General features: G+C 32.9%; 8 protein-coding genes, 2 long non-coding RNA genes and 1 other non-coding gene across 20 annotated transcripts; 5 read left to right on the forward strand and 6 right to left on the reverse strand.

Annotated features, from left to right (window-relative positions):
* Window positions 1-16,740: 16,740 nt before the first annotated feature.
* On the reverse strand, window positions 16,741-19,388 carry LOC133032547 (uncharacterized). Of its 2 annotated transcripts, XR_009685169.1 has the most exons (5): window positions 18,798-19,388; window positions 18,224-18,531; window positions 17,955-18,143; window positions 17,498-17,853; window positions 16,741-17,398 (listed from the first exon to the last, which is right to left on the reverse strand). XR_009685169.1 is itself a non-coding variant. In XM_061106526.1 (4 exons), exons 1-4 carry the CDS (start codon window positions 19,338-19,340, stop codon window positions 17,748-17,750), a joined length of 1,146 nt encoding a protein of 381 aa, XP_060962509.1. In that variant the 5' UTR covers window positions 19,341-19,388; the 3' UTR covers window positions 16,741-17,747. The 2 variants fall into 2 exon arrangements, 1 of the variants encoding a protein (XP_060962509.1); XM_061106526.1 differs by having other exon boundaries at window positions 16,741-17,853.
* Window positions 19,389-19,471: 83 nt separating this feature from the next.
* LOC133032562 (uncharacterized) lies at window positions 19,472-21,807 on the reverse strand. Its single transcript, XM_061106543.1, has 2 exons — window positions 21,592-21,807; window positions 19,472-21,515 (listed from the first exon to the last, which is right to left on the reverse strand). Exons 1-2 carry the CDS (start codon window positions 21,756-21,758, stop codon window positions 20,708-20,710), a joined length of 975 nt encoding a protein of 324 aa, XP_060962526.1. The 5' UTR covers window positions 21,759-21,807; the 3' UTR covers window positions 19,472-20,707.
* A 6,896-nt stretch (window positions 21,808-28,703) lies between these two features.
* On the forward strand, window positions 28,704-33,159 carry LOC115701091 (probable jasmonic acid carboxyl methyltransferase 2). The gene is made up of 4 exons (XM_030628789.2): window positions 28,704-28,854; window positions 28,971-29,372; window positions 31,156-31,437; window positions 32,450-33,159. Exons 1-4 carry the CDS (start codon window positions 28,780-28,782, stop codon window positions 32,858-32,860), a joined length of 1,170 nt encoding a protein of 389 aa, XP_030484649.2. The 5' UTR covers window positions 28,704-28,779; the 3' UTR covers window positions 32,861-33,159.
* Window positions 33,160-52,163: 19,004 nt separating this feature from the next.
* Window positions 52,164-53,135, forward strand: LOC115703201 (heavy metal-associated isoprenylated plant protein 2). The gene is made up of 2 exons (XM_030630718.2): window positions 52,164-52,493; window positions 52,632-53,135. Exons 1-2 carry the CDS (start codon window positions 52,482-52,484, stop codon window positions 52,965-52,967), a joined length of 348 nt encoding a protein of 115 aa, XP_030486578.1. The 5' UTR covers window positions 52,164-52,481; the 3' UTR covers window positions 52,968-53,135.
* A 1,401-nt stretch (window positions 53,136-54,536) lies between these two features.
* On the reverse strand, window positions 54,537-59,189 carry LOC115701111 (uncharacterized). The gene is made up of 3 exons (XR_009685313.1): window positions 58,618-59,189; window positions 58,120-58,183; window positions 54,537-58,013 (listed from the first exon to the last, which is right to left on the reverse strand). It is a non-coding gene; the product is annotated as an uncharacterized LOC115701111 (long non-coding RNA).
* Window positions 55,917-57,645, forward strand: LOC115701100 (AAA-ATPase At3g50940). The gene is made up of 2 exons (XM_030628799.2): window positions 55,917-57,041; window positions 57,128-57,645. The coding sequence occupies exons 1-2, from the start codon at window positions 56,043-56,045 to the stop codon at window positions 57,509-57,511; spliced, it is 1,383 nt and encodes a 460-aa protein (XP_030484659.2). The 5' UTR covers window positions 55,917-56,042; the 3' UTR covers window positions 57,512-57,645.
* A 7,058-nt stretch (window positions 59,190-66,247) lies between the features above and the next one.
* Window positions 66,248-70,521, reverse strand: LOC115701123 (phosphatidylinositol/phosphatidylcholine transfer protein SFH6). 2 transcript variants are annotated; one of them, XM_030628824.2, is made up of 14 exons: window positions 70,248-70,521; window positions 69,635-69,950; window positions 69,448-69,547; window positions 69,047-69,313; window positions 68,859-68,936; window positions 68,636-68,737; window positions 68,452-68,501; window positions 68,257-68,356; window positions 68,071-68,169; window positions 67,855-67,968; window positions 67,634-67,763; window positions 66,883-67,283; window positions 66,650-66,724; window positions 66,248-66,567 (listed from the first exon to the last, which is right to left on the reverse strand). In XM_030628824.2, the coding sequence occupies exons 1-14, from the start codon at window positions 70,279-70,281 to the stop codon at window positions 66,547-66,549; spliced, it is 1,887 nt and encodes a 628-aa protein (XP_030484684.1). In that variant the 5' UTR covers window positions 70,282-70,521; the 3' UTR covers window positions 66,248-66,546. The 2 variants fall into 2 exon arrangements, with proteins under 2 accessions (XP_030484684.1, XP_060963067.1); XM_061107084.1 differs by having other exon boundaries at window positions 69,448-69,950; window positions 70,248-70,520.
* A 7,924-nt stretch (window positions 70,522-78,445) lies between these two features.
* On the reverse strand, window positions 78,446-82,677 carry LOC115701129 (bifunctional nuclease 2). 6 transcript variants are annotated; one of them, XM_030628859.2, is made up of 11 exons: window positions 82,291-82,677; window positions 81,663-81,982; window positions 81,286-81,456; window positions 81,109-81,158; window positions 80,898-80,954; window positions 80,733-80,798; window positions 80,310-80,384; window positions 79,793-79,911; window positions 79,235-79,326; window positions 78,774-78,829; window positions 78,488-78,682 (listed from the first exon to the last, which is right to left on the reverse strand). In XM_030628859.2, exons 2-10 carry the CDS (start codon window positions 81,964-81,966, stop codon window positions 78,777-78,779), a joined length of 987 nt encoding a protein of 328 aa, XP_030484719.1. In that variant the 5' UTR covers window positions 81,967-81,982; window positions 82,291-82,677; the 3' UTR covers window positions 78,488-78,682; window positions 78,774-78,776. The 6 variants fall into 6 exon arrangements, 5 of the variants coding, with proteins under 5 accessions (XP_030484698.1, XP_030484704.1, XP_060962801.1 ...); XR_009685259.1 differs by lacking the exon at window positions 78,774-78,829 and adding an exon at window positions 79,655-79,716 and having other exon boundaries at window positions 78,542-78,682; XM_030628838.2 differs by lacking the exon at window positions 78,774-78,829 and having other exon boundaries at window positions 78,446-78,682.
* Window positions 82,678-104,400: 21,723 nt separating this feature from the next.
* On the reverse strand, window positions 104,401-108,830 carry LOC115701158 (transcription factor bHLH110). 3 transcript variants are annotated; one of them, XM_030628878.2, is made up of 7 exons: window positions 108,288-108,830; window positions 107,062-107,986; window positions 106,340-106,480; window positions 106,157-106,222; window positions 105,663-105,728; window positions 105,181-105,240; window positions 104,401-104,850 (listed from the first exon to the last, which is right to left on the reverse strand). In XM_030628878.2, the coding sequence occupies exons 1-7, from the start codon at window positions 108,470-108,472 to the stop codon at window positions 104,716-104,718; spliced, it is 1,578 nt and encodes a 525-aa protein (XP_030484738.2). In that variant the 5' UTR covers window positions 108,473-108,830; the 3' UTR covers window positions 104,401-104,715. The 3 variants fall into 3 exon arrangements, 2 of the variants coding, with proteins under 2 accessions (XP_030484738.2, XP_030484730.2); XM_030628870.2 differs by having other exon boundaries at window positions 106,340-106,483; window positions 108,288-108,827; XR_004008519.2 differs by having other exon boundaries at window positions 104,827-104,850; window positions 105,663-105,836; window positions 106,340-106,483; window positions 108,288-108,827.
* Window positions 108,831-116,837: 8,007 nt separating this feature from the next.
* Window positions 116,838-116,944, forward strand: LOC133032850 (small nucleolar RNA R71). The gene has a single exon (XR_009685439.1). It is a non-coding gene; the product is annotated as a small nucleolar RNA R71 (small nucleolar RNA).
* Window positions 116,945-139,368: 22,424 nt separating this feature from the next.
* Window positions 139,369-139,784, forward strand: LOC133032637 (uncharacterized). The gene is made up of 3 exons (XR_009685228.1): window positions 139,369-139,449; window positions 139,529-139,630; window positions 139,724-139,784. It is a non-coding gene; the product is annotated as an uncharacterized LOC133032637 (long non-coding RNA).
* Window positions 139,785-144,179: the final 4,395 nt, after the last annotated feature.

The following is a 144,179-nucleotide window of genomic DNA, read 5'->3' on the forward strand; positions in this document are numbered from 1 at the left end:
CTCAACATAGCTTCTAAAAAACCCCACTCAATCCTATCATACGCCTTACTCATATCCAACTTCAACGCCATGAAACCTTGCTTACCTTTTTGCTTCCGTTTAAGATAATGCATTATCTCATACGAAACCAAAATGTTATCAGTAATAAGGCGCCCAGGTAAGAAAGCACTCTGGGTCTCAGAAATAACACTAGGGAGACAACCCTTGAGTCTATTAGCCAAGACTTTCGACGCGATCTTATAAAGGACATTACATAAGGCTATAGGCCGCAAATCACTCATGCTTTCGGGGTGAGTCTTCTTAGGAATTAAGACAATATTAGTATGAATTAAGTGATCAGGGAACTCACCAACACTGAAGAAATGTTGAACCATACCCGTGACATCTTTCCCCACAATATCCCAATGCTTTTGGTAAAACCCGGGATTAAAACCATCAGGGCCTGGAGATTTGTCTGGATGCATTTGAAAAAGAGCTTTCCTCACCTCAGCCTCGTCAACAGGTAGTAACATGTCACTGTTTTGAGCCTCCGAGACGATGCCATGAACACAATCGATGACTCGCTGCCAGTTCGGGTTGGAAGTAGAGAACAATTCCGTATAATACTTTGCCATCACCTCACGAAGCCCACTATTCCAATCGACCCAAGTACCGTCGTCATCCTTCAAGCACATAATCTGATTGTTACGCTTCCGGTTACTTGCGCAAGAGTGGAAATATTTGGTGTTCTGGTCCCCAGCTTGTAACCACAATTGTTTAGACCGTTGCCGCCAGTAAACTTCTTTCTTAGAGAGAACTTCGAAAAGTTGAGATTGTGTCTCTTTGTACTTTGAAATGGACTCCGCATCTCTTCTTCCTTTCAATCTCTTAAGAACCTTGTTGCAATGGTTGATCTTTTTATTAAAGTTGCCAGTGACATTTCTTCCCCAAACACCAAGAGCCGCACTACAAGAACTCAGTTTCTTGTCCAACGAGCTACTAGCCTCCATGTCCCAATTAGTTTGAATAATCGTACGGCACATAGGCTCCCGAGACCACGCATTTTCATATCTGAACTTTTTTTGGTGATGGACATGTTGTGTCACCGTGAGATTGATCCAAATGGGGCAATGGTCAGAAACTGAGACCTCCAGATTATGCAAAGAAGCCGTGGGAAACAACCCTTGCCACTCCTGAGAAATCAAAGCCCGGTCCAAACGAACCTCAACCCAGTTAGCAGTACCCTTCCCCTTCTCCCATGTAAACGGATAGCCTCTCATTTCCATATCAATAAGCTGACACTCCGAAACTACATCTTGAAATCCCGTAAGGAGCCAATTCGGATACGGTCTCCCTCCCCTTTTATCACCATGGTTCAGTGTATTATTTAAGTCCCCAAATAAGCACCATGGTAATGTCGACTCACCTAGCAGTTCTCGGATTAACCTCCACGAATTACCCCTCAAGCTTCTTTGTGGCTCACCATAAAAACCTGTAGCTCGAAAAGTTGGGTACCCGTCCATCTTCACTTCCAAGTCAATATGGTTGTTGCTGAAACTTAACAATTTTCCTTCCTCTTCTTTCCTCCATAACATAGCTAGCCCACCACTATGACCACGGGCCTCCACCACATAACTACCCTCAAAGCCCAAAGCTCTTTTAACATAATGAACTCTATCACTTTTGCAAATAGTCTCACAAAGAAAAATAATAGTGGGTTTCTTTTGGAAAACAATTTCCTTAAGGAATTGAACCACCCTCGGGTTCCCAAGCCCTCGGCAATTCCAACTCAACAAACTCATAACGATTAAATACCAATTTAAATAAGAGGTCTACCAGAAGATTCCTTCATATATAGACTAAGAGCATGTGCAAGGAGATGGTATATATTTTCATATATGCCGTGAATATTGGTTCAAAGAGACTGCATTTCACACAACATTTTGAAGTTTTGTCTGTAGATACTGCATATATATTATATATAATTTAATTAATATTTATATATATTTATATTATTGTATTTATAAAAGTAAGAATTGTTTTTTGGGAAATTTTACAATGCATATTTCTAAAAGTGTTATACAAATCTATTCTTATTTGTTTCGGCACTCTATAAATTTTTTTAGTCTATTTTTTTATAGGGAAATTTACAAAAATACTGGAATTTGGGTTAATTTTTACAAAAATACTGTCACACGGAAATATTTTAAAAAATACTGTGTTTTTATAAAACACCAGTAAAACACAAAGCAGAATAACTCAAAACAATAGTAGAACACCAGTAAAACACCAGTAGAACACTAGTGAAAACTTAACACAGTATACTGCAGTATGAAACTTATAAAAAAACACAGTAAAAAAGTAAAAAATACCGCCTGGCAGTATTTTTGTAAAAAAATGACAAAAGTTAGTATACCATGTAAATTTCCCTTTTTTATATAGTCGTGCATATTATAGTTATTTAAAAAATTTTGTAAAATTTTGTAAAATTTTGAAAAATTTAGAAAAATCGGCATTATCCTCTTCCCTTTTTCGGATTAGCATATTTATATTGATCATTTACATGCCCTTTCAAGGGAAATAGTAGTAAATGACTTTTTATCTTTTTTTACTGAAACTTAATGTCTTTTTTTAAAAATAATATAGCAAATGGCTTTTATTATTTTTTTTAGTACCTAAAATATCTTAGTTATATAAGGGTATTATTAACATTATATTAAACCTTTCAAAAAAAAAAAAAAAAAAAAAAACATTATATTAATTCTCAAATAGAAATGAAAACTCTACTCCAAAATCTAAATGACAAAGCCTCACAATCAAAAGCGACGAAGCTCTGCTCTTATTTTTTTTTTCCTTCTAATTTTCTCACATCTCCAAATTACAATGATTACCCCCAAACAACGACCGAAGTCTCAATCAAATTTTTTTATCGGTGGTATATACATTTTGTATTATGGTATATATATTTTCTATACTATGGTATACCATTCAGAAAATAAAATAAAAAAAAAACTTGGATTGTATATTAATTTTATTGTATAGCATACATATATTTTTAATCAAAGAGTACTAATCTTTAGTTTTTTTTTTTTTTTTTTTTTTGTTTCATTCGTCATAATATGTATTTATTCAAAAAACCACTATTTTTTTAAGTTTTTTTTATATTTTTCTTGTTTGATATACATCAGCACATAAAAAAGACATATTTGTAGATTAAATAGATATCCCATAGTATAAAATTAATATACCACGAGCTTAAATTTTTTATAAGTTTCTGTTTTGTTTGTCTTTTATTTATTTTTTATTTAATAAGATAATGTAATGCATAACATATACAATGTAGTAAAAAATTATACATACGTCAAATTTAAACTAATATTCAATTTTTTTTCTTTCTTTTTTTCACGATATATCATATCACATACAAACGATATACCTAAGAAAAATATGAATATACCACAAACTTAAACTAATATACTATTAAATGAAATTTTTTCCCAAGATATATAATAGCATACACAAAATATATACTACAATCATAAGTAGAAATACTATAATGAAAAATTAATATAATAAATTAAATACCAAAAACTTAATTTAATATTCCACATGTTTTTTTTTCTTTTTCTTTCTTTCATGATATACTAATGAACATAAAGACAATATTTCATAGTGAAATATAACTATACCTCAAACTTAAACTAATATTCCATATTTTTTAATTTCCGTCTTTCGTTCATTATATACCATAGCACATTAAAATAAGGCTAATTAGTAATTTTTCTCCATGAACTTTGACATGTACTAAATTGTGCCTCCTGAACTTTTTTGGCCGTTAGAAATTCCCCCCGAACTATTGAGATTGTTAAATTTAAGGACTTGGAACACTTCTTAATGGGTAATACCCATTGATAGGAACTAAAAAAAATTAATAAGGTAACAATTTAATAACCTTTTATGGCAAGTTTCTAACAATTATTTTTTTTTAAAAAAAAATTATATTTATTTTTTATAAAATTAGAAATAATAATTACAATTAATAATTTGAAAAATAAATTATAAATTATTTTTAAAAATTAATTAAAATTACTACTTTATTATTTTATGAAATTGTGAGTATATTAATAATTTATTATTGTAAAACTAAAAATCATTTACATGTATATTAATGTGTTTTTTTATTAGGAGAATAAGAGCTTGATTGTGAAATCCAATTGTCTTAATATTATTCATACTCTTAAAAATAAAACGCTACAATACTTCTTAATTCTTACTTAGGCTATCATTGTTAGAGAAATATTATTATCATCCAATAATTTTTTTGATATTACCATGCATCATTCTCCTAGAATAACTAATGAGGTGTTGTTCATTATTTATATTGAAAGATGATAATCTTTTCTAGGAGTCAAATATAATTTTTTGTGTTGAAATTCTTGTTTTGGTAATTGCCATTATTCAATAATGTTTATGACACTTTGTTCTTCCTTCATTTTTTTTTTTGTTAAATTTTTTTTCATTGGTTTTGTTCTTATAGATTTGGTAAGCTCAAGTATTTTTTTTTTAAAAAATAAAAACATATAAATAATTGTTAATTATTATAAAATTAAAGATTTTAGGTTTAGAAAAAATATTATACATTTTATATGTATTACAGTTTAAAGCTTAAAATTATTATTTTTTTGTTTTCAGTAATGTAATATAGAATTCTAGTTTGAAGAAATTTTATAAAAAGATAAATATACACTTTTTTTCTTTTTAATCTTTAAAATGATTTTTATTAAAAAAAATAGTTTGTTAGTTTTTTAGTGTGTTTTATTTTTTAAATAATAATTCCATTTATAAATTTTTTATTTCTATTAATAGTTTTATCTATTTTAGGAATCTAGAAAATAACAAAATAGGAAATATTAATTTTTTAATATTTAATTAATAATTATAAATATCAACCATTAGATATTTGATCTAATGGTCAAGAATAAAATACCCATACATGGGTAATACCCATTAAGAGCATACCCTTAAGGACTTTTGTCTAATTTCATTCAATTTTACTATTTCAGTGATTGTTTATGTACTAAACCATGCTCCTTAAACTTTGATATCTACGAAATCATGCCCCTCAAACTTTGATATGTACTAAATCATGCCCCTTGAACTTTCATCCATGTTAATTTTTTACTAAAATTAGACAAAATTTCTTAAATTTAACAATCTCAATAGTTCAGGGGGAATTTTTAACGGCCAAAAAAGTTCAGGGGGCACGATTTAGTACATGTCAAAGTTCGGGGGGGAAAATTACTAATTAGCCTTAAAATAATATACCACAATCTTAAACTAATATACTACCTTTCAGTTTTTTTAATATATTATTGCACATAAAAACGATATACTATTGTACAAAATAACTATACCAAACACTTAATTATTCAAGGTTATAATTGTAATTTCATCATCAAACTTTTAATAGAATGGACATTTTGTTAATTTTTGATTAAAATGGACATTTATTAACTTAATTGTTAGATTTAGGGCCATTTTGCATCTTGGCCCTTATTTAAATCAGTATTATCCTTCACTTACTTGTCCCTATCCAACAATTTATTTTTAGGGGAATTAATTTATATACTGTTTTTTTAACTTTTTTTTTTTTTTTCAAATTAACGGTTTGGGTTTCTAAAGTGATTTCTTCAATGATTTCTATATGGGTTGCTATACGATTTTTTGTTGCGATTTAAGTTGCAACGCTAGTTGCAATATGAGTTTCTATGTAGAATTCTGTAAAAGTGCAAAAAAATTATTTTGAAGTGTAAAAATGAAAAAACCCCTTATTTTTACGCATAATATATGTATATGAATAATGCTTTTGGTAGAATATTTTGTTTAATATGTATCATTATTTTATTTTATATTTATATTTAATATTATTTTATTTAATATGTGTTATTATTTTATGTCTATATTTAATATTATTTTTTATTTTATTTTTATTATAATTATTTGTCAAAAATATTATCATTCTTCTCGTCATTTCTCTTTTCTTCCTCTCATTTCTCTCTTTAAAAGTTCTTAAAAATGGTATTAGAATTAGTTTCACATTGCTAATATGTAGAAATAAATTGTCATATAGAGGATGAATGGAGTACTCCCATAACCAATTGGTTTTAAAATAAAACCCTATGCAATCTTATCTTAAATTCTAATATGATATAAGAACTGCATGTGATCTGTTGTGAGTCCAAAGTGCTATCGGTCTAAATAAGCGAGCCATAAAAAAACTATTTATAATCTATTGTTGTGAGCTATTTATTAAAGTCTTTTACCTGTTTCAAAATTTATATCATTAAATATGGACATATATATATAGATAAAAAAAAAAATCAATGACATATCTTAAAAAAATAACTCTATATAACATCATTCTTAATAATTATAATACCTATATATAAATATAGGGATATGATTTTGTCCCGTGATGTACTTTCACGGAATGTATTTCATAGTACATTAGATGGGTCTCAGGGTACATTAAATGAGTGTCAGGGTATGTTTCTACTTTTTAACCCTAATTACCCCTACATCAATCTCAACCGTCAGATCAAATAACTCCCTCATTTGACGGCTGCCGTACATCACGGATTACAATCCGTGAAAATACAATAACAGAACAAAATTATATCCCTATAAATATATCATTCGCATCTGTTCAACATGTGGATAATAATTAAAGTATATATAGAACATAATGGACATCCCTTTTAATTTCCAATAGAAAAATTCTAATTCTAAATAATTAAAGATGAATACGTGGAAGAGGATTTGTTGAAATTAATTATCCAAATCAAGAAGAAAGTATGGTGCATATAAGTCGGTTGTTCACCACACAATAAACACTCTTAATATGTACTACGTAGTGTGAAAAAAATTTAAATTTTTATGTTTAATTTTTTATTTAATTAAAAAAATCTATTATTTTTACAAAATATACTAATTAAAATTATTCTATCGACTGAAAAGAATTAAAAAATAATTTCCTACAAAATAAAAAAGATAAAAAAAATTTAATTTAATTTAAATATTTTGTATATAAATATATTTTTGATATAGTGTAAAAAATGATATTTTTGATATATTTTTTTTTTAATTAAGTCGTTAAATTAAGTATAGAAATTAAAATTTCTCTTTATTATTCGTTGGATCAAAATCTAATAGTTTAATAATTTTAAAATTAATATTTATAGTTAAATTTGTTTAGTAACTATTAATATATAATACTAATTGAGAAATATATATATAGAATATTTTATAATGAGTATTATTCATTGATGGTTACTAACAAATTTTAAAAATATTAATTTTGATCTAATTATGAATAATAAAAGAGAATTTTGAATTTCTATGTTTAATTTAACTATTTAATTAAAAAAATATATTAAAATTATTTTTATTATACTATATCAAAAGAATATATATAAAGAATATTTAAGTTAAATTTAATTTTTTATTATTTTTTTTGTTGATTTTTTTTTAATTGTTTTACTCGATGGAATAACCTCAATACATATCATTTTAAAATGAGAGATTTTTCTAATTAGATAGATAAAATAAGAAAAATGATTTTTTTGAAGAAAAATAAGAAAAAAAAATTGAGTTTGATTTAAATATTTTAAATATAAATATAGTTAGAGTATAAAAAAGAGATATTTTTTAATATTTTTTTAATTAAGTAATTAAATTAAATTTAGAAATTTAATATTTTTAAAATTAAATTTATTAAATGGATAAGTGTTGCATATATTAATAAATATATACAATATAAATATGTGTAATGTATGATATGCGTCAAGTAAGCAAGCAGATAAAATTATGCGCTTCAGAGAATTTAATTCCTTGACTGGCTAGACTCATACTCCAATAATATTTTTCGAAATGATTATATGTCCAATAATTAGTATATAGGAATAATCTTCCGGTTTTTTTTTTTTGTTTTAAAAAAAAATATATGTATATATAGGGGTTTTATGAAGAGTTCCTCACTTCAATGTGAGGTTTGAGATCCCTCAAGTAAGACCAAAGGAAATACAGTAGTAGCATAAGTTTATTGACCTCCTACAACCAATTGTATAACCCAATAGTACACATTTTGATGTCAAAATAATTATATTTTAATTAATTTTTTCTTTTTTGAAGTAAAAATATAATTTTAAGAGTTACTTTTGTAATTTAATTTTGGGAAATTTGCGGCAAAAGTCCCTAAAAAGGTCACTTTGATGCAGATTAGTCCCCAACCTCTAAAAATAACGGCAATAATCCTTAAGGTCACACTTTTTATTTGTCTGTTAGTCCTAATTTTAACTGAGACGTTTTCTTTTTTTAAATTGCCACGTGTCAAAATATTATCGGTCCAAATTATTATTTTAATTTTAAAAAATAAAAATAAAAATAAATAAATAATTTAAAAATAATTTCTTTTTTTTTTCTTTTTTTTCTTTTTCTTTTCCTTTCTTTTCTTTTTCATCTTCTTCGTCTTTTCTCACTGCCAGAAGCCCTTCCATTAACCAATCCTCAACAACCTCTACAACAGAGAAACCCTTCCTTCCAACCTTATCTTTATTCTTCCCTCCACCACCACGCGTGAAACCCTAAACTTATTCTAATCTATTCCTTCTCAGCCGCAGTAAGAGACCTCACTCTCCCTCTCCATTTTTGCAGACCGGAGCCACCATCTCTGGCGACAGTCACCTTAAACGAATTACGAATTCGTTTCCTTCTTGTCTGAGAACCCAAACCCTCAACACTCCGATCTCTTTCTCACTCGTCTCTCTCTCTCATTTTTGCTAGGTTCGAAGGGCTCTACTTCTGCAGTCGTGAACCTAGACGGAGACAACATCGATGGTCCTCTCTCTCGCCTTTCCATTTCTTTCTCTCGTCAGAGCCCAGATCTCCCCCGACGATTGGTGGTGGCGGTAAAAACGCCCATTAAATTTGAGTTCTCCAAGCTCAAATTTGTTCTCTGTTCATTGTGTGTGTGTGCAGGTGGACGGGAAAAGCTTGTGATTGTTCTAGATCTTTGACCGTTCTGGGTTTTTCTTTGAGGGTATTTGGGTTGTGATTCCAACCCAAGTTTGGGTCGTGGCTATTCAGGTGTGGTGGTGGTGCTAGTTTGGTTGGGGGTTGGTGGGTTTCTGGTAGTGAGAAGAAGAAGAAGAAGAAGAAGAAGAAGAAGAAGAAGAAGAAGAAGAAGAAGAAAGAAAAAGAAAAAGAAAAAGAAATTATTTATTTTTATTTTTATTTTTTAAAATTAAAATAATAATTTGGACCAATAATATTTTGACACGTGGCAATTTAAAAAAAAGAAAACGGCTCAGTTAAAATTAGGACTAACGGACAAATAAAAAGTGACATTGAGGACTATTGCCGCTATTTTTGGAGGTTGGGGACTAATCTGCATCAAAGTGATCTTTTTGGGGATTTTTGCCGCAAATTTCCCTTTAATTTTTTGGTGAGATGTATTTACAAAAAAAAAAAAAAAGAAAAAAGAAAAAAAGATATGTATTTCAAATGGTCATGAAAAGTGTATTAATGTTTTGAGATTACAATGTCAATTTGCTATTCTTTTTAATAAGAGTATATAAAATCAATTTTCAAGTAAATAGAGAAATATTTTCAACTGGAAATAATTCACAAGTCTTTATTTTTAGGAAAATAATTTATAATTACTATAATTTTTTTAGATTATATCTCTTTTTTTTGTGTATATATATATATATGAAATTTCTTAATAAATATTAGGAACTATTACATAGAAAATATAAATTGACACTTTATTTACAAAATTACTTTTATAAGGTAAAGACAACATTTATACTTTTTATGTGATTTTAATTACCAAATATCACAATCAGACGATGGTTGTAGAGTGGTTGCTGCGTGGTTGCGGGGTGGTTGCATCAGACGAAGATTTCAATCAGACGATAGTTGCAGGGTGGTTGCTAGGTGGTTGGCCGAATGTTACATCAGACGAAGGTTTCAATCAGACGAAAGTTTCTAGGTAGTTACTGGGTGGTTGGCCGAAGGTTGCATCAGACGAAAGTTTCAATCAGACGAAATAATTGTTCGTAAAATGTTTATGCAACTGTTGTGAAACATTAAAAATTAGAACAGTGTTTCCACGTACGTAACTCTATCTACATGTCTCTTTATGATTTAATATGAACAAATTCACCATTAGAAATTCGGAAAACAATAAAAAGACACTAGGATAAATATTTTATTATAGTATTGATGTAATTTTTTTTTTTGGATTATACTTGAGTTGGATTGTTTGGGAACTCCAGTTCAACTTTTTGAGATCTTCCTTTCATGGATCTAAAAATTGAAGTCAGGACATTAGTTTTATGTAAATTAAACTGGATTTCCGGATGAATTTTAGTTTCGTAATAGTTTTTCTGCCCTTTTTTTTATGAATTTTAGTTTCCGGTCACTTGGGGGACATCTATACCCGTACAAAGCATTCGCTAAAAACAAATAACAAGCACCAAAAAAAAATAAAACAAACACAGTTGCACAATGATCATAACAAGGAATGAAATTCATAAAGAATAACAAAGCATGTAAACCCGGGATTAAAATCTACCCAGTCAGTCAGTTGTCTGAAAAATAAAAAATATATTCTAAGTTTAAAGACTGCTTGGCCGGTCACCATGTCTAAAAAAAAAGGCCTACTGGCCGAACAGACATATATACAAAAGAAAGGTATAAAAAGAAAGCAATTAAACAGCAGGAGTCCCATGCATTTGATGTGGATCAACTGGGTTTGAAGGAGCTGGAGGATCATCATTCTGGACGGAAGGAGTATCAACATTCTGGTCAATAAGAGCATTGGAAGTGGTCGCCTTGGGGTTTTCATTGGCCTGGGGCAATGCAGTAATTAAAATAGATATCTTTGGAAGCGCCAAGGTAATCAAAGTTCGCTTTGGGATTGGGCTTCCAAAAATCGTAGAAAACCTTGAGACCAGCTGTCTCCAAGGCATCCAACTCCCTCTCAAGCTCCTCTACCTTGGACTTCTTATTCTCAACTTCCTTCTTGAGTCCTCCGACCTCTGCCACAAGTTCCTCCTCCCTGGTCTTCTTGTTTTTAGCATCCTCCTCCAACCTGTTAAGAAGAGTCCGGAGACCCTCCCTCTCATCCTTGAGACTTGTAACTTCTTGAGATAATGAAACATTGTTTGCCTCAAGTTGCGCGGTCGAGGGTATGTCTTGCAGCTCCTTGGTCAGTTCGTCAACTCTGGCGTTGGTAGCAAGGAGTTGCTTGTTTACCTCCCCAAGTTCATTCCTCACGACCTCTAGCTGGGTCCGCGTCTCTTCAGCGTCTTTCCTGGCCAAGTCCATGTCCCTTTGCATCGTGTTGGAGGTGGCAAGATTCTTGACAGCAGTTGACTTGGCGCGAGAGTAGGCATAAGCCACTTTCACACCAGCCTGTGCGGAAAACGTGTTAAAATCTGAACTATTCAAAAAAAAAAATGAAAGGAAAAGGATGAAAGGGACTTACTTGAGAAATCTCCTTCATAACTCCTCCTAAGACAAAAATACTACAAATTAAAAAATTAATTTACAACTAGTTACTAGTTATATAATTTATAACTAACTAGCAACTAATTTTATTCTAAATTACTAACTACTAACTAATTATAGTATATTAAATTACTAACTAGTAACTAGTTAGTACTAAATTACTAGTTATCCTAATTCTATTAAAATTTTGGCAACATAACGACTATAATTGAATGTTCCGAAAAAAATTTAGCTACTAATAACAACAAAAAATAATCCAAAATAAGATAAAATAATCCCAACAACATTTAGTAATACAAAAATGTATCGTCCATCTGAGTGCAGTACATGTATTTACAAAACTTACTTAACTACAGATGAATATTTAAGATATTTAAACTCATTCATGCATATTATTCCACCAATTTGACTACGGTACATTATATCACAGAACCTACTTCATTACGGATGAATATTTAAGATATTCGAACTCTTCTAAGCATTCATAATTAATTAATCACAAAAGTTAGTGGATGTATACCCTAACTAGCTAGAAATCGATCAACACCAACTAAGTCAGATTCTTACAAATTGACCTCACAACCACAATATAAAAAATACTAAAAAATTAAAAATTAAATTATTTAACTACTTATATAATTTATGAGTAACTAGTTAATTTATTACTAACTAGTTACTAATGAGTAAATAGTTAGTAATAAAAATATATGATCAGAAATGAAAATTAGTATTTATTAACTACTTACTAGCTAGTAAAAAAAATAAAAACGGCATGAATAGGAATAAAAATAGAAATATATATATAATTAAATTTAATATACACATAAAAAAGTTAATATTTTTCTCATCTTATATTGAAATTATAGCCTTTACACTATTTTGAAAAGAAAAAAAAAATCAACATATTGATATTATTTCTCATTAACAAATTTTTGAAAAACTAGTTTCTAAGCTTTTGTTTTATTACTTCTCGTTCTCAATCTTTGTTTTCCTCTTTCATTCACAATATTTAATTATTAAAGATTATATATTTACCTTATTACTAAAATTTGACTACCAATAATGCAATGTACCTTATTAAAATTATTAAAGATTAGATTTTTATTTTAATGGACGTTGTTTTCTCCTCCAATACTGGCGGCTGGAGCTACAATCACCACAACTGCGCGCCACCTCAAAGCTCCTTTTTACACAAATACAAAAAAAAAAAAAAATTATCCAATTCTGACAATATGTATTTCTCGGTATTAAATATTAGAGATTTTTTTTTTATAAACGCCGACTCTTTGGGTGATGGATGTCGAGGGTTTTGAGGATTTTGGTCTGAGATAAAAAAATGAGGAAGATGAAAAAATGAGCCTTCGATCAGGGTTATAAAACCCTATAGCGTTAGTTATATGGTAATTACCGCTGCCATAAGTGACATGTGTCAGCCAACGGTGTATCTATGGCGGCAATTATTACTAAATGATCGACATCATATGTCCTTTACTACGCTTCTTATTGTATGGATGCTTTAGCTTCTTCTTTTTTTTAATTATTAGCTAAAATAATTCTTTTGTAGTAGTGACTAAAATAAGAAATATGATTGGAGGAAGAATAAAAAAAAATCCCCTATAACTTTTTAACTATTTAAACTAAAATTTAGCTAAAAAAAATTAAAAACTTCACTTGGAGATGCTTTAAGAATCTAGTTTTGGTGGAGCAAAAAGCAACAAATTAACGATTCGGTCCAAATGTGAAATCGCCAATCAGTTAGGACGCACGTATGGATATATGTAAAACGTGAATTTGTATTATGGGTGTTTTGGCTACAACTTACATATGATATGACAAGACAAAAACATAGTCGATACTAGAAAGAGATATATAAATAAGTAGAATGCAACACTACTATTCATTAATTTATTGTAAAAGAATCACGTGGACTTAAAGTGTACGTGTTAATTGGACAATAAGAAATTCATAGTGTTTAAAATATGACACATACCCACAACTGTCAAGTTGTTCTTTCAAAAAGAAAAAAAAAGCATGGAAAATGAAGAAACAATAACGTTAACGTTAACAATAAATAATGCTACTTAGTACTGTGTGATAGTGAGATGGAGAAAGAAATCCAAATTAATCTATGCCAATAAGTAAAGAACGTACGTTGTGGATTAAAATTAAGAGGTTGATACCGAGTCTTAGACTTTTTGTATGGTCCAGTAGTCTACCTCACTTTTCAGTACGTACATTATTTTGGTTAAACTGATAACTAATAAGGACACTGCTTTTTATGGACTCTATTTATCCAACTCATTTTCCCTCCACATCACCTCAAAAAAAAAAAAATAAATAAATAAAGAAAACCAAAAAATCATATCAAATCGACGTGTGTATCTAACTGCCTTTCCTTTGCGTCTTATAAAACCTAATATTAATATCCATACCAAAATCTTACCAAAAAAAAAAAAAATATCCATACCAAAAAAAAAAAAAATAAGAAAATTCTACTATGCACAACCTTAAAATGAATATATTGGTGTACCCTTATTTGTTTTAGCATCCGAAATAATTTTTCAGTTAAATTTTTTCTCATGGTCATGTATGTTATAGTTATTTAAGACATCCTGCAAAATTTTAAGAAATTTGGAAAAGTTTAACACGCTGAAAACTATGTTCAAACATTGTATTGCACGCGTGACTATTTTATTTTATACGCGTGTAAAATCGACTGTTTGAACATTGTATTCTATATTGTAAATTATTCCAAATTTCTTAAAATTTTATAGGATATATCTTAAATAGTTATAACGTACATCAATATGAAAAAAAAAATAGATTAATTTTTTTTTTCTAAATGCCGAAATAAGTTAAGGGTGGATCAATACATCCCTTTTAAAGGAGTGCATTGTAGAATTACCAGAAAAAAATATATATATTTTTCTTGAAACGAAAAAAAAAAAACATTTATATTTACACCCGACTATATATAAGTAGGTATGCCAAAAGGATCTTAGTATAAAGAATATACATATTTTCCTAACAAAATTGTTTATTTAGTCTTAATATATTTAAAAAAAATAATTTCAAAAGTAAATGTTAAAATAGTTATTAAATAGAATTGATTTAACATAGTTTTTAAAAATTGTCTTAAGATATATATTTTAAGTTTTTTTTTTCACGTTTAGTTTGCTTTTATATATTTTTTTAAAATTGTGTAATAATTTTACTTAATAAAATTTCATATATCTTTTGTTTTATTTGTTTTGTCGTAATATTTAAAATATATTTTACTTTATTTCATTTTATTTTTTGCTATATCACTAAGTGAAAACATTAATTTAAAAAGCACTACAACAAAGAAGGGTTTTGTCGGCGCATATTTGTGGCAGCAAAACTAGACACAACGCGTTGAAAAAATTTGGCTGCAATGCTTAGTTGGTAAAACAATTTTTTCCGGTGCAATAGCCAATAGTGCCAACTAAAGTTGCTTTTACCGGTGAGTTTTCCCACTAGAAAAAAATTCAACGTCGACGTTAAAAGATGCCTAAATCCGTCCATTGACGAGGAAAATAATTTTTACCAGCGCAGATATGTAACGATTAAAAATTTGCACATTTTTTTCTAATTGGCGCGTAACAGTTTTGTCTTTACCTGCCAATAGGATTATGGCAGGAATTAGTTATACCGGGGCATGCGCACTTATGTGCTGGCAAAAGGCTTACTCGCCATATTTTATTGATGATTGAGTAAGTTTTGTCGACGCAATTTTTCGCCGTTAAATGTTTTTTTAATTTTTTTTATATTTTAATAATTTATAATAGTATTATAATTAATTTTAAATATTAAATTATATTTGAAAGAAACATAATCAAATAAAAAAACAGTATTCACATATATAATTAAATAGTATCCTGATCAAACTACTCTAAAAACATGCTCGAGTTGTAGTAAAGTTAGTAACTAAATAAAAATGTTAACGTAAAATATTAAAAGAAGTTCGGGGAAAAAAAACAGTATTCACATATATAATTAAATAGTATCCCGATCAAACTACTCTAAAAACATGCTCGAGTTGTAGTAAAGTTAGTAACTAAATAAAAATGTTAACGTAAAATGTTAAAAGAAGTTCAGGGAAAAAAAAAAGTCAAGTTCTAAAGTTAATTATAAAATATCTATGGTGCTAAAGACGGCTAATGTCATCGTTGTTGTTGTTCTGGGTCTCGGGACAACTTGATGACGATCCATAGGAGGAGTGGGGAATGACAGATGTGGACCCATAGGAGGCAAGTTGAAACCAGACACAACCCGAAAGAGATTGTAAAATTGATATTGGAATCGCTTGAGGTAGACTTGTTGTGTTTCATACTGCTACCTCGAATACTGAGTTTACTACTGTGCCTCATGCACCTGTCTCTTATGGCATCATACTGTTCCATAGTAACAGTCTGTGAGCCAACAGTAAAAGATGTGGCATGTGCTCTTTTGGCCCCAACTACCTTCAATCTCGGGAGATGGTCAAAGTCTTTCAGATGTCGAGATCGCTCACCCAATACTTGCATCATAACAGGCAGGTCTAGTGGGTACTGGGTGGGATATATAGCATCCTCAGCAAGCTGATCCTCAGTAGGCGTTGGTTGATTTGTTGCCAATTCAACTATTTTCTCCTACAAAATTAAATAGTCAATTTAAAAAAAAAAAAAATTGAAAGAAATGTTTAGAAATTAATAAATATCAATGTAAACTTACATAAGCTTGTTGCACGTATTTATTGCGTCAAGTATTGTCTTTTTGGTGGAACTTTCGAACAGTATCTACAATAGCTGAAAGTTCTTCTGTCTCGGGATCATCCTATATTTAAGTAAAAATAACTGTGATCATTATTATTTTTTCCAAAAAAAATACTTATCAATAACAAATAAATTTAAAAAGTTACCTCATTGACAACATGTACTACATTAAACTTTGATCCTCTTCCACCTTAAAATTTTATCTTACTTGACTTTGTTTATTTCTTGTTGATCTTGTCTGAAATTAACATATCTATGTTACAATTAATTATTTATCGTTCACTATAACATAAAGTATTACTAAGATTAATAATTTTATTAGGTACTTATTTTTTTCCTGAGGCTCATAAAGCAATCCAATCACTCCACCCCTCATGAGTTACTCCCTCCGAAGGTGTCATGTACGCACTACTACAAAAACACCCTTTAGAGGCGGTTTTTAAGCCCTTTCAGCGTCAGTTTTCGCGAAATTCGCTACCGACGCTGATCAGGGCGACGCTAAAGGGTTTATATGAACCGACGCCATATATACCCCTATGGCGTCGGTTATTAGCTAGGAACCGACGCCATAGGGGTATATATGACGTCAGTTCCTAGCCAATAACCGACGCCATATGTGGCGTAGCAACCGACGCCAAAAGTGAGCAGATTTCAGTTTTTTTCATTTTTTTTAATTTAATTATATAATTTTAATTTTATATTTATTAATTTATATATTATTTTATTTAATTTAAATTACATATTTATTTAAATTTTAAATTACATATTTATTTAATTTAATTATATATTAATTACATTTTAAATTAAATAGTAATTAAATTTGGGTAAAAACATAATTTGATTTCATAAAAGTAATTAAATATTACACAAACATGTAAAATTAGTTAAAAATATTAATAAATTAATAAATCTAACTACAAGTTAATCTATAAAAATTACATAATGAAGAAAAATTCTTCGACCTTTGAACCTCAATCGTCACCGTGAATCACCGCCATCAATTGTTCGATCCACTTTCGCTGTAGTGGTAACAATTCTGTTTTTGGATCGTATTGCTTCTTACCCCCAAACTGTTAAAAAAATTAAAAATTTATATTAGTTTATGTATATGTATATTATATATTTGTTATTATAAAATTTATATACTATAATCAATAATTAAAACTTACAGCTTTTTGATCTTGTATGTAACGGTTGGGGTTGGCACGTGCGACGATGTCAGTGATATATTTCAAAACATAAAAACCGCATTCTTGGCTTTTAGGTTGTCTTGGACAGTTTGCTTGTGAAATTCCTTGCCACGGGCCAAGATACTGATGTGCGTCCCCTATATACATGAATGCCCTGTTTGGGAAAATTATATTAGCATTTCAATTCGTTAGTTAATTTAAATTCGTTACATAAGAAGTCATTAAATTATTACCTTCCGATCATTTGTTCTATTTCTTCGGGAATTGGGCGGCCATTTACAGGGTTTAAATGGATAATTTTCCTTGGCGCAACCACCACTAGCGTCCAATGCATCCTAGAAAATTATATTGGAATATAAGTAAGATAGTATAAAAATAATTTGAAGACATAATATAGAAATGAACAATTAGCACTAAAGAATTTAATAAAGTTTACCCGATATTCCAAGGAATAAAGAACATTTGGTGGTTGTTGTTCATTAATGATAACCAATTAGCCAATCGTCTTGCCGCATCGTCAAAAGACTGACTCTGTTCTTCATCGTTGATCCCATGCACTGTGAGAAGCTCTGGGTCGTAAAACTTGAAAATTTTTCTCAGACCGTTGATGCTCTCCCATATGTGCCTGCCAAAAAAAGTGTTAGTGCCTTATAATAATTTAACTATAATTTGATATAAGGTTAATTAGATTAAAGAAGAGTATACATCATTCCAAACAGCATTCCCTGGTTGCCGATGTAGTCACACGTAGCAACCTGCTGCAAATCCTCTCCAGATAACGTGATCTGGGTACGCGGTGCAATGAATCCTCGGGGGACAGGAATTGTGATTATATCACGTTTATCTTTGAGCCTTAGGAATTCATGAATCATCCATTTTAGCGAATTAGGGATCAACGCCATCTTCTCTTCCGTGAACAAGTCATCTTCCCGTGCACCACGGCCTTGTGGAGAAAGCATCGGAGCTTTCCCCTTTGACGCATCACGTCTTGAGGGCGGTTGAGCGAGTGGACCCTAAACAAAACAGAACATAATATATATATATATATCAAATTTTATCCAAATTCTACCGAAATTTCGGCAGCATAACGGTTGTAATTGAATGACCCCAAAAATTTTGAACATGGCTGTATAACGACAAATAACACATATATAACAGTAGTTTGTTCATCCATCCCACCGCAGCACATATATTCGCAGAACCTACTTCACTACGGATGAATATTGAAGATATTCAAACTCCACTAATCATTAATAATTAATTTCAGTTGAGAAGTTACCTCGGTTGTTAAAATTAAGTGTTTAGGCCAAGGAAGGAACATCTGGTATACGTCCCTAACATATCTGCACTCTTCAATTGGGACTGGGATTTCAGCGTCCTCTTGCAGGATTTCCGAAACCATGATCCGGGCATGTGAATCATCGTAATCCTGGCAGTGAACTTTGATCATACCCACATGCTCGTACAAATACCCTCGGGCCACAATATTGTCGATGTTGTCAGAGCAGAGATGTACTTGCTGATTAAGGGCCGCATGGTCATCAAAATTGTATAGGATACCTTGGTCGTTGAGGGAAATAAACTCCTCAGCATAAATTTGTGGTTGTACCTCATCCTGAGGAGCGTATGGTTGTGGAACATACGCCTCACCAGCCACCTCTCCTTCTTCCTCTTGTTCGGCAGCGTTCCTCTGCTGCTTAAGGGATTGGACTTCGGCTTTTAATTTTTCAATCTCCTTCGCTTGCCGAGCCACAACATCAGACACTTCCCTTTTCTTCCTGCCGAACAGTTGAGATGCCCTGGTCAGGAACCTACAAATCATAAAATGCAAATTAGCAACGATTTCATTTGTGTAACTAAATAAATAACATTTGAAGTAATAGCATACCCAGCAGCCACGACACGTCCGGGATGCTGCGGTGTCCCGAGCGCCTGCGTGAGGATATCGTTTTGGCCCTGGACCTGAATTTGTCCCTGACTAAGCTTCTCCTCTAATTGAGCCTAATGCACGCATATATTCAAGCAATTAGTATATGAATTATATACACTAACTCATGAGTAGAACTCAATTAAGGATTAATATATACTTACTATCTTCTCTGCAATTTTCTTGTCGTAATCAGTGACAAGTTTTCTACTCTTGGTGCGAGATTTAATCCAAACACGGTGGCGGGGAGGATCTTCAACTTCGAGGTCCTTTTTCTACATAACGTTATAACAATGAAATGAGTACCAATTAAATTGTATAGCACATGATAGCACATTAAATTTTAAGTATTACTTACCACAGCTTCCCGTACTTTCACCATTCCACTCCGACCACTTCGATGTCTGGATTGAATTTTTGAGGGACGTTCACGTTGCACCTTACTCAATTCCTACAATGCCAAAAAAATACATTAGATACATGTACTTATATTTAAGAGTTTATCTTAGTGTTAATATAATTAGCGTACCAGAAATTCAGGAGTTAGTCGACTTTCAACAAATTTGCACCAATCAGCAGCGTCGATCTCTGGGTGCATTTCAGGGACTTGTGCCAGTCGTCCAAGATCATTCTCTTTCAACGCGGGCATTATGATGTCTTTTTTCATCCTATTCTTGAAGTCTTTCATTAACTTCCCAGCTAGGATGAGACAATCATGTTTGAAGGTGTCCGGCACAATGAACCCCGTCTATTTTGAAGGAAAACAAACACGGTTAGAGTCAACATTTGGAGTAATAGAAAAACAAATCAAAATTCTAACAAATAATAGCTTACCTGAATGTCTTTCCAAACTTTATTTTTCAGAGTCGGGTTGACTTCTTTCCAGTTTTTATAGGCCAACCCTATTGTCTGCCGACATCTGACTCCTAGAGTGGATACGAGCTTCGCATAGCTTTTTCCACAGTATTGACCTTTATCATTAACTTCGAGGGCCACTCTTTTGCCCTGATCCATTAGTTTGGATATTTCATTCATTTGCGTCGGCCCTCGTGTAGGTATTGTGGTTGGACACTCATTTTCTGCTCCCGAATCAGATCCTGATTCCGAGTTCGCCATGTCTACACCATTAACAAACAAACTTCAAAGTTAGCTATATATATAACAAGTAGTGTATATGAAATATTAAAAGCATAAACAAATTGTTAAGTATTCAGGACCATTCACAACCACAATATAAAGTAAGCTATATATCAAGTTACCAATTAGACACGTTTTCTTTTCTTTTTTTGTTTATGTTTGCCTGAATCACAATTGACCCATATTCCCTCATTGATATCGTTTCTAATGTATTCAGCGTCGTCTTCCTCAATGTTACGATCAATTCCCATAAGTTGCTCATGAATTGGTTGTCCAACAATGAAGTCATCGTAACATAAGTCAGCATTCTCCTCATCCTCTTCAGTCTCTAAGAACCTCCTCTCTGGTGTCGATAAAACAATAGACCATTTATCATTAGCCGGATCAGAAATGTAAAAAACTTGAGCTGCTTGGCTAGCCATGATGAATGGATCATTCTTGCTTCCTCTCTTACTTAAATCAACCAAAGTAAAACCAAGCTCGTCAGTTTTTACTCCAACGTTGTTGTCAACCCAAGAACACTTAAAAAGTGGAATTCGGAACGCAAAATAATTGAGCTCCCATATTTCTTCAATGACCCCGTAATACGTCATAGTACCTAAAACAGGGTTTCTATCTTTTGCACTTGCAAAGTGCATAGTTTCTGCGACGATACGTATACCACTATTTTGAACCTCTCGAGCATCATCTCTTGACTTTGTATGAAAACGTTTACCCCTTACAATGTACGCTTCATGCTTTGCAACCGCAAAAGTTGGTCCAAGGGCAATACGACTCAACACATCAGATACTCCATGATTCGGTTCGTTCAACTTTGATATAATGGTATTCCTTAACCACCCAATGAAAGTTTGACGATGTTGGTCTGCAACCCATTTTTGTTTATTTTTTTGATTTCTTGGAACCATTGATTGTAACAGCTCCATATGGTCACTGTAAAACAAGTAAGATAAATCAAGTTATTGTTCATCGTGACTTAAGTAATGTTAATCAAACAAAAGGTACTTACGTTATATATGGTTGAACCTCTGCGTTATTGTTCATCACGACTAATTGAGCTTGATCTAGTTCAAGCTTGGACACTGTCACCATTGTCCCTTTGCCCCTTAATCCTCTATCAACATCATCTGGGTCAGTTCTTGGTTTGCTAATTCCTATTGCCTCAACTCCAGCCATGTACTCTGAACAAAATTCCACAACCTCTTCAGATATGTAGCACTCAACCATACATGCTTCGTAGATAGCGGTTACGCACATAACTTTTAAGTACCTTCATATTTCTTTCAAATGGATACATCCATCTCGCCCACACCCGCCCACACGGCCTTGCTTCTCTCACTAGATGAACCATTAAATGGATCATGATGTTGAAAAAAGATGGCGGAAAAAACTTTTCCAGGTTGCACAATGTTTTGACTACATGTTCATGTAATGCATCTAACTTATCCAATTCTAATTCCTTCCCGCACAGCCTATTAAAGAAAATGCAAACATGTGTCAAACACTCTCGAACATTTTTTGGCAAGACTGATCTAATGGCAATTGGAAGTAGATGTTGCATTAACGCATGACAATCATGTGATTTCAGACCCATTAGTTTCAATTCAGTCTCATTCACCAAGTTTTTGATGTTAGACGAGTAACCATCGGGTACTTTCATATTTGCAAGTGATTTGCAAACTGTTTGTTTCTCTTTTTTGGACAAAGTGAAACAAGCAGGAGGCAAATATAAACGTTCACCTTTCTTCTCAGGTGCCAGAGATTGTCGTATACCCATTTCAACGAGATTTAAACGACTATTTAGACCGTCCTTAGCTTTGCTGGGAATATCAAGTAAGGTACCAATAATACTCTCACACACATTTTTTTCAATATGCATGACATCCAAACAATGTCGAACTAGTAGACTTTTCCAATATGGAAGACGAAAGAAGATTGACTTTCTTTGAAAACAACCATTAGTTTTTTTATTTTTTTGCGTCTTTCCATACTTAAAATCTACAAGTTGAACTTGTTGGAGAATTTGTTCCCCAGACAGTGGCAAAGGAGCCATATCACCCTCTTCAGTACCATCGAATGCTTTCTTCTTCCGTCTATCAGGATGATTTGCAGGCAAGTACCGTCTGTGACCCATATAACACATCTTGTGTCCATTTGCCAAGCGACGAGCCGATGTGTTAGTGCAACAAATCGGACAACCTTCGTAACCTTTTGTGCTTAAGCCTGATAAATTACTATAAGCGAAATCAACGATAGTCCACAACAACACGGCTTTCGGATTAAAAAATTCTTTTTAAAACCATCATAGACACCGAACCCCGTTCTCATACAATTCTATTAAATTGTCAATCAATGGTTCCAAATATCCATCGATATTATGTCCGGGTTGTTGCGGGCATGATATCATTAAAGAAAGCATGTTAAATTTCCTCTTCATCACTAACCAGGGAGGAAGATTGTACATAACTAGGAAGACAGGCCATGAACTATGACGACTACTTAGAGATCTATGTGGATTTACTCCATCCGCAGACAGACCGAGACGAATGTGTCTTGGTTCAGATTTGAATTCAGGATTTATGTAGTTTACTTTTTTCCAAGCTTGGGAATCTACAGGATGTCTAAGTTTTCCATCTTTCACTCTCTTGGTCTCATGCCAAATTAAATTTTCAGAATGTTCTGCACTACGATATAATCGTTTCAGTCGCGGAATCAAAGGCATGTACCACATCACTTTTTGGGGGATAAGTTTCCTATTCTCCTTACTCTTGTTTACTTTATGGCGGGATAAACCGCAAGTCGGGCAATAATTCATGTCTGCATATTCCTTACGATATAAAATGCAATCGTTCGGACATGCATGAATTTTTTCATACTTCAATCCTATAGAATTTAACGTTTTTTTCACTTCATAAGTAGATTCCGGAAACGATTGGCAAATGGTAAGATATCTTTAAAATCAGCTAAAAATTGAGTAAAACATTTATCGCTCACTCCATTTTCTGCTTTTATGTTGTAAAACTTTACCATTGTTGGTAATATTAGTTTTTTACAACCATCGAACAGAGGTTTATCAGCATCACTAAGAAAATTATCGAATTTCTCAGGATCATTAAGAAATTCCTCCTGTGCTTCGTTAAGCAAGTCCAATGGATAATCATCGAAATCATTACCCTCGATATCATCTACCCCCCGCTTTCCTAATAGATATGGATCATTAGGTAAATGTTCGCCATGGTAATACCAATTAGTATAACTTCTATTGAAACCTCGTAAATACACATGGTCCTTAATCATTGTAATATTCCCTTTAGATACATTACAACAATCTACACACGGACAATGAATACGATCGTGATTTGTAGAATTCTTTAAGGCAAACTCTAAAAATGCATCGAACCCTACTTGAAATCGCAGTGTGTCTCTCTCCTCACGCATCCATGATTTATCCATAACAAAAATCCTATCCACAAAAATTCAGTATTTAGTAACTACTTATAGCTAGTTACTAATTACACAATGTAACTAACTAAGTTTCTCACAATTTATTCATATTAATTTATAAATTACTCAAATTCTCGTTTTAGATTAGTTCATATTATTAGGTTGTTTTGTTGATTAGAATGTTATTAAAATGTTAAATATTTTTAATAAATAAAATTGAGGGGAAAAATTTTTGGTAAAGCAATAAAGGTATTAACTAATATTTTCCCCTTTTAATTAACTTTTGCTCTTTATTTTCTTTGAAAAATAAAAATCCACATTGAACCTCTCAAATGAAAGAAAAAAAATAAAAAAAGAAGGATTTTATATGTTTATTTTGTTAATGTATTTAGTAACTAATTATATCTAGTTACTAATTACACAATGTAACTAACTAAGTTTCTCACACAATTTATTCATATTAATTTATAAATTACTCAAATTTTCGTTTTAGATTAGTTCATGTTATTAGGTTGTTTAGTTGATTAGAATGTTGGTAAAATTAAAAAGTTTACATAAATGTGAATATTATTATTTTTTATGTGACCTAACTTCTTATTACTATGTTATAATTAACTATATTATGAATGGTTTTAGTAAGATTTATCCTAATTCTACCGAAATTTCGGCAGCATAACGGCTGTAATTGGACGTTCCCAAAAATTTTACAAGTGCCTAAAATAACAAACAAAACAGATAAACAATACAAAATTAATCCACCCATCCGACCGCAGTACATGCATTCGCAGAACCTACTTCACTACGGATGAATATTTAAGATATTCAAACTCAACTAACATGCATTAATAATTAATTATATATTAAGAAAAAGTTAGTTAAAGTATATTCCTATAATTGGAAGCCCAAATACGCTACACACAAAATTATGCCGAACCCCTATAATATAAAGAAATACAACGAAATTACAAAATTAATTATTTCATAACTTATAACTAGTTATAAAAAATTGTAACAAGTTACTTAGTTACTAAATTATACATACCTATATATAATCAATTATATCTCACACTATTATCTCAAAAAAATAAAATTATATCACACACTAATTCAATTTTAAAATTTTTATTTCTAAACTAATGAAATCCCTCCAATGTCATTTTATTCACAATAAATATATATTGCAAAAAATATATAAAATACAATTACAAAATTTATTTCCATAAAAAATATACACACACTATATACACACACAATATATACACACATTATATACAAATATTCAATAAAATATACAAATACATATATATACTATACATTGAGGTATAAATTATTACCTAATAACCGCAATCCGACGACCACCGTAAAAAATCCCGGCACTATACACATAAAACACAAAAATATTATTAATAAAATAAAAAAACTCAAATAATAATTTACAAAAACAAAAAAATAAAACAATATACATAATACAATAAGAATAGAAGCAATATTTATACCTTAAACGAGGTTGAGATTCAAAGATTTCTCAAGAAAAATGGGTGGCCGGATTTCACACCCAAACTTTACTATTTGGGTTCGGATGACACTCAAAGAGGGTAAAAAATCAAAACTTTTTAGGTGTATGTTATTAAGTATCGAAAATGGAGGATTTTAAAAAAAAAAAATGGGCTGAAATGGTTGAGAAATGGGGGAGATAGGGTGGGGAGAAGGTGGTGGAGGCGAGGGTTTTGGCTGAGAAAATAGCTCTCTGGTTTTTTAGTTTCTGGGTTGCTGAGTGAAGTGGGGAGGAAGAAGAAAGGTCGAACAAAGATATACTCTGAACGACCCTATGGCGTCGGTTCCTTCATAGGAACCGACGGCATAGGGTACACGTGTCAGCAGACTGTGTACCCTATGCCGTCGGTTCCTATGCAGGAACCGACGCCATATGGTAGTTCAGAAAAAAAAAAAATTAATTTCCAACCGCCTCTAAATGGTATAATGCAATTTTATACCTACGGTTTTTATCAAAAAACCGCCTCTAAATGTCAATTTCGAACATAGCGGGTATTTTCACACCCTTTAGCTTCCCTTTTTATAAATAGGGTTGAAAAAACTGCTTCTAAAAGCTAATATTGTAGTAGTGACGCCCTCTCCTATCCAAACTCCTCAATATTTTTAATCTATTTCTTCTTACAATTGGCCCTCCAATCATGCAAACTTTTCAACATTTTATACAAAGCATAGTCCATAAAAACTTGATTATCTTGTGGATACACAAACTTTATCTACTAAAAAGTTACACAATAAAATTGATGCATTAATTATAATAGTGTAGAATAATATACTTGGAAGTATTAGCTAACAAATAATTAAAACTAATAATACATTACAGTTACATCAAGGAACATGAGTGGCCGGGTGGTTAGAGTGTTAGCTCGTTTCAAAAATATTTGTTCATAATTTCTTTTCTTTTTGAAAACAATTTGTTATGGTAGGCATTAAATATATATTAACACTCAACGATAATAGTATGTAAACTTAATTTAAGCTATTAATATATATTCAAGTGGTCTTTTATCATTTCGAACTAAGTAGTATTTGAGCATATATATATATATATATATGACTATTTAATGGTTATATTTTTATTGTAATTATATGGTTACATTTTTTTTGACTTGGTAGACATTTATATGACTATTTAATGGTTATATATATATATGACATTTTTTTTTTAGAATTAATTAATTATAATTAACTATTTTCTTAAAATAATTAATTAAATATTTAACAAGACCCCTTTTAACAATTAATATTTATATTTTAATCCTTACTCTAATTATTTTAGTAATTAAGCTATTTAATTATAATATTTACAATAAAATTTATTCTTTTACAAAAATTAAACTTTTTTTACACAAATTAAAATTCTCTTCTTATAATAAATTTTTAAATAATTAATTATTTTTAAATGATATTTAATTATTTTGTTACAATTAGATGAACTAAGTATAAGACCTCAAGCTAGTCAATCGATAACAAGTGTAGCCATTTTTTTTTCTAAAAACCCCTTCAATTTATTTCACTTTTTACTTTTTAAATATTTAAATAAAAAAATTAAATAATTAAGTGTAATAATTTAAAATTAAGATTACAAGTATAATAAAATTTAAATTATAAAATTATATGTGTATAATTTTAAATTATAAAAAGTTTTGCTAAATTTTTTTAAATAATTTAAGTGTAAAAAAAAATTGCTAAAAGATCCTTATATAGTAATAAATTGCAAGAAAATTAATTAATAATTATAATTAATTTAATTTTAAAATATAATTAATCTTAATTAAAGTTTTATAAGTAAATAAATTATTAGGTTACTTTCAGGTTACAAGTTATTTATTATTTATTTTTATTTAATTTCCAAATTAATCACAACCATTTAATAGTAATTCAATGTCTTAAAAAAATATAACCATGATGGTTACAATAAAAATGTAACCATTGAAACCTCGTCCATATATATATATATATATTTAGAGTTAGATATTTGATCCAATTCAATATTTTTTTTCTCATCGGATCTAATTCAATTAGTAATTAAATTTAAAAAATCATTATCCAATCTGATCCAATCAATCACTAATTGGATTGAATCGGTTTTGTTAATTGGATATCTAATATTAGAAAAAATTACACTTACTATGGAATTTTAAAAATTCTTATGTTAAATATCACACTTTTAAGTTTGACTAATTTATATGGTATTTTTTTTTAAGTCTTTTTATGGTATTTTATAGGTCATATATATGTAAATTAGATTTTTAAATCTCATATATTTAATGTTTTTATTTGTTTAGGTAGTTTTATTTGTCACTAGTGCCGGAAAAATCGCTGATAATATTTTACAAAATTAAAATAAAAAATTTAAGAGTAATTTGCGGCAAAACTCCCCCAACTATCAATTTACTTGCAAAAAACCATCCAACCTTAAAGTTTTTTGGATGGTTTTTTGCAAGTAAATTGATAGTTAGGGGGGTTTTGCCGCAAATTACTCTTAAAGTTTTTATTTTATTTTGTAAAATATGGCCACCTAGGATAATTTTTTAGTGACCTGTCATTGCCACGTGGGTAAAATTAGGACTTAACGAGACTGGACAGACGACACCTTAAAATATAAACATCACCATTTTATTTAAGTTTAATAATCCATAAAAATATTATTGTTACAAGCTTAATGCAACTAAAGTTCAAACAAATAAAGCAATAACATTAATTCTTGAGTAATAAAATAGAACAAAATATTATAAAAACAAATATACAAAACAACCAAAGCTTACAAAATCAAAAAAAAAATATGTAAAAATATAATTAAAATATGTATTTTTTTATTATACATAAATAAATATAAATAGTTTTTTTTAATATATATAAATGTAATTAAATTAGATCGATTTTTAATTGGATTTTGAGAATGACATCCAATAACCGATTCAATCCAATTAAAATTTTACTTTTAACATCCAATCCAGTCCAATCAAATTATAATTAAATTGATTAGGTTGAGATATTTGAAAACACGAGGTAAATACTCGTTTGACTTACCGTTTTTGTTTTCTGTTTTTGGTGTATGGGTCCATACATAGCTTGAAAATTTTCAAATTGTATTGAATCTCCCTATAAATTGAGAGTTCTCCACCTCATTTTAAGACACCAAATCCAAAATCTACTTAAGTAACCTCGTCTCCTGAAGTACTAGGTTTAGAGAAGAAATATGGAAGTAGCTCGGGTGCTTCACATGAACAAGGGGTCAGGGGACACTAGTTATGCTAAAAATTCAACAGTTCAGGTTAATTTACATGAACCCACCCCCAACAATCTTTAACTTAATTACATATATATATATACTTTGTTTTGTTTTTCTATTTTCTATATAATGAAAAAATATTGAATGGATATGTTCAGAGCAAAATACTGTCGATAGCAAAGCCAATGATGGATGAAGGCATACTAAAGATTGTTGAGAAAAGTCCTGAGAGCATGGGAATAGCAGACTTGGGGTGCTCAGCAGGACCAAACTGTTTGGGTGTGATTATGGAGATTGTGGATGTTATACACGCCAGATGCTGCACCCTAAGCCAGTTTTCCCCTGAGTTAAGATTGTTCTTAAACGATCTCTTTAACAATGATTTCAACAACATATTTGCTTCTTTGCCAACTTTCTACAACCAAATCAGAAAAGAGAAGGGTTCTCATTTTGGACCCTGTTATATCTCTGCCGTTCCTGGTTCTTTCTACGGCAGATTGTTCCCAACAAACTCTCTCCATTTCATTCACTCTTCCTCCAGTCTTCACTGGCTTTCTCAGGTACTACTACTATTACTATACCCTACCTATATACAAATAAATAACATTTTAGCTTCCCCAACTATATATATGATAATTGTAGGGGTTTGCCTTATATTTATAAATTTGTCCCTTTGGTTGTATTTTGTTCATATTTGCAAGTAAATTCTTGATGTAAGACTCATTCACGGCTAATATATTATAATTATAATTCGAGAGTCAAGCTAAAAACTAATTGTATACATAATACTCTAAAAATAAAATATGGGGCTCTGTATTCCTAATTTTAAAATTAATGTTTGAATATTTAAGTTGAATATACTTAATTTAAGTTTACTTATAATAATTAATAATGAGCTATCATATTGTAATTATACGTATGGTTTGTGAAAATATTTTTCAAACAAATAATTTAGAAGGCAAAACCCTCCATATGTCGTAATTCATAATAAATATATATACATAAAAGACAAAGCATTTTCTATGTTTTAATATTTGTGCTTTGTATTATTTATTATTAAGCTAATAATTAGTTATAGGTTGATTTTGAAATCCAACCACATATATATTAACTCTTAAAATCTTCTCTATATTAATCTTATTCATTAATTTACAGTGCTGTCTCCCTCATTTTCATGATAATAATAAACTTTGTCTATCTAATGAATTGGGTGTTATCTATTTTCAAATATTGTAACTTTATTAATTGTACAACTTCTTACCATCTTTTAACTCATGATGTAGATCACGAAAATAATAAATGGTTAGGGTTCATGCTTAGTTCAGTATACCCTTAAACTAGATAGTAAATAAATTATAGTTGGATGTGAGATCTTTTTTTTTCTATTCATCAATCGTACGGTACGTAGTTAAATACTTTTTTAAGCAACAATATAATAATAATAATAATTAATACATACTTATGAAAATTTATTCTCAAATTTTGAACATGTATTAAAACAATGGCAAAAAAAAAAGACTTGTAATTAGAACGTTAACTTATATAAAGTTACTATATGTAATATGCTATATCTAAACTGTGTACAATATAAAGTATGAAAAAGTACTTAGAATTTTATTATAATAAAAAAGTAGTGATTTACAAAAATATTCTCATCCTTGTCATGATGAAGAGAGCAATTATATTCATAGCTATATATCCAAATACATCTTTGAAAATTCTTTCCCGAAGAATAATTAAACAGAATTTGCGAATTCTCGTGTGCGCGTAGAAAGCAAGCACGGTTTGAAAGATTAATTAGTAGAGCATTAATTGTTATATATATTAGGCACCTTGTAATTTTAGTAACGCCCCGTATTATTATGAGCATTGCTATTGGGCACCAGTGGTGCCTAGCACCTTCTAAATGTGTCGACTTGCAATTGGCTAGCGATACTCTATAAAAATTATTATATTAAACTATATGGGACCCGATACTTAATTGCACCAATATCGATATTGACACGTAGGAGGATGCTAGTCACCAGTGGTACCCTTTAGCATTTCTCTATTATTATTTTGTAAGTAATTAACTATATTCCATAATAATTATTACACAATTAATTGCACCGGTTATCTCATAGTGGTTATTAGGCATGTGCTGAGCATTTCTCCTATCATTTCTAATTCCAAAAGTTCCAAAAGACGACCCCTTAATTCCATACATCGTACGATTAATCTGGTCCAACTGGGATGTAGTCCAATTATTTATTATTGTCTACATAAAACACACTTGGATCGACCATCATATTATTAGCCAATGAATTGATAGTAAATAATTTTACATTATTTTTATATATATAGGTTCCAAAGGGTTTGAACAGTAATAATGAGAGTGGAGTAGAGGTCATAAACAAGGGAAAGCTATACTTGTCAAAGAGTAGCTCAGAGTGTGTGGTTGAGGCCTATTTGGATCAGTTCGAAAAGGACTTTGGTGTGTTTTTGAGTTCACGTGCGGAGGAACTTGTGACCAATGGTCGCATGGTGTTGTCATTCATGGGCCGTACGTCACCCGACCCCACCGCCGACGAAAGCTGCTATCAATGGGAGCTCTTAGCCACTGCTTTGATGGCCATGGTTTCTGAGGTAATTCAAATTTCTCTCTCTCTATATATGTACATACATATGATCCCAAGATTTCTTATTATTTACATATATCTTCATAATCCCATGATTTCTTCTTCTTCTTTTTTTCTTAACAAAGATATGCCCATGATAATTCCTACATAAATAAGTAATTTTGTATATATAATTTTGTACCTTGTTTTGTTTATATTAAAATAATACATATTTTTTTGTCAGGATAAATATTAAAATAATATATAAATTTCATTTACTGTGGTGCCCATATAATTCAAACAAATATTTGTTGCAGATATGCTTGTTTTTTATTTATTATTTTCTTTTTAACAATGAAGTGCTTGTTTATTTTTTAAAATTTTTAATGTTTCTGGTTGAACACAATATGAAATGTTTTTTTTTAATAATTTGCCTTTTGTTTTGATGAAATGGCTGTTACTTAAAAGAATCTCACATTATTAATGTTGAACTAGATAGTACTATATAAGATATATACTCCTCTCACTTTATAAAATTTCATGTATCTTCACATACAATTTATAGGGTCGGGCTTAGGCTATGGCAGACTAGGCCGCGTCTAGGCCCATCCAGCCGAAGGGTTAAAAAGAATATTTTTTTAAAAAAAAATATGAATATTTTTTAATAATTTTCAAAAATACTACATATTTTTTAAAAATTTATGAATACTTTTTAATAATTTTTAAAAATACTACATATTTTTTTTTAAAATAAAGTATCCAATAATTTTTATTTTACCCAATCTCAACCAGCCTTCCTCCATACTACATATTTTGTTTACCACACTTTCAAATTCTAACAAATTGTTTACATTTTACTATAATTGATAAGGAATATCTTCCATCCACTGATTTTTTTTTCTTCAAGACAACATATAATTATTTTAATTTTTGTAATTAATACCGCTCCAAAGCATATGCATGTATTTGTGGACATAAATAAATTTGAATAATATTAATGAAAGGCGAAAGAATAATTAAGTGAATGAATTTGGGTGTAGGGTTTAATAGAAGAGGAAAAGGTCGACAGCTTCAACGCACCGTATTACGCACCATGTCCTGAAGAGATAAAGAAAGTGGTAGAAAAAGAAGGGTCTTTCGTTTTGGAGAATGTGGAAGCTTTTCCAGTGGACTGGGATGGCGGGGCAGTAGATTATGATCATCACCAATATACCACGGTTGCCGAGCTGTCTAGGGCCAGAGGCCAACGAGTGGCCAAGACCATTAGAGCTGTTGTTGAGTCAATGCTGGGTGACCATTTTGGTACTCATATTTTGGACGACTTGTTTAACAGATACCAACACATCGTTGCTCATTATTTATCACACGCTTCCACAAAGTACATCAATTTGGTTCTTTCTCTTAGGAGAAAGGAAAAATCAACTACTACAACAGTAGCTGCCAACCAATAATTATATGTTAAGATATTTGTCAACCTACCTACCTAGCTATATATAGTAGCTATAATATGATGATATAAATAAGAGAAATGCAAGAATTAATGAACCAGTGTACCTAGTACCTTTTTATATGTTAATATCGTTATTGGTCTACTTAAGTATCAGATTCCATATAGTTTAATGTAATAATTTTTAAAGAGTATCGCTAACCAATCGCAAAGCGATATACCTAAAGGTATTAAGCACCACTGGTGCTCATAGCAATGCTCATAAATATAAATAAAATGTACTAAGATGTATTGTGGACTATCTAATCTATGCTTAATAATTAATTAATAGCACTCTCAACCACTTTTCTACTATCCTTTAAAATATAATTAAAAATCTTCTTTCTCTATTAGGGTATGAGCGGCAAAACCACATGAAATATACGAGTTATGACATTTAACCCCACAAACTTAGTTTTTAGTGGTAAAATCCTCCAAACTCTTACACTTATGTTAGAATGTTGTTGACTATCTAATCTATCCTTAATAATTAATTAATAGCACTCTCAACCACTTTTTTACTCTATCCTTTAAAATATAATCAAAAATCTACTTTCTCTATGAGGATATGAGCGGCAAAACCACATGAAATATACGAGTTATGACATATAACCCCACAAACTTAGTTTTTAGTGGTAAAATCCTCCAAACTCTTACACTTATGTTAGAATGTTGTTAAATGTTAGTGTGTACTACTGATGTGTACACAAGTATACACAGGGCATGCTTTTATTGAACCATCTCATGTTAATATTTAAAAATAAATTACAAAAAAAATTATTCCTTTTCTTTTTTTCTTTTCTTTTTCTTATAAAACGAACGACACCTTCCCAGAACCCCACACCTTATTCTTCTTCTTTTCTTCTTCTTCCTCATTCCTTCTTCTACCATTATCAACACCAAATCCCAAAAACTCGAGACCCCACATCGCCAAAACTCTTTCCCTCTCACGATACTTCTTCCTCCCCCCTCTCGACCTCAATATCATCATTATCATCATCATCAAAACCTTCCATTTCCAAGAATTATACTCCTTGCTTCCCCTACTTCTTCTTCTTTGACAAAAATATAGTCGCTAGCCATTAACAGATGAAAACGCGAGATGGGTAGAGAAATAACACAAACAATTTGAAAGACATGAAGAGAGATTCTTCTAGTTTGAAGGAAAATTATTCAGGTGAATTTTGTGTGGGAAGAACAAGCGAGAAGAGATTGTGGTAGTGGTAGTAGTACTCTGAATTGTGAGAAAAGAATTCAAATCTCCAGCATTAACCCTTTGTTCCCACTCAAGGAAAACTCCCATTAAGATGAATTGAGCTATCAATGAGAGAGGATTGGGAAAATTTTCAAAACCCAGAGATCTGTCGCTGTCCGTTATCGACCCTAAGAACCCTGAGATTTGAGACCCGAGAACCCCTCTCTCTCCCTCCCTCCCTCCCTCTATGTGTGATCACCTAAACATTATAAATGGAGGTCTTTGGTGCTCATTTAAGAGAGATGAAGTTTTCTATCAAGAAAGTACTTTGCTAGAAAACTCTAAAGCTTGATAATATTCCCAAAGCTATTTCCTAGAGAGTTCCCTTAGTGCTTAGAGATAGGGCAAATAAGCTTTTGGACAAAGGTGTAATACCTTGTTCAAGTCATGGTGATCCCTACTAATCTACACTCAAGGTAGTGAGTGAGTGATATTTTTCTTCTTCATATTATATATGTTATATAATATTGTGTAATCTATCTTCTCTTCTACCTTTCATATATATATGTAATATATATAGTGTATATATATGTATTGTAACATATATTTAATCAATCTCTTATTCTATCTTTGTATTATTTTTACAATTGAGTTGAATATATCTTGGTTTATCTTCCATTGAAATAATATCTCTAACAGATAAACATAGGCTTTTATTGATGTTGAAAACCAGTAGAAGAGTGTTGAATACAAAGAAGAAAGAATGAGAAGAAATTACAATGAATCTCACCAATGTGGAACCAAGATCAACAACACTTGGTGCCCTTATACATCCCTCTCATTTTCACTCTCTTTATTACTTAAAATTGAATTTACAACATAACATGAATTGAGTGTTACAAGGTCCATTTATAGTATGAAGGGTTAGTTGGTTGTTGAGCCAACTAACTCGGGTGCCAACTGTCAAAACAGTTGGTGACACATCAGCAAAAGTTAAAACATAAAATGGCTGAACTAAACACCATAGAAATTATAGGAAGTAAATGAAAATGGAAATTCTCTACTTATCTTCGAGAGCATAACCAAAAGGAACTTCAAAAAACAAAATAGAACTTGAAAATAAAACGTTATAATTAAAGGAAAAAATCTAGCTAATTACCCGAAAAAAAGTAGGTTAGATTTAAAGGATACTATAGTGCCCTTAACAGTCTCCCTAATTAGTGTAAAAATCCCCTTAATATCTATGCCATTGTTCTGATTGCTTAAGTACAAAATTTCTGATTACTTGTTGACTTTCCCATAAAAAAACTACTTATTGACTAAAGTGCAGTATTTCAGACTGCTTGTTAATTTCCTGTGCAAAAATCCCCTTAATATCTATGCCATTGTTCTGTTAAGATTATACTACATTTCATAAAACCTTGAATTTTAATCTGATGTACATTGTCTGCATTACTAATATAACTTAATTGAGAAAACGTCCCTTATCAATGTCCAACGATTTGTCATGTCAAAAGCAATTGAAGGCTATTACCGAGAATCTGGAAGGGCTGGAAGAGATGATCTTTCAGCAGTATGCATTCTCCTTTATCAGAAAAAATATTTTAGCCGAGTTGTATGTTGTGAAATGAATAAGGATACAAGAAAGATAGCTTATAGAGGGCAATGAGTCAAACTCTGACAATCAAAGAGTATTGTGAACTTAAGGTCAGCATCTTTTTAACTTTTACCAACAATTTTTTTTAGGACTTTTTTCAGTTTTAGCCAAAAAACAAAAGTAACAATATTAGAAAAATATTCTCAGCTGGTCAAATAAACTAATATACAGTCTAAATAAAAAAAATTACACAAATACCACTTACACACACCTTCAAGCCAGGATCCATGCTTTCTAGACAATCATCGCGCAACCACGCAGCAACCCAATGCAATTGAAACGAAAATTTAACTAGAAAGAGAACCACCACCGACGACTTTACTTGAGAAGACGGCTAGAATCAATCAAATAAGAGTTGTTTCGAATTCATAAAAAAAAAAAAGTGTAGAAAAATACTACGAAACTTAAATTCAACTAGAAATCTAGTTTAATTTGCATAAAACTAATGTCCTGACTTCAATTTTCAGATCCATGAAATCCAGATCTCAAAAAGTTGAACTGGAGTTCTCAAACAATCCAACTCAAGTATAATCCAAAAAAATTACATTAATGCTATCGTAAAATATTTATCCTGATGTATTTTCGTTGTTTTCCAAATTTCTAATGGTGAATTTGTTCATATTAAATCATGAAGAGACATGTAGATAGAGTTACATACGTGGAAACACTGTTCTGATTTTTAATGTTTCATAACAGTTGCATAAACATTTTGCTAACAGTTATTTCATCTGATTGAAACATTCGTCTGATGCAACCTGCGACCAACCACCCAGCAACATTAATCTGATTGAAACCTTGGTCTGATGCAACCTTCGACCAACCACCCAGCAACCTTCGTCTGATGCAACCATCGCGCAACCACTCTGCAACCATCGTCTAATTGTGTAAGTGATAGTGTAAAAGGTATTTTGGTAATTAAAATCACATAAAAAGTATAAATATTGTCCACACCTTATAGAGATATTTTTGTAAATAAGGTGTCAATTTATATTTTTTATGTAATAATTGTTTTTTTTTATTGACCATTCTTGCAATAAAAGTGAACCAAAAAAAAACCAAGCATGAAGTAACATCATCATTAAACGAAATCATAATATTTATCTCATAATGTAACATTGAACAATTTTAGCAAGTAGTTACTAGTAATGAATATCAGATCAAGGCTTTTAGAAGACCAAGGATGATGAAATTTAAGCACACAAAAAAGAGATAGAGGATGATCAAATTTACCTGCCAACAAGGTTCACAACTAGGCTGCTTTGAAAATGACCACCATGCGCAAGAGGAACAAAGGAGGCGAAGGGCTGAAATCAAAAATTGTGATGATGGAGGAACGAATGAAGAAAGGGGAACGAAGGTGCGCATAGTGTCGATCTTCAATCGTGGTGGTGAGGAGGTGTTGTTATCTGGAGAAAGAATCGAATAAATTTTTTTCATAACGTATCGAGTACATAAAAGTGGGTATAAATTAAATAATAAATAAAGAAAGGTAAAAATTAAATGGGATAATAAAAAAGGATAATTTCATAAATTATTATTTTTTATAAATTTTTTATATTCTTACCTTCTAAAAGTTTTTTTTTATATATTTTTTTACAGTTTTTTATAAAAAAACAATATCAAAACAACAAGAAAACTGCTTAAAAATAATAAGAAAATAACATCAAAACAACAACAAAAAATTAATAACAAATTAACAAGAGTACAGCATAAAAATACATTAAAAGACGGTATTTTTTGTAAATAAAATCATAAAAATCGTAAAAATATATAAAATTCTACAGCCACATTTTTGTAATTCTTTTTTGTATATTTATGAAATAATCCCCAATAAAAAATAGTACACATTGTAAATTCCTCATAGTTTTTTTTTTTTTTTTTTTGATAAAATTTCCTCACAATTTCAATCATGTATGAATGCACCGGAATTGAAGCCCAGAACTAAAGCTAGCAAGCCATACACTCTGGACCGTTTGTTGGGCATGGCCCAACCCAAGATATTGAGTTCCAATTTCAAAGATCATTTTGATGAAATTACACTTAGTATGGGATTTTAAAAGTTCTTATGATAAATATGGCACATTTAAGTTTGGCCAATTTATATGGTATTTTTTTATTTTTAGGTTTTTGTATGGTATTTGATATGCCATATATATGTAATTAGGTTTCTAAATCCCATATTTACTGTTTTTATTTGTTTAGGAAGTTTTATTTGTCATTGATGCCGGAAAAGTCACCGGAGTTTGCTGTCGGTGCCGGAAAAGTCACCGGAGTAGCAGTCGGTGCTGGAAAAGTCATCGGAGTTGCTGTCGGCGCTGGAAAATTCATCGGAATTGGCATTTTCGCCGGAAAAATCACTGAAAAATCACCAAGAAACTGGTTTCTTGAAGTCTAAGAAACCGGTTTCTTGAAGTCTAAGAAACCGGTTTCTTGGTGATTTTTCCGTTGACAATGCCAATTTTGACGACTTTTCTGACGCTAGCAGCTACTCCGGCGACTTTTCCCAAGACCGACAAGAACTTCGAAAAGTCATTAGAATTGGCATAGTCGCGTAAAAATCACCAAGAAACCGGTTTCTGGTTTCTTGATGAAGAAACCGGTTTTTTGGTAATTTTTCCGGTAATTTTTCTGACGACAATGGCCTGACGAATTTTCTAGCGTTGGTAGCAACTCGACGACTAATACACCGACACTACTCCGTGACTTTTTCAAGTACCAACAAGAAACTCTAGGAAATTCGTCAAAATTGTCATTGTCACCGAAAAATTATCGGGCTAATCACCAAGAAACCGTTTTTTCGGTTTCTTGATGAAGAAACCAGCTTTCTTGGTAATTTTTATATTTTTTTCTCTATTTGGTTGATTGATGAAACTGGTTTGAATTATTTTCAGTGTATATCATTTTTGTTTTGTTTTCATAATCTTTATTATTGTTGTGTAACAAAATTAGTTCCTTGATGAAGAAACCAATTTCTTGGTGAAGAAACCAGTTTCTTGACGAAAAAACCACTTTCTTGGTGATTTTTCTAATGATTTTGCTGGCGACAATGCCAGTTCTGACGACTTTTTTTACGCCGGCAATAACTCTGGCGATTTTTCCAACACCAGGAACTACTAAAGCCGCAACTTTTTCGGCAGACATCAAACTCCGGAATAGTCGTCGGACTTGGCATTGTCAACTGGTAAAATTACCGAAAAATCACCAAGAAACCGGTTTCTAACATCGAAACCGGTTTCTTGGTGATTTTTCCAAATGACAATGCTAATTTTGACGACTTTTTCTGGCCACAGAAGAATCACGGCGACTTTTTCGGCACCGGCGGCTACTCCGACGACTTTTCCGGTGCCGACAGTAAACTCCGGTGACTTTTCCAGCACGAGTGATAACTTCGGCAATCACTATAATTTTATTTGTTTTATTTTTTTAAAAAAAATAAATATGAAGGGAATTTTAATATTTTTTATAGTAATTTAATTAAGTTTTTATTTTTTATGAATTTTAAATTCAGATTTCTTTTTAATGTTTTGTATGGTTTTTTTTAGAAAAAAACCATATTTTTAGTTTGATTGGTTAAATAATGCCATATTTAGTGGTATTTACTTTTTATGCCATATTTATCATAACCTTAATAATTTTTCCCATATTTTTGAAAATAGCCCTTTTTAATTTGACATATATGGCAGATGAAATTAATTTCAAATATACTGCGAATTTAATGTAGAGTAGTCCATATTGTATAAATACTATCAGCTCCAAATTAGAAGCTTTTCTCACTTCATATATAAAAATTTATAAATTTATATATTTTATATTAATTAATTATATTATGCATAAAAAATAATTTATTATACATTTTATTAACTATAAAAAAAATATATTTATAAATATTCTAACATATTTTTGTAATATAATAAATTTACTTATATACACTGGAACATCTACATAAGAATAATCTATTTAAGAGTAACTTCTAATTTGTTATAAAAAAAATCAAGTCTCAATTTAGGTCAGTTGTAAATACGCGGCTACCTTTATATTCTATCATGTCTTCCAGCTTCTCTTCTAGGGATGTAAACGGAGCGTGGCGGGTGCGGGGATCGCTCCCCCACCTCCATACCCGCTTCTTAAATTCACCCCCATACCTGTCCCAATACCCGTTTAAATTAAAGCGGGGGGAGGGGGGGGGGGGTATTATCCGACGGGGGGAAGGATCCCCATCGGGTACCCATTACATATATATTTTTGAAAAAAAAATGATGTCTTAAAGAGAATTAAAAAAAAATAATCAAAAAAACTTAGTAAAACAATAAACTTAAGTGGAATAATGTGTATAGTAAAAAAAAATGTATAATCAATAAAAAGCCTAAAGCATGAAGTTATTTTAATTGTAGTAGTTATGATTTTAAAATTTAAATATATACATATATCATATCGGGGCGGGTTCGGGGCGGGTATTTATTCCCCCGCCCCGTTTCCAACTCGGGTATGAATCTTTAAACCCATACCCAACCCCCGCCCCCGAAAGTCTACCCCCGTACCCGCCCCATTAGGGGCGGGTACCCGAACCCGCGGGTATAATTGTCATCCCTATTCTCTTCATCTCCTGTCATATAATTTGAACAGCCAAAATCGACTATACAATCATTATTGTAGTCAATCTTTTCTGCATTTGGCCATGTGGCCATACTTTTCATAGTTGTAGCATTTTTCATTAAATTTATTGTTATTCTTTGATTGACCACTCCGTTTTGTCTTTATTTTGAGCTTTCCCTATTTAGGAGCTCCCATGATGACTATCCTTGTCATCATATTTTTAGAATTTCTACTAGCATTTGCTCGGAGTCATCCTTTCTTATCTCTACTAAAGAGTGCTTCTTTGTCACTCTTTAATGAGATACCAGACATTTGCTTAGCTGACGCTTCTTGGTTAGCTAGCAAGTTTTCTAACTCAACAAGAGAATGTTGGCTTGGCCAACCTTGTATTGCAACAATAAAAATTTTGAATTTTGGCCTTAATCCATGAATAATAATTCTTCTAATTCTAGCATCTAACATACCAGCACCAGAGTCTAATGCAAAGATTTTGCGACAAAGAGATTTTATCTTGGTGAAGTATTGGTTGATAGTCATGTTGCACTGCCTGATTGAGAAAGCTCGTTCTCCAGAAGATACAATCTCGTATCATTTTTCTTAGTGAACAATGATGCAAAAGTATTCCATGCTTTCTTCAGTGTCTTTGTTGGCCCGATGTGCTCCAACATCTCATCTTCGACTATGGTATGAATCGTAAACATTTCTTTCCCTCTTTAATCTTTCATTTCTTCAAATGGATGCATCCTCCGGTTGTGTGACTTCACTGCCACCAATGATCTCCCACAAGTCTTGGCTTTAGAGATATGTCTCCATGTGCATTGACCACGTATTGTAATTTTAGTTGTTAAGTTTCTTAATTCTGCCGACAACTTGAAGGTCACCCATCGTGCAAGCGATCAGTAGTATTAAATCACACACAATCACTATAAGAAACTCAACAAACAACTCTTTAGTGTAAATTGACCCAACCCGGCTCTGATACCACTTGTAGAATACCATAACACATGAAAACATAATTACTTTATTATTGTAAAAGTAATTACACCAAGACTTGAACACTTTATCTTGATCACAATACACACCAAGCACTCACTCTTTTTACTTACTAGACACTCACACTTAAAGGTCTACTTGCACACTATTTGATGGGACACTCTTTTAAAGTTTTGTTGGGACTTAGTTGAACACACTTAGGACACACTTTACTTGAACACTCAAGTTATCACTCAACTCACCATGTACCACCAAAGGACCAACTCCCCTATTTATACTACTCAAAGGATAATGCATTATTATTCTAGAATGTTCTAGCGAATTGTCAATTTATTATAGCTTAAAATATTCTTGAAACTTCTTATGACTACTAACTCTCTATGATTCTAAAAAATTTTATAATACCGAAATGATAGAAAATTCTAGATACTTGTAGAGTTGATCTTTTAACAACATCAATATTTTCATCAAATTGTTTTTTCTTATGAATTAATCGTTTTTTAGAAAATTTAGACTATATTCCCATCTCACTTGCAATTATTTTAGTAGAATTCATAATAGCTACAAATCCATTTTCCTTATAATCTTTAAAATAAGAAAGGAGGCTATCTTGATTTCGACCTGGACCCTGACCTCGGACCCTGATCCAGACCTTGATCCTAAACTCAAACTCCGTACCCTGGCCAAGTTCAAGTTTGAGTTCGAGTCTGGGGTCCGGGTTTGGGTCTAGGTCCGAGTTTGGGTCCAGGTTTGTGGTCCGAGTCTAGGTCAAGGTCCAGTGTCAAATATCTGTTGTCTAGTGTCCGGGTCGAGGTCTGGGTCCGAGGTCGAGATCTGGGTCTGGGTCTGGGTCTTGTTCCGGTCTGGGGTCCGGGTTCGGGGTTTAGGGTCCAGGGTCCAGGTTTGGATTTGAGGTCCGGGTGCAAGTCCAAGATCGAGGTCGGGATCCGGGTCCAGGTTCGGGATTCGGGTCCGGGTATGTGAACAAAAAAGTAAAAAAAAAATATGTTAGACAAAAAAAATCGTTTTTGAAAATAGTAAATAACATTTTGATGTATTTTTGTTTTCAAGTTTCATAAAATTCAGTTTTTTTTTAAAAAAAAAGAAAAGTTTAAAAATTTGACCAACCACCCTTATTAGTTTTTAAAGTTATTTTCTATTTTTAAAAACTAAAAACTATTTTTTAAGTTATAGAACCACATAACCCCTAACATTCTGTTTTCTTAGTCCATCTTAGTTCTCTCCATCTCTCCTACCTTTTTAATTCACAATGTAGGGGATTTAGAGTTGTAAAATCCTCCAAGTTGAAATTTAAGGAAATAGTTTAGGAAGTAAGAAAATAAACTTTCAAAACAATGATATTTAGCACAAATTTTTCAGTAAAGTAATTGTTTTTTCACTTAGTACAATACTGAAGAACAGCTTCTTCCTCTTTTTTTCATTTTAGGTATCCGTGAAGATGAATTAAGTTGGTGAACCCCTGCATATGTGATTGTATGTAGAGGTAAAAGGTACTTATTTATATGGGTTTCTTTCTCTTTCATCAAACAAAGTGTATCACGTTATAAAATGCACCAGGCCCTCAAGTTGTATGGAGAAGAAATATGACCCTCTTGATTTGTTCTCGTGGGTAAATGACAGAATACATAAATATATCAAAGATCTAATCTTTCTTCTCAGAACAATTGTATTCGTGTATTTTTAGATGGTTCTCTAATATTTGAGACCTTGATTATAGGGGATCATGGTCTTCATAATCATACAGGGAGTTTTATACAATTTATTGATGAGACAATTTCTATACATCCGGAGTAATGGGTATAGGCTTATAGAACTTCAAAAGCTTGATAATCTTGACATAGAGGGGGCAATTCATGCATATTATAATATTATTTCTGAGCCATGCATGTAGAGAATTGGGGGTAGAGAAAGTTCCACACAAGTATACGATCGACTTTGCATTACTTCCATTTCTTTCTTTAGATGTATTGCGGAAGAGAATATAAAACCAGAAAGTGTTTTATTGAATTAAAAACCCATCAGTAAAATACAAAGGGGAAAGGTATATATACAAGGGGACCCGATTCCTATAAACCAGGAAATAACAAACAGACACCAGAAATATCTATTAACCACCTAAAATATCTACTAACCTATAAACTGACTAAACAACCACTAACGGTCCAATGTTCAGTACATATAACAGAGTAGACAGAGTATAGTGTAATTCTTGTTACCCCCCCCTCAAGATGGATCATATATGTCATGTATGGCCATCTTGGACAAATGTGAGTGGAGAATGGTGTATGGCAGGGGCTTAGTGAAGGCATCCGCTAGTTGTAAGTTGCTGCTAACAGGAATCAAACGTATTGTGGAAGTGGCAATTTTCTCGCGAATGAAATGACAGTCCAATTCGATGTGTTTGGTGCGCTCGTGGAAGGTAGGATTGTTGGCTATGTGGATGGCTGAGTGGTTGTCACAGTAGATGAAGGCCGGTGTTGGTTGGTTGATGTGGAGGTCCTTGAGAAGATATTGAATCCAAGTGATCTCACTTGTGGTGGCGGCTAAGGCACGATATTCAGCCTCAGCTGAACTCCTTGAAACAGTGGCTTGCTTCTTGGTTTTCTAGGAAATAAGGCAGTCGCCAATAAAGATGCAGAAACCCGTGGTTGAACGACGAGTGGTGGGGCAAGTAGCCCAATCGGAGTCGGAGAAACCACGAAGATGGAGAGAAGAGGCAGTGGAGTAAAAAATTCCTTGGCCTGGTGAACCCTTTAAGTAACGAAGCAGGTGGTGGAGAGCCGTTAAATGTGGTGTGCGAGGGCAAGACATGTATTGACTGAGAGTGTTGACAGCGAAAGTAATGTCCGGCCGGGAGAGGGTCAAGTAGAGGAGGCGACCAATGAGTTGTCTATAATGAGAAGGATTGTCTAGGAGGTCTCCTTCTTGATCATTGAGGCGTTGTCTTGGATCCATAGGAGCTTTTGCAGGTTTACTGCTAGTATAGCCGGTGTCATGGAGGAGTTGTAATGTGTATTTGCGCTGAGACAAAAAAAGACCAGTTGTGGCTCGAGAAATTTCAAAACCGAGGAAGTACTTCAAGGAACCCAAGGTTTTGAGTTTGAATCTAGCTTGAAGAGAGTCTTGTAAAGCATGTAGAATGTTAATGTTGGGGCCGGCCAAGATAATATCATCGACGTAAACGAGAAGAACCACAAATGTGTCTTGGGACCCTCTTGTGAAAAGAGTGTAATCGGCTTGGGATTGTGAGAATCCTTCTTGCAAAAGAGCATCGGTGAGTTTCTTATACCATTGTCGTGATGACTGTCTAAGTCCATAAATTGATTTATGGAGTTTACAAACTAGGTTGGTCCCTGTGATGGAAGGAGGAAGTTTGAGGCCTTGGGGAATTTGCATATAAACTTCCTCTTCTAAGTCGCCATTTAGAAATGCATTGTTGATGTCAAGTTGTAATGTGTGCCATTGTTTGATGGTGACGATGGCAAGAAGGAGCTTGAATGTGACCATTTTTGCTACGGGAGAGAAGGTGTCGAAGAAATCCAAGCCTTCTTGTTGTGTGTAACCTTGTGCGACTAAACGAGCTTTGAGTCTTTCCACGCTTCCATCGCTGTTATACTTGATTTTGTATACCCAACGGCATCCTATAGCATGTTTGTCCGATGGAAGAGGCACCACAGTCCAGGTGTTATTTGTGATGAGAGCCAAGAGTTCATCGTCCATAGCTTGAAGCCACCGTTTGAACTGGACAGCTTGTTTGTAACTTTGTGGTTCAAATTCAGCGGCAACTGCAAGAATAAAGGCCTTATAAGTTTTGGAAAGTTTAGAATATGAAATAAACTTTGAAATAGGATAAGATGTAGAAGATTTATCCTGTAGTAAGTTATAGCATTCAAAGTCTTGTAAGTAGCGAGGAGCCCGTGAGACTCGATTTGATCTTCTTGGCAGCGGGGTAAGATCAGGTCTGGGGGTCTGCTGCTGTTGATTTGCAGCCAGATCTGCATTATTTTGTTCATGTTGAACAGTAGGTTCTGGTGTGGAATCGTGCTGCTGTTGGTGTTCAAGAAAATCTGCATCATTAGATTCTTGTTGCACATCATGATCTTCCTGCAAAAACGGATTAGGGGAAGCATTGCAATTGTCTAGTGGAGGATAATCATTGATGTGTGTGTGTGTAACATGTGTATGAGGAAGAACAAGAGGTAAAAAAGGGTCAATACTATGATTATTTTGATTCAGCTTATAAAATGGATAAACATGTTCATGAAAAATCACATTTCGTGAGATGAAAATTTGATGAGTATTCAAATCATATAATTTGTAACCTTTAACACCTCTAGGATATCCTAGGAAAACACAAGTCCTAGCCCTTGGTTTGAATTTAGTTCTGTGAGAAGCAATAGTAGAAGCAAAGGCAAGGCATCCAAAACACCTCAAGTTATCATATTCAGGAGCTTTACCAAATAAAATCTCATAAGGAGTCTTGTTTTTGAGGTTCGGAGTAGGAGTGCGATTGATCAAAAATACGGCAGTAAGTAGGCATTCGGTCCAGTATTTTATGGGCACTCTTGATTGAAAAAGTAAAGCTCTTGCAACATTAAGGAGATGCTGATGCTTTCTTTCAGCAACAGCGTTTTGCTCGGGCGTTTCTATACAAGTGAAATCATGTAAAATACCATGTTTAGCAAATAATTCTTTAAAGGTTAGTTCTGGAGCATTGTCAGATCTAAACCTTTTGAAAACACAATTGTATTGAGTGCGTATATACGAAATAAATTCAGGTATTATAGAAAGAACATCAGATTTTTGTTTGAGTAAGTAAACCCAAGTGAATCTTGAGTGATCATCAACCAAGGTAAGAAAATACTTATGGTTAGAATGAGAAGTAACATGATAAGGACCCCAAACATCACAATGTATAAGATCAAAACAATGAGAAGTAAAGTTGGTATTAATAGGAAAAGGAAGTTTTCTTTGTTTAGCCAAAGGACAAATATAGCAAGGTTCAACAGTATGTAAGTTTTTTGTATCACAATGTAAAGAACTTTGAAGTAAATTCAAGCATTTATTTGACAAATGACCTAATCGTCTATGCCAAACTTCAGCAGAGGTAAAGGTATTAATAGAAACGGGTGTGGCATCCAAGATGTAGAGACCATTATCCGAATCACCTTTGCCAATCATCTTCTTGGTGTGTATTACCTGTATGTAAAACTTGTCAGCAAGAAATTTTATTTCATGTTTGTCATCCTGAGTTAAACAACTTACAGATATAATGTTATACTTGAAGGTGGGAACATAAAGGACTTCTCGTAGAGTGAGGTGATCATTTATGTGAACATTTCCACTCTTATACACCATGAGATGATTGTTATTAGGTAAAATCAATTTTGTTGGATTTATAGGATGAACATTTTGAAAAAGATTCAAATTAGAACAAATGTGCTTAGTGGCACCCGAATCTATAATCCAAGAATTAGTTTTAGGTGAAAGATTGTAATTGGTCAAGACAATACCTTGACTACCTGTTGAAGTGCTAGGATCACAAGGCGGCTGGTTACTGGTTTGAGCAGCGAGAAGGTTGAGTAACTGCTGGTATTGGCTTGGTGTCAATTGGGGCAGCATTGTGTTGTTGTCATTAGGGCTGGAACCGGTTTCATTTGTTGAATGAAATTGATTTGCTGCTGCATCTTTAGACTTTCCTGACTTGTTGTAACCCGGCGGATAGCCATGTATCTTATAGCATTTTTCAATCGTGTGACCGTGCATATTGCAGTGAGTGCAAAAGGGCCTCCCACGTTTTGGTTGCTGATTCTTGGATTGATCAGGTTTTCCCGTGGATCTCTCTCCTTGGAAAGCAAAGGCCATGTTGGCATTCGGTTCAGCAGTGGCGTTCTTTCCTCCCCTTTGATTTTCTTCCTGTGAAACTAGGTGAAAAACTCTATTTATTTCAGGCAAAGGATCCATGACAAGTATATTACCTCTCACTTGAGCATAAAGGTCAGACAATCCCATGAGAAAGGACATGATGTACTCCATGTTGTGATGTTCTTGCAACTTTTTGACTCCTCCACATGAGCAGCCATTGCAAGTGCAATTGGGTCTGAAGTTGGATAATTGCTCCCAAACAGTCTTGAGCCTTGTAAAATACATGCTCACTGATTGAGTTTCTTGCCTTAAGTTCATCAAATCTTTCCTCAGGTTGTAGATGTGAGCTCCATTTCTTTGCTGAAATCGCACCCTAAGATCATTCCATATCGCTGCAGCCGATTCATCGTACAGAATACTGGATGAAATCTCTTTAGAAACAGAGTTAATGATCCAAGAAATCACAATGTTGTTATTACGAATCCAAGAATTATAAAGAACATGATCAGTAATGGGAGGTTTAGAGATAGAACCGTTCAGAAAACCCAATTTGTTTTTAACAGAAATGGCTAACTCCATTGCTCTACTCCAAGCAACATAATTTTCCTGTCCAGTCAACAATTGGGACACCAAAACATTCCCAGGGTTGTCTCCGTGGTGCAGAAAGTAAGGGTTAGAAGGATCTTCAATTTGGCTTCTAGATCTGGTCAGTTGTGCGTTGAAGACAGCATCAGACATCTGACTTTAATTTTCGCCATTGTCGACCTGGGTTGGAGCTCCATCTTCAGTTCTTGTTTCTTGATCACTCGTCGACATGGTAGAACACGTGGGATGAAACGATTAGAAAACAGAGAGGGAAAAAGTCGATGAAGGGTTCAGTGAACGAATGAACACCTTCAATACAGATTATGATCGTTGCCGGAGAAGAAGGACTGTTGCACGGCGAGAACGATCGGAGAGAACTAGGATAGAAAGGAAGCATATCTTCCTTGCTCTGATACCATATTGCGGAAGAGAATATAAAACCAGAAAGTGTTTTATTGAATTAAAAACCCATCAGTAAAATACAAAGGGGAAAGGTATATATACAAGGGGACCCGATTCCTATAAACCAGGAAATAACAAACAGACACCAGAAATATCTATTAACCACCTAAAATATCTACTAACCTATAAACTGACTAAACAACCACTAACGGTCCAATGTTCAGTACATATAACAGAGTAGACAGAGTATAGTGTAATTCTTGTTAAGATGAAAGTTTGAAGATATTTAGTAAAGAACTTTTTGATAGCTAGACACAACAGCAAAGACCTGCAGTTTGATGATGAGTTTTTTAATATATGACAGTGTGTACTTGCAATCATGTCAAACTTCTGAATATTATGAGGTGTAGAATCTCTTTTTATCGATTTTATTCGTATTGTAATCTGTTTTAATATTATAGCTTTTAAGTCATGTATAATGTGAATTATGAAATAGTTAGATATTACTGTTAGGGCCTAGGGGTAGTGGTTTCACTCGAAAACTAAGAACACAAAGACCAGTGAAAATCTAACAACAAATCAACACCAAGGCTTGCACAAGTTGAGAAACTGTACAAAATATTTTATTTCCAAACCACTATAGAGTTGCTTTGAGGTTTCTATAAATAAAACAAGGCTAGGAAATTCTTCAAGTCAAGCAATTTTGATGAATTTCGTGGAGAAATTTGGGATTCTTGAAAAGCTAGGGAAAGAGAGAGAGAGAGAGACATCAGGTCTCAAAATCCTTAAAAACCATTTAAATAGGTATCATTGTTAGGCTCAACCAATAGTTTAGGCCACTGAGTCTCAAAACCCTTAAAAACCATTTAGAAAGGTTAGCAAGGCATAGTTATTAGGTTAAACCAATGAGATTGAGCCGCTAAAAACACAAAATATAAGGAAAATGCGAGTTGCGGGGGACAATAGGCGACACCAATGAGATTGAGCCAGTAACAAAAAGAATGGAAGGAAAATGCGAGTTGCATGGACAGCAGGCAACATACATTGCCCTGTAGCAAGCGATGTCAAACTTGCCTGCTTGCGCGCATGCATGCACGCACGACGCGTCGCTTCTAGGACATTACAAATTCTCCAAAATGACATTAAACACCTCAAAATGTTCCCAAACATTTTGTACATCTTTAGACACCTCTTTGTATCACTTTAGACCAAAAAACTAAAGTTCTAAATGCCTACAACAAAAAGTCAAATTTCACATCACCAGTATGTGAACTCATCAAATGCTTTACATCACTTTGTGCAAACAATTAACTTTATATTTCACCAGCACTAACCATTACAATCATACACTTTTGACCAAAGCTATTCGTGTATAATTATATGTTTGTTTGCTTTTATTGAAAAGGTCATTGATAAAAAACTTTTTCTCATAACCAAAATTATGGGATTATGTAATTTCATTCAACTTTAAAATTTATGCATTCTATTAAAGAGAGGTAGCTCAAGTGTTCAGGCATGTGGTTTGCTTCCACAAGGACTGAGGTTCGAATCTCCCCCGAGTACTACCTACACAACAATTGTTATAGTTTCTTGATCCCCAAATATAGTAGGTTTAGGCTGCCTAGTTAAAGGAAGAAAATTATGCATTCTTGCTTTAAAATGAATTCATGTATAACAGTCAAGAGAAACTTTGAGAAAGGTGCAATGATTTTCAGTAAAGTGAATTTAAAGATTTGTGTATATACTGATTCTTATGATAATAAGCATAATCCTTTATTAGCTAGATTGCTAAACTAAAGTGATTTATGAAGTTGGATTTTAAAGTTGTCCTCTTAAATTTTATATAGTATTTGAGCATTAATTCTTGCAGGTATGTTTCATTGACATGGATTTGAAACATTTTGAAAATATGCAAGAAAATTGTAAGCTTCTACACACAGATGGTGAAATCAGAGCAAGAGGTGGATAAAACTTAAAGAGTTTGGAGGTTTGTGGAAATGTGATCCGAGGTTTAATCCAATGGCACGGATGATATTGCTGAAAATCTTAATGGTTAGTGCCAGTTGCTTGATAAGGCAAATTTTCCCATTCATTGATGTTGTAACTAGTAATGTTATGACTTATGAGGCTTGGAAGGAACTGCATTTCTGTTACCCAGTTTTTATCCCTGTTCTTTCAGGGGTTGATGTCCTTTGTTGGTGTAAATGTTTAAACTAGTGAGCCTTGTTTCAAGGGTAATTAATTACACCCACTTCTTATTTTGCCACTTCCACTTGACCATATTCTTGAGGGGTGGTTTCAAGGGTAATTTATTACATGTCTCTATTCTGGTTTTTTTTTTTTTCAATTTATTTTTGACACATCTTATTTATAGCACATAAAGAAATTGATTGTTCAAATTTAATTTAATATTTTGATCTCTAGCAAAAGTGTTGCAATTAATCTTAGAATGATGTTAAAATTTTAATTTTTAATTAGGAAACAAGCATTTTAATTTCTTATCCAATATATAATATAACTGTATCAACACAGCTTGCATTATGCCTTGTGTCAAATATTTTCGTAATGGAGATATAAGTTGGTAAGCTTGTCATCTAAGATGATGGGATTCAGAGATAGAAGAAGGGAAAGTGATATAACACAACTTTTGGGTCTCTACTGGATAGTGATGTATCAACTACTCTACTGTGATTCCATTCCAAGCCCACATGGACATATTTATTTCTAACTACAGCTGGAGTTTAAAATTAACCTCAGCACTTTCTGGAGGTGAAGATAGAATACAGCCCATGGTGTTTGACAACCCTGTGTGTCTTAAAGGATAATTTTGATTGTAGAAGGATTCTTTCTCTGATAAAATTAGTGTTATTCAAATTGTGGTAGCTATTTATAGTTTACTAGATAGCATTAATAAGGATGTCATTGTGTTATTATAATTGTCAACATCATTTTGTTGAGATGCATGCTAATCTTTCCCAAAAAGAAAAAGGAAAATTGGAAGAAGAGAACCATGCTAAATAAAGTTGCACTCGACACGAAATGCTCTTTGAATATTTAGATTGGAGAATTTAAGTATTTGACTTACTTCTGGGGCCTGGTTTTGGCTGTGGTACAAAATTAACATTGTTCATTTAAGTGGCATCACTGCATAACATTTCTGCCTGTTAGTTCTAAGTAACTTCTAGATCAAAGAGTGAGTTTTTGTCTGGATTTTGGTGAAGGGAAACCTTCAAATTTACAAAGTAATATGCTACTGTTGCAAAGGTACTATTGTGTCTACAGTTGGTTCTTAGATAATTAATCTTTTTATTACTGCCCTTTCCGCAATTAATTTGTAAGCTATATAATTGTGTTGAATATTTCATGTCTGTTACTGCACTATGTGGGAAAATATGTTACTGAAGAATCACCAATTCAGAATCATTTTATAGTTGTGGCAATATTTTGATCAGTGTATATATTTAAAATTAGACACCACTTGTTAATAATCATTTTGCATTTTGTAGTTGTTGAAATTGTTGAGTGTGTATTTCTCTTTCCCTTTTCTTTCTTATTCATGTTTAAGACTTCCCAATTTTCTTTTGAGTGGGGCAAAAAGAGATTAAATAGATTGCAGAGGTGGGTCAAGAGAGCCCATTCTCTGACCCCACTGAAAAACATTTACTATCTCATGTCCAATTGACCAAGACACTTGTAATGTTAGGTCACTGTCATTTTTTGTAGACATTCAGACTAAAGCCCACAGCAATCAGTCATTCACAAAAGCATAATTTGTTTTAGACATAGAATTTTTTTACTTTGGACTAATATATATATAGACGGATAGCTGCTAAATGTGTCAAATTTTCGTATGACTACATGATTTTTTTCCCTTTATTTCTTGAATAAGGTTCTAATGAGGGTACAAAGAATGATGAAAACATAGAAATTTCTTAATTCTTACACTAACTGAGGTTACTTCTTTTATGCATGAGAAGAAGTAGGATAAGGTGGGTATACAGTGGAGTTATGTTTTTAGCCTTGTTGAGGGTGCATTAATTGCCATTTTTGGAGGAGATTGGTGACCCAATCAAAGAAGGAAGAGCCTTCTGACTTGCATTTACTTCCATCTACCCACTAACGTGTCACTACTAGTTTAGAACATTAAGAAAGAGAACACAAAAATTCTCTAAAACCATAATCAAACAAGACCAATTTTCCATTTCACATGTAGTTTGATCCTGTTTTCTCTCTTGAGTCTTAATTTTTCTTTTTTTCCCCCACATTTTCATCAAGATGGTTTCTAAGGTTCATCTTTCCTATGTTTTTTTTTTGTTTCTTTTCATTCTCTTTATTTATTAGCGAATTAAATTTCTGACCTTTGTCAACTCAACCTGTTACTGACACACCTCAGTACTAAAATGCAATCTGACTGTTTTGTTGCAGAAAACAGTTGTGTCAGTGGAACTGCTGTGCTCCAAGTGCAGACAGAAGGTGATGAACTTAATTGCAAAGATTGAAGGAATAACTTCAATAGTCCTAGACCCCTCAAAAAATACAGTGACAGTGATTGGTGAAGCTGATCCAGTTTGTATCATTAGGAAGGTAAGGAAGTTCAGGAAAACTGCTACAATTGTGAGTATTGGCCCTCCAAAGGAAGAGAAAAAAGATGAAAAGAATAAAGAAGTGATCATTTCTTACCCTTCAACCACTTGTAAGAAATGCGATGTTTGGTATGTTGTGGCCGAAGATGCTTACACCCATTACTGCTCCATTATGTAAGTAAACATTAATAACATAAATATATATATATATATTGCCATGTATTAGTTATTGAGTATGGACTTATTACTTCTGGTTCATATATTATATGTGATGTTAATTAAACAATCAAATACCTTTTATTATTTGTTTCATGAAATAAGTAATTCAGATCAGATCACTTTCAGCTCTTTGGTTGAACATATTATTTGTACTTTTAATTTTTAGTAGTGTTATTTATTTCCAAAACCAGAAAATTGAATCGGCTGTGTGTGTATTCCCCGATCAACTATAGTCCATGTTCATAGTTATTACAGATTATTTTTTGGTGGCCTATGCATATATTTATGGTTATTGTTTTAACACCAAATTATTAAATGATGATGATGGTGAAACATAATATAATAGCATCGACGTAGCGTCATAGTCCATTATTATTATTATTGTTATTATGATTATTAAAGTAGTGGGACATATAAATGTTTGTTTCTCCCCTAATTGAAACTAAACTCTAAAAGCTTTGTTTGAGTTGAGTGGTTGGTTATTTCAATAAAAACAGAAGAATGAGTGCGTGTAGATTGCCGACATTTATTAATGAACATTTTGGTCACATGTTTTATGATATTGGGATTTGATGTGTCAATTATTATTATATGAAATAAAATAAAGCAAATTTTATAAGCAAAGGTTAACATCCTCATCCTCATCGTGTCCCCAAACAAAATCAAATCTTTCTCATTCAACAATTCCTTGATTCATTTTCAAGGAAAAAGACCGTCTAAATAGGCATAGTGATGATGTTTACGCATTGGGTACTTAGTTCATTACTTATTACCTCACTTTCAGACAGCTACGCATGCCATGCCTGATTTTCTTTGTGGAATTAGAACCTCATCACCTCAAAATTAGTAAATATTCTTCCTAAATAACATTGATCAATTTTTTATATATTTTCCATTTATTCTCCTCTGTTTATGGTGGGATTAATTTCATAAATGCATGCCACTTATTACTCATAAATACATTTTTACTAAATTAAGTAAATCACATTTTTTAAACTTTACAATTATCTCCCTTTCAAAAGAAAAACAATTAAAAATCATCTTGAGACTTAAAGCTTATAAGCTAAAACTAAGCATATTTGCATCTATTTGGTAAAATAAAACGAAAAATAAATTATAATTTTTTATAGAAAAAAAAAATTACTTAATTTTAGACAATTTTTTTTTCTCAATATAACTAACTTGAAGATAATTTCTAACACGAACAGATATAAAAAAATTAAGAATCTCTCAATTGAAAAGTAGTACTTATACCTTACTTTTACAAAAAAAAAAAAAGTTTTATTTTTATTTTTATTTTATTTTTTTTGAATAAAAGATGGTGTTTATTCAATAACTTTCAGTAGCTACAATAGACCTTAACTCAAAAGGAACATTAGCCCACTGAAAATACAATCTGACTTTAAACTAGACCCTCTTGCAATGCAATGAGCAGCCTTGTTTGTAGATCGTTTAACAAACATTAAATATGGGAAAAAAGTTTTATTTTAGAAATACACAAAACAACAAAAAAATTACAAAAATATGATTGTACAAAATTTAATATTTATATATGGTAATTCTATAAATATGGAAAACATAAAGCTAGTTTACATAAATGTGGTAAGGAAACTTAATAGGAAAAAATATGAAAATTAAAATAAAAATTTAACATATATGGGATTAAATTACCATAAAAGGTATTAAAATTTCCTTCATATTTTTTTTTTTAAAAAAAAATAGAACAAATGAAACTACTGTGATCGCCGAAGTTGTCATCGGTGCCAGTAAAGGCACCAGAGTTTCCTGTCGGCGTCAGAAAAATTGTCGGAGTTGCTGTCGGCATCGAAAAAGTCGTCGGAGTTGCTGCCAGCACCAGAGAAGTCATCGGAATTGGCATTATCGCTAAAAAAATCACCAAAAAATGATTTCTTGGTGATTTTTCCAGTAATTTTTCTGGCGACAAAAGCCAATTCCGATGAATTTTTTGGAGTTTGCTCTTGGTACTGGAAAAGTCACCGGAGTAGCTGTCGATGTCGGAAAAGTCGTTGGAGTTGTTGCCGATGCCATAAAAGTCATCAGAATTGGTATTGTCGTCAGAAAAATCACCGAAAAAATCACCAAGAAACATTTTCCGGCGACTATGCCAATTCCAATGACTTTTTTAAAGTTTACTGTCAGTGCCGGAAAAGTCATCGGAGTAGCTGCTAGTGTCAGAAAAGTCGTCAGCATTGGCATTGTCATCGGAAAAATCACCGAAAAAGTGGTTTCTTCTGCAAGAAACTAGTTTCTTGATGATTTTTTTATTGATTTTTCCAGCGACAATGCAATTTAGACAAATTTTTTGGCATCGACACCAACTCTGACGACTTTTCCGGCACCGATAGCTACTCCAATAATTTTTCTAGCACCGACAGCAAACTCTGGCGACTTTTCTGGCACCAGTGACATAAAACTACCTAAACAAATTAAAACATTAAATATGGGATTTAAAAATCTACTTTATATATATAGCATATTAAATACCATAAAACGAATTAGTACTTATATCTCTTGGGCCTAAGAAACCGGCTTCAGCAAATTTTAGGGGGGTAAGTTGAAAAATGCCTCTTTTATTCATCAATTAATCAAATTTACCTCTAATTTTATATTTATTTGAAACATACCTCTTTTTATATGTATTGTACCCAAAATATCCTTACATAAGAGAATCACATGGAGAGTATCTTGAAGTGATAGGGGCAAAATTGGTACAATGTTTAAAAAAAGAGGTAAAAATGATAGATTTTAAAAAAGAAGGTAAAAATAAAAGAGGACAATATAAAAAGGGTATAGAGTACAATTTTCTCAATTTTAGGCCCAATTCAGCACTAAGCTTGACAGGTTGTGTCGCATATAACAGCTTTACAGTTTCTCTTCTCGAAATTTCGGGCATCTGCTTTTCCTCTTCTTTTTGACCAATCGTATTATATATATTTTTCTCAAAAAAAAAAATAATAATAGAAAAACCCAAACCTTAACAGCAAAAATAAAATAAATAAAATAAAAAGGGAAAATGTGGTCGTCGCCGGAGACAGTGCCTTCTGCTAAAACAATCATTTCAGTGGCTGCCTCACTCACCGCCTCAGCGGTTCTTCTCCGATCCGTCACTGAGAATCTTATCCCAGACGCTGTCCAGGAGCTGTTCATCACGCGCGTTCACAAACTCTACACCCGATTATCACCCCACGTCACCGTCGTAGTCGACGAGTTCGACGGTCTCACAGCGAACCAGTTGTTCGAGTCTGCCACCATTTACTTGGGCGCCACCCAATATGCCTCAACTGACAGAATCAAAGTCAAGAAGTTGGAGAAGGAGAAGCAGCTGGCAGTGACCATAGACATAAATCAAGAAATGGAAGATTCGTTTAAGGGGGTCAAATTCAGTTGGGTTTTGGTCTCCTCCAGAAACGGCTCGTCGTTTTCTAGTAGTGGCAGGCGAGGAGATCACAGTAGCGGATTTGCCCAGAAGGAGATACGACACTACGAGCTAAGCTTTCGTAAAAAACACAGGGAATTGGCTCTGGATTCTTACCTGCCCTACGTTTTGGAGAAAGCTAAATGGCTTAAAGAAGAAAGAAAGTGTGTGAAGCTTCATACTGTGGATTATAATGGGAGTGATTACTGGAGTTGGATAAACCTGGATCATCCTGCTACCTTCGAAACTATGGCCATGGACCCCGACATGAAGAAGACATTGATTGATGACCTCCATAGATTTATATCGAGAAAAGAGTATTACAGAAGAGTAGGGAAGGCTTGGAAACGTGGGTATTTGTTGTATGGACCGCCTGGTACAGGAAAGTCGAGCTTGGTTGCTGCCATGGCCAACTATCTCAAGTTTGACATCTATGACTTGGATTTAAAAGAAGTCCAATGCGATTCGGATTTGAGGAGGTTGTTGATTGGCACTGGGAACCGATCCATATTAGTGATTGAGGACATTGACTGTTCAGTTGAGTTGCAAAATAGGAATTCAGATAATGAATTCAAACACGTTGAAGATGGTGATAAGGTAGTAAAAAGAGAAAATTGTTCTTTGTTTACACAAGAGTTTGTGCTAACTCCATGATATGGTATGGTGTTGTTTTCCTTTTACAGATTACTCTCTCTGGTCTGTTGAACTTCATTGATGGCTTGTGGTCTAGTTGCGGAGACGAGAGAATCGTTGTGTTCACTACCAATCACAAGGACCGATTGGATCCGGCTCTACTGAGACCTGGTCGAATGGATCTGCATCTCCATCTGTCTTACTGTGATTTCAATGGATTCAAGATACTAGCAAATAAGTACTTACAGATTAAGAAGCACACTTTGTTTGGGGAAATTGAGAAATTGCTGGAGAAGGTTCGCGCAACTCCTGCGGAAATTGGTGGAGAGCTGATGAAGAATGACAATGCTGAAGTTTCACTTCAAGGTCTTATCAACTTCCTCCAAAGCAAGGAAGAACAGAGTCCCGGAGAGGAGAGTTTAGAATCAGTGTAATGATATACAGATTGCTGGTTTGATTGTTTGTTTATTTGTGTGTTTTAGATATTTTTATATGAATTGTTCACATCAGATTGAGCTTTTGTTAAGGTATATAGCAAACAAAGATGATATGATTGCCCAAGACAAAACTAGAAACTAGTAGTACTCCTTTCATGGAAAGAAAAACTATATGAATGCTCTTTTTTACCATTTTTCAACAGCCCTATAAGTGAGGTGAGAAGTTCAAAATCAGCTTCCATGAATGCATCTATGAGTATCTTCCTCTTGAATTGAATTGATCTTCAAAGTCTACGTGGGGTAGGCAGATGAATATAGGTTAGACAAGTCAACAAAACAATAAAAAAACCTGCTTTTATATATGTTCTAATGTTCTGTTACTCCCAGCGAACGGTTTTGGGAATTTATGAAGCTTCTCCTACAGAGAGGTCTGTTATGAGTTCTATTCACATGGGCATCTTCACTATTGTGGATGACATGAAATCATCGAGAATGGGTCCTATTTTCAGGAAAAATAGAAGAAGTTTAATTTACTAATGTCCATAGTCCATAGTCCATAGATAAAACTACTGAAGATAAATTTATTATCTAGAGAAATTACATACCCAATGCAATGCTCAAAGTGGTCTTTATATGCATTTCGTTAATTATCTCTGCCAAATCTTTGATCTGTAAATTCATAATATGAAAATAAATGTATGATCACTAAAATTGCGTTCAACCTTTATGTTTGTGCAACAGTTAATCATAGCTCAAATAGTATTTGGATAAGTATATCCCATAGAACTCCAATTGTACATGAAAAAAATATATAGATCATGAAAGGTGATAAAGGATGAGTTATTAAGTTTAAAAACATTTGTGAAAACTGAATTCCGTTTGTAAAGTTCCATTAGGTTCTTTTGTCAATTGTCATCTTTCTGGGAAACAATTGAGGTGATTTCTTGAACTAGCTTGAGTTAGGAAGGATCATGTTTGGCAAGAAACTAAAATTCTTTACTTCAAACTTGGGACCTAATAATAGAACTTTTCACACGAACCTGCCTAAGTAGCAAAACTAAATCGAATATTGTAATACCCAGATTTAAGTATAAAAGATTTACCTCATTCCTTGACCATCCCCATTGACAAAAACTTTCTTAGTGAACTGAGAACAAGGAGGTTGAGCTAATGTTTTCAAAGCTGATGAAAAAGAAAATGCTTTCAAATACGAAAACTTTTCCGGTATAATCGAATTATCAACACTTCAAGAACGAGTCGAAACCACATTAAGCTCTTTGAAAAAATTGAGGTCCAATGTCCATATCACGACACTAGTGGCCTGGTATGTCCTCTGCCAGTCTCCACCATCTTCTTGATCCGAAAAACTTGAGCATACACGGTATTTCAGAGCCCCTTTGACTTTGAGCGCACCAAACAATGGTGAAGATGCACATACAGAATCGAAAATAGGGAGGGCTATTTTCAACAATCGTTGTAGATCAAACCTAAACCCAACAATAGGAACGATTAGAAGGGAAGTTGAATTGAATTTCTTAAGAACAAAAGCCAACCCATTTCGGAGAAGAAGGAGAATCAGTAATCACTGTAATCAATTTAGAAGGATGAAAAGGACAAACGGTATATGGTTCAATATGGCTAAATATGGCTAAATATTAAACAAGCACCACAATTAATTTTGGAGAAATTCTATTTGCATGATAAGTAAACCTTTTAAAATAATTTTTATTCTTAATATTTTTTTCGTAATATTATTTTATGTTAATTTTAATTTTATAATTCTTTTTAATAATATATATTTTTTTTATTTTTCTAATAAAATTTCACATAACTTTTTGTTATAATATTTTAAATATAATTTATTTTTGCTGATAGATATATTGTTTAAAAATAAGATATTGTTTTAAAAAATTTAATATAATGAATGGTGTATATTTTATATAAAATAAAAATTATTAAAATATAATGCATTTATAAGTTTTTAAGATGCATATAATACTCTCCTTCTTCGGTCATCACATTAAGGAACACAAAATTATTGTCTACAAAGAAGAGATGAGATAATGTGAGCCCATTGCAACCAAAGCAAATTTCGTGAATCAAGTCTGCCCGTTCAGCCTCTTGATAAGACACGAGAGGCCTTCCAAACAAAGAAGAAACAAGTACAAAGAAAGGGTCTCCTTAACGTAACCCACGCTTCGGAATGATATTCCCACAACTGACTCCATTAATCAAAAAAAAAAAAAAGTAACAAAGCAAACACATTTCATAATCTTATCCACCCAGCTCGTGTCATAACCCAAACAGATCATCAATGCTTCCAAAAAGTCTCTGACACATGCTTGGGATTAGTTACCTTGGCATTACACATATCCTTGAAGAATACTTTTCTCTCTCGGGCCAGAGAATAAATTTGCAAATATCTGATCTTTGTGTGGGCTGAAAAGTTTCTCAAATAGAAGGACAACGCCTTGCCTCAGTTTTGGGTGTCTCACTTGTTGAATGCTATACCCACTACTCTAGAATGCCAACTTATGAGGGTTGGAGGAAAAACGAAGTGTTTGGTTCCATTTTGGGAAAAAGTGAGGAATAAACTCCAAGGATGAAAAATCTCATCTTTTTTCACAAGCTGACCGTGAAATCTTACTTAAGGTAGTGATACAAGCCATTCCGTGCTATGTTATGAGTTGTTTTCGGTTGCCTCGAGAATTGATTCACGATATTCCCTTTATGATGGCTCGATTTTGGTGGGGGTCTTCAGATAATAAGCGGAAAATCCATTGGGGAAAGTGGAATAAGTTGTGTAAATCCAAAATAGAGGGTGGAATGGGATTTCGAGATCTGATTAAATTCAATCAAGCTTTGCTCGCAAAGCAAGGTTGGAAAATTATTCATAACCCGCACACAATGCTAGCTCGGGTTTTAAAAGAATACTATTTCACTAATGGCACTTTTTTAGAGGACAAGCCAGGGGAACTTGCTCCTTTATTTGGCATAGTATTCTTTAGGGCAGACCTTGATTGCAAAAGGGATTCGTTGGCGAATTGAATCAGGTAGGTAAGTGCGGATCAACGAAGACCATTGGCTTCCCTAACCCATCACCTTCTCTCTTCAGTTCCCTGCAACAGCCACTCCAAGTTAAGTTGCGGGCACTCTTAAAAATGTGGATGGTTCCTGGAAGAATCTCATATTACCACCATATTTTATAAGGATGATGTTCCTCTAGTTTTGGGTTGAGCTCTTTGTATCTCAACAGATAAGGATGATTTGGTTGAGCACTATACATCTCAAGGCCTTTATACATTTAAAAGTGGTTATGAAGTGAGTTCTAATGTCCATTAAGCTCTTGGCAATTCTCAAGACCGTCATCTGGTGTGGTAGTAAACGTTATGGAAGTTGGAAGTTCCTTTCGAAGTCAAGAACTTTACTTGGAGAGTTTGTAAAAGCTGGCTCCCTACAGGTTCTGCCCTTGTACACCGAGGTATGAAGATTGATGGTATTTGTTGTTGGTGTAAGTCCCATTTAGAGTTTATCCCCCATGCCCTTTAATTTTGTCCTATTGTTGTGGAAACGCTTTTTGCTTTGGCAATACTTTCCGAACTATCATCCAGACCCTTTGGAGTTTATTCTTCATGTGCTCACAGGTATGGCAAAGAAATAATAAAAAATGACTCAATATTTACACAACTTCAGGTGAGAGCTAGTTGGATTGAGCCAGTTTTGAGCTTAATGAGCTGCTTCCTTCACCAATTAAGGATCTTAACAGTAATAAGCAACTAGGTGTTGAGCATTTTGGTTGGAAATCTCCTCCGGGAGGGATGTTTTGTATCAATTGTAATGCTAGTGTTCCTATTCTTGGGGATTGTTGTGGCTTTGGAATTGTAGAAACGGGAAGACATTTTTTAGTGGAGTTGGCGGAAAGTCTTGATGTCCAAATAGGTCTTCACCTTGCCTTCAAGCTGCAACTCTCCCCATGTATTCTGTAATCCGATTGTCTATTGGTGGTCTATTTTCTACAGCACCCAAGCCCCAACGACACTGACTGGAGTGTTTTCTTGTTGGACCTTCTTCATTCCGAGAGTTTTAAGATGTGCCAAATTGTTATTCATGCTAAAAAAAGTGTAATTGTGTTGCTCATTGTTTGGTCAAGTTGGCTTTTATGTTTGGTTGTAACCGAGTTTGGTTTGAGGATTTGCCTAGTTGTGTGTTTGCTCATGTTAAAGCAAACTTGCCCTCCATGGTGTAGTTGTGTGTTTTAATAAAGTTCTTTTTTTTTTTTAAAAAAAAAAAAAAAAAAAGAAACTCTCCTTAATTTTCATAGTCATATTTGCACCTTATAAATTTGTTTCCTTTTAGGTGGACTGGACTATAGGGGTGTGCATAAATCGATTCAATTCAATAAGAACTAATTGATCTAATTACAACCGACCGTCAAATATTGGATCTCCAATTGTTATTGGATTGGATCAGATGTTAATTTTAAATATTTAATTGGATCGGATTGGATGTTAGATGGGGTGTCCAAAAATTCAATACATCCAACATCCGATCGAACTCATTAGTATTTTTATTTCATTTGGATGAGTAATTAGATTTTATATAATTATACATAAAATATATATGTATATATTATTTCAAAAAAAATATATGTATATATGAAAATTAATATTAAAATTTTACACTTTTTTTCTTGGATTGGATGGATCCAGTCCAATCCAATCCACACTAGGCCTAAAATATTGGATGGATCTGATCCGATCTTAAAATATTAAGTATTAATATTAGATAAACCCAAATTAAACCAATAAATATATATAAAATACATCCAATGGATAAAAACGATCCAATCCAACATCCAATGGATGTTGGATCGATTGGATGACTGAAATTAATTGAAGCGAATTGGATGGAATGACTGAAATTAATTGAAGCGAATTGGATGGTAAAATCTAACATCAAATATATAATTGGATCGGATTTGGATAGGCCTAAAAATATTAGATGTGATCCAATGAACACCACTATCTGCACCTTATACAATTTTAAGTACCGTAATATTTTTTTTTAAAAAAAAATAACTTATATTAACATAAAATTACTCTTAATATTTTTTTTAAAAAAAAAATCTTTGTCACGTTATTTTGTATTAAATTCTATAAGAGTAATTTGCGGCATAAATTCCTAAGTTTAACTCTTAGTTGCAAGTAAATACCTAAGTTTAATTTTTAGCGGTAATAATACCTAAGTTATATTTCTAGAACTCTGTTGGTACCTAATCGTTAAATATTAACCCATTATATCCACGTGTCATTATCTTATTGGTATATTTGAATTATTTTTTTAAAAAAATAATAAAAATTTATTGACTTTGACCAATCAACGATTGCTACGTGGCAATTTATTTAATCAGGTACCTACAGAAGTTTCAAAATTATAACTTAGGTATTACTACCGCCAAAAATTAAACTTAGGTATTTATTTGCAACTGGGAGTTAAACTTAGGTATTTATGCCGCAAATTACTCAATTCAATAATTAGTTTAATTTTATTTTCAATTTTTTTTTTGTAAAAAAATATTTATAATTATTTTTAATTTTTTTAATAAAATTTCAAATAACTTTTTATTTTAATTATTTTATCTTCAAAGTACATTTTTAATATGACCAAAACACCCTTTGTTGTAAAAGAGTTATACCATTGTGAATTATATATTTTGATTCATTACCGTTTAGACCTTATATTTTTTTTAAAGTTTTATTTTAGAGTACATTTATTTTATAAAATATTATAGCACACTCACAAAAGGCTCTGTATAAGATTCTTTAAACTTTTTAGCTAAATAGGATAAAATGAGCTTCCATCAGCTCTTTTAAATGAGATACAATTAATACAATTTGCATTGTACCATGTGAATTATACATTTTGGTTCATTACCAGTTTAGACCATACATTTTTTAATTTACTTTTCATTTCTTTTGTAAGAAGTTAGAGCTTTAAAATCAATTTAGTTTAAATATTAAAAAATTTAAAATGAGCTCCTTTTCACAATTTTAAAATTTAACACTTTATCAAATATTATCCTTCTCCATCTTCATATCTTTTCTTAAGGCTAGCAATATGGTTTACAAAACAATAATACAATTTAAAAACGACACTAAATAGATTTGAGTGACGCATTTAATCGTATTATGTCTGTGTTTACCTTAATCGTGGTATGCCACATTTAATAATCATATCATATTATAATTGTATTGAAATGTTAAAACTAATTAATTTCCATAACTTAAAATTTTTTTCCATATATATGGACAATTGCGTTATATCATGTTTTCATATTGTGTCGTGTGACATTCCAATTAAACATATCGTATTTGTGTTTGAGCTTTTTATATGTACCTTAATCATGTTACTTTTGTTTGCCTCTGTTGTTCAACTCATTTTCCTTTAGGGTTCTCCACTTAAAAAAAAAAAACTGAGACTAAGGGATACTTGGGCAGTTGTTTCCCTTATTCTCACATTTTCCCCTAAATTTTGCAAATGATTTCACAAGTTTTCTATGGTTATGTGTACAAGAGTTCTTCGAATTCAAATGGATTAGTTTTGTTTTATAATTAAAAATTATAATAAAAAGAGATAGATGAAAAGGAAAATTTGAATTTCTATACTTCATGTTGCTCTCTAATTAAAAAATATATATATTATTTAAGATTTTTATTTCCCGAACACTACTACCAAATTGTGCTTTTTGAATTTTTTTGTCCGTTAAACTTTTTTTCTAAACTAATCACAATACTAAAATATAAAACTTTTGTTAACAAAGTATTAATGTGTTGATGTGTCATTGCAACATAAGGGCCAAGTATCTTTTCTTATCAACAATTAAAAATAAAATTTAACATTAAAATTTATCTTTATTTATCGATAGTTAATAAGATAATAAATTTGTTAAATATTAAATTGCACATGTGATGTTCATATGACGATGACATAGCAACCACATCAATATTTTGTTAATCATATGAGATAAAACTTAATAAAAGCTTAATATTTTAGCATTGTGAATAATTTAAAAGAAATTTTAACAAACAAAAAAATTCAAGAGACCTGTTTGGTAGCTAAAATAGTTCAAGAGTAAAAATCCTTAATAGCCTTCAAAAAAATCCCACATTATCATACCACTCTATCAAAAGTTTGTTATTGTTTAACTAGTACAAAAACTAGCCCTCCCATAATTTTCTTACCTATTCAAATATCTCTCTTTCTCTTTCAAACGCCACCACACCAAATGATAACACAACCTGTCAGATTAAGAGCATCTCCAATGGTAAAATTTTTGAGATGCTTGGTGAGGTGGACATATTATATGGCAAAATATTGAGATGCTATACCATTGGAGAGAAGATGATGTCATTCTAAAAATTTGCATGGATGCTATGTTGTAGCATTGATGCTATTCATTATTTTTTAATAAAAAATTGAAACTAAAAAATTATTGTAGCTAATAATTACAATATATATTAAATAATAATGTGTGAGATCATAATTATAGCATTTTTTAAAAGTTCTATACATTTGAATGTTTTTAAAAGTAAGAGTGTCAAAAATAATGTGAAAGAGAAATAAAATAAAATATTATATTTTTAGATGATGTATAAATTTTTATTATCCATCGTAGCCACTACGCCACAGTCCACACCCAACCATCCCACTCCCTATCCCTCGAACCTTGAAACCTAAACTTGACCCCCAAAATCTAACCCAAAGACTCATAAATATTGAAGCGAACCATTCGCCCCGGCCCTCGCCCCCACCTTTGCCACTGCAAAACTACAACTGCAACCTCCAGAGAACACATTGAAGGTTAAGGATAAATTTTGAGTTTAGTTATAAATCTCTATGAAATTTGCCCCCCTCCCCACTTCTTTTTTTTTTTTTTTTACATTTTTTGCTTTATGTTCGATAGATTCCATGATAACTCAATATAAGATCGATATAGGCTCTATGAGGTTTCATTTTTCTGGAATGTGTTTAGTTGAGGTTAAAGTCGATAAGTTCTCGATTCGGGCATCAAGTTCAAAGCAAAAATGACACATTAAATTCTTATCGAATTATTTTTGAGCCCTCGTCAAGGGCATCAAGTCTTTGGTAAAAATAACACTGATTAAACACCCCCCGCCCACCCTCCCTGGAGTTATTGTCAAGCCCTCATTGAGAGCATCGAGTTTCTGGTAAAAGATGACAAAAAATGGCAGAGATCTGGGTTCATTTGTTTGAAGATGAGGTTTTCACTCAAAAAGGCAGAGGCATGGGTCTTCATGGTTCGATCTTCAACTGAGATGGGTCACGAAGGCACGGGGTCGTTGAAGGCACAAGGTTAACAGAAGGAACAATGAGAGAAAGAGAGAAGTGATCGATGGAGAGGGATAGGAACAAGAGAGATAGAAAGAAAATGAAAAGTTAGAGAGTGGGGGAAAAATTATGAGGAAAGCATTTTTGGAACTAGAGTGAACAAATAGCATATTTTTGATAGAGTGGTATTAAATGGGATTTTTTTTGAATTAGGAGAATTATTTAGGAGTCCACATGAAGCACAGAAACTCAAATTCCCCTACATCACGCACTTAAGCCTTAATTTAATAATGCGGTACTGTACTATTGGCCAACAAACACCCCCACACATGGATTTTTTTTTCAAAGACACACAGGGATGTTTTTGGTTGCCCTGTACGAGAATTATCTTGAATACATATCCATAAATATTATATATTTCTGAGTCCCAAACGAAAGATTACATAGCCTTTATGAAGATTCAGAAAAATTACAGAAACGAAGTTTTGTACCATTATTAGCATAATCCATTGCGAAAGCAAAGTAGAAGGAAAGGAAAGGAGCCTTTATTTAGGAGAAGAGGAGGACAACACCTCTTCAATTCGCTATACAGGCATCTCACATATACAAGCATATTATGTACAGAAAACCATCAAGTATATTTACCAAAAAATATTTCTTCAAATGCTGTACACCAGTACTCTTTACCAGCACCACTTCTTTCTCTGCGGAAAACCATGTGACATTGTTAGGCTCATTCTCAAATATATTACAAATCAAATTAATGCCGCATTATCCTCAGCTTACCCGAAGTTTTGCCTGTTCTCTTCCATCTATATATTCAAGTAGTTCATCTTGCTTCATTAGAGCTTCATGTAAAGCCTAACACACCATAAAAAGCAAATACGTAATCAACACTTGAATGTTCAAAACAGCTGACACAGCAACGAAATTTTGCAGATGCATCATGTATTTACCGAAAAAAAAGATTACTAAGTTAAGTGAAATGCATAATCCTTTATGAGATGTGGAAGAATAACCTTTTTTGTAGCAATTAACTCTGCTTCTAAAGCATCCACACGATAAACAGCAGCATTGAGCAGCTCTTCTTTCTCACAAGGCATTTCAAATGGCTTCGCTTGTAGCATACTCACCTTTTCTTCTAGCTCCCCAAGCTTTATCAAAGCAGATGAAAGAAGGTCTGCCTTTGGAAACCCTGGAGCCGGTGAAGGGGGCTGGAACTCCACTGGAGCTGATTCAGCAGTCATCTCAGAGACGTTGTTGCCAGAAACAGAAAATGAGTAGTGAAATTTATTAGTAACACGACATGTAACTGATTGGATGAGAGTAATGAGAGTAACAAAGATGGCCAGAAGCACAGCCCAGTAATGAGCAAAGAATCCCTTTGTAGTTTCTTCTACACTTGAAACAGTTGGTGGCCCTGCAATAGATTCCAAAAAATCAGATTGGTCATCAGATTCATATTAAATATAACTAAGAAATAAGTTATTCTCTATGATGTCGAGCTATAACCTCAGATAGCCCAAAGCTCATTCACAGTCCTCGTGGTTTTGTTAAACAGAATTAAGTAGTTTTGTTTGGTTAATTGTTTTTGAGATAAAATTATAAATGATTAATAAAGGAGTAGAACCGCCAATATGTCTTGCTTTCCACAATGCCACCAGAGCCTCTCAATTTTATTTCTCATTGAATTTCATGTGTTAAAAATTAGTTCATAATTGGAAAAAAAATGTGAAAATTTCAAATCAAAGTCCACTTAAACATTCTCACCGCCAGAAACAGATGGAATTTGCTGGGATTTGCGCTTTTCCCAGCCAATAACAGCCTTATCAACCATGGGAACATATTCATCATACTCAGAGATTCCCCCAGTGTTGCTTGCCTTACCAGTGACTCTAGCCTAGACAAACATAAACCCGATTGAGTATAAGTTTATTGATATATCCAACAGAAGTGGTCTGCATATTGTCATTCTAAATCAGTACACTTACTTCCTCACAGACAGGAGTCAACTTTGGTTGTAAATAGCTTTTATTTAATTTGGGTGAAGCCATTTCTTCCACTTCAGATCCTGATTCTGCAGCAGATGTATCACTACTTCGTATCTGAATCCACAAAGAAAAGGCCAGAATTGATGTAAAGTTAACAAAGTTAACAAAAATTACATGAGCAAATTATCGACAGTAAGGTGGTCTTTCAGATAATACCATTGAAATCCGGGACTTATCACAAGAAACCAACCTCCCCTCGCTGTTGGAAACTGTTACTATCTGTCTAAAACACTGTGCTTCACCACTAAGTACCACCTGCAAGAAAACAAGCATTTCATTTGAGCAATGTCACATAACAAATTTTCAATAGCTAAAAGATTAAAAAATCACGGGAAAAAAAACCTTTAATATACTGGGATCATTCCATGGTCCCTTATCAGACCTCATGCAGCCCCCCTGATCAACACAGTTACAGCTTCCTCCAAGAAAATCAGGCAACTCACTAGAAAGAGTGCAGAGATAGCAAAAGAAAAAGAAAACTCAACAGTTAGCCGATGTTAAATAGAACTAACAGTATATATTCAAGGAAAATGCTACCTTGCATCAATAATTTCAAGCAATTTGCTCTGGTACTTATTGCCAAGAACCTGGGGAAATCCAATACCAGTGAACCATCAGTTGACATTGACAATGAGTCTGCAATTGAAAACTATACAAGGAAAGCAAAATGTATTGAAACATACATGAATCTTTTTTTTTTCTGAAAGTGAAACATACATACATGAATCTTGGTAGTTGTTTTTGGGTCAAGAAATGATTTAACTGTACTCCATAGCAGCTTAAAACCAGGACCAGCATTAATTATAAACATTCGGCAAAGTGTCTGCACCATCACATTAGAGGGCATGCCCTTAAATTTAGACCCTAAACATTACTGAAAAATATTGCCAAAATTACCAACACAAGAAATTAGATGAGAATGTTAAATATGAAGACCAGGTCACCTCAGGGTAGTTGTCATTATCAATTTTCTGCAAGCGCGTGATGAGCTCTCGTGCTGACTTGGTTAAGTTTTTAAAACCCTAAAAAGGTAGAATAATTTGAAATTGGGATGAGAAACATAGGATACTGTCTAATGCCAAAGGAACAGGTAATAGAACATGAATAAATAATTCAAAGTTAGCAGACATACTACGCCTTGAACATCTAATATTGTTGTACTTGAATCAATGTGTCTCTTAGCAGCAACAGAGCATGCTGGAAACTTAATGGAAAAACACTTCTCAAACTCCTGGACATGGTATCTCACATATCGATCCATAGTAGTCACTAACATAAGCTTGTTGGCATCAACTTTTCCCAATCTTTCAATGTAAACAGGTCTTCCTTCTTTGTCCACACCATGATAACCCTGAGGGTAGTAGTTCATAACTTCGTTCCGCTCATTAAACTCAAAATCCTGAAGATAATAGTTACAATTAAACACTTAATTCGCAATCATTTTCTTTGTAATTCAAACAGAATTTTAACATCAGCGTATCCAGATTTAGACTTGTAAACATTAAACAAAATAAGACAATCGGTTAACATTACCTCCAAAATTGTGTCCGTTCCAAAGTCTTTCCTCCATTGGATCATGTTGCTCCACATTTGTTTGGCTTTATCGATATCAAACTTCCTTGCTTTCAAGAATCTGCAATGAAAACAACTGGAGAATGAGAACAAAGAAAGCAGCAGCACAATTGTTCCAATTGTATCTGTAGAAAAAGAAAAAAGGTACCTCAACAACATATGATAGTCATCATATCTTGGAGGTAGCAACTCCTCCAAGATGAGTGCTTGTCGAAATGCGTCCACAGCCTGCAACTCCTCGAAATCACGAACATCCTCAATGGAAAGAGAATTTCTCCGGATCCCACTCCCACTCCCACTCCCACTTTTCCTTCTTTTTCTCTTAAGAGAATGTCTAAATTTACTAGACGCATTAATTGCTTTCTTTTTAAGGCTCCCAATTCTCGTCCTCTTGTCATCTTCCGAGATTTCAAAATCTGATTTCCTTTCCTTTCTTTCATCATGCCCAGAATACCCATCAAAGCCTAACCAAACAAATATTTGTTCTCACTCAGAATATATGCAATCTATACATACATTAACAAATAAATAACAGAGGAACAAAGATAATAACAGCTACACTATTATCACACCAAAAAAAAAAATCTATAATTGGGAAGAATAAAAATTCACAGCCCGGAGTATAATTATGGTACAATACAAGTCGTAATAAAATTGTCTAACAAAAACAGTCGAATTTAAAGCAAATCAATAGCTAAAAAAAAAAAACAAAAACAGAACCCTAAAACTTCATCGATCAAGAAAAGAAAGATGCAACTCACAAGGGAGGGCGAATCTATCAAGCGGGCCAGACATGGTAAAGATTGTACCGGTCCGGCAGATGAAGATTGGAGAGGAGTCAGACTGAGAAAGTTAGGATTGGAATTTGGAATAGTATAAGTTAGTCAAAATTAGGATATTTTAGTTACAATTATTGGGGTTTCATTCAATCAGTAGAGAATAGTGTTTTTTAAATTCAAGAATTAATTGATTCAATTATGTCATCGAATTAAATGTTGTGTTGGGTTGGATTGGGTGAAGGTGGAGCCAAGGGAAATCCAAAGCCAACGAATTTTGATAGAAGAAGATATAACGGTGTGATTGTGGTCCTTCTCCTTCTCCTCCTGGTCCTACACTGCCACGTGGACATATGGCGCGTCTTGGCGGGAACTTGCCGACGTTAGTTGACTTCTTCACAATCTCTTTGACTTTTAATTACTAAAGTATTAGATTTCTAGCTTTTTCATTTTTAAGCAAGAGAGTCCGGAGATATAATAAGAATTATTGGTTTCTTAACGTCAATATTTGATTGGTTTTTGTGTTTTGTTAAATAATAAATCAAGTTCCATTTTTATAAAGTAAATCAAATTGATAAAGACTAATTAGTAATTTATTCCCTGAATTTTGACATGTAGTAAATCGTGTCTCCTGAACTTTTTTTGCTATTAAAAATTCCCCCGAACTATTGAGATTGTTAAATTTAAGGACTTTTGTCTAATTTCATTTAATTTTACTGTTTCAGTGATTGTTTATGTACTAAACCATGCTCTCCAGACTTTGATATCTACTAAATTGTGCCCCTCAAACTTTGATATGTACTAAATCATGTCCCTTGAACTTTCATTCATGTTAGAATTTTTTTTACTAAAATTAGATAAAAGTACTTAAATTTAACAATCTCAATAGTTCAAAGAGAATTTTTAACGGCCAAAGAAATTTAGGGGCACAATTTAGTACATGTCAAAATTCAGAGAGAAAAATTATTAAATAGCCAATTGATAATTTAAGTTAAATTTGAAAGTATTGTTTGAGCTACATCCGAAGTCATTCTTAAAAAATTAAGTTGGGTGTATCATTTCGTTAAGAATTAATTAACTAAATTTAAGCTCAGAATATTAATTTGGTGTATTTTACAAAACACAGATCTAAGGAGGCATTTGGTTGGGAGGAATGAAAATATAGGAATAGGAATGGGAATGGGAATGGGAATAAGAATGGAATGGAATAAAATTTAAAATGCATAAAAAAAAAATTGATAAAAAAATAATTAAATTTTTTTTCTTGTTACATTGGAATGGTTATTCTTTCCTTTTTAAAATGGAATAGTCATTCCACCAAAATGGTGGAAAGAGCATTCCATTGGAATGTCATTGCAATACTTTAAAATGCAACCAAACAAAGACATAGAATGAAAATTATTTCATTTTCATTCCATTCCATTTCATTACCTCCAACCAAACGCCACCTTAATTCGTGTATTTGACGTGAGTTAAATTAAGTACATTTCATTTTGTTAAATATTGATTTATAAGCTTCTCAAATCCTTTGACTATTATTGTGCTTCTTTTCAATCTTTCTTCTTTTCTCTTTTATAATGACAATGCAATGCATATGATTAATGGATATCATTTCGTAAAATGCATTAATTGCGTAAGAAATAGGAAATTTTAGGCAAAGCTATTAACACATTTGTGAATGCAAACACGCAAGCATTAGCTGGAATTTTGTCCATACAAAGATGTCACTTGTTTCATAAATAATAATGAAGACAAAAATGTCTGGTAACAAGAAATCATCCTATTCTTCTAATTGTACCCTTAAGAAAGATTAAAGGACAATAAATACTACCATCGATCTTGAGGTTTTTAATGCAATCTTTTTATTTTCATTTTTTAAATAAGTACTAGATCTTTATTAAACGTTTTGAATTCTGTTACGGATGGACTAACAAATTAAAGAGAGCTAAAATATCTAGCCATGTATTTGTTAAAGAAATGGAATTCTCCTTACGATTTCTTATCTTTTTAGTCTAATGAGCTTATTGTTCTTTCATATAAATAAATAAATAAATAAAGGCTAATTAATAATTTTTTTCCCCCGAATTTTGACATGTACCAAATCATGCCCCCTGAACTTTTTTGGCCGTTAAAAATTCCCCTCGAACTATTGAAATTGTTAAATTTAAAAACTTTTGTCTAATTTTAGTAAAAAAATTCTGACATGGATGAAAGTTCAGGGGGCACGATATAGTAGATATCAAAGTTTGAGGGAAATGATTTGGTAGATATCAAAGTCTAGTGAGCATGGTTTAGTACATAAACAATCACTGAAACAGTAAAATTAAGTGAAGTTGATGATTACAGTAGGAAAGTTTGGGTTTATTTGTTGAAAAGCAAAGATGAGGCTCTAGGAACCTTTGATACATGGAAGAGGCTACTAGGAAACCAGACTGGGAACAAAATCAACGTACTAAGAACTGACAATGGTCTTGAGTACTGCTCAAATGAGTTCAAGGGATTGTATGCCTAGGAATCAAGAGATATAAAATTGTAATCAAAACCCCTCATCAAAATAGTGTTGCTAAGAGGATGAATAGAACATTGATTTAGAAGGTTAGGTGCATGTTACTAGGAGCTCGTTTGGACAGAACCTTTTGGGGAGAAGCTCTTAAAATAGCTTGTTATCTAATCAATAGATCACTATCTATGCCAAACAACTTCAAGACCCCCACAAGAGTTATGGACCCCCAAACTTAGATCACTTGAAAGTATTTGGATGTACTGCATTTGTGCATGTTAGACAAGATAAGTTGCAACCTAGAGCATTGAGATGCATGTTTCTAGGCTACCCTGAAGAGGTTAAGGGATGTAGAGTGTGGTGTGTAGAACCTGGATTCAAGAAGTGCTTGATTAGTAGAGATGTTGTTTTCAAGGAAGATGAAATGGCCATGAAAACCAAGAGCATTTCCAAAGATAGTGAAACTGTATTAGATGAGAATGTCCAGATTGAGGTGGAGCAGGTTGCTCCCATAGCACCAACTAATGTTGCTCTAGATGGAACTGAGGCAATAGAAAGGGAAGACAATGAAGATCAACAGAAACTAAGCAGCTATCAATTAGCTAAAGATAGAGAGAGAAGATAGAGAAAAGCCCCTGATCGTTTTGATTATGTTGAATTCATTGTATATGCACTTATGATTGCAGAAGAAGTTGACAGTTTAGAACCCACTAGCTTTCAAGAATCTATGAGAAGTAAAGATGCTGCAGCACGGCTGCAGGCCATCCAAGAAAAGATGCAGTCTCTTAGGAAGAATAGAACATGGATTGTTGTGAAGAAACCAAAGTTCTACAAGTTGGTAGGATGTAAATGGCTTTCAAGCATAAAGAAGGTTCAGGGAATGAGCTTAACAGATTCAAGGCAAGGTTAGTTGCCAAGGGGTTCACTCAGAAAGAAGGCATCGATTACAATGAGATTTTCTCTTCAGTGGTCAAGCAAGCTTCAATCAGAGCCATGATGGCAAAGGCAGCAAGCATGGACCTAGAGATTGAACAGATGGATGAAAGGACGACTTTCTAACATGGGAAATTAGAAGAGGAAACCTATATGCAATAGCCTGAGGGTTTTGACAATGGGAACCCAGATGAGGTTTGCTTACTCGAGAAGTCTCTTTATGGCCTCAAGCAGGCATCTAAGCAATGGAACTTGAGGTTTGACACTTATATGCAGAATATTGGATACACTAAAAGCAAGTATGACTCATGTGTGTATTTCAATAATCAAACCTATTTTCTACTCTATGTTGATGATATACTGATCTTTAGCAAAGCAAAGTTAGAGATTGACAAGCTAAAAGGAAACTCAGTGATGAGTTTGAAATGAAAGATCTGGGCAAAGCAAAGAGAATTCATGGGATAGACATAAAGAGACCTAAGCCTGGCATGATAATACTTTCTGAAGCTGCCTACCTACAGAAAGTATTGAATAAGTTTGGCATGGTCAAGTGCAAACCAGTTGCAACACCACTTGCTCAACACTTCAAGTTGTATGCATCTCAGTCACCAAAAACAGATGTAGAAAGAGCCAAGATGAGCAATGTTCTCTATGAAAATTGTGTTGGGAGTCTCATGTACTTTATGGTGTGTTCTAGACCTGACTTAGCTCATGCCATGAATGTAGTCAGCAGACCCTGGCCCTGAACATTGAGAAACACTGAAATGGACAATGAGGTACCTGAAAGGTACTCTGGACACTGGTATTATGTTCAGTAAGGAGAACCAACTCAAGGAAGAAATCATTGATTTTGTGGACTCAGATTTTGCAGCAAACCTAGACACTAGAAAGAGCCTAACAAGGTTTTTGTTCACTGCTCTTGAGGGCTTCATCAGCTGGATATCTAACCTATAGAAGGTAGTAGCCTTGTCTTCAACAAAAGCTGAATACATGGTTGGTACAAAAAGCCATCAAAGAAGTTATATGGCTTAAGGGGTTGACAGAGTAGTTAGGTTTCAAATTTGAGTATATCACAATTTATTGTGACAATCAAAGTGTTTTGCATCTCATGAAAAATCCAATGTTTTATGAGAGGTCAAAGCACATTGATATCAAGTTACACTTGATAAGGGATATTGTGTCATCCAAGAAGGTGCAAGTGAAGAAAATAAGCACACATGATAATCTTACAGATATTTTCACTGAAAGTGTAACTAGAGACAAGTTTAGGCACTATCTAAACTTGTTGAGCATTCAGGACATATAATGTCCTCACTCATTTCTTTTGGATCAGAGATTAAGTGAGTCTAATCAAGTAGAATTGTTGGGATTAAATTCACTTAACCTGTCAAGTCAGTAGGTCCATCTATATGCTAGGGCTGAACATTTATACCCGCAAATCTGAAAACCCGACCACCCGCCCCGACCCGCTACCGAAAAAAGCCAAAAATTTTGAAACCCGTGTGGTCGGGTCGGGTCTAACCCGAAAATACACAGCACGGGTGTCGGGTTTGGGTTTTAAAACAATGCATTTATTTAGTCGGGTTGTAACCCGATACCCGACCAGTACGAAATTACTTTCGTAGACTGTGATATGCCAGCCAATTTTGATATGCCTTACTGGCATTTAAGCCAACCTTCAAATTTCATTGTTTCTTTCTTTCTATCTTTAATTATATATGTTGGATTTATATGTTTGCCATATCTGTGTTTGTTTGAAACGTGCTACAGAGAAATAATGGAATCAATGGGATTTGAATATATATGGTGGCCATAGGCTCATAGCATTGATTTCAATATACATGATTTGAATATACAGAAATCGGCGGACAATGACTGTGATGCAAGACCACCGATTTCAATATACATAATTTATATTCAGATGTACATGAATATAAATTATAATTTATATCATATATAATGCAATTTTTTTATTTAAACTTATATGCTTTAATTCAATAAAGCTCAAAAAAATGTTAAAAATAGAAAAAAAAATAGTATTTTTAAAAATTAAGTAGTTATATTTGGGCCCAAAAATGAATCATTCGGATTAATCTGATAAAACTCGAACCCGACCACATTAAACCCGCCGAACCCGACCCGAAACCCGCCATACCCGACCACCCGAAACTCGGGTTCGGTTACAAATTTCAAACACCCGAAATTCGAAAATCCGAACCCGACCACCCGAAAACCCGACCCGTGTGCAGCCCTACTATATGCTCATCAGATGAATCTGAAGAAAGTTGTTGTTAGTTATAACAGTTAGCTTTAATACCAACTTAAAGGAGACCTCACCAACAACTATAAATAGGTGTTCCCCTAGTCTCAAAGAGAGTTATATCTTCTGAGTTTTGATCTCTAATCTCCAAGCTCATACTTTAGATTCAATTTAGAGAGAGAGAGTCCAAGATCATAGTGAGTGTGTGTGGAGGGATGTAATGAGAGTATCACTCTTGAAGTGATTTCCCTCAATGTGAGACAATTCTTTGTAATTATTCACTGTGTTGAGTTGTAATCTTGGGCTCATATAATTGTGTACTACTGACTATTCATATTCAATAAAGATTCATCATTCATTCATTATTGAGCTAAGTTTTCCTGTCTAATTTTAATTAAGTTCAAGTTTTGATTTTGTGATTGGTTTTAGTTTTGTTTATGCATTCTTGAACATTGTTACTGCCGCAACAACTTATTTTGAGGGTGTGAATTCACCACAAATACTCATAACATAATTGATCATTTAATTTTGTATCACACTTTATAATAGCATATACATTATACATATGTGCCCACAATAAGATTTTAATCCAACAATTGAATCTGCCAGGATGAGCCACTTCTACTAAATTCTCTTGGAAAAAGCCAGGGACTTCTTTGAATAGCCACTTTCCAATGATGATTAAAACTTGTCATCAATTTCTTTTTCAACTCCAAAAAAACTCCACTTGGTGTCATTATGAAAGTTATCATTTCTTGTCGACCAAAGCAAGTGATAGAGAATGGCAGTGCATAGCGAAAATTCTTGTCTTAGCTGTGAATTGTCAGAGCCATCCAAAACTAGCTATGGCGAGGCATCACCACACAATTAATATGCATGGCTTGGCACCAAGTAATATGTCGCCCTATATGTTTCTACAACACACCTTCATTTTTTTTTTTAATTTAATCTCCTCTTCTAGCATTTTAAAGTGCAAAAATGTCTTAGAACTTTTCAAATGCACCTTCGATCATTTATATAGATTAATGATTTGAATTACTGCATAATTATGTACGTCACTTGGTACCAAATGACACATTACCTGGTGTTTCTATGGTGATGCATCACTACAATTATGTGCGTCATCTAGCAATGACTTTCTATGGCGACACATCACTATTTTTTTTTTATTTATTTAAAGAAATTCTCTTCTTTTAGCATTATAACGCACAAAACTGTCACAAATTTTTTAAAATGCACCTTTAATATATAAATTAAAATGACGTGTCTCCACTGTAGGTCACCTGACACCTGATTACACATTGCCAAGTAGTGTTTCTATGCAAATGCATCACCACACAATTATGTTTCTCTTGGAACCTAATGACACAAAACATTGACGGAGTGAGAAAATAAAGTTTAGGGGAACAAAATATAAGGAATTAATTTATAAAGTTTCTATAAAATAATATATAATTTTTTTACATAGTTAATTTATAATAAATTACATAAAATAAAAAGTTTTGGTACAGCTCCCTTATGTAGGTCTCTCAGTGTTTCTATATCGATGTATCACACACAATTATACACCACTGGCACCAAGTGACATCAACTAATGTAGTAGTGTTTTCATGGCAATGCATCGTCACTTGCCCTAAGTTACTTTTTTTCTTAGCAATTTGAAGTGCAAAAATGTCTCAAATTTTCAAATAAAATTCTTATCATTTAAATAGATATAAATGACACGATTTCTATGACAATATGAGATTACTTGGCATCGTGGTTTTTCTATAATGACGCATCGCCACTGTGTTTTATGGCAACGCATCGCCACTTGCCCTAAGTTACTTTTCTTTTTTCTTAGCAATTTGAAGTGCATAAATATCTCAACTTTTTCAAATGAAATTCTTATCATTTAAATAGATATAAATGACGCGATTTCTATGACGATACGCATCACCACACAATTATGTTTCTATGATGTCTCTGCCTAGCACCGTGGTGTTTCGATGACGCATCTTCACTTCCTTGTAACTCTTTCCGCGTGTCAAAAAAAAAGCAAAAATGTCTTAAAGGTAGCATACATACACTTTGAAATGTCTCTATTGGCATATATATGACACAATTGTATACATCATAACTTTGTGCTACCTGACTTGTATCTCCACTTTGCAAATTCTCCATTTGATTCATGTAAATTAAATAACGATATTTGTTGAAAAGAATGCAACATTTTTTTGCTGGAAAAAATAATGTAACATTTGAATGCCCAAATTGCTAGTCCACAATATGGGAGAAAGAACGACAAAAGGCCTATTAGGTATCTCCCAGGACTACACAAAACCAGAAAAGTAAAAGAAAATAAAACAAACAAAGATGCTCTGTTCTGCTCGAATGGTAACTTGTAGCTTTGTAGGGAATGGTTGGTAAGAGTCAATAATCAGTCTAGTAAGCACAATTAAGGTTTAATGACACGATTTCATATGCCATATACATTGTACACCAACCAACTTAACAACCAACGAAGTGTCTCACTTGTTATTAACCTTATAGTGGCAGTAAAGTTCCTCTGTACTTACATATAATACATACATACACATACATACATATATAAACATACATATAATATAAATATTCACAAGTTTCTAAATACATATGGAGCAGAGGGAAAAGGCACTAGTGATCCCCCTGACACAGCCCGGCCAACTCTGAACAATTGTCTATGTACAATATAATCTTCGAGCACAGCTGAAAGAAGTAAGAAAAAAACATCACTTAGTTAAATTTGTTTGTAATACCAAAAATTTAGATTCAATTATGATATAAATGATATTTTAACCTGTCATGCCAAGTTCTTTCTAGCACGAAGTTGACTTAGTTTATCCCTCCACTGAGCTGTAGAACAATGGGAGGTCCATAAGAATTCCAATTACATAATATCAAGATTCACCACCATACTTTATGAATTAGGTTGATATAGAGATTTTGGATGCATGAAAAAAAAAAACCCAAATGAAAACATGCAAAAGAATGCCGTAGATCGCGAGTGAAAACTAGTGCCTGATTAACTTATAGCTTCATCACCTGACATATAAATTATTTGTAGAATCCTACCAAGTAATGTACTCACATTTTTTCTACAGCATCTTTATTAATAAACAATGAGTGCATTATCAAGTAGACAAATAGTAAACACCCAAAGTCAAAAAATAAGGTGATACAGATCTGAAGTAAAAGAAAAGTCACAAAACCAATACTAGCAGCCTTGCCATTTGACACTCCCAGAGAATGAAATCTTACCAGCATCTCTGTATCGCTCCTCAACAGCTGCCACCAGCATATTGCGTACAAGATTAAATTCCTTTGTTTCAACGCATGGCTGACCGCTTGGTCTGAAACAATAAATCTTCAAATTAATACTGTCTTTCACCAGAATATGAAAAGAATGCACTCTCAATCTTTCCAAAGACATTGAACATTATTATTTATCTAATTTAGCTATAAAAAGTGTCTACTTTTAACTCACGTTCCGATATCAATGTTTTCAGTTATTAATTTAATATTTAGAACTATGGACTTGAGGACTAAACTGAACTGAATGACTGATATTACAAGTTCCTCTTCAAGTCTTACATTTTTTGCTGGTATCAGAGGAGACTAACATCATCTTAAGAATAATAATAAAGTCAAATTTAATAAAGAACACATGCACACACTTACACAATTATGGTAAGGAAATAGAACCTTTAGCATCCAACCAAGAACCAGCATTGGAGAGCAAACTATAATTGTACACACACGATGCATAATTTTATAAAAAAAAAAAAAAACTATAGCGCTAATTTATCTATAACTTACCGATCTAATTCAGCAAATAATAAGCCATCTGAAGCAAGGGTCTGGGTCAAGAGCTTCCCAGATTCAATTACTCTCATTCCATCACTGTATGCCAGGTACTTGTTGACTTGTATTGGCACCTGTATATAATACCGGAAAATGATATTAGTCCAGTCAATCAGGAACTGCCATTAAGCATTTCAGTCCTCATTCAAAACTTGTAGATTTTAAAGAATCACCACATAAGGTCATGCACAGCCACATTTGTATCCTTTAAAAAGAAAGAATTGTAGGTATATTCATTTCTATTCCGAAACAAGGTTCGTCGGACTCACAAATCTGTGTGGTACAGGAATTGAGTAACACATTATTGGATGTGTAGAAAAATCAGATCACCATATCCCATCCCAATTTAACATCAAACAGCGGTTCAAAACCATTGGGCCCGTGAAATTGATCTTTTGGAAATTACATATATGCCTTGAAGCATTTTCAAGACTGAGGGTACAGAACAGAAAGGAAAAACATAATTCAGTACCTTGCATCTCACTGCTATGTTGATAGCATCTGAAGGTCGAAGGTCAAGGCTGATGCACTCTGATTCATCACCCACCTGCAACCACATGAATCAGAGTGAGCAGAAAACTGAATCACCATAAAGGGAGATCGATGCCACCTTCAGGGGACAACACCGCCCTTCATTCCCATTTTTTCCGTCTCTTCTCCATATCCCACAACTCGAGTGGAATCAACTCAAATCATAATTTATTTTTATTCATTTATTCCACAAGTGTATTAATTATCATTTTAAATGAGTTGGATGCTCTTAAGTGGTGGGATAGGAGATTTGAATCCCCTTGAGGAATGAGAGACCTCAAAGGGAAAATATATATATATATATATAGAGAGAGAGAGAGAGAGAGAGAGGGAGAGAGCGCAACTGAAGCATGAGTGTACATACCTTTGTAAGATATAACTGAGCAAAATATGCTTCATGCACTCTCTTAGTCACTCTAACAAGTTTAACCTGAAATGGCAAAATAGAGAATATCACAATTCACAACCAACATTTTAAACAGAACGAAGCATGGTCAAACTTTTAGCAGAAGAAATAACAGAACCCTACCTCGTATCCCATTTTATCAATCATTTCTTTCACCACTTGATAAAGCGTAGGCCTAGCCTGGAAACCAAAAAATAATTTAACTATCAATATAGATTTTGAAGAACAAAATAAATGTAGCAGCAAACTAGTTCCCACATGATTATCAGTCTTCCAAAACAAACACCAGTAATAATCATCAAAAGATGCAAGATGGGTTAGAATGCAAACATACAATTTGAACATTACGCACTGCCGCCATGAGTAAAACACTAGGCATCTCCACTGCAATCGAAGCAAACCAATATGTTAACATTTAAACAAAAATTAATAGAAAAGGAATTTCATATGAAGTCCACATAAGTAGCCCTCTTAAAGGAACTGCAAACTATTATGCTGAGGGCAAACATACAAACGATTATTGGAAGAAGAAGACCAGTTCCATCCTCCATCTTCAGCACAATAGCAGGGTGCGGAGCATAATCCGGCAGATGACCACCCTGTGGATTGTTATGGACACACCTCAAATGCCTACCATCCCTCATTTTAATCATGAAACCGTCTACACCACTCTTCACCTCAACTACATCAAACAATCATCAATTACTAACATGTATATATGAACATGCATACATATAGACACACACATAGTATAGTTATATGATAACTCAAATAACAAACACTTAAATCTAGAGAAGAAATAACATGATCAGTCCAAATCACCCTCATAAATCAACGAATAAACAAGTAAAATGAAATTTAACTTAAAACTATGTCTTTCGAACATACCAGCTTCCAGTACGCTGGATTTGACATAGTCTTCGTCGTTTTCATTGAAATTTTCAGCCATGCTACCGTTTCCATTAGACGAAGAACTGAAAGTACAATTAATTGTCTTGAATTTTCGCCCACTTACTTGACGAGAAAGATAACCTGCCTGGGTGATGCTACTATTGTTGATCCCTTTGAATCCCCACAATTCACTTCTGAGACGACTACCCTTTACCGGAAAACCCATCGTGGCTAGAGTGTAAAATCCCCCTTGCTTAGCACGAACAGAGGGACAAATAACTGGTCCTTGCAGAGACCCCATCCCCACCTGCAAAAGTCTACAAAAAATCGTCAGTCTGCGTCAGTAGCTAACAAAATATAAAATGGGGATAATTTTACATTACATATACCGTAATATTATGCTTGATCACCGATAACTGAAAATTATGAATTTATAATATTATTTTCCAGGAAAAATAAATTAATATCCTGTCCATGAATATTAGTTTTTAATGCAGCTTTCTTTCTGTCAGAATTTTTATTACAATAGTTTAGTCATTAGCTTTCTTTCTCTGTTTTTTTTTCCCTTTTAAATCAGTAATCATGAACCCTAGATCGAACCTCAAGACCTTCAAAGAGTCTCTACCTTAGAACAGAGATCGAGAATCAGAAGCTTAGAATCACCGATCAAGGCCAGGAAAGAAAGGAAATCCTTTGCTTTATTTTCAGACAATGAATGCGAAGCAAGAAATCCGAAGAAGAGTTGTGCGATCGAAGTATCGAATTTTATGAATAAAATTTAAAATACCTGAAAGAATCAGAGTAAAGAAAACTCTGAATCGGACAACTAGGATTGAAAATGGAGCTGGTAGTTGTAGTAGCAGTAGTAGAAGAAGAAGAATGAAAAGAAACCCTAAATTGGATTCGGATATTAATGAAGTGACCCAAAACGAGGATCAGATTAGAAGGAACGAGAGAGGTGAGAAGATAAGAGATTCTTCTTTATGTCAGAGAAATAAAAAGACATTCAATGCTCCCGCTACTGAGTTATTTTCTACTGCAATTACTTATATGCCCTTTTTGTTTTTATTTTATATTTCTTTTTGCCAAAAATATTATATTTGTTTGATAACGACTGGTGATCTGTTTTATTCTTCATATTTTCCCACTGGTGTGTAAATAATTACAATAGATCACTTGTTGACTACGTCATAAAAATTCAAAACAAATTTAAGTTCCAAAATATCAATTTGATTTTCTATACTTATATATACCTAATATTTTATTTCTAAACTAATACATATCAGCATTGAAAATATATGACCACTTTATCTAAAACCCAAAAATATCCCTCTCAAATTTTCCATACTTTTTTTAATGCAAAAAAAAAAAAAAAAAATTGGTAGTCCGATGGGGTCCGATGGTGGTCTGATAGTGGTCCGGTGGTCACCTGATGCTACTTTTGTAAGTACAAAAACATAAAAAAAAAGTTGGTAGCAGATTTGGTCCGATGGTAGTCCGATGGGTGGTCCGATGGGTCCGATGGGTGGCCCGATGGGTAGTTCGATGGTGGTCCGATGGGGTGGCCCGATGGGTGGTCCGATGGGTGGCCCGATGGTGTAAATGGGGTGATGTAAATGGGGTTATTTTAAGGATATCATAAAAATTGTCATATCTTACAAATATTAGTTATTATTTGTTTAAAAAAAAAATTTAACTAAATGTAACCATAAAAAATCAAATTTCCCATATCATTTGTGGTTATGTCCATCAATATCAGATTTTTAGAAATTATTATTAATATATATGTATCATAAATAGAAGGGTAAAAATAAATAAGCATAAAAAGGGTAGAATTGACATTTCAGGGAAAGTGGATAATGAAGAAGGGGGGAGTGACCGCTGTGACATCATCCCTGAGAAAAATAGCCGACGGCGGAGAAAAGCAAGGTTCGTAGATAAGCTCCACGTGTACAATAATGTGGCCAGGTTGATGTGGATAAGGGAAGGCTTCCATTTCGAAAATATCCATTACCCATTTTTCTGTTTTTTTCTACTCTTAAAATATATATATATCATAATTAATTTCTGAAGAGATAACAAACAGATCATAAGAAAAGAAATCAGCGGTTCATATAATCTGCCTCTCCATAAATCATGAAGGAGAAAATTGCATGAATATGGTTATTCATCGCCGTACGCTTACAAAAACTTCTCCATTTTACTAATTACGACTACACTATCTTTTTTTATATAATATATATATACAAAATAATTATCATAATAATAATAATAATGCTCAAAATATTAATTGTTTTTTCTAACAGAAATATTTAAAAATTAATTTGAGGGTAAATTTTATTTTGAATTTTCTGTATTTTGTAAAAATTATTAATTAAATCTTCTGTTTTGTTTGTATTTTTTAAAATAGTACAAGACCTTTAACTGATTTTTTATCAAAATAAAATTTAATAATAATCTGATCTAAATGTATTTATGACAAAACTGCTTATATTTTTTGTACTTAGCAATTGTCTTTATGTTAATTATATTAAAAAAATTATCGAAAATTAAGTTCGCTATTTTATAATTTTAAAAAAATACAAGATTTATTTTGTCATTTAATATAATAAAAAGTTTAATCTATAATTTTTATAAAATATAAGATCATATTTACCCTTAATTACCTTAATTAGAGGTGGTTGCTAGCTAGCTAGTCTTATTTTTCAAAAGGGAAAATAAATTGTGTAGGTAGAGTAGCGACTAGCGAGCTTGGCAATTGGAATAGTGTAGCAAATATAATAGGGCGGTGGCTAAGAGATTAATGAGTGCAAATTAAAGAAAGTCAACAATATTTTAATGAACAAAGAAAAGTTAACAATTTTTTTTTTGACAATAAAGAAAAGTTAACAATTGTGTGAGAAAATATACAACAATTGTGTGAGAAAGTATATTACACTCGTAGTTAAGCATTAATTGGGTAGTAGAGTTTTAGAAATTGAATTAATAATGGAGGAGTGCTAATTACAATCTTTTAGTCAATTTTAATATTTGAAATCATATGTTGAAGTATTTTTTTATAGCGGTATTCGTTATAGTTACAGTATTATCTCTGTAAATTTTTGAAAAATTTCGAATAGTTTATGGTACCGAAAATAGAGTTCCTGATCTTTCAGTTTACTACGCTATTTAAAAAACTTCAAGCGTATTTTCGACACTGTAAACTATTCGAAATTTTTCAAAAATTTACAGGGATGATGTTGTAAGCATACCGAACACTCCTGTAAAAAAAAATTGAAAAAAAATATTCCGACATGTGTCTTTGAGCGTAAAAATTGATTAAAAAATTGTAATAGGAGGGTAATAATAGTACTTCTCATATAATAAATCTAGCTAAAGGATAAACTATCACCAAAACCAACTAGTTAACTAGAACCAAGCATACAAAAACTTGAGCAGTCAAGAAAAAAATCAAGTTGTTTGTTTAGATATCTACCTAACCCAAAAAAAAAAAGTTTACCTCAAAGTGCCATTTTCTATAAAGCCAAAATAGATATATTCCACTCAGAAGACTTACCTCAAAGGGTCATTTTTTATAAAATCAAAATAGATTATGTTTCTCTCCAGCAGTATAATAATCAAACATCACTACATGAGTAAAAATGACACTATGATTTAAATAGTAGTATAGATGAGTTCTAAACAATAATTAACATGAAAATAAATATACAACATTTTCTAACATTCATCAGTAAGTATATATACTAATCAAATATATATATCAAAGCAAATAACATTATGGTCCATGAAATAATATAGACGACTAACATCAAATAACAGTGTTTACACCATAACCTTCGGTTGCCACCTAAAGAGAAGAAACAGAACAACACCAGTAAGAATAAGAAATAATTACATGTGCAACTCTCTCCAACAAGCCAAGCCCTTCTAATTCGTGGGAGCTCATCAGCTAAGATCGGATCCAACTTTGCTCTTTTATTTTTCTAAATAATAATAATATCCCTTCTTTTAACGTACTGCTATTGATATACGTGGTCTTCTTCGATCCATCAATGGCAGAAAAAGCTTCGGAACCAGAACCCAGAGATGGCGGCGAGAAGAGAATGGAGGAGAGTTAGAGCGATTAAGAGAGAGAGAGAGAGAAAGAATCTGAAAAATTAGAGTTTGAACTTCGAAATATGGTATTTAAAATTAATAATAACAAAAAAATAATGGCATAATAAATACCATAAAATAATAAAAGAAATGTCCAAGCACATAATTAAAAAGTGAATGAATATAAAACTGCTATATTTTTCAAATAATGCTTAAATTTAACGACTTCATATAAATATATATTGTAGGACACCTTCTTTTGTCATATGAATTCCACCATATGATGGGAGTAGATGCATGTAATAAAATTTTATTTGTTTACTTATATTTTTTATTTTGTATGTAATTAAACGAGGAGAGCAGCTGAAAATATTGAAAAAATTACAGTATATATCTCTTCTAATTTAATGTTTTTAAGTTTTACTATTTCTTTTGAAATTTATTATATTTATTTCTTTTTTTTAGTCATTCTACCAATTTTACTCTTATTACTTCACGATAATTTTCATTTTTCTCTAATTAAAATTTTGCTCACTTTCCTATAAACCTACACATCCATCAACAAAAAATACATAGAAAACTGAATTTTTGTAGATGTCAATAATACAGTATATACAAAAATGTAAAACTGTATACGTCTGTAGAATCACAATATAATTCTGTTACTACAGAAATCAGTTTTGTAGCGACAAAATAGAACAGACAGAATATAAAAATAATTGTAGAAAATTAAATCACTTGACACAAGAGATTTGTATGTGGTATCAGTGTTCTTTCAAACACTCTTAGTCCACGGGGCCACGCCCAGAGAATGAAATCAATTAATAAAGTATCAACAATTACAAAGACAATTGACTTAAACAAGTTTAGACTCCCTCTAAATTATTGCCACAATCATTTGTAATCTATTTTATGAATATGACTTCTGAAACACCTTCAAACAACGAACTCCCTTCGTCTTTGAAGTGTGCGTACTTACTTCATCCCGAAGTAAGGCTTGAACAAGTCTTCTCCCGAAGAACTGATATGGAAAACACTAGAACCTAGATGAACAACTAGGTTCTCACAAAAAGAAAACTCTCTTCTCACAAATAAGAAAAACGCAAAAAATGAAAACTAGAAAAGTTGATTCGAATGGCTGCTCTCTAGGTTCTATTTATAGAACATAGAAATCCTAGAGACAGCCTCAAGGTCAAATCTACACAACTGTACAAAACTTTCTTAAGATAAACTTGATTTGCAGCATCAGAAACAGATTCTGACACAGCAAATCAGACCAGAAAAGGAAACTTGTCATAAACGAGTCCGATCTTGTATTGGGTCTTGATTCCTGCCATAAACAGTCTGTATAATCTAATTACATTAAGACATAATCGAATTTAATAAGGAATATAGCAATAATCAAAGTTTCCTTTAAAAATCAACTTTCCATAAGAGAATTGCTTCTCTTACAAGAAGTTTCCATACAAGAAAAGTCCAGCTGAAAATTAATCTTTCCTAACATAGAAAAGAGCAATAAAAATCGAAAAATCAAGGTGAGAAAATCGGTTATGAATGCAAAGAAGTCTCACCATAAAATAAAAAATATTTTGGCATCTAAATTGTCAAAAAATGACTTTACAATCTCCCTCTTTGACACTTTAGATAATCAAAATATTTTTTAACAAAGAAGTACCTACAAATCAAAGTTAGCAAGAACAAACAAAAACTCATCCTGAGTAACACAATCAAAAATCGAAATAACAAGCTAACTTTTAATCCAAGTAATCACAAGTACTAAACCCAATTCCCCCTGGAAAAAGGATCCAAAGTTGGGAAACAAGAAATTATAAACAAACTATTACTCCCCCTTTTTGTTTATTTAAGGGCCAAAGACAAAAACATGAAAAGATAAAAATATGTCCAACAAAAACATAAAAATAAAAGAGAACTTATGCCCCATATAGCTTGATCAATAATGACAGCTGCTTGGACATCTCCTGTTGAACCTCCTCCATGGCAGCAAGACGATTGTTCACCTGTTAAACCTCATGCTTGACCTCCTGGACATTTACAGGAGCAGAAATTCGAGCTTGCACCAGCAGCAGCAGTACCAGCTTTAGGACACTTGGGAAAAGTTCCATCAAAATACTCCAAGGGTTGGAAGATGGTGCCAGTAAGAGGAGGCTCAAGTGTTTCATGAGAGTAGGCCACATCTTTCTGAGAGGACAAAATTTTATAGATTAAGTTAGGAAACACAAGCTTATGAGTATGCTTTTTACCTCTCCGAAATGAAGCAATCTGGTCCAAGATTGAAGAAGCCAGATTAATGGATGCCCCCGAGGTGATACGAAAGAGAAAAGATGCCAAATCTTGAGATACCACGGTTTTGTTGGAATTGGGAAGCCAATTGCTAAGTGAAAACCTCATGAGTGATGCATGAGCATAAGTGAGATGTGTAATTCGAAGACTCTGCCTAGATTTCCATTCAACCCGTGCACGAGTGAGTTCAGTGAGCATCAAATGGCAATCCATAGACATGATAGCATTTGACACACCTTCGGGTAGTTGCAAAGCCACAACAATGTCCTTGATAATAAAAGAAAACCAATATCCCCAAACATAGACTTTACCAAAAAATTCAGTCATCAAGCAAATCATTAGTCAAATTGGCATGAAATTCTTTGACAATACTTTCAATATACCCTTCAAAACAAGTGAGAGTATTTTCCCATTGATGGTATTGAACAAACTTAACAATACCATATACCCTATGAGCATGCAAATCATAATTCCTCTCACTTTTAAACTTTCGGGTAGCATAAAGATTCCAATCACGTTGATTATCACGATAATAAAATCTTGAATTGACAGTTTGAGAAGGAGAGATATTACCATGAGATGAACTCTGCATAGGCTGGTTGCCTTTAGCAGCAGCAGAGGCTTTGGCTGCTGAAGATGCAGGAGGAGGTGTTGGAGCAGATTTGGTCAATGGAGGTTCGGGTTCAAGATCAGATTCTTCACTGTCAGAGGGGACTCCTGCAAGCTCTTTTTGAGAAGGGATAGACATGGATTTGGTCTTGAAATCATCAGACAGGACTTCCATTGGTTCTTCTTCTTCAGAACTTGAAGAAGCTGAGGGGGGATTCAATTTCAGCTTCTTGGCAGGAGGAGTTGGTCTGTCATGACTTCGTTTAGTGCGAAGTTCCTTCTCGAGAGACGCTTGCTGGGCACAGGTGCGAGAGGAGGGACCTATTGGTGTTGATGCAGCAACACCCTTTCCTGATGCAGCAGGAGGCGACGCAGTTGCACTAGGAGGAGACCCCTTCGATAATGAAGATGATGAAGTGCAAGGTCTGTGGGGTCGCACAGATTTTCGAGCAACTTGTTTGGGAATTCGTTTTGGCTTGGGCTTCTCAGGCTGAGATTTACGCTGAGGAAGCAATGAATCTTCTGGGTTTGATGCAGTTGCAACAGCAAGTAGCGAAATTGGAGCAACATTCGAGGGGGAAGGATCAAATTCTTCCATCCTTTTTTGATGCCCTAGGTTCCTTGTCTTAGCCATGGGAATCTGAAAGATAGAAAGAAGAACAAAGAAGCAGAAAAAAAAAGGAATAGGTTTCGGGTAGGTGGTGAGAATAAATGACAAGAGAAAATTAGTTGAAATAAGCATGGGAGAGTGGAGAAAAAAGGAAACCAATTTCAAATTTTGAATAACCACCAGCCCACAAACATTAAAGAAAACCGCTCCACTCTTTTTCCAAAATTATTTTTTAAAAAAAATAAATAAAAGAAAACTAGAATAACCAAGATACTTTCCAAAAATAGGCAAATTAAGAAAATCCTTCAAGATAAAAAACAAAATACAATGAATATGATATCAAACTTCAAAAAGTAACATATCAAAATAAATCAATTTAGATTAAATGTTGATACTTACCAAACAAAGCACAAAATTTTCTTAGCCCACAAGCCAAGTCACTAACGCCTCCCCCTCTTTTTTTTATTTTTTTTTATTTTTGAAAAAACGAATTAAATACAAAAAATTAAAATATGCACAATAAATATAAGGTATTCTATAGCAAGCATCTAAACAAATTTCATAAAAACTGACAAAAATACAAGTTATGCTTTTTAAGAGAATAACTAATTAGTATCTCAAGAACTAACCATACTTAATTGATGTTGAGGAAAAAGATATGCATGTTACAAATAATGTGAACCAGGATTTCTTTTATTTTAGTAGAAGAGACTTACAAACTTGTACACACTTGTCAGACATTAGTGTGTGTAGTGAAAATAGGATCATTGTCCTTGGCAAGATTTTTCTTTTTTGCCTTTTTCAAATTGATCCTGCAACTGGATCCTATCACACCATACTGAAGGTGGTCTTTTCTATGGTAGTACATCCTCTTCATAACTCTTAATTAGAAAGTTTCATCTTACTCAAAAGATGGCTTTCACACCTTAGTATGGGTAGCTCTATTCCAGCAATGGGCCTGACAAGTAACTAAAACAAGATACGCTCAACTCTGTATAAGAACATTATGTAATCCCAATTACACATAAAAAGTAACATGAATCTTTTAACTCAATCTCAAAAGTATGATAAGAACGAGATCCTAACTAATTATAATCCAAAAGCATATACATATTTTGTCAAATTTGAATGAAAGAAGATTAGATGCAAGCAAAGAATAACTCAACAATATTGTACAAAAACAAGAACAAGAGAGATTAGACAATGCAAACTCCCAAAGATTTTCTGAGGGAGTCAAAGTGACTTGAGTCTAGGGCCTTGGTGAAAATATCAGCTAATTGTTTCTCAGTATCAACATATTCTAATTGCAAAGATTTATTTTCAACAAGTTCCCTGATAAAGTGATGCCTTATATCAATGTGTTTTGTTCTAGAATGTTGAACATGATTTTTGGAAATATTTATGGCACTAATGTTATCACAAAAAATAGTTAAAACACCCAATTCAAATACATAGTCAACCAACATTTGTTTCAACTATAACAATTGAGTACAACAACTACCAGCAGCAATGTACTCAGCCTCGACTGTGGACAAGGAAATAAAATTTTGTTTCTTATTGTGCCAAAAAACCAAATTGTTTCCAAGAAAGAAACAACCTCCACTTTTACTTTTTCGATCATCAACATTGCTTGCCCAATCTGCATCACTAAAACAAGCTAAATTAGAATTACTATCTTTAGAATACTAGATTCTAAAATCGAGAGTACTATTAACATATCGAATAATCCTTATAACAGTAGATACATGAGATTCCATAGGATTACTTTGATATCTAGCACAAACTCCCACACTATAACTAATATCAGGACGACTAGCAGTTAAATACAATAGACTACCAATCATACTATGATAAAGAGTAGTGTCAACCTTGACTCTATTCTCATCTTTTGTTAATTTCAAAGTGGTACTCATAAGAGTACTTACCTGTTTAGCCGAAAGACACTTCACTGAAGAACCATTAATAGAGGAAACACTTGATGGAAAGTGACAACCTCTCATCGAAAAAGGAGAGGAGAACACCATCAAAGAGATGACCAAGTGTTTGTGGGAGAGACAGAGCCTTTTGGGTCAGAGCATCACCGCCAAAGGAAGCTTTGTCGATAGTTCAACCCAGAGAAGTAAGAAGAAAATGGATTAGAGCTTCGAGAGGCGACTGCAAAAGAGAGATGGCTAGAGAGATATGTAGCATTTAGGTGGCATTTGATTAGAAGTAATAAAATGAAAAAGAAACCATCTTCATTCTATTTTTTTGTTTGGTTGCATATTAAAGTATTGAAATGTTATTCTAATGGAATGACCTTTTTACCATTTTAGTGGAATGACTATTCCATTTTAAAATAGAAGAAAATACCATTCCATTGCATGCTGAGAAAAAATTTAATAATTTTTTTATCAATTTTATTTAAGAATTTTAAATTTTATCCCATTCCTCCCTATTTCTGTTCTTATTTCCATTCCTATTCTTATATTTTAATTCCTCTCAATTAAATGCCACCTTAGAGTTTTTATCTATGTTTTTACTTAAAAAGTATTGGAAATATCAATAGTGCACCTCACAAAATGGCAATACTGATACACCAATTATATGTTTTAGAAACCATGAGAGATTTATAGTCCAATATTTTATTCTTCATAATTGTGTATGCACTACTACATTTTCTGTTGGTCAGCACGATGGTCAACGTCGTGAACCATCAAAAAAGACCACACAGAGTTTATTCTGTCAGTCCTACCCCGGAGCCCAATTCCTGACGGAAATATAAATGTCGTCGATTCTACAATATCGCAAAAAGAAAAAAAAATCATAGTCGTTAGTTGAGAATCAAAGGATAAAGTTTTCATGTGTGTGATTTAAAGTTGCAAAGACTTCATCCGTCAGTTCAAAACGGACATGTATACTTAAGTTTCAGTTCAAAGCTTGCGAGAAACCCTAAATATATACCAGCTTCCCACTCTTCTCCGTGTGTGTGTGTGTGTGTGCGTATGCATGTGCTTGTGTGTGTGTTTCTCTCTCCTTGTATTTGTGGGTTCGATGGGGACGGGGTTCATGGTTGACGAGAACATGGATGGGGTTCGTGGTTGGACGGGGACGAGGACAGGGTTCGTTGTTTAACATGGACAGTGTTCTGGATTTGACAAAGATGAGGTTTTGGGTTTGTGGGAGGAGATCTCGTAGGTGGACAGTCGAGGTTGGGCTTCGCGGTGGCAGTAGATATCTCAGATTTGGTTTAGAGTTTCAATTTTTTTTAGTTTGTGTCGGTGCAAAATCGATGGGAAAAGCTTGATACGAACTAAATCGACGGCTAAGGTGCCTAAATTTATGGAGCCCACATAGTCGTCGGTTTTGTGAACTGATGGAAAAAAATCTTTTTCCATCGGTTCTAAACTGATGAAATTTTTTATTTTTGTGGTAGTGACGTTGTACTTATTTGAGACCATCTATAAAATTTTCAAAATTTTTTGAATATATTATAGCGCCAAAAATAAGGTTCAAAAAGTTCACATGTATAAGAAAAAATAGTCACACGTGCAATAAAATATTTGAAGCTTATTTTCGGTACTATAAACTATTTAAATTTTTTACAACTTTACTGGTGGCCTTAAATAATTTTAATATACACGATTATGAAAAAAAAAAATAGACTAAAACACTTTCATAAATGACAAAACATATAAAAATGTAGAGAAATTTGCGGCGAAACCCTCTTATGTTTTAATTTTTATACACTTAACCCCCTTATCTTTTTTTTTTGTGGCAAAAGTCTCTTTTGTTTTAATTTTTATACACTTAATTCCCTTATTTGTTTTTTTTGTAGCAAAACTCCCTTATGTTTTAATTTTTATACACTTAACCCCCTTATCTTTTTTTTGGTGGCAAAATTTCCTTATGTTTATTTTTCTTTACAATTTTGACACGTCAGTTAAATATTACCGTTAAATATTAAGTGGATGACCACTGTATACACCTGTGTATATGTAACAGTAAAACTTTGAAGTCGATACAGTAGTAATCCAATTAGTATTTAACGGTAATATTTAACTAAAACTTTAAATTTGTAAAGAAAAATAAATTTGAGGGGATTTTGCTACCAAAATAAAAGATAAAGTGGTTAAGTGTATAAAAATTAAAATATAAGGGGGTTTTGCCATAAAAAAAATAAAGAGTTTAAGTGTATAAAAATTAAAAGATAAAAGAATTTTGCCACAACAAAAAATAAATAAAGAGATTATGTATGTAAAAATTAAAACATAAAGGAATTTTACCGTAAATTATTTAAAAATGTACTAATCTACTGGAATGATGATTTTAAAAAGTGTACTTAAAAATATACATTTATTTGACTAAAAATCCAATATTTGAAGTCTACATATTAATATTATTACTTATTTTTATTGTATAAAAGAAAATTAAAATTAGTTTAATAAATGGAAAATATATTCATAAGTACCCAAAATGAAAAATATATTATTTTTACGGATTTAAACATTTTTTTTTATGTTGTTGTCATGAGATTTGTAAAAATATAATTAAAAAATCCATAAAATTAATTCTTTAATATATATATACATTTTGATAATTTGTGTAAAAATGCATTAACAAAATGGGTACTTTGACTGAGTGGGAATTGTGGTCCGGGGAAGTAGTTGGAATTGGATTTAGGATGTTGTTTTCAAAGCGGACCCATTTTTTGGTTTCTTATTGGAACTTGAAACTCAATGTATTCCATACACACATCTATTATCCATCCACTAAAAAATCTACAATAATTATTCCATTATTATTATAAAAAATTTTAGAAGTTTACAATATAATAGTCTTCGCCCATTTCAAAAAAAAAAAAAAAAAAAAAAAACAAAACAAAAACAATATAATAGTGGGCCGCCCGTGTGGTCCTCAAAGTTTACTACTAATTTAAGTAAAAATTAAATATAGGAAAACATAAATAAATAATGGTAAGGGGTTATGAGTTTTTTTATTTTTGTTTTTGTTTTTTTTTTTTTAATATTTATATATGAATTTTTTATGTTATATTATTATAAAAAAGATGGAAATTTTATATTTGTAAATAATAATAAGTTTTGTTGAAAAAATTACCGAAAAGTTTATCGCCGCCGAATAAGTTAGTGTCGCCGAAAAAGTTATTGAAAAAGTCGCTGAAAAGTTACCGTTGCTGAAAAAATCATTGTTGCCGAAAAAAAGCACTAGAAAAGTCATCAGAAGTAGATATCTCAAATATAAACAAAAATAGGACCAGTACTATAACATAATGAATAAAAATAAATAATACAAAATAACTCAAACCGATTATAATTGAAATATAATCAGTTCTGTAACATAATGAATAAAAACAAATAAAACAAAATAACTCAAACTAATTATAATTAAAATAGAACGCGTTATATAACAATGTTATAATAAATAAAAACAATAGAACCGGTTATATAACATAATGAAGAGAATTTAACATAACTATACACTATTTACAAAGTAATTATAAAAAAGACGTATAAAACATAATATGATACAAATACATACAATATTTATCAATATACCTTATTTTTAATTACATTCCATAATTACTCCTATAATAACAAATAATAATATTCTTAGAATTTATTTTTATTATTATTATTGTTTTGTTTAAATATATATGATATTACTACATATTTAATAAATTAGTCTTTAACATAAAAAATTAATATAATTTTATTTTATTTAGTATTTGATTGCCTAGTAGTATATTTTTTTTATTTATGTTTGACTATCTAATAGTATCTATTACTTGTTAGTATATATAAAATTTTAAATATACATGAATTAGTATATACAATCTCAATATACCGAATAGTATCTTTTACTTGTTAATATTTTACAATTTTAAATTTATACAATTAATATATGATTTTAAACTATTTATAATTTATTAGGATCTATTTAGTTTTAAATATATATCAAATAGTATTTTCGATTTCAAACGTATACCTAATAGTATCTATTACTTGTTTTTCTCTATGTATACAGTTTTAAATGTAGACTAATTAGTATGTACATTTTCAAATGTATATCTAATTGTGTCTATTACTTTTTAGTATCTATATAATTTTAAATATGTACTAATTAGTATGTACAATTTCAAACATAGTATTAATTACTTCTTACTTATTAATAGTAACTATTATATATTCTTAACATATACTAATTAGTATATACAATTTCAAATATGTATCTATTAGTATATATTATTTGTTAGTATTGATTACTTGTTATTTGTTAATAATATTTATTAATATATCTACTAAATGAGAATAACAAAAGTGTAAAAAATATAATAAGAAATGAATATTATATTTCACATACTAATTAGTAAAATAAATAAATAAATAAACATCGATAGTTCATGCTTCATAGTCACGAACTCAGAATTAATCAACATACCTCTGAAACCCTGTCCAATGTACAAGCTAATCTGGCTAATATGTCTATTAATAATAGCCATTGGAGGATACAAAGGATGAGGCCAAAGATCCAATCACAGAGGAGGAAGTAGGGGTGAAAATCGGTCGGTTATGGTCGGTTTTTATAATTTTATAACCGACCGGTCGGTTACGGTTTTTATTTTACGAAAACCGTAACCGACCAATTAGAAATTATAACCGTATAAAATCGACCGTACGGTTTTTGGCAGTTTTCGGTTTGGCGGTTTTAGGCGATTTTAGGCGGTTTTTGGCGGTTTTGACAGTTTTTTGGTTAAACTATTTTTTTATTTCAAAAACCGAAACCGACCGCCATGTCAAAAAAACTAAAACCGAAACCGACCTCCAAATTCAGTTACGGTCTGGTCGGTTTCGGTTTTTCGGTTTTTATGAACACCCCTAGGAGGAAGAGGCTATTCAAGCAACATAGGGGGAAGAGGTAACAAACCTGTTTGTCAGATGTGTGGGAGCTGGCCACACTGCACAAAAGTGTTATCGCAGGTTCAATATAACCTTCACAGGAACCACACCAGCAGAAAATTCAAGCAGTGACTCAAGTTCGAAGAATCCTCAAGCAAATCTTGCTGAAACCCCCGCCACCACTGACGTTTCTGGAGCCTAGTTTCTTGACACAGGGGCTACTCATCACATGACAACCGACTCACAAAACCTGCAGAATTCAATGGATTACAAAGGAAAACCCAAAGTTGTTGTTGGAAATGGTAATTTTATGGCTATTTTTTTGAATTGGTTCAAATTCCATAAGCTCAAATATTCCTAATCAATTTCTCATTCTAAAAGATATCTTACATGTTCCCAATGTCACAAAAAATTTGTTGAGTATTTCTCAATTTACTAAAGATAATCATGTCATTCTTGAATTTAATGATGTTTGTTGTCTTATCAAGGACAAGACAACGAGGCAAGTATTCTAAAGTGTACCCTCAATAATGGCCTTTACAAGCTCCAAGTGTAGCCCTCAAAGCCAACTTCCCTGCCTCAAAATCATCTCAGGTCAAGTCGTCAAGAACAGTAGTGCACCTGCTATTTTTAACTGTACCACCACCAGCAATCCTGTTGTAGATAAGTCTAAATTTGTTTCTACTTGGAATTGTAGGCTTGGACACCCATCCAAGCAAATTTTAGCCAAAATCCTTGCTCATCCCAATGTTAAATGCAAATATGTAAACTTTTGTGATGCTTGTCAAGTAGGTAAAATGCATCAATTCAGCTTTAAACCTACTAAAAATAAAACCACACCACCTTTTCAATTGGTCCATATTGATGTTTGGGGGCCTTCATTTCATGTTTCTATGGATAATTACAAGTATTACCTAAGCCTTGTTAATGATTTTAGTAAATTTGTTTGGATATTTTCTATGAAAGCCGAAGTAAAAGCATCATTACTATTTAATCAATTCAATGCCTTTGTTGAGAGACAATTCAACACCAAAATCAAATCTATTCAAACTGATTTAGGTAAAAAATTCTCTCCTCTTAAAAACCATTTGCTTGCTAATGGTTTAATGATTAGAAATTCCTATCCTCACACACACCAATAACAAGGTCGGGTTGAAAGGAAACATAGGCACGTTGTTGATGTAGGTTTAACTCTCCTAGCTCAAGCTGAGATGCCTCTTGAATTCTGGCGGGAAGCCTTTATTTCAGCCTTTTACCTCATAAATAGACTCCCCACCCCAATCAACATTTACCTATCACCCTTTGAAAAATTATTTAAAATTGCACCAGATTACAACTTATTAAATTTTTTTGTTGTGCATGTTTTCCATTGCTTAGACCCTATCAAGCCCATAAAGTTTCATTTAGATCATCTAAATGTCTATTCATAGAGTATAGCATGACTCAAAAATGTTATAGGTGTCTCCACCCTAGTGGGAGAATATATGTGGCTAGGAGTGTTAAATTCAATGAAGAAGAATTTCCTTATAAGAGTCTATTTCAAACTTCCTCTCCCGAACACACTAGTACTGCCCCTGTGATCCAATCTAATGAGGATCAAGTCCCCACATCAATCACATCTATCAGACCCACACCAAATACCTCTAATACTCAAAACCAACAGTCAAACTCTTCTCACAACAATCATCACAGCACGACCATTTGTTCAAGAACAGATTTCTAGTTATAATAACCAACATACATCTCAGCCTCACTCAAACAACCAAACTCAGAATTCCATAAACTCTCACAGTGTCACCTCCCATGACTCCTTACCCTCTCAACCTCCCTCACCCCCTCCCACTCATAACACCCATCCCATGGTCACCAAATCCAAAATGGGCATCTTTAAACCGAAAGTATACTTGGCAGATATTCAAAATGAAAAAGAACCAACTTCTGTTAAACAAGCTTTGGCTAATCCTATATGGAACAGGGCTATGAATCATGAGTTTGCAGCTTTAAAAAGAAAGAACACTTGGGTTCTGGTTCCTCCAACTCCTGATATGACAGTGGTTACAAATAAGTGGCTGTTAAGGATCAAGTATAATATAGATGGGTCTGTCAATAAACTCAAAGCTCGATTAGTTGCTCAGGATTTCAACAAACTTCTGGTGTGGATTTCTTTGAGACATACAATCCTATTATTAAACCATGCACAATTCGAATAGTCTTCACCCTTGCTACTCAAAATAATTGGGACATACAACATGTTGACATAAACAATGCTTTTCTCAATGGCCAGCTCACTGAAGATATATACATGACTTAGCCTCAAGGATATATTGATGTTGAATAACAGAACTATGTTTGCAAGCTAAACAAGGCCATCTATGGCTTGAAACAGGCTCCTCGAGCGTGATTTGATCAGCTCAAAACATACCTGTTGCAACTTTGTTTTTACAATTCCAAGGCAGATACCAGTCTATTTTAAAGCAATATTCATGGACAACTTCTGCTCATTCTTGTGTACGTTGATGATATTGTAATAACATGTGCTAATCAAGAACAGGTTCAACATATAATTCATCAACTACATCAGCAATTCGACTTAAAAATGTTGGGGTCTGTTAACTACTTTCTCGGCTTTGAGGCATTCAAACAGGGTAGTACATACTACTTAACTCAACACAAATACACCAAAGACTTACTCAAAGAACCATCATGTTGGAAGCCAAACCACAGTCCACACCCATTGTGCCACTACAAAAAATGTCCATTCAATCTGGACAACCCCTTGCAGATCCTCAACAATATTAAAGTGTCATAGGAGCATTGCAATATCTAACTATGACAAGACCGCTCATTTCCTTTGCTGTTAATAAGTTTAGCCAATTCCTTAAGGCTCCCACCACAGACCATTGGGGAGCTTGTAAACGTGTGTTGAGATACCTTGCTGGTACAACACATCTAGGCATGTGCTTCTCACCAGCTTCTCACCTTGATCTTCAAGGATATACTGATGCTGACTGGGCGAGTTCCTATGATGATTGAAAATCTACTTCAAGCTATTGTGTGTTTCTTGGCTTAAACCTGATTAGTTGGTGCTCTAAAAAGCAAAGCGTGGTTGGTCGATCGAGCATGGAATCAGAATACAGAGCCCTGGCTCTTGCTACTTCAGAACTCATATGGATCCAATCCCTCCTCAATGAACTCTCTATCAATGTTCCTCAGTGTCCCATCCTTTGGTGTGACAACCTTGGAGCTGGATCTCTTGCCTCAAATCCAGTCTACCATGCCCGCACAAAGCATATAGAGATAGATCTCCATTTCGTCTGTGACAAAGTGCTTGAAAACAAGCTGGATGTGCAATATGTCGACACCAATTATCAGCTTGCAGATGCCCTCACGAAACCTCTGCCTGTAAATCAATTTGTGTACTTTAGGGACAAGTTAACACTTCAGTGCCCAAGTGTAACTTGAGGGGGGGGGGGGGATTAGAATAAGTTTGTTACATTTTCTGTTATGGTAGTTATCTGTTTTCTGTTATAACAGTCTCTCTCTTTTTCCCACGTGTTGTGCCTTTGCTAGCCTTTTGTAACAACTTATCTGTTATTGGATCCAATATATATATAGTAGCAAGGCTCCTCACTTTTACGGTGAGCCATTTTCATTTCATCTTCATTTCTACTCTATTTTCCCACTTCATCATTTCACACAATGCTATAATGAGAAAAGTTAACGTCTCTCATGAAGGGCTATTTGCAGACGTTACTCAAGAAATTGCTTCTACTAATGAAGACCACTACAACCAGATGTAGCAAAATAGCAAGAATGAGCACCATCGGTGGTGAGCGTTGATTTCACCGAATACCCAGATTCGAAGAGAGAATGGTGGAGGAGAAGAGGTCGCGAGAGAAGGTTTATATATAAATTACGTTGCACAACCTGTGATTCGATCCCAAGAACCCCCACACAAAAGCACCCTCCCATATCCCCTATGGCCACTTGACATAGCCTCAAGGGGTATAGTAATGCTAGATTGAAGCTGCAACAACATAACATTTAATATTCAAGAATTCTTACTGGTACATAGGCTTCCATCGAAGTCACTCCAATTTTAAGATCATTATTAACTTAGAATCAATTAGTATTTTTTAATTATGGTAAAATTTAATTATTATCTTTTAAAATAAAAGATAAGATCAAATATTTCAAAGGTATTATGCGGCTAAACCCTCTCAACTATTATTTTACTTGCATTTAAACCTCCAAGTTTAAATTTTAGTGATAAAACCTACCAATCTCCACTTCTGTTTACAAGTCAAAGGTATCGTCTATAAGAGTGGTTATGTGCCAGCATGGATTGCGCCACATGTAAATAAATATACAGGTGTTACATTCATATTAGTCCACATAATTATACATATTTAAATATTATAAAAAAATAAAATTAAAAAAATAAAAGAAAATCCAAAAATTAAAATAATTAACTAAAAAAATACTTCTCTCTTTCCCGTAAACAGTATCTCTCCCCTAAATGCTAAAATTTTATTTTGTTTTGTTTTTTTCAACAATCTTAAACCATTTTAAAGTTTATTCTTCTTCTTACAGGCAGCGGTTAGATCTGGGCAAGGGCCGGTCAGAGCTGGGATGAAATCGGTCGAATTTGGTTCGAGATCGATCAAATATAGGCTGGGCTCCTTCAATCTCTCTCGATCTTGGCTCCGATGGTGCAAACGCCATGGTTCCTAGTGTGTGGGTAGCACTACTACAAAAATAGGTTTTTCCGACGTTTTTAAATAGTCATTTAAAGTATTCTCGTCGGTTTCTATAACCGTCGCCTATACGACCGTCGTAAAACGGGTGTACTAGGCGACGGTTCAAAACCGTCGCAAATGTGGGTTTCCCGACGGTTTTAAACCGTCGGGAATGTAAAAAAAAAAGAAAAATCTATATTTTCCCCTATTTTTTTTCCTCCATTCGCTTTATAATTTTACCTAAATTAAAATAAAAGAACTAATTAATTTTGTTACAATAACAACTAACTTTAAAACACATTAAATTTATATAATAACAAAATAAATATATATAACAAATAGAAAAGTATACAAATAAATAAATGTATTTATACCGAGCTTGGAGAGAGAGAAAGAGAGAGAGGGAGAAGGACAGGAGGTGGTGGTAGTTCGACGTATGAGACGAAGATGAGAAGGACACCGATTGGAGGTGGTGGTGGTCCGACGTATGCGACGAAGAGTAGAGGAAAACCGACGGGAAGAGGGGTGGGTGGAGATCGATGGACGAGAGAGAGAAGAAGAAATGGAGATCGAGAGAGGGAGGAAGACGGCGAGAGTGGAGGGCGATGGTGCGGAGGCGTGGGTGGGGTTTTGGAGAGTTAAGATTTTCGTTTTAGGGTGTGGGAAATGGAGAAGAAATATGTGAGAAGATATAGGTGGGCATGTGGGAAATAGAAAAAAAGTAGGTGGGAACGTGGGAAATGTGGCAAGAAGTAGGTGATGATTTTTCAATGGACCCTTATACGCGACGGTTTAAAACCGTCGCCTATACTATATGCGACAGTTTTAAACAGTCGCCTATATTATAGACGACGGTTTATAAAGGTCCATTAAAAAATTGCATTTTATTAAAAAAACGTCGCCTATTTTGTTTACTACAATTTTAAACGGTCGGGAATACTAAATTTTTCTCGACGGTTTTAAATAGTTACTTAATTTTTTTAGCGATGGTCCTCGAAAAAAATTATTTTTAGGACCATCGCGAATTCTGATATTTGTAGTAGTGTAGGTTCTAACCCAGTCTCTTCTTCTCCTCATTTTCTTTGTTGGCTTCATTTCTCTTGTAGGCGGCACCAATCTCTCAAGTTCGCTTGAGAGAAAGGCTAGATGAGTGCTGAGAGGATGACAAGGTTCTTGTGGCTATTTTGGATGCCAATGGCATCAACCTCATATCTACACTTAGATGCCGACTTTGGAGAAGATAATGGCTGATTCTGTTAGAAGATTCCTTTTTTTTTTCGATTAAAAATATATTGATTTTTTTAGTTATGATTTATGATATGATTTAGTTTAATTTAAGTTTGTAGATGATAGAAAATAGATATAATAATTTTTTGGTCATTTTATTCAAATGCATACTGTTGCAATTTTTTTTATTCAAATGCATGATTAGAAAAAAAAGGTTTGATACATTAAGTTCATGTTTAAAATCTAAGTTAATGGTGGTTGTAATTTCTTTTTATTTAGATTTAATCTTAAAATTGTACCAGATTTTGCTATGGGGTGGTGGTGGTGGGGTGGGAGTTGTCGTACAAAGAAAATGAAGGACAAAGCAGTGATAAAAGAATTTGAGAAAAAGAACAAAAAAAGAAAAAAAGAAAAAAAATGATTAAAGTATTAATTTTTTTTGTTAATTTTAAAATACAGATGTTACATTTATATTGGTCTACATAATTATACATATTTAAGTATTATAAAAAAATTAAAGAAAATCCAAAAATTAAAATAATTAACTAAAGAATAATTACCACATGTATATTTGTTTACATGTGGCGTAATCCATACTGACACATAACTACTTTTATAGACGACACCTTTGATTTGTAAAGAGAAGTGAAGATTGGTAGGTGTTACAACAAAAAATTGAGTTTGGAGAGTTAAATACAAGTAAAATGATAGTTGGGAGGATTTAACCGCAAAAAATTCTATTTAAGATATTAAAAATACTGTATTAAAGTTTAAAATTTGTTCATGTTAAACTTTAAATATCATATTTAAAATTATCTTATTAGATATTTTATTTAAAAGTGGTAAGATTCTAATTTAACTTAGATATTTTAAAATAGAAATACTATTAGATTTTATTTTTTGAAAAGATATTTTAGTTATTAATAACCAAATTTTTGAAATAAACATTAAATTTTATTTATTTATTAAATAAAATTTCATAATTATCCCACTTTTATGATTTGCTATATTTAGTTTTATTTTAAATTATTTAATGCAAATAATTTATAAAACCTATTATTTAATTTGGTCTAATTGGGTGTGATTAAATTAATTTTAGATTCAATGATCCAAATTAATCATAGACAATTGTTGGTAGAAAAATTAAAAGTGACATTTGCCAACGCATTACATTAATACACTGGCAAAAGTCATGTACTTACCAGCACACTTTTACTCTGTTAAAAAATATCAAGGGATTGGTGTTTAGCTTGCTATGCCAGGGCAAATATGAGTTGTGTTGGTAAAAATATATTTTGCCAGCGTAAATGTGCACTGGTAAAACTATGACCCTTTTACTAGTGTTGTTTGCGAGATGCGTTGGGAAAAGTGACTTTGCCAGTGCAATTACAAAATGAGCTAGCAAAAGCGACATTTCTTGTAGTGTCCTTACCGTGGCTTTTGCTCGGGTGTATTTGAAATAAGGTCACTCAATAAACGGTCTCATCAACACACTATTTATCTCATCAGAAACTCGAGGCAGGACTGAATCAAGCACCAATTAGTTTAACGCATCATCAGACAGACTATGAGAGGAATAAAGACTGAAAATAATCTTCAAACACCGTAGCTATACCATTAGGCGACTCAACCCAGGTCTTATCTTTATTAAAAATTCCACCAATACCATTTTATTTTACAATAAGTGGCACTTTGATGGAAATAGACAGAATTTTTATCACCCAGTTTGAGCCAAGAGTTTACGAGACGTCCAATACTTCTCATTATACCATTAGGTTTTATATTATTTATTAAATCAAAATGTGTGGAACTCAATATTAAATTATACTAATAATAATATATCACATGTTGTAGTGCTTGACACGATTCCCTTTTCCATTTCCTTTGCGAAATAAAGTATTTCTGTGTAAGTCGAGCTAATATAATTTCACTCTAAAAGTAATAATAACAAAGCTTTTCCACAAATGAGAATGTGTTTCACATTCATGATTTACCTCTTGGGAATAGAAAATATGAGTTACTTTGATATTGGAGAAAAGTTATTATATATATATATAGATTAAACAAAATTATGAAAGGAAGGATTACGACACTCTATAAGTACTCCATAAGTAGGACTAACATAACAAATTACCTTTAATAAGATGACATAATGAATTGGTATAATTTTTTTTTTTGTATAGTAGTACTACTAGTGTGTGTAACTAGCAAATGTGAATAATTATTTCAAATTAAGAAACTACCCTGCTCTTTAATTATATATAATACATTTATAATTAACTAATGTTTCAGTACATAAATAATTTGTTAACGGATCAAATTTGGTCTATCCTGGATTAATTCCCTTTTTTAACAGGATGACCAAATTTGCTCCATTAAACTACTATATAGATCAGTGAGACTGAGAGATCACTTTTAAAGCACTTGAGCTTAAGAGAAATTATTCAATCATGAGTACTTGGCTGATGATGGCGAGTTGTAATAATAAATAACATTACCTTAATCTGTTTATTTGGATAAAATATAATTAATTAATTAATTAATTAATTAATCAAGTTATTCCAGTACTGTAGTTAATTAGGCCACATACTTCCACCACCACCATCGCCCGTTACGTAAGACATGCATGACAAAGGCACTAGACAAAGTCCTCGACTTCTGAGATCCCCCTTTTCATCTGATACACTTCCATAATCTTCTTTTACACCCTGAAATTGTAAGCAATAACTCTCTTTGTTAGTTATGTATATATATATATATATAGGACAAGTTCAGTAGAACATTTATGTTTTAAACCTCCAAGAAATTATATAGTATAGGCATTACTGTATTCATTTTTAAAAAAATTCTGAATAATTTGGAATTTAAAGATTCAGATGATTTAGTTACACACATACTTGTTTGTGTAACTGAATATTTACACAATTATATGAAAAAAATTTAGTTATAATTTCCCTAAACGCTAAAAGTAGAGACCTAATTCTACTATATATATATATATAAAGTCATAATGATACTACATATGTATGTACACATACCCTTTGCGTTGATTTAATGATCTTCTTTCGTGAAGATTTCATGTATGGAACGCTTAGTGTCTGCATTTAGAGACATGCAATAATGCAAATTAAGTACACAGATCTTCTATCAAGTATAGAGAAAGAGAAAAATAAAATAAGAAGATACATAATGTTGGTGATAATGCCACGAATATTTGGCATATACTAAGGGTTCAATTTCCCACTTCTTAGACAATTTTTTTTTTAAGTAAAAAAAATGAGAATTATAATCCCATTAGTAAGTTCGGCACGCACTCTTTGTATAGACAATTTTACATGTGTAATTATTCATAGATGTTTTATATATAGTACCACTATTAATTCAGAGATGAAAAAGTTTCATGTGATATGTTTCGATCGATGTGTCATCATCAGCTGAACTTTCTTCACACACAGACATATATATATATACATAGTAAGAGGGATAAGATATTTATTAAGAAGGGAAAGTAAATATGTACCTCGACTTGGTTTTGAAGAAATTTGATGTATCCTATAGCCTCCATTAGTACGGAAGCTGTGTCTGTCTGCATATGTAAAATGACGGCAGCCAAGCAGTGCAAAATCTTATAAGAGTTTTCAACACAACTACTCCTTGAGCTATTTACTGTTTCAATATCTCCAATTCTTGATTACTATATATATTAAACAATGTCTTTAAGTTCTAGTTCATTTTTTCGTTAGGTGCTAGTACTGTGTTTAGAAGTCAAAGATTTTCAAAAAAAAAATAATTAATAAAGACGTAATAATTATGCCAAAATTTCTGCGATTTTAACAGTTCTACTATTTATGCATTAATACAAATATCTCTATTAAGTCTCAGAAAATATAGATACAGAAATAAATTATGCTAAACGATTCGAACGTACTTTGATGAAATTTAGCAACTAATTATATATATATATATATCAGTAACAATAGAATTTAACTTCACTATATATATATATGTAGTTACCTTGCCAAATGGGGACACCAACTGTTGAAGGGCTGCAATTCTATCTCCTAATTTTTCTTTTCTAACCTGTACACATGATATATATTTATTAATCGACTATATATATAAAGAATTATATTGGAGTGTATACGAAGAAGGGTGTAAATAATTTGTACATAAAGTAAGAGTGAGTTGTTTTGGTACTTTAAAAGGTGGGCAGGCTGATCGTGACTCCGTCCGTGGCTTCTTATTTGGTGCAGACTGCATTGTCCTAATTTTTGGTTCTATCAAACTGCCTCTGCCTCCTCTTTTAGCTACTGTTATTTCAGTATTGATAAAGGATGGCTTCTAATTCCACACAAAAAACAAATTAATATATACATTTATATGTAAAATTCCATTAATTTTACTCATATATATATAAATAAAACATAAAACATATATATATCCCAACATTATGTATGTTTCCTTTATCCATTAATATAGATCTCCAACAGTACAAGTATAAGTAGTGTCATGTAAAAAAAAAAAAAATAACGTTCGACTAAATGCATATATACATATTTTCTTTCTTTCCAACTTTTGGGTAAATATATTTTTATCTTAAATAAAATGAGACAAAATATAAATTATAGTAGAGTTACATATATCTCTCTCTTTAAAATATATATATATATATATTGTGATTTGTAGTTAACATCAGATCCCTTTCAATAGATAAGCTTGCATTAAATTAATTAATTAAAGTGTTAAGCATATAATTAATTACTTTAATGATCAAGATATATCTAAAATGATTTAATTAGTAGATAAATAGAAAATACAGAGATGTTTAACCAAATAGTACCAAATACGAATCAAAATTTCGAAAATTTATGAAAATAGTAATTAGAGAGAGAGAGAGAGAGAGAAGAGAAAATGATTACCCTTTTACTAAGGCCACTTGAAGGCCTTTGCGGTAAGTGCATCTGGTGAAGTTGTAATGGACTACCACAAAAATTGTTAGAAGGAGTACTCTCCCTGAAAGACTGATTATGATGATGATCATGACCAATTGAATTGATATCCAAGCTACAAGTCACCGAGATATTGGACGATGGAGACGGCGATAATTTGTTGAATAAGTTGGAAATATTTATACTTGGATAAATCTGACTAAACTGTCCTCTACTACCCACTGCAGCCATTAAACCACCAAAACTACTACCACCAGTCATATTATTATTATTGTTGTTGTTGTTGTTGTTGTTGTTGGAATCGAACTCTGAAGTAGTTGATGAGGAAATCTGCTGATTCTCTACGTTGACTACTTGCTGACCGGTTGAGTAGGACAATGTTTTGACCATGAGATTTTTATGATGATGATGATGATGATCAGTGACATTACTACTGCTAATACTACTATTATTATTATTACTACTACTGCTGAGATCACCGGGCTTGAGAAAAAAGTGGGCGTAATCATCATTATTAACATGATTAGTACTGTTGGAGAGAGGACTAGTACTGCTTGTTGTAGTAGAAGTACAACTATTTAAAATTTCTGTGAATTTCGGGAATGATGATTCCGATTCTTCCTCAATTTTCGCTGCAAGGTTCATGTCGTACGAGGCTGAATGATCATGAGTAACAGTAGTAGAAGTAGTAGTAGTAGTAGAAGGATTACAATTAGTCCACGGAAACCCGAATTCGAGGTTGACCATATTGGAAGAGTTGATAGAAATAATATTATCATGATGATCAATATTATCCCTACTACTTTTCACAGCCCTTTTACTCGACTCTGATGAGACCATTACATCGTAGTTGTAGTTGGGGTTAATGGTGTTACCAAAGCTATTATTAATATTGCTGCAAACATATACAGTACACAATAATATAAACAATATTTTAATTTCGATAATAATGTGTATATGCATGGTAGTACTTTCATGAGGTGATTGATTTTAAAACATCAAATCAACACTAAAGAAATAAATTAGATTCCGAAAATTATACAAATATTTTAATATTAATGACAATTAGGATATATAATTAAATGGTAAAGTTTATGAACACGCAAGAGAAAGGAAAAGATGAATATATATATATATATATGATTATTATTGAGGGGAGAAGATTTCGAGGTGAGATAAGAGAAAGGTATACTTACAAAGTGGATGGAGTAGTAGTAGTAGTAGTGGGTGATGAGGACCAAGTGTGGTGAGTGGTGCTTCCAAATCCATAGCAAGATGGGGTAGCGCCTAAAGGTACTAGTAGCAGTGGATGAGGAGACCCAACAACCTGGTCTGGGAGCTGCTGCTGCTGCTGGTGGTGGCCGAGATTTGCAGACTCCATGATGATTATAATTAAGTGGTTTTAAAAATAAATTAAAGCTTCAGAATCCCAATATATCACCAATAATAAAAATGTGCCTAACTATAGAGAGAGAGAGAGAGGGAAATTATTAGCTTTGGTTTGATCGATCATAATCGATGGTAGAGAGAAACCAAGTAAGTAGTGACTCCCATATGATGGTCTTTCTCTTTCTTTCTTTCAACTTTGCTTTTAGCTAGCTAGCCACTTTTCTCAGTTTTTTTTTTTTTGTTTTTCCTCTTTACTCTTTCAAGTTTCATCTTAATATATATGTATATATAAAGTAGCCTTGAAAAGAAAGTTAGAAGAGAGAGAGAGAGAAGAGGAGAGAGCGTGAGTTTTTTTTTTTTTTTTTTTTATATCTCTCTACAGTAGCATAAGCATACTATACTCTCTTTCTCTCTCACACTTTAATTCTAATTTATAAATATTCTTTCTGTGAGCATCTTTTTTTTATAGTTATGTATATTTTATCATAAAAAATGGAGCACTCTCTCTCTGCAATTACAGGAAGATGATTATACTTCGTCTATGCCATGATTAATATCCAAGCCTTCGATCCCAAGGCTGTCAACTAAGGTCCCAGATGAGAATAATGATAGCTACCACGCGCTATATACCTTCTTTCCCTCTAATCCCCACTTTGTGTCGACTGTGTTTGGTCGGTAATTAAACCTAGATCGATCCATATATCATTGTTTAAATAATTACGTCATTTTTACGCCATAATAAAATAAAATAAAAACATAAACAAAATAAAAGGATATTTATTTGTAAATGAATATAGTTATCACTATATCAGCTTTCCATCGAAAAAGAAGTTAAATTCATTTTATAAAATATATGTTATTTTTGTTGCAACGTACAATTTATAACCTACAAAAGCAAAAAGAGTTAAATATATGTGATTTTTATGTATATATATATGTCTAGTTTACTAGTCAATGACTTTTATTATTACACATGGAAAAGATTAAGACTAAACGCTACCTTAGTAGCGCCATTTTTTGTTGCATATAATTATTAATTTGAAAGTTATTAGCTAGGGCCCCCTTTCTTTTTTGCATTAATGTAACTTCGATAATAGTAAAAGATGAGTTCATATTGGATAGTATGTGAAAAATTAATATTATTTATAATAGTATGACTTACTCCATTCATGATCATTTCAATTAATTTTTAATTGGTTTTGACATAATTTTTGTCTAACATCCTATAAAGTGGCATATATTCTTGTAATAAATAATGTGCATTTCTTTTTCAAAAAAAAAAGCCTCAACCACCCAACATCAACAAATACTCTAATTAAACGGTGTGGGTTAGAATTTCTTCAAAAATAGCTGCATGATCACCAAATCATACTACTTACTTGCAGTCAAACCAAGTTTGGTTAAAGCATAAGCAACACTATTAATAAAAGACCTCTTACAATGAATAAAATTAACAACTTTGAGCCTATTATCATCCACCACTAGACCTAAAAAAGTAATAAGAGAGATATTATTTTTAATTTTAAACGTAACACTCAAACAATCAAATTCAATAATAATACTGTCATACTCAAAAGAAAGACATTGGGACAAAGTCTTTCTAATCGACAAATCTTCGGCCACCTCGGGCACAAATTGTCTCTAATAACCATGCCACTACAATTAAGAGATGAGGAGCTTTCCATTTGGGAGCTCGAGCTGCTTTGGGAGAGAGGCACTACTAGAAAAATAGACTTCAAGAACCCACGGTGAGTACTCTAAAACTGCTTAGTGACCCTTTTACTGTACGTCACTAATTGTGAATGACTGAAAAGACAGTATATAATGACCATTCAATGTAGTTACTTAATTCTTTTAGAGTCCCTCGCCCCTCACCGTGCGTCACTGTAAGCTTTTAGGGTCCGACATTATCAATCTATAAAAGTAGCAGCAACCCACAATTTACTAATGATTATTATTAATATTTTCCTTTTTATACAAATTTGAATCCAAAAATATTGTTGTATATTGTATAGTTGCAAATGTAGTTCTACAAATATAACAATTTTTTTTTGCTTTGAATTGGAGATGATGTTTGTTTTTGTTATATAGAATTTTTAATAAATTTAACATTAAAAAAAACAAAATAATTATGAGAAATTGCACTTTCTATTAGTTGGATGATAAAATTTTGGGTCGAGAACTAAATGATATACTACAGACAACAAAAATTATATACCATATAATAAAAATATATACATATAATAAAAAATAAAACAATATAATATAATATTATTAAAAAAAATGTATATACCATATTAACAAAATTATGTATCACCTTTACATATAATAAAATAAAAAACATGCATGATCTAAAATAAAATAATATACAATAAAACTTATATACCATATAACAAAAATTATATACATTACAATAGAAATATATATATAATAACAAATGAAAATAAAAAATATATGATGCTAATAAAATTATATATCATGTCAATAAAAGTACAATAAAAAATAGAACTTAAATATTATTTAAATAAAATAATATACCGTATAACAAAAAAATATATATAACATTCACCAAAACATATATACTAACAATAATAATAATGAAAATATATATTCCTGATATATATGTATACTATATTATTATATACCACAATTATATATATATATATACCGTGACAATAAAATTGTATACTATTATTGTATATAATAAAGGGGCTTTTTCATTTCTACACTTCAAAATAATTTATTTTGCATTTTTACGAAATTCTACATATAAACTCCTATTGCAACTAGCGCTGCAACCTAAATAGGAACCCCTATTGCAACTAGCACTGCAACCACTTTAGAAACCCAAACCGTAAATTTGAAAAAAAAAAAAAAGTTAAAAAAATAGTATATGGGATAACACTACTAGAAAAACAGGTTTTAGTGACACACATTGAGTAACTCTAAAACTATTTAGTGACACTTCAATGCGCGTCACTAATGAGGGTGACTGGAAAGACAGTTTTTAGTGACACTCCCTATAATAAAATAGAAACTAATTAAATATTATTTAAAATAAATAATATATCATACATTTAAAATATATCAAAATAATAATTAAATATATATAGCATGCTAATAAAATTATATACATATATTAAAATATTTGTATTATGCTAACAAAATTATATACCACTATTATAGTAAATAAAAAATAAATATCATCTAAGAATAGTAATATATCATACAACAAAACAGAAATATATTGTACAATAAAATATATATACCATAGCAGATGGATACAAAATATTGCAGCAGCAGGAGCAAATTTGCCACTGGAGCAAAGAAGCTTGGGGGAGATTAAATGTTCCTAAACATAGTTTTATGTTATGGATTGCAATGTTAGACAGGTTGAAAACCAAAGAAAGACTTCACAGGTTTCAAATGGTGAACGATGATGAGTGTGTGCTGTGCAGAACAACCACGAAAACATCTCAGCATTTATTTTTTTCCTGCAATTTTTCACAGCAGGGACTTCAGCAAGTTAAGAGATGGCTGGGATGGAACATGGTTTCTTCCTCCTTGAAGAACATTATCAGGTGGATTGAAAGAGCAAAAATAGGCAAATTCAAGAAAGAAGTATTTTCAGCAGCTATTGCGGGATTGGTTTACATGATTTGGAAGAGCAGAAATGAAAAAATATGGAATGATAAAATAGTTCCAGTCGACATAATTGTACAGCAACTTCAAATAGCAGTAAAGAATAGAATCACAAGTGTAAAGCCAAAGAAGATACAGCAAAAAGATTTACAATGGTTTGATGCTTTGTAACTAATAGCAAGTAATTGAATCATCAGGTGCTCTAGCAATTAATATATACTGTAAATAGATTTGAGGCCTTGCTATATCAGGTGCTCTTAGTTTGTACAAATCGTTTTTAGTAATGCACTTCATGACTGATTTACCAAAAATATATATATATATATATATATATATATATACCAACAACACACAATAACTCATAAAAAATTAAAAAAAAGAAGACACAACTTTCAAATAAATGTTGCGATATTTAGCACACGCAAGTGTACGTATCGTTTCAAGTAGTAGACTCACTAGGAGTGAGGTCGATCCCACAGGGAGTGGAGTTAAGTACGTTAAAATTAAACTTTTACTTCTATTTGATTAAATAAAAGATAGGAAAAACAATGAAGTATAAGAAAAATAGTTGGAAGCAACGATTCGAGAAAATTGATAGTTAATAAACTAGGGTGTCGATTTCAATTGTTTTTATTGAATATGGCTTAATATGATTATTTTCCTAATATTAATTCCTATGCAATAGCAGGTTTACTAAGGTAATTTATAGTCTTCTCAGATATATAAACCTCAACTACATGCAAATTTTCTACTTTCGTGATAAATTTAACATGCAACAGGCATTAAACACAGAAACCCTATAAGCTATCTAAACCATATAGGTACTCTCGTCCTATATCGAAATTCAGTTCTATTCTACTATAGCATATTTGACACTCACTTCTCAGATCTCGCATCAAAATCATAGACAGTTAATTGGTGATCAGGCAATTAAAAGTAATTAAGCACAAATAAAATAGAATACATAGAAATTAGGGGGAAAATTAATCATATTAAAACCATAAACAATGTTAAACAATATCCATCTAACCCTAATAAAGTGTTTAGCTACACATGTTCATTGAAGCACAATTACACATATTAACTTTAAGAAAAGAGATGAAAATAGAGAAGAGAAGAAAAGAAGAATGCTGAAAACCCTGAGCAGTATGTCTCCAAAAGATTACGCCGATCTCTACTCTGTATCTGAACTCTCACTTTTTTTCTCTCTGACATTGCTTTATGAAATCAACTCCCTTCTTCCCTTTATATAGGCATTGAAGGCCTAAAAATATGGAAAAAACGCAATATTTAAATTCCCACTCGAATTTAAATTTTTGGGAAACCTCAAACGAGATATTTTTTTCTGCTGCGTCGACTGATAGTATTTGGACCATAACTCTCTCAATATTGCTCGGAATTGAACGATTCAAGATGTTCCGGAAAGATAAAAGAGAGATCTAGAACTTTCATGTTTTGACTTTTTCCAAAATCCAATCAGAAAACCGTCGAATTCAGGCTTGAAGTTTCGGCTTCCACAATTTTCTCTATAAAAAATATCATGATATTTTTTATCTTTTTCCCATCTTTTTCTCTGATATTTTTCTAATCTTCTTCTATTTTAAATCTGTAAAAATAAAAGATAACAAGCGTAAAAATGCTCCAAACACGATTAAAACTTAATTAAAAATATACTAAACTTAATCTAAAATTAATACTAAAAATAACCTAACAAATTCCCCCAAACTAAGCTTTTACTCGTCCTCAAGTAAAACACTAAATAAACATTAAACAAGTCAATCTCCAAAACATGAGTAATTTTCAAGTAGGTTCAATAATATGATTATGAAAAAATTCACTTATACATACAATCCGTAATTTCGCCTCAATTACACCCTTGACATATTTCAATTTATTTTCATTTAGCTCATCAAACCATAGAATGCAATTAACTAACAATTAAACCACTTTATGTATGCCAATTACAATCATCAATCCACTAACCAAAAATTCCATATGCTTGCAATACTTACTATTCTCCACTAATATAGATTAATGCACAACCAAGAATCAGAAGGTCTTTCTAGGCTTGTAATGTTAGGCTTAGGGTAAAGGTAGTTGAAATGGTCATTTATGCTTTACTATACCATAAGCTTCTCCAATCATGTCACCCACAATATTTTTCACACAATCCCAATACCCTTTTTTCTAATTACATGAGAGATATATTCTTCAACAAGGGTGCAACAACTTTATATTTATCTTTTTTTTTTTTTTTCTAGATTTGACACTAGTTGTGAGATTTTTCTTTCTTTTCTCCTTTTTTTCAAGTTGTTGTCAATCAATTTTTTTTTTTTTTTATATTCTCTCAATTTTCACACTTTTTCCACACACATACAACAAACTTCCCATCCAAATTCCCCCAAACTAAAGATCTACTTATGGTATGATTAGGGTCAAATTGTGGATATTCATGGGTTTATCTTTTTATGCTCAATATGTGTAAAACAAAGAATAGGTTAAGGCTCAAAAAAAGGTAACTATGATAAAAATTACAAGGATGGCTTGAAAGGTACAATCGATCCAAAAAATTGCCTAAATCACTTTCCTAATCATGCATAATTTATTATTTCGCCTCAAATAGCAAGCAAGCAAGTTCTAGAATTTATTTCAAACAATTTTCCACATTCCACAATCAGCATACATAAAATAATTCAATTAGTAGCAAATTACCTAATATGATTCCATGCTCAAAATTGAAATTAGTCAAGAATGTAATATCACCAAGCACACAGATTTTTCGAAAATAAGTGAACTTTTCAAATCATGCTATCTACCTACTTTTAAATTGGCTCACATTAAGAAAATTGACTCAAAACAATAAAAACTAAAAACTAAAAATTAAAAGACATAAAACTCTAAGAAAAAAAATTGAAGTCACCTCCCCAAACTAAAGTGACACATTGTCCCCAATGTGACATTAAAGAAAAAGGAAAGGAAACTTACCTGAGCGCCACATCAGTATGGCGGTGGAGGTGGTGGCGGGTAGAATCCACCTCTCGCATCCATGAGGGCCTTTGTGCCAAATGAAGAAAACTGACCTCCAATGTTGCAAATTTTAAAGCTTTCCTTAGATTGAGAGTCACCTTCATATTTCCCACACAACAGTCTTTTCATACGTCGTCGAACAGTTCGAAATCGTTCTTTAGACTTCCCTTTCGTCTTGTTGGTAGTGACTTCTCGATCATCCTTTACAACTTCGACTCGACAACAAGTAGGAATTTCAATTGCGGTAAATACCTTGAAAGTCTCTTCTTCTTTTTGAACACGCAACTTTAACTCCCCCTTCTGTACATCAATTAATGCTCTTCCTGTTGCTAGGAATGGTCTTCCAAAGATGATAGGAATATTCTCATCTTCCTCCATGTCAAGTATTAAGAAATCAGCAGGGAAGATGAACTTACCAACCTTTACCAAGACATCTTCAATTATACCCCGAGGATGAGTCAAAGACCGATCTGCCATTTGTAAAGTAACTGTTGTGGGTTTGGCTTCCCCTAATTTTAATCTTTTGAACATTGATAGGGGCATTAAGTTGATACTGGCTCCCAGATCACATAAAGCTTTTGTTTGTATAGAACCCCCTATTGAGCATGGGATGTTGAAACTACCCGGATCTTTTAGCTTGGGTGGTAGTTTCTTTTGCAAGACCGCACTGCACTCTTCAGTAAGTGCCACCATCTCAAATTCTTCCAACTTTCTTTTCTTAGATAGGATATCTTTCATGAACTTTAGATAAGTTGGCATCTGTTCCAAAGCCTCTATGAATGGGATGTTGATATGCAGTTTCTTGAATATTTCAAGGAATTTTGAAAACTGCTTATCTATCTTATTCTTCTGAAGTCTTTGAGGATAAGGAATTTTGATGTGATGGTCAATGCCGATGGGTGGTGGAGTTTCTTTTTGTTGAAGACCTGCCGCAGTCTTCTTCTTTGTTGTTGTTGGTGCTGATGTTCATCTTCTTCATTCTCTGGCTTAGCTTGGCTCGGGCCATCATAACTCTTTCCACTCCTCAAGGAGATTGCTTTACATTGCTCTTGTCCTTTTACCTCACTAGTGCTAGGTGAATTTTCTTGAGCTTGTTTTGCCACTTGAGTAGCCAATTGTTCCATCTGAGTTTCTAGAGTTTTAATAGAGGATCTAGTCTCCATCATGAATTGGAGCAATAAATCAGCTTGGATATTGGATCCTCCACTAGGACTTTGTTGTTGCACCGTATTTTGTTGGTTTTGTTGGGGCCGATTTCTCTGCCGGTAGAACGCCCGCCGGTTGCGCCCATAATTATTATTTTGGGCATAGTTTCCAATGGCTTTTGCTTGATCCATTGGTAAACTATTCACATCCAATGGGACATTCCTCATGTGGGTGAGGACCTCCACATAGCTCACAAACCACCCGAGCTTGTTTTACTTGAACGAGTTATCGCTTTGTTAGGGCCTCTACCTGAGCTGTCAACTTGGTAATAGCATCCACTTCATACATACCTGCAACTTTTTTTAGATGGACCTCTTTCTGTTGACCATTGTTGGTTAGTCATGGCCATCTCTTCAAGTAATTCAAAGGCCTCATTAGCACTTTTCCTCATGAAAGCTCCACCAGCAAATGCAAGCATCTATGAGTGTTTGGGTTTCATTCATCAACCCATTGTAAAAGTTGTGCACTTGCACCACTTCTCAATCCCATGATTAGGGCACTTTCTCGCAAGTCCTTGAACCTCTCCCATGCTTCATAAAGAGATTCATTGTCCCTGTTGGGTGAAGTTATTGATATCAGCTCTCAGCTTGGCAATCTTTGCAGGAGGAAAGAACTTGGATAGGAATTTTAGGGCCAATTCCTCCCAAGTGTTGATAGAATGAGTTGGTAAAGAAATAAACTAACTTTTGGCTCGTTCCCTTAGTGAGAATGGGAACAGCCTTAGTCTGATGGCGTCATCGCTAACTCCGTTCATCTTGAATGTCTGGCACAATTCTTCGAAGTTGGCAAGGTGCATGTTTGGGTCTTCTGACGGTAGTCCCCCAAACTGGACTGAAGATTGGACCATCTGCAGTATGGCTGGCTTGATTTCAAAATTGTTTACGTCAACAGCAGGTGGCCTTATGCAGGATCGGGCCCCTGTTAAGTTAGGAAGTAAGTAGTCCCTCAGGCTACGGTCATTGTTGTTATGTCCATTAGCCTGGTCTTCTACACCTCCTCCGTTGTGTCCATTGTTGCCATTATTGGCGTTGTCAGCCATGACTTCTTCTTGTTCAATCTCTAGTGCCGCTCTTTCCAATTTTCTCCTCCTTCGTTTCTTCTACAGGTCTTTTCTATCTCGTGGTCAACAGTAATCCGGCATTGGTCCTTGACTTCTCATAAACTATTGAACCCGAAAGCGTAATAAGATCTCGAGACAACAGAGTTAGTACTTAAATTAGAAAGAAAAATCAAATTAGAACAAAATTTAATTTTTAATAATATTAACTATCACTCCCCTAAGAACGCGCCAAAAACTTGTTGCGATATTTAGCACACGCAAGTGTACGTATCGTTTCAAGTAGTAGACTCACTAGGAGTGAGGTCGATCCCACAGGGAGTGGAGTTAAGTACGTTAAAATTAAACTTTTACTTCTATTTGATTAAATAAAAGATAGGAAAAACAATGAAGTATAAGAAAAATAGTTGGAAGCAACGATTCGAGAAAATTGATAGTTAATAAACTAGGGTGTCGATTTCAATTGTTTTTATTGAATATGGCTTAATATGATTATTTTCCTAATATTAATTCCTATGCAATAGCAGGTTTACTAAGGTAATTTATAGTCTTCTCAGATATATAAACCTCAACTACATGCAAATTTTCTACTTTCGTGATAAATTTAACATGCAACAGGCATTAAACACAGAAACCCTATAAGCTATCTAAACCATATAGGTACTCTCGTCCTATATCGAAATTCAGTTCTATTCTACTATAGCATATTTGACACTCACTTCTCAGATCTCGCATCAAAATCATAGACTAAAATTGGTGATCAGGCAATTAAAAGTAATTAAGCACAAATAAAATAGAATACATAGAAATTAGGGGGAAAATTAATCATATTAAAACCATAAACAATGTTAAACAATATCCATCTAACCCTAATAAAGTGTTTAGCTACACATGTTCATTGAAGCACAATTACACATATTAACTTTAAGAAAAGAGATGAAAATAGAGAAGAGAAGAAAAGAAGAATGCTGAAAACCCTGAGCAGTATGTCTCCAGTATTACAGTTGATCTCTCTACTCTGTATCTGAACTCTCACTTTTTTTCTCTCTGACATTGCTTTATGAAATCAACTCCCTTCTTCCCTTTATATAGGCATTGAAGGCCTAAAAATATGGAAAAAACGCAATATTTAAATTCCCACTCGAATTTAAATTTTTGGGAAACCTCAAACGAGATATTTTTTTCTGCTGCGTCGACTGATAGTATTTGGACCATAACTCTCTCAATATTGCTCGGAATTGAACGATTCAAGATGTTCCGGAAAGATAAAAGAGAGATCTAGAACTTTCATGTTTTGACTTTTTCCAAAATCCAATCAGAAAACCGTCGAATTCAGGCTTGAAGTTTCGGCTTCCACAATTTTCTCTATAAAAAATATCATGATATTTTTTATCTTTTTCCCATCTTTTTCTCTGATATTTTTCTAATCTTCTTCTATTTTAAATCTGTAAAAATAAAAGATAACAAGCGTAAAAATGCTCCAAACACGATTAAAACTTAATTAAAAATATACTAAACTTAATCTAAAATTAATACTAAAAATAACCTAACAATAAAAAAAAATGTTAACAAAATTAATATAGATATACCATAATTTTTAAGTAATTTGCTTTTAATTTTTTAAAAAATTATTAATTTTTTTATGTGGCAAAAGACAATATATATAAATAATAAATATTCTAAAAAGGTTATTCCTCTACAAGTTTTGAAATGAACACATTTACTAACATAGTTCTGTGATTTAGGGTCATATGCTATATATAATTTATCTAAAACTTTGAGGGGCATGAGTTGGTTCCATCCCTTGTGGCGAGTGACTATTAGACCATCTCTAATGGAAGATTTAAATTTCGTGCTAAATTTGACACAAAAAATGAGTTTATGCTATATTTGACCCACTACTTGTAATTGTATCCCAATGCACAAGATGTAAAAAAAAAATAAATAAAAAAACATAATTGTTATATGATGGTCATTGAGAATATATAAAAATTATTATTTTTTATTCTTTTATTATTTAAATAATGATAATATAGTAAATAAAAAATCTAAACGTAAAAGTCGATCAGTAACATCATAGTAAATAAATAAATAGTATTCATTGTGGATTAAATTTGGCACAACTTTTAATATGTGCCAAATTTAGTACGCGTTTTAGATTAATAGAGTTTGTTTGGTACGTCGTATTACACCGTATTGTATTGTATAGTATTAGATTGAATAGTATTTTATATTTTTATATAAAATTATATGTGATATTAACTTTTATGGACACCTAAATATATAATGTTTTCGTGTAAATTAAAGTTTAACATAGTATTATATAAAAATATGATATATTATTGAATTCAATATAATTAATACAATACAATACGACCTAATACGACGTTCTAAACGAGTCTGAGTAAATTTTTCTAAGTATATTAAAATATAGGAATATACTACTATTTTAGGACTCTATTAAAGATGCTCATAGTTCCGAAAACATGAAGATCTATGATATATTTCGTGACAGGCTACCTTCTATTGAATGCCACCAATTAATATGTATATATAGTTCTATTTACTCGATCAAGCTTTGTTTTATATATAGAGATAATAAAATAAAAACCATGCTTCGCACCTTTAATCAGAGTTACTAGAATTAATAAAACACTTCGTACACATCACCCAGCAGAGAACTTAATTAATAATAAATAAAAACTTTTTAGAATACTGTGATAAGGTTAAAAGAAATATATAACATCAAGGTCAAAAAGAATTTATATTCTATGAACAGAGTGCTTTCGTAGATGATATGTTTTAATTAATCAATTTTCTGATATATATATATATTTATATATATAAATATATTTTGATATATATGAATGGGTATTAAGTAAAATTATTTGTGACTAAAATATAGTGTTTAGATACAAATGTGTTATAGTGCGAATTTTTTACTTAGAAATTTGAGACCAGGCTCCCATAAGAGTGACATGTGGACTCACATCCGTTAAGAATTGCTAAGCTGTCAAGAAGGGACTCCTTGAGAATAAATCTCGCCTGAACTAAACTCGCGAGATGATGTGAACGTGACAGAGTCTAGTCGCATTATCACGCTTTGTGTATTATGAAATAAATAGGATCAAGAAGGGTTTATACAGGTCGCGCATATCCCTAAGTATATGCGATGATTAAGTAGCCTTTACCTGCGACCTAGTAAAGATTGTTTCTTTACATAACAAATTGGTCCAAATGACCCAGCGTACTCAATGACTCGATAAGAACTCGCATGTCCTATGTTATCAACACTGATAAAGTGTCCATATATGTGACTCGATCAGAACGCAGATACCTTAAAAGATAATGCATATGATCTTGGTTTAGCCAATTACCTGAGGCTTCAATATCAACCTAGGAAACCTTTGTAGACGTGTTCTTAACGCACTTCCAGGCCACAATAACGTACAAACTGTCGTACACAACACTGGAAAATGTTAAACAAGAAGTCAGTGAGTCCTTACAAGATTATTTAAAGGTTTTAATGCTAAGATAATCAAGGTCGAGAAGGCCCCTGAGTCTTTGTTGGTCTGTATGTTGATTACATGTGTCTTGCCAAGAATCGAATTTTGGAAAGAATTACAAGCGCGACAACCTGAGTCGTTGGTTGAATTTTTTGCTATGGCAGAACCGCATAAAAAAATTGAGAATTCTTTGGCCGAATTGGAAAGAGGAAAGGAGAAACGCGAGTCTAAGCCATAGAAGGCGTAGTTCGTCAAGGTGACAAAGTCCAAAGCTCGCCAAATCCCCCACTAAATATAGGAAGCATCTCCGAAGAGGAAAGGGGGTCCACGCTTCGTCAATTTCACTGAGTTGTCTGCTCCTCGCGACCATATCTATGCAATAGAGGAGCAAAATGGCGTCTTCAGGAAGCCGCCTCCAATCCGGGGAAATCACGACAAGAGGGATCCGAAGAAATTTTGTAAGTACCACAAAGATATTGGCCATACAACTCTGGAATGTTGGTTTCTTCAAGATGAGACTGAAGAATTAATCAGACGAGGGAAATTCAGCCAATATAAGAAGAATGGAGAAAATCATCCTCGAGCGGATGATAACAATGATACGAATGATGTGAGTGGTTCTCAAGCCCCTCGCGATATTCTGACTATCATAGGAGGACCACATGTCAGTGGAGAGACTAGAAAAGCGCAGGAGCGCTATGCAAAAGAAGCAAAAGAAAAACCCTTTACCAATGTAAATAATTTGAGTGAATGACCAAAAAAGTTATTCAAAAAAGAATGCGAGGACATTACCTTCTTGGAAAACGACATGAGATTGGTACATCTTCCACACGCTGATGCCCTAGTGGTGATCGCTAATATCGGAGGGGATAATGTACATCGTGTCTTAGTTGATAATGGAAGTTTTGTCAACCTCATAAATTTACAGTCTTTTAAAAAAATGGCGTTACATGAAAAGGACTTGCGACCAATGACCTCGAGTATTTATGGTTTCACTAGGGATACAATCGCATTGAAAGGGATGATAAAATTACCAATAATTCTAGGGACTGCACACCCGTCACTGCCAAGTCAATGGCCGATTTCACAGTAATTGATCAACATTCTTCTTATAATGCGATGATATGTAGTCCTATTCTAAAGGAAATGAATATAGTCATGTTAATCTATCATCTTACCATGAAATTCCCCACCCCTCGGGTGTGGGATCAGTGCGAGGAGTCCAGTCGAACTCAAGAGAATGCTATAATACTGCGTTGAAAGTTACAAAAAAGAAGAAATTGGTAAATGTCATCTATTTCCCTGAGGCTCCTCCCCCTCGACATAAATTTTTTAGAATCGAGAAAATACTGCATATATAGAAACCCGATTTGGATCCCTGGATCCTTGACTACACCAACGTTGTAAAAGCTGCGGAAAAGACAATTGAGGTACCTATTGATTCTTCTGATAATTCTAAAGTGCTAAAAATTGATTCTAAACTAACTTTTTGAGCAGCGAGAAGAGCTTATCACTTTTCTCAAATGTGGAAATATTCAGACATGGTCGGAATACCGCCTGTGGTCATGTGTCACTATTTGAACATTGACCTTGAAGTGCGAGGAGTACAATAGAAGTGCAACAAAGTGGACCTTGCGAGGTACCAAGCGCTTAAAGAAGAAGTGAATCGTTTGTTAGCATGCGGCTTCATTATAAGGGAGTTATTTCACCCAAACTGGTTAGCTAATCCTGTTCTTGTGCAGTACATACAATACATAGTTCACAACTGGACAATGGAACTCTATCAATTCAAAATACAGTACATACCCTACATCTCGATCAAAGGCCAAGATCTTGCAGATTTATTGTCAAGTACAACGAAACAGAAGCCAATGCCAATGTGCCAGATTTAGATACCCCTGCATGGAAAGTTTATGTTGATGGGGCGTCGAACGAGAATAGATCCGGGGCCAAAGTAGCAATGATATCCCTTGACAGACTGAGACTCCAAGCCACCTTGAGGTTCACATTTCTTGCCTCCAATAATGAGGTTGAGTATGCCTTGCTAGCAGGGCTAAGGCTGGCCAAAGTAGTAGGAGCCAATAAGGTGGAAGTGTATAAAGACATTCAATTGGTTGTTAACCAAGTATTGGGAGAATACCAGACTCACGGAGAAAAGATGGCTGCTTATGTCTCAACCGCAAAAGCATTGCTACATGAATTACTGCTTAAAATTAGTTGCCCATCATCACCGCCAGTGATGCAACTCACAAACTCAGTCTCATTCGCTCGGGGACATAACATAGAGTAAACTGTCAACTAAAAAATAAAACAAATATATTAATAGATGGAAAGTAACATGAAATAAATATAAAGCGTAAAATAAATAAATGATTGAGGTACTACTTGCTGTGTGTGGGCACTACTCTATCACTTGGGGATTTCGAAACAAAGAAGAAGAAAGAGAGAGAGAGGTGGGGGCTTAGGAAAAATTCTGTGAAAGGAATGAGATGCAATTGTGTTGGGTGTGTTTCCTGAAGCCTTTACTTTCAATTTATAGAATACCACACAAGGTTAGGGTTGAATTACTTGGCATTAAAATAATGAAAAAAATTAAATAATAAAACCCATGCATGTGGCCGGCCAAGGCATTTGGAAATAGGCCTCACTTTTAGCAAATAATCGTATCACTTCGTCCTTGCTGAGTATCGTTTTCGGCTTACTCTCCCAGTTCACCATTCTCGAAAAGCAATGTGACTTCTTCACTACATACCCATTGCCCAGCTCTAGGATGGCCTCGTATACCCAATACTACAACGTTGCAGTATAGCCGTAAGATGAGTATTTGGCCTCCTTCTGACTAACTCCCTTTTCAATCTTCTTAAGCATCCTATTTTTCACATCTATGTAGTCTTTATTAAAAGTTTCCATCAACTTGTTGTACGAAATCTTTCCCCTCAGGTACTAGTAGAAGAATGGAAGGTTGCCAATCATTCTTATGACAAAAGGAGGAACGACAATCTTCTCCTCCTTACCAGTGAGGACGCCCATAACAAATAAGGCTATCCCCAACTTGTAAACATCATCAACTTCTGTGCAACTCACAAGAACTCTGTGCAGTTGGCCAAAGCTGATGGAAATATTACCATTGAAATACTCCATGATCAACTGGTTCGAACTTCCTTTCTCTTCAATTTCTTCTTTAGTATGTTCGGGCAACAAGTTTAACCCAGTTACCAAACCAAACTCCACCCTACCAATGCTCTGGAAAGAACATAGCATTTCTCCAAATACAAGTAAACTCTGTTGTAGATTGTCATATCAGTAAAACCCCAGTGTTCTGATAAATCTAGGAATATTTAATCACATAGTCATGTTTACTTTCCACTGTGTTGACAACACAATAAACATGATCAAGTATGTGAAAAGGGGTTTGGATGAATTTATAAATCAAATAGACAAATAATTGATAAGGTGAACCAAAACATACACAAATGAATGAAAAATACTTCTTTATCGATATTGAATAAATACATTGAAATAGAGTTTTATTTAGGGCATTTCTTCTCCCCAACTTGACTTTAATCTTCAGGTAGTAATAACTTCTGTGCAGCTCACAAGAACTCTGTGCAGTTGGCCAAAGCTGATGGAAATATTACCATTGAAATACTCCATGATCAACTGATTCGAACTTTCTTTCTCTTCAATTTCTTCTTCAGTATGTTCGGGCAACAAGTTAGCCCAGTCACCAAACCAAACTCCACCCTACCAAATCTGCATCTCTTCTTCGCCAAGTTAAAATGTACTTCGTCTAACTTGTCAGATTTAATCTTGTGCAACAATAATTGATGGATCAATGCCCCTAAAAATTATAATGTTTCTCTCTCGAAGAATTATTTGAAAGGGATCCTCACCCTATCCCATAATCTAAATTTCTCAAACTTGAGTTTAATCTTCAGGTAGTAATAACTTCCCCTGCGCCAAGTGACACAACAGTGTAATGCTCCGAGAGTGGAATTATTAGCTATGGAGGTCTTTGCAAAAAAAAAACAAGAAATTGAAAGTTAAAATTTTGTAGCAAAACATCAGACAAACATCGGATATACATCAGACTCATATCGGATATAAAAAAAATCAAAAATTGCAATGACAATCAGACTACAATCAGACAACTATCGGGGGACCATCAGACCTAAATCGGCCCATTCAAAAAATCATGAATGTTGAAAAATATATCGAACACACATCAGACTGCTAATCGGACCCTAAACCCCTATCGGACCTACACAAATTCTCTAAATTTATAATATATATCGGGGGGCATCGGACCATATATCGGTCCAATCGGACCTTCAGAAATTCTCTAAAATTCTCTAAATTTTAACACCCATTGGACACATATCGGACTGATAATCGGACCCCTATCGGATACAACAATTGGGCATTCATAAATGAACATAAATCGAACACTATCGGGCCACCCATCGAGCCCGATGTCTTCAACCTTGACAGTACCCAGCATTGATTATAGACCATCAGACCTACATCGGACTGCATTAGGGTGGCATCAGACCTGACTTAAAAACTAGATTCTTTCTCAAAATGAAAATCCGACCGATCCTACCCTAAATCTAAGCCAAACTCACAAATCATAGAATTTTAACCCTAAATCTCAACAAACTTATTAATAATCTCTTACAATTTAACCATAAATCATGAAAAAATTAAATTAATAGATAAAGGGAGCGACGGAAAACTAACCTTCGACATTGCCACGGTTGTGGGTGGTCGTGGGTGGTCCTCAGTGGTGGTCGTGGGTAGCCGTCGGTCCGTTTGCCGTGGTTTTTGGGGATTGGGGCAGTTCAGTGGTCGAGAGAGTTCGAGAGACAGAGAGAAAGAGAGTTCAAAATGGGGAAGGTATTTTGGGGTTAACACAAATATTGGCTTATTTTAAAAATATTAGGTATATTATTGGTTTAAGAGATTAATTTCCTCCAAATTATATGCATACAAAATCAAAATTTCATATATATAATTTGTATTAGTGTCCAAACCTAATTACTCTTTTACTTTATATATATATATATATGTATAATTTGCAAAATATTTATATATATATAAGAAAATTATTATTGGTGCTTAGCATTATTTTTAGTATCATACTGCTGTTGATATAATTAAGTATCATGTCTTATATAATTTAAGAAAATAACTTCTAAAAAATATCACTAATCAATCGTAAAATTGGGTGTGAGAAAATATTGAGTACCACTAATACTTAATAATAATACTCTATTTATAATTATATTAAGAAAGTACAAAATAATTAATAACATAGCTCCCTCATAGAGATGAACTTTATATAACAAGATCATGGTTAATGTTATTAACTCTTTTTTCCTTTCAAAATACTCATCATTGTAGATGAGATCAAGAATAGAGAAATCTCATCTTATTAATTATAATATATGGACTATAGACAATGATATTGCGTAGTGGAAAACTATAGATAAAAAACCTGGAATATATATTGACATTTTCCAGACCAAAAATTGTGATTTACACCCTGTAACTACAATATCTTGTCCCACTATGTATACCTTTTACAAATATTGTCATATTTATTTATTAGTTTAATTAATTTGGTTTTACCATTGGTGTTTTAACTTGGACCTTTCTTTGTGACTAAGGTAACTTTTTTTACGTACATACACAATCTTGTAAAAATACTTTTTAATTTGGTTGGAAAAATAAGAATACACTAGTATAAAAATAATTATGGGAGTATCATTTTTTTTCTTTCACATTTTGCCACATAAAGAAATTATAACCAATATTTTTTATACAATGATATACATTATACGTATAAGTATAGCAGATATTACACTAATTTCAACAAAAAAATATGAGTAATTTATGGTGCCAATAATAAAATTAGACTCAAAAAGTTAGTTGTATATATGCATGTATACTTTATTTTTTTGAGTGCAATAATAATTTGAATATATTTTTTATTTTGTAAATTATTCAAAATTTTGAAAAAATTAGTGAGATACTTACTGAAACTATAATATATTTATACACCACCACATACAAATAATTTTGTTGTAATCTTTTTATATGCGGAAATAGTTGTACATGTTTATTTTGCCCTTTTAAACGCCTATATATATATAATTAATTATTTTAAATAGTTTTTTTGGTACCATAAAATTATGTAAAATTTATTAAAAATTATGAGCAAAAATAAAAATACTCCAATGATTAGAGAAAAGAGATAACATTCTAATTTTTTTGACAAATATTCTCAAAGGCAGACTCTTTATAGATTAGTATTTTTAAAAACAGAAACCCTCACTACTACTGAGTCTGATGAGCATGCATGACAAATCTGAGAGGGGGACAAATAATCTCAGTACTTTTTATCTCTTTATCTTTTATTTGATTAATTATTAATATACGAAAAAGATCGAGAGATTTGAGTTAGAAATTAATAATACTAAAAATAAAAAAAATAGATCCTATAGTATAATTTGAAAATATACATATTATGATTAAGCTGTGATTCAGCATTAAAGAAGGTCTTTAATAATTTGATCAACCCCACAAAAGCTCACATCAGACGAAAAGTTGATGGGAAATGTGAGATCACAGAGAGCATGGGCATGGGCAAGCTTATATATATATATATATAAATGTATATATATAGTATTATATTACTTTTGAGGTGAGAGCTGTTTTCTTCTTTTTAATAACCCTTTGCCAGGCACGCCCACCCAGTACTACTCAATATATATTTTATATGTTTTTATTTATATATTTAGCTTATGGTTTTCATTTATTTTTGAAAAAACAGCTTACTATAGCTAGCTAGTACTGTTTTTTGAGGAGGCTTCTTTAAAGCTTTTCTTCTTTATTGTCTACTTTTTCAATTTTCCTAGTCTCTCACTATAAGATTCATCTCATCTCATCACTAAAGCTGCTCTAACATCAGGTTTACAATAGAAAATTTCAATTATTATATACTTACTTTCTCGATTCTTCAAAAAGATTCGTCTCTCTCTAGTTCTGTTTATATATATATATATGATGAGAAAAATATTATATATAACATACACTGACTCATATATATGCTAATTATAAGTAATTTAAGGTCTCACAAAATTACAAGACCCCTACATAAAGGTTTTAGTACTGCTCTGAACTATATATGTTTATTATTTTGCAATCGGTACGTAAAGTTATGTAATGAGAAGCCTATGTACGTACGTTGCTCGAGTTCAGTTATTAGCCAACCAAAGATAATTAATATTCTGGAAAAATGTACATATATAGTAGTAATTTTGAAGTAAAAATCCAATTATATATATAAGCAAATATAGGAACGGATCTAGAATTTAATTTTCAATTTTCAAATGTGATTGTAATAAAGTCACCCTAGCTAGCTAGGGAAGAACTAGCTACTGATCATAATTAATATATATTATACATATATGTATGTTGATTTAATTAGGTAATTATTCTTTTGTTTATTTTGTGCTCTTTTTATGCTTCTTTTTGGACTCATCATATATAACTTGATTAACCTAAGATTTAGTGAGTGGGAAACAAAATTTCAAAGAATCCATAAAAAACAATAGTAAGCTTACAATTGATGACTCTAGAGGGCACCATTATCCATTATTAAATAGAAAGAATAATAATTTTGTTTAGAGAGAGTAGTGATCCTATATATATATATACATTCTACACAGTCAACGCTCTAAGTCAAAAATCCACTACACATGTGCAGGCACATATATTAGAAACTTTAATTACTTCTTGTAAAGTTTTACGAATATCTAAAAATAATATCTGATTACGTATGTACTTTACTAATTTCTAAGTTTAATATTGTTGTTGGTTTATATGGAGTGGATTAGAAGGTTCTTAATTAACTCAAATATAATTCTGATGACTTCTATAATTTGCCAAACCCTATTTTACCAGCTAACTTATAAGTACTATTGCCAAATATAGCCTTTTTTTCTTTCTTTTTCTTTTAAGAGTGCCAAATAACTTTTAGCTTTTCTTTTTTTTTTCCTTAATTAATTTTCTTTAAGCCTAGCTAGTTATTTCGTAGAAAGATTCCAAGTTGCCTTAGATATAGGTCTTATAAGGTTATTATCAATAGAGAAAATATTCTGTATTTTAGTTCTTTCTTAGTGGACTCTTTATTTTTTAGTCCTTTCTTTTCATTCAAACTTTGATGGGTACGTGTATCTAGCATTTTTATGAATTAAATTAGCAGAGCTTCCATTTACGTAGATTTTAACATTATTATAGAAACATCAAATACATCATATATGTATCAATCTTTTAAGCATTCAATATATTGTTTCCGCCCGAGATATATAAATATGAAAACATTAAAAAGAGTTGCAGTTGTTAATATATGTAAGTGATTTTTATTTTAACTTACATTAATATTTATTGATTTTAATAAAATATGAATTGACTGGATAATTTTTTGTTATGTTAGCCCATATTGTTGATCTTACTAATACTATATTATTGCCCAAAAAACTTTTCATGCACAATGAAAAATGTCAAAACCTCTTAGTTTCATTACTGTGAAAAGTTCCATTCCTGAATATTTATTTAGTGGTTTGTCAAACACCACAAATGCTAATGAATTTTTTAAAATTGTGGAAAAACTATATGACACTGGTGAAAATGTCAATGCTAAACATCATATGGACGAAATAAAAATCATTAAGTATGATGAGCTAAAAGGAGTGGGAGATTTGATTATAAAAATTATGAATACTCAGTCCAAGTTGAAAGATCATAATATTTCTCTTCCTAATTCTTACATTATTTATCGTGCTCTTCATACATTTTCCGCCTCTTTTTAACCGTATCAAGTCAACCTACAACACTTATAATTAAACATAGAGTGTCAATGACCTAATTTCTCAGTGTATAGCTAAGAAAAGCAAGCTAAAAAAGAGAAGAATGAATCTACTCACTATGTTTCTCAAATCAAGCCCAACAAAGTATAAGAAAAATATGAAAAGAAGCAAGCACAACTAGGGGCTAAGGGATCTCAGGAAGCCAAGTAAGAAAATAACAAAAAACCGAAAAAAGAAAATAATAAAAAAAATGAAGGAAGTGGGTTCTCCCACCACTGATAAGAATTTCTCTCTCTCTCTCTCTCTCTCTCTCTCTCTCTCTCTCTCTCTCTCTCTCTCTCTCTCTCTCTCTCTCTCTCTCTCTCTCTCTCTCTCTCTCTCTCTCTCTCTCTCTCTCTCTCTCTCTCTCTCTCTCTCTCTCTCTCTCTCTCTCTCTCTCTCAAAAGCTTCAAAGAAGCCATAACCACCACCACCACCACCGACGACCCTACTACAGCCACCACCAAACCCACAAGCTGGAGCATTAGACTCCCCACCCGATGGTGATCTCAACCCTCAAGCGGCGAACTCCTTTTGCCGTCATTAGCCCGGAATCGCAAGTCAAAGTTTGAGGTTCAAACTTTGAATGAATTTTTTGGCCACCTCTGGTATCCGTTTGACGAGTCGTTTTCATCACTAGACTCAGATCGTCAAGGAGAAAAATCTACACTAAGCCATTTCGCCTAGCCCGCTACTTTTTCTGGTGATGTTTTTGTAGCTCAGCCCATTTCCAACGACTTTCCAGCGGTATTGTGTATCGTTTCGACAAATGGTTGGAATAGTTGTGATCTAATTATCGAGGTTGTCAATTTGATATATACTACTCCTATTTTTGGTGATATTTCTTGTACACTACTTTTATTGCCACCGATAGTTAATCTGTACAACTTAGGTGAGGTTTCAGAACTCCAAACTTTAAATATAGTCATGTTATATGTTGTTGGACTCAATTTTGAATCTAGAATACAATGATGATAATTATTTAGCTATTTGATGGTATAGGAGAGAGTGATATCTAAGATTGAACTAAACAATTGGAGCTTAGGACTCGAGAGCTTAAGATCCTCTTTTTCGGACAAAGTTTAATGACTTGGGAGAGGTAGGGACTCAAGTTGATTATTGGAATTGATTTTATATGCTTTGAATAGAATTAGACATATTCTAATTTTTATGATTTACAAATTGTTTGAAAAATTAAAAATTTATTCTGCATATTTTTTTTTGGACTTTCCGGGGCATTGAGTGCCAAAGATATTTTTATAAAAATATTTATGCAGGTTATAATTTTTAAGTTTATTCAAAATACATCTGTTATGCTGTCAGATTTTCTAAAATAAAAGAGAATATATTTTTTTGTTATTCTTATTATTTGTCTATTTTTGTTTATATTGATGAGAGCCATGTTGATCATGATTTGTGCATATTGTTGTTTTACGGCCTAGTCTCTGTGTCATCATAGGTAGATCAGGCGTGCACTTACCTGTAGGTGAAAGACCTAGAATCTGTACATGAAGTGAATTTAATTTAAGCTCCGAGATTATGGTGGTTATCAAGTGCGACTACCCAGTTTTGGATGTCATTTATTTTTATGATTGTTATTGAGAGCTAAGAGTCTAGTGGATAGTGTGATATGCATTTGACGCTTGATTTTGTAATTATTTGTGGTCTCTCTATTTTGTTTATATTTTGATAATGGTGATGAGTTATTTTATTTTTAAAAGTTAACCATGTAATTTTTATTAAACCAAGTGTCTTTTAATATTAGTTGTTTTTTTACTGGGCTTTATAAGCGCACCCCATATTTTCTTCTATTTCAGGAACTAAGTTTGATGCTAGTGGATGAGGATGGTATTGTTGAGGAAGAAAGTCGTTATTAATTTAGTCTTATTCTATTTATCAAACTTTCCATTGAAAACTGATTTTGTATTTTGTTACGAAAATTATTAATTACTTCGCAAGTGCACGCAATCAAGTAGTATACTCACGCAAGTGAGGTCGAACCACAGGAAATTGGATTAATTACTACTAAACTATACTTATAATTCTATTTGGCAAATCAAAAGTATTTATGATTTAAAAAGAATGAAATTAATTCAGAAAACTTAAAAAACACAATTGAATGTTGAGCAAGACACTACAAGAAAAGGGCTTTTTGCCGGCGCATTTGGTGACATGCGCCGGCAAAAGTTGTCGACACAAACAAATATATGGAATCCCAATTTTTTTTTGGGTTTACTTTTGCCGGCGCATATGTGCGCCGGCAAAACATATCTATACCGGCGCTATCAAGTTAAATGCGCCGGTAAAACGTGAAAACATTAGGCGCGAGAATTTGCCGCCTTTGATTTCATTTTTGGGGCGCATTTATACTTTTGCCGGCGCACATTTGCGCCGGTAAAAGTAACCAAATTTATTGGAGGGGAAATTCCCGCGTGGGTTTTATGTGGTAGGTGGGGCCACTTTTGCCGGCGCACTTATGCGCCGGCAAAAGTGTTAAGTGAAACGCACGTTTTGGGTTTAGGTTTACAAATATTTTTTTAATACTTTTACCGGCGCAATTGGATGCGCCGGTAAAAGTATTAATATGTATCAGGGGCTACGAAGCCCCCCCTTTCTTCCCCCCACTTCATTTTCTGGAAAACAGCCCCCCCTCTCTTCTCTCTGGTTTTCTCTCAGCCGCCCCCTCTCTTCTCTCTTGTTTTCTCTCAGCCGCCCCCTCTATCTCTCTCAATCTCTCTAAATTTCTCTCAAAATCTATCTCCCCCACTCAATCCCTCTAATTTCCCATTATTTTTTTCCCCAAATAAAAAATCCGACCACACTCCGACGACACCACCGGCGGCTGCACCACCGCACCACCACTACCGTCCGCATCACCGCACCGCCCAACGCACCTGTTCAAGGTATTTTTTATTTTTTTTCTATTGATTAAATATTTAGATTTGTATATATGTGTATGTGTATATGGTAGATATGTTTGTATATGTGTATGTGTATGTATGTATGTATTTATATGTATGTGAGTGTATATACGTATATGTGTGTATGTGTATGTATGTATATTTGTGTATGTGTATGTATGTATGTAGGTATATATGTGTATGTGTATGTATTTATATATGTATGTATGTATGTATGTATGCATGAATATATGTATGTAAATATGTATGTGTATGTATGTATATATGAATGTATGTATGTATGTAAATATGTATGTATATATGTGTGTATGTATGTATATATGTATGTAAACATATATATGTATATATGTTTGTATGGGTGTGTATAAGTGTATGTGAGTTTATGTGTATGTGTATGTGTGTGTATGTGTATAAGTGGGTGTAGGTGAATAGCTATGTGTATGTGAGTGTATATACTAATATATGTGTGTATGTGTTGATATGTATTTAGGTATTAAATTTTTAATTTGATTTTACTTTTTTATGTAATTAGGTCCGTGTTCAACCGCTCGGGATTACCGCAAGCTGCCACAAGTTGTTATTTTTTCACTCGATTCAGGTATATTTTTTTGCTTTCACTTAGTACGTAGTAGTTTTTGATATTAGTTTATATGTATATGCATGTTAGTGAAGTAGGTTCTGTGATAAAATTGATTGTTGGATGGGTGGATTATTTTCATGTTTATATATATTGTCTTGAAATATTTGTTTGTGTTGTTTATAGGTTTTGAAAATTTTGGGTTTACAATTTTTAAGCCGTTATGCTGCCGAAATTTTAGTAGGTAAAATGTGAAATTAATTAATTGTTTAAAAAAAAAATTAAGAATAACTTAATAAAGTAATTGGTGATAAAATAAAATAAATAAAGTAAAACATAAAATTGAAATTGGAACATGTAATTTAAAAATTTAGTGAAGTAATTTTATTTTAAAAAAAAAAATATTTTAAATTTAAATAATAAATAATTAGAAAAATATTTAATTAAAAAAATTTTAAAAAATGTAATATACAAGTTAAAATGTAATAAAGTGGTAAGTTTACGTTTTTAAAAAGTTAGTAATTTTAATGTAAATAATAAATGATTAAAAAATAATAAAAGTAAAAAATAATGTAATATATAATTTACTATATATTAAAATTTTGAAAAAGTTAGTAATTTTAATTTAAATAATAAATGATAAAAAAAATAATAAAAATAAAAAAATGTAATATATAAATTAGTATATATTATAATCTATAATAGGTAATCAATTATTTTTTATTTTAAAAAATTGTTAATCTTTAATTTAAATGAATAAATGTGAAAATTATAAATTACTACTTATTGTTTAATTTTAAAAAGTAAGTAAGTGATATTATTAACTTTAAAAAGGTTGTAATTTTTAAGTTAAAAAAAAAATAGAAAATTATAAATGAATATTTATTGTTAAATTTAAAATGTAAGCAAATGATATTTTGAAAATTAAAAAAGTTTGTAATTTGTAATTTAAATAAATAAAATAAAAAATTATGAATTAACTTTTATAATAAAAATTAAAATTTAATCAAGTGATATTTTTAAAATTTTAAAACTTTTATACTTATAATCTAAAGATAAAATAAAATAAAATTTTAAAGTAATTATATTTAGAATTTAATCAAGTTATCATAAAGTAAGTGTAACTATAAAGTAACTATAAATGAGCATAAGATATTAAAATAGCATAAAATTAAATTGTTTTTATCTTTTCTTCATCTCTTTGGTTATACACCAAAGATAGGATAGAACAATTGTATTTGTATTATCACATAGTGATAATTTAATTTTTTTTTCAATTTTACACATGCACGAAATACCTTAGACCCGTTTGGAGAGGCTGAGTCAGTAAGGACTCTTAAATACGCTTCTCCAAATTATCCAGGACTGTTTGTCCGCATGGATAGTTTGGGCTTGTTTTATACTTATAGTATGATCTATTGCTTATTTGATTATTTCATTAGTAGATATTTTGGTACAACGTCTTCTTACACGTTCTTGTAAGTCGGCAAACTTAATTACTACAAGTTTGCTAACTTATAAGAACTGTGGGGAGGTGCTGCCGAAATTTTTACAAAAATGAAATAATCTTAAGAGCGTAGATTGCACTATATGTATATTACAAACCTGAATGGGATAGGTTCTTTACCCTTTTAGTAATGGAGTGAGAAGGTGGATTAGGACACTTGCACATTTTTTTGTTTGTTTTTAAATTGTTTTTGTTAAATACTTCGTAGTGGAAGATGCACATGCCAACCGAAGTTGGATGAAGGCGCACCGCGCGCTCTGCAGTTTCGAAGTGGCGTTGACGAGTTTGTTGCGGTAGCAACAAACCACGTGAACGCTGACGGATTAGCTCGATGCCCATGCATGCGGTGTTTGAATGTGAATTTTCACACACCTGCAACTATAAGGGTTCATTTATTTCTCAGCGGGATCCAACCTTCGTACAACCCACGGTATTTCCACGGGGAGACTTTCTCTCGGCCGCAGTTGAACTTCCTGAAAATGACGAAGAGGAAATGGCAGATGTGTTGGCCGACATGTTAAGAGGGGACCACAGGTTTGACGAATGCTGCTAACACTACTGATTCTTTCAATGAACCCCCTATCAACGACAACAACAAGTTCGATGACTTGTTTAAGGAGATGGAGGCTGAGTTATATCCAGGTTGCAAAAAGTCAGCCCTTAATGCACTGGTAAAGCTTATGCACTGCAAGGTTTTGAATAGGTGGAGCAACCACTCTTTCGATATGTTGCTGTCCATCTTGATTGATCTATTTCCAGAGGGGACAAAATTACCGAAGTCGCATTATGAGTCGAAGATGCGATTGCGCAATCTAGGTTTGGGTTACGACTCAATAGATGTGTGCAAGTATAATTGTGCTATTTTCTGGAAGGAGAATGAGAAGAAGGAGTTTTGCCCTGTATGTGGCGAATCACGATGGGTGAAAAGAAAGGGTAAGGGGAAAAAAGTTCCTCACAAAGTTATGCGTTACTTCCCACTCACACCTAGGCTGAAACGATTATATTGCTCAAGACACACTGCGGAGGATATGCGGTGGCATTACTCGCAGAGACCAAAAGAAGACGGTGTGCTTAGGCATCCTGCGGATGTTGAAGAATGGAAGCAGTTTGACTGCCTTCATCCGTCTTTTGCTGTTGAACCTAGAAATGTCAGACTGGGATTGGCGACTGACAGTTTTAATCCATTTGGCAACATGAGCAACTCTTACAGCCTGTGGCCAGTTATTTGTGTCCCATATAATTTGCCACCGTGGAAGTGTATGAGTTCTGAATCGTTGTTGTTGACCTTATTAATTCCAGGTCCATCATCTCCTGGGAAAGACATAGATGTATTCATGAGACCGTTAATTGATGAACTGAAACAGTTGTGGGAGACGGGTGTTGAAACCCGAGATGCCTACAACGGCCGTGTTTTCAATGCGTGCGGCGGTGTTGTGGACAATAAATGACTTTCCCGCTTATGCTCTAATGTACGGTTGGAGCACAAAAGGGTATATGGCGTGTCCCACTTGCAATGAACATACTCCTTCCATTGGCCTAAATAGTAAGATTGGATATGTTGGCCACAGACGCTTTCTCGAAATGAGTGATCCGAGAAGGAGAAGCAAAAAGTACAATGGTAAGCCTGAGAAGAGAGCACCACCTCCTGTATTGACGGGGGATGATATTTTATCTCAATTAGACCGAATTCCATTGACTTTGCCTGGAAAACACAAACAGTTCGGGGGTGTGAAACGGAAGCGTTCTAGTGAAGAGCTCAATTGGTCTAAAAAAAGTATTTTTTTGAGCTTGAGTACTGGAAGTCAAAGTCCTTACGACATAATCTTGATGTAATGCACATTGAGAAAAATGTGTGTGATAGCTTAGTAGGTACTCTTCTAAGTATCGACGGGAAGTCAAAGGATACCGACAAGGCGAGAATGGATTTGCAAGACTTGCAAATACGACAAGAGTTGTGGTTGTATGAAGACCGAATGGGAAGTGGAAGAAGCCTCCACTAGTTACACACTTAGTGTTCAAGAACGGATTGAATTTGCAGACTTCATAAAGTCTGTACGATTTCCTGACGGTTTTGCAGCAAACTTAGACAAAAATGTCAATTTGGATACGGGCAAGATTTCCGGGCTCAAATCACATGATTGTCATGTCTTGTTACAACGTTTACTACCGGCAGGTATCCGTAAGTTCTTCAAAAAAGAAATCCGGGACACAATCATTGAGCTGTGTGTGTATTTTAAACAATTATGCTCAAGAACACTTCATGTTTCGGATTTAGAAAAAATGCAAACAAATATTCTAACTATTTTGTGCAAGTTAGAAACAATTTTTCCACCGGCCTTCTTCGACATAATGGTTCACGTAGTTATGCATCTCCCTAAAGAAGCTATACTAGGTGGACCAGTGCAGTACAGGTGGATGTATCCCATTGAGCGCTCAATGTCTGTGTACAAGCAATATGTCAGGAATCGTGCCCGTCCGGAAGGCTCTATTGCTGAATCTTTTGTGGTTAATGAGGCATTAACCTTTTGCTCAATGTACTTTCGGGAAGTGGAAACTCGATTCAACCGTCCTGACCGGAACAATGACATTGTCCAAAACATGCCAACTCGACAATTTTCTGTATTCAAGCATGTTGGCCGACCCCTCGGTATGAGGACAGTCGACACCTTACCCATGCAAAGCAAGCGTAAGGCGGAGTGGTACATTTTGAACAATTGCACAGAGGTTGAACCGTATATCAAGTAAGTATAAATTCCATAAACACAAACACACAATAGTTGACTTCATCTAAAAAATTCTTAACTTACTAATAAGTAGATTACATTATATAGTGAGCACAAGGAGTTGCTTCAAGCAAGGGGTGTAGGCAATATTGAGACAGTGCAAGAGACTGAGTTCCCTGAATGGTTCAAAACTCAAGTAAGCCTTGTTGCCTCTCAATACTGTTAATCTTGTTCTCAATAAATGTTCAACTTTTCTTAATTTAATATTTTCCCTGATATGTAGATTAATGAACTACGGTTGAGCAACCAGGGTGCAGTGTCAGATGAGTTGTATGCTATCGCTAACCCAGCGAATACAGCAATTTATTTTTATCCAGGGTGCATAGTGAACGGTATTAAATTTTTGGTCAAGGAAAGGGATGATAACCGCAAAACACAGAATAGCGGTGTCATGGTCCCCGGTGAAGATGGCCAAAATTTTTACGGCACACTTGAAAAAATTATGGAGTTCACTTATTTGAAAGATTGCAGTGTTCTCTTATTTTTTTGTAAGTGGTTTGACACTAACGGGAGTAGAATGGATAGTGACGGTGTTATTACTAGCATCCTGCGTCAACCGACAAATGGTACCAAAATGAACCGTTCATACTTGCATCTCAAGCAAAATTGATCTACTACATTCCCGATTTAAAGAACGGTAAAGACCGGCCGATTGTAAATGAGTACATACCGCGCAATGTTTGGGACTTCCGGACACGGATGGGGAGACACCTTTTGTACGGGAAAACAATTCAGTGAAACCGAGTTCGTTGTTCAACTTCCACAGTTGGATGATGTTGACTATGTTCGCCATGATGTCGACCCAACTGAAGTTGCAAACATCCATCGTGTGAATTCACAGCCTCAACAATTAGATGATTTCATTGTCGATGATGACAACGAGGGTCTAAATACCGAAGAAGACAACTCCTTAGAATTAGAGAGTGACAGTGATGATAATGCTGTATATGTAACTGATGATGAGGATGATGAATTGTAATTGACATAGTGTTTTAAATAAAATAAAAATTACAACCCTTCTTCTTTAATATGTTTGCAATATGTTAGTTTATTTTAAATAAACAATATGTGTTGTATATGTAGTATGTCTACACCAGGTGGCGACGGTTCGAAAAAGAAAGGCGTCGAGGTAAATACAAGGGCAAGAATGTTGAGGAGGAGCTCTCCAAAACACAATACTGCCAAGTTACCGATTGAGGTGCACGCAGACCGGCACCCCGTAGGCAAGAACGGAAAAAAAATTCAACAATATGGCCAAATGGATGACTCGGATGTCTATCCCCATTAATAAATTCAAATGGGAAGATGTCAGTAGAGCTGACATCAACGCACTGTGGGATAGACTTGAGGTATGCCTTACTAATTTTTTTAATTTCTAAATTACTATACTCTTATTAAATTGTAATTAATGTATTAATGTGTAACTTTTTGCAGACCAAGTTTATCCTCCCACGAGATAACCCTACATTCGTAGACTACGGTGAGTACGAGATGTCAAAGGGTTTACGTGATTGGAGGCGACCGCAAGAAGAAGTGGATACAAAACATTGAGGAGCTTGGACAGAGAGGGCCGACATGTCACCTCCTGAGGGAGTAACTCAAGAGGTGTGGAGTGACTGCATCGCTTATTGGAGCACAGACAAACAAAAGGTACATTTTTTAAAATTTTAAATTTTGGTAATGTTTAATTTATATAGTCAATAATAAATAATTAATTGTTAGAAAAATTATTAATTTCAGGCGAGCAAATAAAAATAAAGAAAGTCGGGGTAAGATGAAATTTTTAGGAGGCTGGGGCTCCAAGCCCATTGTTTCACATGTTGTCGAAGGGGTAAGTTTATATTTAACTATCATTCATTTAACTTTTTCTATTAAAATAACAGTACTAATATATTTTCTCTTGAAAATAGGCTAACCCCGACACAGGAGAACTGCCAACTGCGGTGGAAACTTTTCAAAAGTTTCACCATAAAGGCAACGATTGGCGCAACGAGTTCGCGCAACAAGCTTACGTAAGTTTACGTTTTAATTCAATTTTTATTTATTTCTTTCAATTTATTTTGTGTTAAAATTAACCATTTAACTTACTTGTTTAATTGTTTTAGGAGCAAATGGTTGAAATAGCGGCAACTCAACCAGCGCCCACTGCAGATGAGCCCGAAGAGCACAACGTCGATCCTACACAGTACCCCCGAGACTTACCTGTTATGACGCAAGTACTCGGGGAACGATCTCGGCATCTTAGAGGCTTTGGTCATCTCCCCAGACTGAAGGGAGTTGGGGCCAAAAGAGCACCTGCCACGCATCCTTCAGCCCAACCGACTGTTACAATGGAACAGTACGAGGCTTTACAGAAAAAGTGGAGGAAGCGGAGCAGACAACTCAACATACGAGGCAGCAGTATGAGACACAACAACTCTACCTCAGACGATTCCAAGATCAGTTTGAGTATCTTTCTCGAGCTGTGCCGGGTTTCAACTTGCCTCCCATGGATCTTCCACCATTGCCCACTCCTGGTAGGGCTGAACATCGGGCGGGTTTACCGGGTTTCGAGTTGGCGGGTTTCGGGTTCACGGGTTTCGGGTTCAAAAAATTGAAACCGAACCCGGACCCGAATAAGGCATGGGTTGGCGGGTTGGCGGGTTAGCGGGTCACGGGTTGGCGGGTTGACCCGGTCAACTCAGTCAACTCGGTCAACTCTTTAAAAAAAATTAATTTTTTATTCAAATAATTATTTTTTTTTTTTTTATTTATTAAATTAAGCATATATAATATAACAATTTATTCATAGTATCTACTATTGAAGAAAAAATAGATTAATCAATCCAACCTACAAACAAACAACCTATTTATTAAAGATTCAAATCAAACTTCATATTCATGTTCATGAATCATGATAAAAGTGAAAACTAAAATATTTCAAAATACATCCATATCCAATATTCATAGTCCATAAAAATCTAAAGTCCATATTATATATATAAAAAGAGTAATAAAAGAAATATATATATAATATATTTATAAACCGGGTTGGCGGGCGGGTTCGCGGGTTCAACCCGAAACCCGGTACCCCTAAAATCTCAACCCGCCAACCCACCCGAAGGGTACCGGGTTGAACCCAACCCGCCCGAAACTTTTTAAAATTTTTTTTTTGCGGGTTCACCAGTTCGGGTTCGGGCGGGTTGCTCGGGTTCGGGTCAAACCCGTTCAAAATGTTCAGCCCTAACTCCTGGTGCTGGATCATCGGCTGCTGCTGGTGCTGGATCGTCATCGCAGCCTCCCGAGACTCAGAGAAACAACGATGACGACATTACCCGCCTATAGAACTGTACTTTTTTTATTATCCAGTTCGAACATTTAACATTTTGTTTATATACTGATTTTAGTAGTAATTAATGTTGGTTTATCTTGTAATGTAAATTATGTTGGTTTATTTTGTTAATATAATATTATAATTATTTAAAAAAATATAATTAATTATATTTAATTAATTAATATTAAAATTAATTAAATATAATTAATTAAATTTTTTTAAAAATAAAATTTAATACTTTTGCCGGCGCAATAGTGCGCCGGTAAAAAGTGGCAAAAACAAGTGCGCCGGCAAAACCTAATCATAGCAGGTTCAAGGCGGATAAGGGCATTTTTTAACACCGGCGCTTATTTATTGCCGGCGTTATTCCTCGCCGGTAAAAGGACGTTTTACCGGCGCAGTTAATGTACGCGCCGGTAAAAAGTCCTTTACCGACCAAGCTTCCCAGATAAGCTTTGCCGGCGCACAACTGCGCCGGCAAAGCTTTACCGGCGCATTCAGTGTACTTTTACCGGCGCATAAGCTGGATTTCTTGTAGTGAGATGAGATAATAGGGAGGAGAATCCTGTTGTTTGTTTACCTAAATTGTTAATGCCCAATTGCTATCCTTTTCTTGAAGTGAATGACAGATTATAAATTAACCTAGCTCTTTTCAGATCTTCTGTTCTAAATCACATGTTCTCTAATTAATCTCTTAATTAAACTAACATGAAATCAACATTAAGCAATAATCTATTTGTCACATAAGTCATATGAATACTCTCGTTTCACATAGAACATCGATTATCCAATTTTAGCATTCTCAATTCTCACCTTTCAGATTTCGAATTGAGATCATAGAACATGCACAAGGTGATCAATCTTAAACATGAAATTAAACACAAATAAAGATAATTTCACAAACAAGAATGGAGAAATGGCAATTATGCATTAACTAGACAAAAACATTAAACAACATTCATCATCCTCCCTAAATGAGAAATTTAGTTCAGAAATAAATCCATAACCATTCCTATGACAATATTCAGCATAAATAAATTAAAGAAGAATAGAGAAAGAAACTGTTGGTGGATGAATTCTGGATCTTCACTTTGAATTACTCTGCTCTTCCTGCCGCTCTCTGCTGAGTTTTAGGTCTCCAAATCACTTACCCTGATTTCCAATCGCAGTTTTCTATTTATACGTGATTTTTAAGGTTTGTCAGACAATTTTACCCCTGGGCCGTATGGGATCTCGCCGCGGCCAAGTTGTAGCTCGCCGCGGCCAGATAGACGTATAAAAATACGTCTCTGTAATTTCTATATGGCCGCGGCGAGGGTGTATCTCGCCGCGGCGACTGGAGCTTCAAATGCTAGTGCTTCTGCCTTCATGATCTAGCCGCGGCCAGAAGTGCATCACGCCTCAAATTGGTATTTTTCTTAGGTCAGCTCGTCTTTGACTGGACTTTTGCATCCCGAGACCTCTATTATTCCTAAGAACCTGAAAACATAGAAAACAAGCGTATCCATCCTAAAACAATGAAAAACGAACATAAAATCGATCCGAATTATAGGCTAAAAATAGCCTAACATATTTAATCTTGAATGGATGGTCCTGACTTAAATTATATATGTACTAGTTAAAAAGGAGGAATGATGGATGCTAAATATTATTTTGGTATTTTATTAACTTATTAAATCTATCTATTCAGTGACTACATAATTGTGGGGTTTGTTTTGTTCTTTTATATTGTTGAGTGGTCTTGATTTGATTTTTAATATTTTCTTTATAGATATAGGAGTTATTCTATTATTTTTGAATAATTATTTTGTAATATAAATTAAAGGATCATTTAAAAGCATTATCTTCCTACAAGGGTCAAAGTGTGATCTTAGACCACTCAAGTTATAGATATTACATATATGTCACGACCTAGGGCTCAGGTCGTGACAGTATTAAATGATCATTTAGAAGCATTATCTTCCTTCGATGGTCAAAGTGTGATCTTTAACCACTCAAGTTATGAATATTATATATCTGTCACAACTTAAGGCTCGAGTCGTGACAGTGATAATAATAGTACTTTTTTAAAAAAAAAATAATGAGATTAGCAGTGCTTTCAAACATATAGAAATAAAATATTACAATGCTAAAGACTCAGTCAAAAAAAGAGATATTGTGATAGAATATTGCAAAACCAATTCGATGTTAGTAGATCCTCTAATCAAAGGATTAAGTGTTGTGTTGTTTAATAAATATGTTGTTGATATGGACATTTTATAATCTTTTGCTCCTTTGGGTTAGTGGGAGTTTCTTGTTCTATTATTTAAGATAAAATTTATAAATAATTTTCTTGTTGATGTTATGAATTAGTTAATTTGTGTTGTGGGCCAATAATTTTTTATTATCGGATGTTTATGCTTTCAATTATGTTATCTTTTATATTCTCAAAACTGATTAAATTGAAAGCATGTAATTTATATCTTGTTGTAATTATTATCTTTTAAGTTTATTTGCTTAATGACGATAATATTTTATTCGCTTAATTTTTTAAGCATGTTTAGTGACACTAATTTATTATTAAGTAGTGTATGGTTAATTTCACTGGCTTATTTGTTAAGCATTAATGTTAGTGAAATTGAGTACTGATAAGGATATTATGTTATTTTAAATTAATCACATGTTGAACATAATTTCTTACCACACTACTAGACTTATTGACCATGTCCATTTTATACTTTGGTATTTGTGGTTATGAATGTCTTCTGTTGATTTAAAATTAATATGATTGTCATAGTTTAATATCAAAGGTTAATTTGGACTGGTATATCAAAGAACTATCATTTTTAAAGTGACCATAAATATTTTCCAATTGTTCTACCCATGATTCATTTTTTAAAAATTATTTTGATATATAATACATATGTATTAAAATTAATGTAACACAAGTAGGAGAATATTAGACTTTTATTTGGACTTACATTAACTTTTATTAGTTTTAATATCATATGGGTTGATTAGATAGTATTTTGTTATGTTAGCTCATATTATTAATGATCAATAGTTAATTGGCTTAATATCTGTGTGTATAAAGTCTAGTTGAAGTAAAAGCGTGAGCTTTTCTAGTTAACTGAAACCTTTGATGAGCAGGTCCTGTCCAACTAGGGTTATACGTAGCTAAGTCCCCTTCAACTCTATAAATACATATTATCTCATTACAATTGTATACTTTTGATAATCAAAAAAATAAAATTACTTTTGATTTAGAG

The sequence above is a fragment of the Cannabis sativa genome, chromosome X, assembly GCF_029168945.1.
Source record: "Cannabis sativa cultivar Pink pepper isolate KNU-18-1 chromosome X, ASM2916894v1, whole genome shotgun sequence".
Classification (NCBI taxonomy): Eukaryota; Viridiplantae; Streptophyta; class Magnoliopsida; order Rosales; family Cannabaceae; genus Cannabis; species Cannabis sativa.

Excerpts from the sequence above, each read along its gene's own strand:
- LOC133032547 (XM_061106526.1), bottom strand. The coding sequence starts at position 19,340 with ATGATTTGTAGGTTCCTGACCAGGGCATCTCAACTGTTCGGCAGGAAG. Across the intron at positions 18,144-18,223 it reads GGAATGCTGTTTGGAATGAT|GCACATATGGGAGAGCATCA; the intron begins GTATACTCTTCT and ends TTTTTTTGGCAG. Across the intron at positions 17,854-17,954 it reads TTTATTCCTTGGAATATCGG|GATGCATTGGACGCTAGTGG; the intron begins GTAAACTTTATT and ends ATAATTTTCTAG.
- LOC133032562 (XM_061106543.1), bottom strand. The coding sequence starts at position 21,758 with ATGGCTGGAGTTGAGGCAATAGGAATTAGCAAACCAAGAACTGACCCA. Across the intron at positions 21,516-21,591 it reads GAGGTTCAACCATATATAAC|TGACCATATGGAGCTGTTAC; the intron begins GTAAGTACCTTT and ends CTTGTTTTACAG.
- LOC115701091 (XM_030628789.2), top strand. The coding sequence starts at position 28,780 with ATGGAAGTAGCTCGGGTGCTTCACATGAACAAGGGGTCAGGGGACACT. Across the intron at positions 29,373-31,155 it reads GTCTTCACTGGCTTTCTCAG|GTTCCAAAGGGTTTGAACAG; the intron begins GTACTACTACTA and ends TTATATATATAG. Across the intron at positions 31,438-32,449 it reads TGATGGCCATGGTTTCTGAG|GGTTTAATAGAAGAGGAAAA; the intron begins GTAATTCAAATT and ends ATTTGGGTGTAG.
- LOC115701100 (XM_030628799.2), top strand. The coding sequence starts at position 56,043 with ATGTGGTCGTCGCCGGAGACAGTGCCTTCTGCTAAAACAATCATTTCA. Across the intron at positions 57,042-57,127 it reads ACGTTGAAGATGGTGATAAG|ATTACTCTCTCTGGTCTGTT; the intron begins GTAGTAAAAAGA and ends TTCCTTTTACAG.
- LOC115701123 (XM_061107084.1), bottom strand. The coding sequence starts at position 70,281 with ATGTCTGGCCCGCTTGATAGATTCGCCCTCCCTT. Across the intron at positions 68,170-68,256 it reads ATGATCCCAGTATATTAAAG|GTGGTACTTAGTGGTGAAGC; the intron begins GTTTTTTTTCCC and ends GTTTTCTTGCAG. Across the intron at positions 67,969-68,070 it reads ATAAGTCCCGGATTTCAATG|ATACGAAGTAGTGATACATC; the intron begins GTATTATCTGAA and ends TTGTGGATTCAG.
- LOC115701129 (XM_030628838.2), bottom strand. The coding sequence starts at position 81,966 with ATGGGGTCTCTGCAAGGACCAGTTATTTGTCCCTCTGTTCGTGCTAAG. Across the intron at positions 80,799-80,897 it reads TTGATAAAATGGGATACGAG|GTTAAACTTGTTAGAGTGAC; the intron begins GTAGGGTTCTGT and ends TTGCCATTTCAG. Across the intron at positions 78,683-79,234 it reads GGAGCGATACAGAGATGCTG|CTGTGCTCGAAGATTATATT; the intron begins GTAAGATTTCAT and ends TACTTCTTTCAG.
- LOC115701158 (XM_030628870.2), bottom strand. The coding sequence starts at position 108,472 with ATGGAGTCTGCAAATCTCGGCCACCACCAGCAGCAGCAGCAGCTCCCA. Across the intron at positions 107,987-108,287 it reads ACTACTACTCCATCCACTTT|CAATATTAATAATAGCTTTG; the intron begins GTAAGTATACCT and ends ATATGTTTGCAG. Across the intron at positions 105,241-105,662 it reads TTCTTCAAAACCAAGTCGAG|ACACTAAGCGTTCCATACAT; the intron begins GTACATATTTAC and ends CTCTAAATGCAG.